Below are 144,179 nucleotides of genomic sequence, written 5' to 3'. Positions count from 1 at the left end.
AAAGAGAGACAAATGGAGAAAAGGAGGAGATATAGAGATTAGAGTTTTGAAAGAGAAAGTAAGGGAGGGGAGGGAAATATACTGGTTTATTTCCTATAAATATTATTAAGAATAGGACTTACATTTGTGGAAGGAATATATTTCCTCTTCTGTATTTTATAATGCCTATGTCATTGAAGCTAGCTTTTTCCCTATGTATGTCATCACTATAAGGACAGAGCCACTATTAAATGGAGAGGTTGAGTTTTATTGGTCACATAGAAGGCTTAAAGTATTATCTCATGTATTTCAAGTGAGGTAGAAGAGAATTTTGAATATCCTCACTCCAAAGATATGTAAATTTTATGTACATAATACATAAGCTAAATTATCCCACTATAATCATGATACATAGCACACATCAATGGAAACATAACCATGACCCCTCAGGTATGTACACTCATCAAGCGTCAGTTAAACATCATAATGACCCCATAGGTACGTATACTCATGATGTATCAATTAAACATCACAATGTTCCCTTAGGGATATCCACTCATGATGTGTCAGCTAATCATCAAAATGTCCCCTAAGGTATACACTTTCTCACACCATGTGTCAGTTATACATCACAATGACCACTTAAGTATAGGATATTCATTCATCACATGTCAGGTAAACATCACAATTACCCCTAGATATATACTGTCATCATGTATAAGTTAAACATGACTATGAACCCTTAGGTATATATACTGATCAAGTGTCAGCTAAACATCACTAGTGATACACATTACATGTCAGGTAAACATCACAATTACCACTAGGTATTTATACTCATCATGTGCCAGTTAACATTTCAAGCTATGACCTCTATCACTCCTTCTTTCTCTCTTTTTGCACCATATACTTTGAAAAATTATGTGTACTGACTTCCAACCCTCAACAGACTATAAATCTTAACCTCTTTGTTGATAGAGGTTCTGGTTGTTAGAATAAATACTCTTGCATAAATACTTAGTGCTGGGAAAGACAAACTAATTGAAAAGCAGGAGTAGGAATTTCAAGATATTCGGGACACTATGAAAAGATCAAACATAAGAATTCAGGGCATAGTAGAAGGAGAAGAATTTCACTCCAAAGACATAGTAGGTCTCTTCAACAAAATCATAGAAGAAAACATCCCACAAATTGGGAAAGAGGTGCCAATGCAGATACAGGAAGCCTTTAAAACACAAGCCAGACAAAACCTGGAAAGAATCTCTCCTTGCCATATTGTAATCAAACTATAAAACACACAAACCAAAGAAAAAATATTGAAAGCAGTCAGAGAGAAAAATCAAGATACCTACAAAGGAAAGCACATCAAAAGTACTGCAGATTACTCAACACAAACTTTAAAAGCCAGAAGTTTGTGGAGTGAAAGATAACAACTGCCAACCAAGGTTACTTTATCCTGGAAAGCTATCCATTCAAATAGATGGAGAAATAATGACATTCCACAACAAAACCAGGCTAAAGGAGTATTTGAAGACAAAACCAGTTCTACAGAAAATACTTGAAATAATCCTCCATTCTGAAGAGAAGGAAAAGCACACAAATAAGGAACCTGTAAAAAAGAAACAATACTAGTTAACACAAGAGAGCAAAAGTAGAACCGAAACCACAAAAATATGGCAAACACCACTACACATCTTTCAAAAATATCTCTTAATAACAATGGCCTCAATGCCCCAACCAAAAGACAAAGGTTTGCAGACTGGGTTAAAAAGCAGGATCCTGCAATTTGTTGTCTCCAAGAAACTCATCTTTCTAAAACGAATGGACATTATCTTATGGTGAAAAGTTGGAAAACAGTATTTCAAGCAAATGGACTTAGAAAACAAGTAGGGGTTGCTATCCTAATGTTGGACTAAAGTCTACCTTGTCAGATATCAGAAATATCATCCACTTGGACAAAGTATGCTTTATACCGGAGATTCAGGGATGGTTCAACATAAGCAAATCAAAATTGTAATACATTATATAAATGGACTCAAAGACAAAAATCACATGATCATCTAATTAGACACAGAAAAAAGCATTTGACAATATCCATTCATGATAAAAGGTCCTACAGAGATCATATCTGAATATAAAAAAGGCTAGTTATGACAAGTCTACAGCCAACATACTACTAAATGGGAAAAAGATGGAAGCTTTTCCACTAAAATCAGGAAAAAGACAAGGGTATCCACTGTCCCCACTTTTATTTAATGTGGTACTGGAAGTTTTAGCCATAGCAATAATGCAAGAGAAGCATATAAACGGTGTACAAATTGGAAAGGAAGAGATCAAGTTATCATTATTTGCAGATGACTTGATTCTAAGACTCTACAAGAAAACTGTTAGAGCTGACAAACACCTACAGCTACATAGCAGGATACAAATTAAATACACAGAAATCAGTAGCATTCCTATATACTAACAACAAACACACAGAGGATGAAGTCAGAGAATCACTTCCATTCACAATTGCATCAAAGAAAATAAAGTACATGGGAATAAACCTAACCAAGGAAGTAGAGGATCTCTACCATGAAAACTATAAAACACTCAAGCAAGAAATTGCAGAAAACACTAGGAAATGGAAAAAACATCCCTTGTTACTGGATTGGAAGCATCAATATTTTGAAAATGGCAATCTTACCAAAAGCAATCTACACTTTTAATGCGGTACCCATCAAAATTCGAGAGCATTCTTCACGGAGATATAAAAAACAATCCAAAAATTCATTTGGAATCACAAAAACCCTCAAATATCTAAAATAATACTAGCCTAGGCTGACCTGGAATTCCCTATGGGTGGCCTAAGACTCATGGTAATCCTCTCACCTCTGCCCCCCAAGTGCTGGGAATAAAAGTGTACATCACCATGCCCAGCTGAGACTTTAAGATTTTAACCTAAAAAAAAAACCTCAAACAAGTTAAAATTAGAGACACAAAAATTGGCCTTAGATTAGAAGTGTTTAAATTGTTTAATTTACAGGTTGGTCAAGACTGTGGAGACCATTAAAATTAAACTAAGTCTAATTTATAATATATGAATGTTATAAATCAATTGGGAGCCAGGTGCAAAATATGATAATTTAAATAATTGCCCCCCAATATATTCAATTGTTTATCTTAAATTGTGATGGTGGGTTTCAGATTTCAATCTAAAGGTATACAAAGTGTACCCGACAGGACCTAAAGTGTACTGTGACATTTGGCTTTAGGCTTATACTTTTAATGTCCAACTATCTTTCATACTCACAGCTTTAAAGTAGCTCCTAAGAAAGTTAAAACTGTACCTCCCTTTAAAATCTTGGGCTTGATCCTTACCCTAGATACAGTTTTACCTGTTAGACACTTATATTTGGGTGAAAAGATACTAAGGTTTCAAGTTAAAACTTATTTGGAGTGTCATGTAGGTTTTCAATGAATTTGTGTTGCTTCTAAAAAATATTAGTCAACAGCTTTGGGAAAATACATATATCTAATTCCATTACCTTCAGAGATTTTATCCTTGCAAAATAATCATCTTACTTTTGATGCAGCTAAAGCTACTGATGACTTAATATCTACTTTTAAGTCTGCCTTGCCCGGATGAAATTCTCTCACTTCTTAAATAGGTAGCTTTGCTACTACAGGTGTTTGTCTTTTGTTCATTCTGTGTCTGCTGCCCATACTCGTGAAATGCCTTTTGAAATCCATTATGGATATCCATGCAGAAGTATATGGGATACAGCTACGGACCCGACCCCAGCTTCCTTAGACATTATCTTAAAGCCCTTACAGAGACTGGCACTCAAAGATGGCTAAGATTCTCTCAAGTTAGTTCAACCTAATACTGTGCATGAATGATAAAATTGATGTACCGATAATGGGTAAGGCCTAAATATAGAAGATAACCCAAGACAGACACAGTCTTTCGACACCGAGGCCTGAGGGTCCCAGTTCATAAAAAATAAAAAATTTGTCTAAAACCACTTGGCTGGCCCTGTATCCATAACTCTGGGCCATTTAACACAAGACTGTGTTACTGATAAGAGCTGGCCATTCCTTAATATTTATATTGCTGAGATAAAAGTGTTTGTTTGTTTCCCAAACTTGGGGTAATCTTTTGTACTGAGAAGTGATTAAAGTGCAAAAACTGTGTAACAGAAAGGAGTTTTTTGATAGAAACTTGTGTGAAGCTCACGGAATTATTGTCCATGGGAAAACTTTGTAAAAAACAAAAAAGACCCAATTGGGTACCAGTGAGTGACCTAATATATTTGTCCAAACAAGGGGACACTGACAATCACTTCTCTAGGTAGTGTCCCACCCCTGAGGACTGTTCCTAAAATAGTCTTTCAGAAAGGACTTCTGGCCAAGCTGGTGACTGCCTAACTGCACTGCAAATACCGGGGAAAGAAACGCAAGAAATTAAGGGTTACCAGGGTCTTCTTGCCAGTGGGAGGGCATAGAGTGGGGAAAAACAGGGAATCACGATCTCTTCTAAGGTGGGTAGTCTACCCCCCCATACATGCCCCAAGCAGCTGTGCTCCAATCACACACCCACCAGCCTGCTGCACTGTGCTCTGATCACACATTAGCTGGGATCTCCACCATGTGGGGACATCCGCCATTGTGCTCTGATAGCACACCTCAGGCTGCCACGCTGTGCTTGGTTCATACACCCATAGGACCACCTCTGCTGTGATTAGGCGGCTGCCAGACCCCCCACTGCTGTGCTCTGATCACGCACCCACCAGCCAGCCTCCTCTGTGCCCCAATCCTGTACCTGCAGCAGCTGCCTCTGCACTACAATTGCACGTCCAGTGGGCCCAGTCCCACAGCAAGGGCCATACAAGCCCACACTGTGCCACTAGCACCAGCTCAGGTTCCATCCCCTACCTGCCCATCACCACCCATCCCACACTCCCCTGTGGCTGGAGAGCACAGACTGCAGGTCCCAGCATTCCCAGCCAGAGTTTGGGCAGCTTCAGGGCTTCCTACCTCAGTCCCCTTCCAAGCTTGAAGGCAGGCAGCTTTGGTGCATTACTGGGTGAGAATTCAAGCAACTTTGGCACCCCTGTCAGGCAGTAGATAGGCAGCTTTGGCAATAGTGCAAAAACCCAGGCTGCTTGGTAACTGCCCCAGGCTGCCTTGTATTCTCATTGAGCCCAGGATGCTCCACCCACCTACCTGCCCATACACTGACATGGGCAGACCACAGCCCAAAAGAAATAACATGAAAAATAAAATGCAAGAAAATCCAAATAGATCACCCAGTCCAACAAGGATTACATCTAACCAAAACAGAAGAGTGTTTAGGATCAGAACATCAAGTGGAACCTATGAGCAATGCAACCCTGACCAACCTACTGCTAGAACTGGCAGGAAAGCTGCAAAGGATAGATAATCATGTGGATGCTACCATCACTAAGCTTGAGCAATATGATAAGACACTGGAAGGAATTCAAAGAGAGCTAAGAGAGTTGAGGGAGAGTGAAAAAAAAGAGGACCTTAAAAATCAGCTGGCCACACTAAATGAAAACATAAAGAAATGCAAGGATGATTTCCCAAGAATCATCAAGCAAATCAGAAAATGAGGTGAAAAGGGAGCTGGACAGAGTGCTGGAAGCGATACATAGGAAAGTAGTAGAAATGCAAACTTAATTGAACAAGTCCAAAACTCTCTAGACGCTCTCAAGAATAGAGTCAGTCAAGTGGAGGATAGAAACTCTGATCTGGAAGACAGTTCAAGAGTTCAAAAATTTCAGTAGGTTCAAAAGTTCCTGTGAACAGAATATGAGGGAATTGTGGCATACACTTAAACGTCCTAATATCAGAATCACTGGAATACCAGAAGGAGAAGAATTTCAGATCAAAGGCATGGAGAATGTATTTAACAAAATAATTGAAGAAAACTTCCCCAATCTCTTAAAAGAAAGGCTCATCAAGATACAAGAATTGAACAGAACTGCTAGCTGACTGGACCAAAGGAGAAACTCCCCAAGACATATTACCATTAGACTCTAAACATTGACACCAAAGAGAAAGTCCTAATAGCAAGGAAATACAGCACACCACTTTCAAAGTAAACCGCATCAGAATTACTTCAGACTTATCAATAGAAACCCTGAAAGCTAGAAGGGCCTGGAATGAAATTCTCCAAACTCTAAGAAACTATGGATTCCAATACAAACTACTCTACCTGGCAAAAATCTCCCTTATAATACATGGTGAAAGAAAAACTTTCCATGACAAAACTCAGGTTTGCAATTATATGAACACAAACCAAACCTACAGAAAGTATTCCAAGAAATTCTCCACAGAGAAGAAACAAATAAGCAAACACAAATGCCTACAAGAAGCAGATCAAAACAACCAAACCCAGAGTAGATACAAAAAATTTCAAATTCCATGAAAACACCAACACACCTCTACCACCACAACATGGCAGGGATCAAATCAAATCTCACAGCCATCACCATAAATATTAATGGCCTTAATTCACCCATCAAGAGACACAAGCTAACAGGGTGGATAAAAAAATTAGACCCCTCAATCTGCTGTCTTCAAGAAACCCACCTTACCACTAAAGTTAGAAAACTCCTCAGGATGAAAGGGTGGAAAACAATATTCCAAGTAAATGGGAATAAGAAACATGCAGGTGTAGCTATACTAACATCAGATAAAATTGACGTCAAACTAAAAATAATCAAAAAAGACAAAGAAGGCTACTTCCTACTTATCAAGGGAACAATCCATCAAGAAGATATTACAATCATAAATCTGTATGCACCAAACACAGGGGCACCACAGTTCATAAAACAAAACCTACTTGACAACAAAACAGTAATAACCACCAACACCATCATAGCTGGGGACTTCAATACACCATTATCAATAATAGATCATCCAAACAGAAACTCAACAGGGAATTAAGAGAGCTCAACAAAACCATAGACCACTTAGAGCTAACGGACATCTACTGAACTTCCCATCCCAAATCGACAGACTACACATTCTTTTCAGCAGCCCATGGAACATTCTCTAAAATAGACCATATACTGGGTCACAAAGACTGCCTCTACATATTTAGGAAAATCGACATAATTCCCTGCATAATATCAGATCATAATGCTATATTGCTAGAAATCAACAACAAAAAGCCCACCAAGAATCCCAACAGCAACTGGAAACTAAACAGTATACTCTTAAACAATAAATGGATAGGGGATGAAATAAAAAATGAAATTGCAAAATTCCTGGAATTGAATGACAATGAGAACATCTCATACCAAAAATTATCAGACACAATGAAGGCATTCCTACGGGGGAAATATCATACTCAATGCCTTCATGAAAAAGACAGAAAGATCCCAAATCAATAGCCTAACCATCCACCTAAAGGCACTGGAAAAACAAGAAAAATCCAACCCAAAGAGCTCCAGAAGGAAAGAAATAATTAAAATCAGAGCAGAAATTAATGAATTGGAAACCATGGAAACAATTAAGGCAATTGACAAAACAAAGAGCTGGTTCTTTGGAAAAATAAACAAGATTGACAAACTTCTGGCTAATTTGATCAAGCAAAAAAAAAGGAGAGGCTCCAAATTAACAAAATTCAAAATGAAAAAGGAGAGATCACAAAAGACAAGTAAAATTGGGAGAATCATCAGGACATATCTCAAAAAACTCTACTCTACAAAACTGAAAAATGTGGAGGATATGGATAAATTCCTGGATACATATCATCTTCCAAAGCTGAACTCAGAGCAGATTAATCACCTCAATGAACCCATCACACTCATGGAGATTGAAAAAGTAATAAAAAAAAAAAACCTCCCAAAACAGAAGAGTCCAGGACCAGATGGATTCCCAGCCAAATTTTATCAAACCTTCATGGAAGAAATCAAACCAATCTTCCTAAAACTGTGCCACACAATTGAAGAACAGGGAAAGCTATCCAACTCCTTCTATGAAGGTAGTATCACCCTATTCCCAAAACCAGGCAGAGATGCCATAAGAAAAGAAATCTACTGGCCTATTTCCCTAATGAACATAGATGCAAAGATCCTGAACAAAATACTCACAAACCGAATCCAACAACACATCAAAAGCATTATCCACCTTGACCAAGTGGGATTTATCCCAGGAACACAAGGTGGTTCAACATATGAAAATCTGTCAATGTAATACACCATATAAAAAAGGCTAAACACAAAAACCTCATGATTATTTTGATAGATGCAGAAAAGGCCCCTTTGAGAAGATACATCACTTTATGATCAAAACATTGGAGAGTATCGGTATGGCCAGTTCACATCTTAATATAATAAAGGTAATATACAAAGCTCCAAAGGCCCAAATGATACTTAATGGAGAGAGACTGGAGGAATTCCCATTGAGATCAGGAACAAGACAGGGATGTCCTCTCTCACATCTGCTTTTCAATATAGTTCTGAAAGTCCTAGCTCAAGCAATAAGACATGAGAAGGAAATAAAAGGGACACAATTTGGAAAGGAAGAAGTTAAGTTGGCTCTATTCACTGATGACATGATTATATATGTAAGAGACCCAAGAGACTCCATCCCAAAACTCCTGAAGGTGATTAACACCTATAGCAAAGTAGCAGGATACAAAATCAATGCACAAAAATTGGTAGCATTTCTGTATGCAAATGGCAAAGATACAGACAAAGAAATAAGGGACATAGTCCCATTTTCAATAGCAACAAAAAAATAAAATACAAGGAAGTAAAAGATCTATACAACGAAAATATAAAAATTCTCAAAAAAGAAATTGAGGAGGACTTGAGAATATGGAAAGACCTCCCATGCTCTGCATAGGCAGAATTAACATTGTAAAGATGACAATCCTACCAAAGGCAATATATAGAATTAATGCAATTCCAATTAAAATCCCTACAGTGTTTTTCACAGAGATAGAAAAAATGATCTCAAATTTCCTATGGAAAAGCAGAAGGCCTCGCATATCCAACCATTTCCTCAGCAAAAGAAATACCTCTGGTGGCATCACCATACCTGATCTAAAGCTATACTACAAAGCCATAGTAACAAAAATGGCATGGTACTGGCATAAAATTATATGATTTAATTATACCTATTTTAAAAATCTGTAATGATGTATAGAATTATTGATCAAAATCAAATCAATGCACTCCATTCATTTAGTTTTTGAAAATGAAGCCATAAACTTTCCTTCATGTGTGGATACCGAGTGTTTCCAGCAGTTTGCACATGAGATAGACTTGTGGAGTAGAGGTGTGCGATAGGTTGTACTGTCTTTGCCTAAACCTCTTTAGTTACTGTGGAAGTAGCTTTTTAAATAGTTTTATTTACTTATTTATTTATTTGAGATTGACACACAGTGAATGAGGCAGAAATAGAGAGAGAGAATGGGCCCATGAGGCCCTCCAGCCACTGAAAATGAACTCCAGATGCATGTGCCACCTTGTGCATCTGGCTTACATGGGATCCTGGGGAATCAAGCCTCGAACCAGGTCCTTAGGCTTCACAGCCAAGCACTTAAGCACTAAGCCATCTCTCCAGCCCTTAATTTTATTTTATTTTTATTTGGCAGTAGCTGTCTTAATGAGTGCTATTAATGGTTAAAACTAATAATTATATAGCATGTAGGACTTTTGGAATCATTTTACCTAGGTTCTAATGTCAGGGCTACCATTGAACACCTGCAATATTTGAGCCAGTTATATAACCTCTATAGGTTACTATTTTCTCAACAGTAAATAAGAATCTTAGCCATCTTAAGATCTGTAATTATAATAAAATCAAATAATATAAGGAAATTTTTGATATAATACATGGAAGAAATAGAGTTGAATAACTATTATGCACATTATTACTACTACTTAAAAAGTACATATATGCTACAGAACAATGAAACCACAGAATATTAGGGATGGGTGAAGAATTTGATGATAATTTCTTATCATTGCCTAGAATATGAATACATATAAAATTTACCTCTTATGTCCTCAGGAATCATAGAGTATATTACTTAAACAGCTAGAAAAAGAAAAAGGGGATCTTGAAAATCAAGTAAAAGACCATGCACTTCAGTTAGAGCAAGAAACAAAGGTTTGTTTTTACTCATGCTGACCAATTCTTTTGAAGCTGATAGTTATTCCTAGTGCTGTCTATAAATCTACTGTTTTTCACAAAATTTTTAAAAAAACAGTTTCATACAGTGTTAATAACAGAAGAGACATGATGCATACTGTATCAGTTGTCTTGGAAGGATGGCTAACCTTGCTTAGATTGCATTCCTTCCTTTGTATCTTTCACCTAGGGTTACCTCACGACCAACAATGAACGCCATACATACATAGGAGAAATGTCTCAGCTAACTTCTTTTACTTCCAAATTCTAAAGGCCTCCTTTACTATAAATAATATTTTCACTTTCCTAGGCTTGTTATGTAGAGAACCAGTTATTATGAGTATAACAGAAAAGGCATTTTTGTTGGTGGTGTTTTTTGTTTTGTTCTTCAAGGTAGAATCTCGCTCTAGCCCTGGCTGACCTGAAATTTACTATGGATTCTCATGGCGACCTTGAACTCATAGTGATCCGCCTAGCTCTGCCTCCTCAGTGCTGGGATTAAAGGTGTGCGCCACCACCACCAGGAGGCATTGGTTTTTAAATAGATGTTAGGAGTATAAAAGAAAAGGCATGGGGTTTTTAAGACATGGAGGGTGGGAAGGAAAATATGAAAATTTTACAGAGAGGTAAAATTGTATCCCTGATTCAGAATGTTTTATGAGGCTGATTCCTTAGTTATACTTTCAGATTCATCTATATATAATAGCTGTAATTCAAACGTATAACCTGCCATTCCTCTACAGTCATAAAGTTCTAGATACTTATAATTATGCATAGTGAGTAAGGTCTGAGCTAAGTAGAACAGTATTCTTATTGATAGACTGTGTGTTTATAATTACAGAATATTCTGCTGTATGCATCTTCAACAATTTTTAATGAATTTGCCTATCAGTGTTATTTACAATATTGTTGGTGCTACAGAGCAATTTTTATATTGTCAGGACTATTATTTATGGTTTCTGATGCCTTAGCTAAAAATACCATATTCATCTCAGCATTTCACAGCATTCACCATATCTGGTCATATTATATAGCATGAATTTGCCATAAGCATTGTTTGATGTTTAAATAACAAACCTGTATTGACCTTATTTTTGGTATGTTTTAAGCTTAGGGGAGATGTTTAGTTTTCAATGTGTGTTATTGAAACAAAAATTTCAAAGGGCAGCTGAATATATGCATCTGTAGAAAATGCTAAAAGATCAGAGTGATAGGCTTAGAAATTATTAGCAGATGGATAAATTCATGTTATGCAGGAAGAGCCTCATCAGTGATAGAAAAAGAATTCAGAGAGAGGATTGGAGTCCTCAGGTGTAACTAGGGAGGCAAGGATAGAGAGTAGCTACAGAGATCAGTCAAAATTTTCAGAGTAGCAGCTGTATTTGTGGATAAGGAGATGTGTAGAAAAGAAATTGAGAAGGAAATTTACGATAATAGCCACGTCTGGTGGCATACACCTTTAATCCCAGCACTTGGGAGGCAGAGGTAGGAGGATGGCTGTCAGTCCAAGAACAGCTGGAGACTAGAGTATAAGTTTCAGGTCAGTGTATGCTAGAATGAGTCCTTACCTCAAAAGAAAGAAAGAAAGAGAGAGAGAGAGGGAGGGAGGGAGGGAGGGAGGGAGGGAGGGAGGGAGGGAGGGAGGGAGGGAGGGAGGGAGGGAGGAAAGAAAGAAAGTTAGTTTAGGCCTACAGTGGGCAAAGGAACAGTTGAGCTTCAGTATGTAATGGAGACAAGACAGGATCAATACTTGTACAAAACTTGTCCTACAACGAACAGTCAGGTCCACCTTCCTGGACCTTGCCAGTGGAGTGGAAGCAAGGCCTCCTCTAGAATTGCAGGTTCCCTCTTGCCCTTCCTCCAACTCTATACATTGCTACAAGTATGCTGCTTTCCATACAAGCCAATTCCACTTCCTCTCCTGGCGTGGCAGCAATACTACCTTTTCTATGAGGCCTTGACATGATAAAGACACCAGACTGGGGAAGCACTCAAAAGTTGTCTTTGAAGACAGATCTGCATTTTTTTGCTGTGTGAAGGTAATGGACCTTAATTTCCTTCTTCATCTGGAAGAAGGAAGTATCTAATTATAATGCTACTCACAGTGTTGGCATTCTAAGAGTGTGGTTACAGGCCCACAATATGCAGAGTCCAGAGTGAAATGCACACAAGTGGTTCTCAACCCTAGTAAATGGTGAATGTTCTCTTACTGTGTTTATTTCCAGGTCTATTCAATATAATGCTCTCTTCCTTTCTCTCTCTCTCTCTCTCTCTCTCTCTCTCTCTCTCTTTCTTTGCCCTTTTTTCACACGGAATTTCTATGTTGCTTCTGATCCCAATAACTAATATTTGTGTTGGCTTCATTCAACTCGAGGTCATTTCTTTTTCCTCCCTTGCAATTGCCACTTACTACAAAAAAAAAATGACAAATTGTGCCAATGTTCACAACTACTTAATGAACTGAACAACTAGAAAAATAATTGTAGGCAACGAGAAACCCATCACCAACAAAAATTATTACAAAACTTTGATGAAGGGTTTTTTTAAAGTTAAAAGTAAAGTTTTTGTCCCTGAAAAATTTAGTGACCTTTGTTTATCAGGGAAATTTACTTAGGTGGGATAATCCTCCACTGCCTGTCCAGGATCACTGATTCTATAATCAAAGCCTATTTTAACAACTTTCCAGAAAGATGTTAATCCTATCCCCAGTATAAATGTGAAATCCTTACTAACATTTATACTAGAGTGAATTACTATTCTCTGAATTCAAAGAGTGTTCCTGCCATGAGGAAACTATGGTGACTAGAAAGGCTAATGGATGATTAGAAGTTCTTTCCATGCTCAATATATAAATAGGTGCCTTTTGGGAGGTCACTATAGCTATTTGCTGAGTCTGGTGTTTACACTTCTACTTCTCTCCTTGGCTTCATCTTAGTCTCCATCTACTGGTTGTGTCAGCTGGACCTCCATCTGGAATCCCCTAAACTCCATGGTCCTTGTGAAGGATGTTTGAGGGTAGTGGAGCTGATAGGCAGAGTGTAATAGTCAAATAAAATACACTCACCAGAGAGGACATTGGCCACGGACCAGCAACCTGATCTACATTCAGACAGAGGTCATACTGTTTGTAAATTTTGGAAACAACAAGCAGCTTTTCCACAGAGATGTTGTCTTTCCAGATGATTGATGGACCTTTCTGGTTGTCTCTGAGAGGTGTAAGAGTTTTGTTTGTTTGTTTGTTTTTTATCAGAATGCACCCTGCTAATAAGCAATAAGTTTCAAGACTCCACTAAACAGGTGTAGAGACTTATCCATTAATTGTCTTCCAAGCAACTTGAGACTTTATATTTTACAGGACCAAAGATCTGACTCAGGTCCCATTCTCCCAAAGAGAAATTAAAGTCCATCTAGGTTAGTCCTTGGTTTTACAGGCCATCGACCATGAAGGAGGAGTCCAGCCCCATGTCTCCCAAGCTTGCTCACATCTATCAGGTAGGACATGCCCCTGACATTTTGTCGGATCCTGGTTTGCTCCATATCAGGACTCTTCTCAGGTGTGTACAGTAGAGATACTGCCTCTGAAGGACTCGCAGGCATGGCTCGTTATTAGAGTAGCTAGAAAGACTGACCAGAGATTGTTCTAATACCTACTAAATGTAAGCTTTAATTTCTGTTCACATAAGCAGAATTTTAGCAATTGATATGAGAGGTTGTTGAATATAAATACTTTTTGTTTACAAAGAAAGGACCCAAGGTCATTCTTTTGCATTGTAGGCATTTATAGATTCTGATTTAATTTAATTGTATGAGGTGATGTCTGTGTTATCCGATGTGCCTCAAGCTCTTGGACTCAAGTGATGGTGCTGCCTCAGTCTTCTCTGTAGCTGGAAAAACAGGCAGTGCACCACTGCACAGGGCTTTGTCAGACTGTTATCCTTGCTAGGATTGGTAATTCATTGATTATTCTCTTTCCTAAAACTTTCTTATTGCTCTGAAGAGCACAGAAAATTCCTCCTTCTACATGGCAGCTTTTTAAAGATCTAGGAAAAAATTTCAGTCTTCTCATGCATTTTAGTTGGCTTTATTTTTTTGTAACTGAGATAAAAATTGTCACATTAGTCAACCCTCATGAAATGCATTCTGGGTTCTCCAAACATTTCCCTTGTCTTTTCAGAGAATTCTATTCTGTAATTATTTATTTTAATACAGTGCTACTGCTACTCTGTTTAAATGTAGTAGTCAAAATACATTCATAACATCATATTAAGTAAAATTTCATCTTTTATATTAGGCAACAAGGGTGGGGGTTTGCATACATGATTTCAAAGGGAGTCAGTACCATGGTATAGGGGGAGTTTTCATCTCGGAAAAGGCAAAGGGAAGAAGGGACACCCAATTACCACCAGTTTCAAGGGTTAATTTAGGGAGGTTCTCCTTTAGGGTCTGAGTCATTCTTTCTCCCTGTCTTGAACTCTGGGGATATATACACAATGGAGTTTCCAATTTGTCCCCACAATTTTAACTATGGCCTTGGTTACCTGTGAGATAAAGGCTGTTCATTGAGCCCAAAAGAGCAGGTAAACCATACCTTGGAATGATGTCATCCAATAGTTTTCTGGCCATAGTTGTGGCAGTCTCATTCTCAGTTGGAAAAGCCTCAGTCCATCCTATAAAAGTGTCTATAAATACCAGTAAATACTTTTATCCATACAAACCAGGTTTTAACTCTGTGAAGTCAATTTTCCAATATACTCCTGGTTGGGTTCCTCTTTCCCTGATTCCCAACCAAGAAACTCCACTTTTGCATTTACCACATGGCAGGCATGGCATCAGGTGACATTTTCCACTGCCTTTTGCCTCAAGTCAAACACTTTAAGGTGGGCCTGCCTAAGTAAGTCCTCAATCTTCTGTTGACCTAGACAAGTATTCTCGTGTATTTGTCTAATGAGGTGGCTAGCAAACTCCAATGGGAGGTTGATGCTTCCACTGGGGGGTCTTATACCATCCTTGTTCCTTATACGCTACCATACAATCTTAATCCTGCATTGTTCTGTGTCAGTATAGTTTGTTGTCTCTGGCAAGGTTGGTGCCACCATTGGAGGCAATGTTGCCACCATGGTACTAGCAAGCTGGAGTGCTGCCTCTTGTGCTGCTTTGTCAGCCTGTTCCCTTTAGAAGTAGGATCCTCCCTTTCTGGTGACCAGCGCAATGCATGATTTCAAAATCCTAAAGATAGTCACTTAGCTTTGAGTCCTATAAAACCAAAACAAGTTATATACTTTCAACATATAAAGGCACAGAGTAAACATTTGCAACTGCTATAAGGCATAACAAGGAGAGAGTGGACCAATGTAAACTCGGTAACCATGAAGCAAACATCTCCAGTTTAAGTCTGAAATCATAAACAGTGATTCTGTACTTTTCAATTCCACACCTCCAGCTGGGCTGAGTAGTCAGGGAAAATGTCCATCCTGAGCCAACAGCATTCTATGGTAGCACTTGCGCAGACCTGGTATATCTAAACATCTTTGGGTCTCCATGTCTATATTCCAGAGACTTTCACTGGTCTCTTTTTATCAAGGTCCATTTTGCCCTGTCCCATGCTGCATCTCAGCAGCTGCTCATGGAACCATATGCACTTCACATCTTTTTTTCATGCTTTGGAAACCAATACCAGGTGTGGTGGACACAGTCAGGTTGTTAATTCAGGAACAAAATAAATCATGACCTTCTTTCATGAGAGTTTGAATTTCTACCATTTAGTCTTTCCTCAGCCATCCTTTTCATTGTTTCAATGTAAAATTGATGGGCCATCTTCCTTTCAAATGCTAATGTATTTGACAATAGCAGCTTTAGTAATCTAAAACCAGACTCTGGGCCAGTAAACTTTAAATGTGTTTGAATATCTCCAATTTTAAATCTTATATCTCTCAGTTCCATATCTTTAGCCAATGATATTAGTCCAGTATAAAGTTAACTTTGATCAAACTCTCTGGGATGGGCAGCAAAATGCAGCCAAGTTCTTATGCCAGTAGCCTGATTCCAACAGAGTGCTCAACCATCTTTTTTCCATCTTAGATAGTTAAAGAGCAAAGCCTCCCAATACAATTCCCTGTGTACAGAGCATTTTAAAACTCTCACCATCATAGTCCATAAAACTTGGCTTACTGCTGTGGAAGACATCTTCATTTTCAAGTACCATTTCCAAAAGACAAAAATCCACATGGTCAGAGTCATCGAACAGCTTTACCCCACTCTTGTACCAGTTCTGTAGTAGTCAGCTTCACTGGGATGAAACTAAATCACACACAGTTTATGGGAGGAATGGGATTTATTTGAAACTTACAAAACTTGAGTAAGTTCTATATCTGCACCCCTTTACACAGATCTTTGCAGAGAGAAAACCAGTCACCAACCAAAAGCAAGCACATTCCAGGAACCTGAGGCAGAGCTTTAACACTCTTCATACCTTTAGCTGGAATTCAAATCTGCCTCCAGTAACACCTTAGAGATGGACACCAGGAGCCACTGCCCACAGTGACTCCTCCTCCAGCCAGACAGCTGGAGATCTAAATTAGAAGTTTAATGAACTCCTGGATCTATTGAGGAACCTCCAGTCAAACTATCAATACTTTTTTTTCCTCTTCAGTCTCTCTCTCACTGTCTGTGGCTTATCCTTTATGTGCACCACGCCCAGCTCTTCCACCAACATAACAGAAAACAGACTTTTATTTTATCCTGACTGTCCTCATAAAATTACAACTTTATATTTCTTTTCCTCAAGTAGACTTTTTGAGTGTTTATTGTATCCTCATAAAATAAGCACTACTACCTTTGGTTTCTTTTCCTTAGCCAAAGGTTTTCAGAGTATGTATGCTCACTGCCTTTTTGATTTGATTCTGAACCTCGTTATTCTCTCCTCTGACCCCACCACTGTTCTCAAGGCCAGTTCTTCTGTTAAGAGGTATGTGCAAGGTCCTGTGCTTAGCCATGGTATGAAAGGTAGGTACATGATGCCTATTAGTTTGACTCTCAGCCTCACTTCTTTGATTACTCCTGGCTCCAACACACAGGACTTTCATGGCAACATTTGGGCAATGAGGGTATTTTTTTCTTTTCTAGAGAGAGCAAGTGAGACAGAGAGAGAAAGAAAGAAGGAATTGGTGTGCCACAGCCTTAACCACTGCAATCAAACTCCACATGCTTGTGCCACCTAGTGGGCATGTGCAACCTTGCATCTAGCTTATGTGGGTTCTGGTAAGTCAAACATGGGTCCTTAGGCTTCTCAGGCAAGCACCTTAACCAGAAAGCCATCTCTCCAGTCCTCTTTTTTATTGGAGACAGACAGACAGGAAGAAAGAGAGAGAGGTAGGGAGAGAGAAAGAAAAAAGGAATGGGCAAACCAGGGCCTCTAGCCATTGCAAGTGAACTCCAGACACATGTGCCACCTTGTGCCTCTGGTAACCTGGTGAATCTAACCTGGGTCCTTAGCCTTTGAAGGCAAATACCTTAGCCAATAAGCCATCTCTCCAGCCCAGATGTGGTTCTTTTTGTTTAAATGATATTACTGTATATATTTGATAGTTCTGGTATCCTCTTAAAAGTTGCTCTTCAAGGTTTATACCATCTTATTTCTGAGGGATTGAGATTTTTTCTTTAATTTTTAATCTTTTTGAGGCAAGCCCAACAGATTGGACTTTTATAATGGAAGAGTAGAAGAGGGAGAGTGGGTGAGGGAGAGAAAGAAAATACTGGCAGAACTTCTAGCCAGTGTGCTCGAACTCTTGACATGTATGCCATCTAGTACATATGTGCAACCTTACACACTTGCATCACCTTTTGTCTGGCTTACATGGGACCTGGAGAGTCAAACATGGGTCTTTAGGCTTGGCAGGCCAGCACTTTAACCACTAAGCAATCTCTCTAGCCCCAAAGTATTGATCGTAATGAATGATCTCATCCATTCTTGTATACTGGCAATCTCTGTATTGATCAGCTACAATTGTTCATAGATTTCCTGAAATGTATCTTGTTCTGTCCTGGAATAATTACAAAATAGATAAATTGAAAATACTATTTTGTATTCCATTTCTTCCTTACCATACCTACTATTCTGTGGTCTTGTCTGTCTTAAAGGCAAAGTTCATGTTTTATGTGTGATTAATATCTGCTACAAAACTTGTATGATACGGTTTTCATAGTTTCTCCACATATTTATCTTAGAATTCACATTGACTATGAGGCTGGGCTAAGATGACTTCTGGAATCACTAGCTTGATCATATGAGAAAAATCTGGTTTCTTGTTGTTCTGTGGCTTCTCTTATTCATGCTTCCAAAGGACCTATTCATGGGAGAACTAACTGAAAATTGTTTATTCCCTTTACCTCTCAAGTCAATCATGAGATGAGATTTTTAAAGTTTTTTTTGTTTTAATTTCAGGATGCTGGTTCACATCAAGCTTCTAAAAAGTAACAGATGGATCAGTTGACAAGAATGAAAGAGCATTATTTCAATTGCATGTATGGTTGTTTCTTTTCTTTCTAATTAATTATATTTGCACTAAATGGTACTGACAGAACACTTTTCCATTAAATTTTTGAAGTTGAACTTCTAGAGTTTATAGCAACAATTTAAAATAGAAGATTGTGAGAGAATGTAGAGGAGCTTGTGATCTCCACTCAAGATTTTTTTGTTTTGTTTTGTTTTTGTAGTTAGGGTCTCACTCTGTTAACTCTGTTGTCTCAGCGTGGCCTCGAGCTCATGTCCGTCCTTGTAACTCTGCCTCCCGAGTGCTGGGATTAAAGGTGTGCGCCACCACACCTTTCCACTCAAGATTTATATACACTGTTCTTAGCTCCCAGGAATATTTTTAGTCTTCTAATGGGATGACTAATTATTTAAATTAAAACAGACCCCAAGAGAGCCTAAAAGTGCGCCATCAATCACAATGTAAATACAAGTACATCAATCTCAACCTGTTTGGTGAAGACATGTGCTCACTGTAGTTAAAACTACTATTCCTGGGGCTAGAGAGATGGCTGATAAAGCCTGATAGCCTGAGCTCACATACAGCCTAAACACAAAGTGGTACATGCATCTGGTGTTCATTTGTGGTTGTAGGAAGCCCTGGTGTACCCATTCTCTCTCCCCCTCCCTTTCTCTATCTTGTAAGTAAGTAAGTGCATAAATAAATAAGAAAAACCAAACTAATGTTCTTATATACATCAAACCAATTTCATTTATGACAAATAAAGAAAAATGATAAATAAATAAAACAAAATCTATATGTGGTTAGGAAATTTTATCTGCACGTGAACTTTTCTGGTGATATGATAAGGACAGAAGAATTTAATAATCTTTGTCTTGTATCTTATGTCTGGGAACATATTCACATTCACATTGAACCAACATGCGTTATTAACATGTCCTGTACAACTATAGCACAAGAGGTGCTCAAGGGATATGCATGAGACAAGTTTCATTGGTAAAGACAAATGATGCACAACATTTTCACTAATTTATAGCTATATAGATCAAAGTAAATTCTTTCTTCACTTGTCAGATATTATTTAAGTTCAACTTACTTTTCACATTTTCATCATGGAAAAATAATGTAGTTTAAATAGCAAAGCAAATTCTGACAAGGACATTCCTTGTAAAAATTACTACACCAAGAGTTGTAGTCAGGTTCACATTGCTGGTAGAAATTGCCCAACCAAGAGCAGCTTGTGGGGGAAAAAAAAAGAGGTATATTTCAGCTTACAGGCCCAAGGAGAAGCTCTATAGTGGCAAAGAAAACGATGCCATCAGCAGAGAGTGGACATCACCCCATGGCCAACATAAGGTGGACAACAGCAACAGGAGAGTGTGCCACACACTGGCATGGAGAATCTGTCTATAACATCCATGAGCCTTCCCCCAACAATACACTGCCTCCAGGAGGCTTTAATTTCTAATTGCAGTTAGCTATGGAATCTAGCATCCAGAACATCTAAGTTTCTGGGGGATACCTGACTCAAGCCACCACATTTGCCCCTGGCCCCTGTAAACTGACATCCATACTTGATGGAAAATATAATGCATTCAGTCCCACTTTATAGGTTCCCATAACCCCATAGTTTTTATCAATTCCAATGATGTCCATACATCCCCATAATCCAAATCTCTTAACTGAGCAATAACACCAAAAATTAACCTCAAAAAGCCCATAATGGCACAGAACAAACATTCACATTACAAAAATTAGCATTGGGCATAGCATAGACACATTCAGCCAGTACAAGAGTTAAAACAACCAGGGGAAACATCAAACTCTGTAGCTTCAAGTCCAACAACTCTAGCCAGTGACATATCTCCAAGTCCAATAATTGTAACCATGATCAAGTCACTGTCATTCCAATTCTGACCCTGGGCTACTCACAGTCTGGAAAACTTGATCAGGGCCGGCAGCTTTCCTTAGCAGCTATTTCATCGTCCCAGCATCTCCACTGGTTCTCCTCTGAAATCCAAGGTTCATCCTCATGGCTCCACTGGGACTCCATGCAGGTGTCCAGCAAACCTGCTTCACACTGCCCATGGCCATTCCCAAAACAGATGAACATGTTACAAATTCAATGACCCTCTCTTTCCTGCCTTTCTCATATTCCACAATAACAGGTAGGGTGCCAATTTTTAACCCAGTTGGGGGGAAAGCAGATTTTGATGAACAGGACACTCCTTGAGCACTGATGCCCCTCCAAATGACTCTACATCCTTCCTGTTGTCCCAGTGATGATCAGTTGTCCCAATGTTGAAGGTTGTAACCTCACAAACAATTTGCAAATATTTGAATGGGCAGTAGTTTAGCCCCAAAGATTTCATTTTTTTTAAGTGCCATATACCTCTGCTCTAACCAGTTCATTTCTACTCAAAACTCTGCACAACTTGTCAGGACACAGGCATAACAGCAAGCTTCTCACACAGTCAGCCCAGTCAAAGCAAAGCTGTTTCTCACCCTCATAAGCCAAACCTCACAGTCCATAGTTCTTACTGCATTCAGGTCTTTCAACTCTGACAAGAATACTCCACCAAACTGTGCTTACAGCACTGCAAGGCGTCTCTTAGGCCAAGGTTTCAAGTCCTTCCACATTTCTCCTGAAAATCAGCTCCAACACACCAAAGCCACACAGTCAGGTGTTTGAACAGCAATCCCACTCCTTGGTACCACTTTACTATTGCATTGTTTTGCATTGTTGATAGAAATCACCCAGCCAAGAGCAGTTCGAGGGAAAAAAGAGGTTTTTTTTGTTTTGTTTTTTGTTTTTGTTTGTTTTTTGACTACAGGCTCAAGGGAAGCTCTCTGATGGCTGGGAAAATGATGGCCTGACCATAGGGTGGACATGAACCACTAGCCAACTTAGATGGACAACAGCAACAGGACAGTGTGCCACACATAGGCAAGGGGAAACTGGCTATAATATACACAAGCCTGCCCCCAACAATACACTGCTTCTAGAAGGCATTAATTTCCAATTGCCTTCACCTAGGGAACCTAGCATCCAGAACACCAAAATTTATGGGGGACACCTGTATCAAACCACCACCCCAAGACCATCTCCATGTCAGTCACCAGCAGAGCTCACAGGACTCAGAATTTGTTTGGACCTGCACTCAGATTCATAGAAAAGATCCAAAGCAAAATCACTAAGAGACAAGGAACCACCTCTGAAAAACCTAGGATCCAACTTCTGAAGATCACTCTAAGTAGAGCCCCAGAGGAGTTAACTAACACCTTCAGAAATGAGTGGTGACAACAGTTGTGACAAACGTCACTGAAGTTTCATCTTCCTCGGGAGCTCATTCGATACTTAGCACCCAAGAGTGTTATGAATTGAGAATCACATACTGGCTGCCTAACTCCTACCAAATTACAGGTTCCTAGAAGGGAAACAGGTGTTTGATATAAACCATCATGTTTGTATAGTATAGGTACATAGAAATAGTATTGTTGTTTTGGGAAGGTTTTATCTCAGGGTTGGAGATTGTTTACCATTTATCTACCAAACAGGAGCCAGAAGACAGCCTTTCAATCAGGCTCTGCAAGGGACACTAAATTCAAGCCTGCACTAAGTCTGACACAACCCCCCAAAGAATTATTTCTTTACATTTTCACTTTTATTCAAGTCTATTCATTTTAGCAGATAGTTCCCTTATGCACATTTTCTGGAATATGAAGGGATGTTTTGAAAAAGAAATAAAGCTTCTATGTCCTACTCATATTGATCCACATACCCAGGTATCACTAGAATATGTGACAAGGAGGGCAGTTTAGTTTTCTGTTGGATACTCTCACTTCTTTGATATCCCAGTGTATTCTGCAATAGGAATTAGCATGACAATGTATTTGCCTACTTACTGCGGAATTTCATCAAAGTAACTAAAGGACACCTGCCCCTCTCTGCTTGTACCTCCTCACTCCCCGGGGTGTCAGCTGCTGTCTTGCATGTCTTCATACTGCTCAGAGGGTCTGTGGGTCCCTGGAATCACCAGTATGACTGGAGCTTGAGGTGCTAGTGTGGAGAGATTCATCAGCTCATGACCTCGCCACTTGAGTGAACCTAATGTTGAAAACACTGTACAGCATAAATTGCTGTTTAATACATTTTAAATGAATTACTAAGTTGATGCATGCAACTTATTTGGTAAAAGGCTTCCAATCTGAATTTGTAAGCAATGCCTTCAAACTCCTCTACTGGAAACATTTCTATATAACCAAAGGCTTCCATATTATATATATGCTTGGTGCTACTTTAAAGTATTATATCCATACATATATGTGGTACTACTTTAAAATATTGTTTTGAGTTGCTGACTTAACACATTTTGGCACATTATTTTTTTCAGTAATGACTTACAGTTGCCTCATAAAACCAATTTTGTAGGTAAGTACCTCACAGGAAAAGCATATACAATTAGGTAATGGTCTTTTGAAGAGGTAGAGAGCACAATTACCAGCAGAATAAGAGTGGAAGGCCCTGCTTAAGATGCTTGTTTCCAACCCTACTCACCCAGGTGTGATCACTCCCGGTTCACACATAGAGTCAGAAGCCAAGTGTCCCAGGTGTCTTTGATTCCTAAGCACCTAAAGCTACGGGAGGTGGAAGCAGGAGAATCCTGAACTTCATGGCGCAGCTAGGTTGGATTTGCAGTAGCAATAACCACAGGAAGAGAAACTGTCTCAAAGAAGATGGGGAAAAGGATGGACACTATGTGGTTGTCCTCTGACCTCCACACCTCATGCCTATATACAGCATACATGTACATGTATTCACAGACACACACATGCACATTTATTGTCAAGTGTGTAGGAGGAAGGATTCTCATGCAATGCTGGTAGGAGAATGATTTTTATAATGTCTCAGAAATACTGTGTATCATTAATTTCTGTATTGAGCTGATCACACACCTACTCAGTGACTCAGCAGTTCCACTTCCCGCTGCATGCTGAGCAGAATGGGCATCATCATGAGACCTGCACGAGGACATTCATAGCAGCTTTGTTCACAATAGTCAGAACTGAAAACAGCCAAAAGAGTTCATCACTAGAGGAACGGATAATTTTTATATCTATGCATATATGCTCTGCTAAATAATAGCTATAAAAATATACCTCAGGTTACATTTAGATAATTGTCAGTGTTGTGTAAAAGAAGTCATAAATGCAAGGATATGTACAATGTCAATCTACTCACATACAGTTCAAAGGTAGGCAGAGTAAAGCAGAGGGTAATTACACATGGGAAAGGAAAGGGGATAATAATTAGGGAGTTTAAGAAGGCATCTGCCAAATGGATGACAATGTTGTATTTACCGACTTGGTGTGGTTTGAATGTGAAATACCCCCATAGACTTGGTGTGTTTGAGTTCTTAATACTTTAATTCCAGCTGGTGGAGCTGTGTGTGAGAGCTGTGGAACCCTCAGTTGGTGGGGTCTTGTTGGAAGAAGTGGGTCGCTGGGCTGGGCCTTGAGGTTTTATAGACCAGTCCTGCTCCCTGTTCTCTTCTACTTCCTGCCTGCCTGTGGCCTGTTTTCCACTCTGTCCTATCATGCTTTCTTTGTTGAAGATGTAAGTTCCTTTCAAAACTGTAAGGTGAATTGAGTGCCTTTCCTTCAATAAACTGCTTCTGGCTGGGTATTTAGTCCACACAGTGAGAAAGTATGTGATTATTTATATACACACAGACACATACCTTCGGAGTGGGTACATGAATATTATGGAACTATAACTTTGTGTTTTTCACACTTGTGTACATGTTATACTTTAAGCAATATTTAAAAAATATGTGCCAGTAGCTTTTAATGTTGGCTTTGGTTGGTATTTTTATATGCACCATTTTATATAACAAAATGACCATGGTAATTAACTTAAGTAAGTTTCCCTTCGCCTTTCATCTTGGAAGGGTGCAGTCTATGACTGATGCTGTATTGGCATGTGTGTGGCAAGCCAGTACATAAGCATACCAGGTAGTACATGGTGGAGCAAACCTGGCACACATGGGCCTTTTGGGTGACAGTTATCCAATTTATAGGAATGCCAATGTTAAAATATTGACTTAGGGTGTTTGCCTAATGTTCAGAAGAAGTTAGAGCATTCATGATTCCCAAGTTAGCTCAATCAGTGAATTTTTTTTTATTGGCCACATATTACTAAATGGGGAAAAACTGGAAGCTTTTCCACTAACATCAGGAACAAGACAAGGGAGTTCACTATCCCCACTTTTATTTAATATAGTACTGGAAGTCTTAGCCATGGCAATAAGGCAAGAGACACACATAAAAGGGATACAAATTGGAAAGGAAGAGATCAAGTTATCATTATTTGCAGATGACATCATTCTATACATAAAGGACCCAAAAGACCCTACCAGCAAACTGTTAGAGCTGATCAAAACCTACAGCCATGTAGCAGGATACATAATAAATACACAAATATCAGTAGCCTTCCTATATGCTAACAACAAACACACAAAACATGAAATCAGAGAATCACTCCCATTCACAATTGCATCAATAATAATAATAATAATAATGTACCTTGGAATAAGCCTAACCAAGGAAGTAAAAGATCTCTGCAATGAAAACTATAAAACACTCAAGTGAGAAATTGGAGAGGACACTAGGAAATGGAAAAACATCCCTTGTTCCTGGATTGGAAGAATCAATATTGTGAAAATGGCAACCTTATGAAAAGCAATCTACAGATTTAATGCAACCCCCGTCAAAATTCAAAAGGCATTCTTTATGAAAATAGCAAAAAGCAATTGAAAAATTCATTTGGAATCACAAAAAAACCTCGAATATCTAAAATAATACTGAGCAACAAAAATAAGGCTGGTGGTATCACCATACCTGATTTTAACCTATACTCTAGAACCATAGTAATAAAAACAGCATGGTACTGGCACAAAAGCAGATATGTAGATCAATGGAACCAAATAGAGGACTCAGATGTAAGCCCAGGTAGCTCTAGCCACCTGATACTCAATAAAAATGCCAAAAATACTCATTGGAGAAAAGTCAGCCTCTTCAGCAAATGGTGTTGGGAAAACTGGATATGTATCTGTAGGAGAATGAAAATAGATCCTTCTCTCCATGCACAAGAATTAAATCCAAATGGACTAAAAACTTTAATTTCTAGAGGAAAAATAGGGGAAACCCTTAAACATATTGGTCTTAGCAAAGACTTTCTGAATATAGCCCCAATTGCTCAGGCAATAAAACCACACATTAACCACTGGGACCTCATGAAATTACAAAGATTTTGTACTGCAAAGGACACTGTGAATAAAGCAAAGAGGCAGCCTACAGAATGGGAAAAAAATCTTTGCCAGCTATATATCTGATAGAGGATGAATATCTAAGATATACAAAGAACTCAAAAACTTAAATAATAAGAAATCAAACAAGCCAATTAAAAAATGGACTGTGTAGCTAAATAGAAAAGATCTCAAAATAAGAAATACAGATGGCATATAAATATCTAAAAAAAATGTTCTATATCTCTAGTCATCAGAGAAATACAGATTAAAACTACACTGAGATTCCATCTCACTCCTTCCTGTCAGATTGGCTACTATCATGAAAACAAATGATCATAAATGCTGGTGGTGATGTGGAAATAGAGAAACCCTTGTACACTGTTGGAAAGAATGCAATCTGGTCCAGTCATTGTGGAAATCAGTGTGGAAGTTTCTAACACAGCTATAAATTCCACTCCTAGGAATATACCCTCAAGACTCATCTCATTGCCTTAGAAATATGTACTCAACTATGTTTATTGCTGCTCAATTCTCAATAGCTGGGAAATTAAAGCAGCCTAGATGTCCCTCGACTGATGATTGGGAAATGAAGATATAACACATTTATACAATGGAGTTCTACTCAGTGGTAAAAAAAAAAAAAAATGAAGTTATTAAATTTGCAGAAAAATGGATGGATCTAGAAAAGATTGCACTAAGTGAAGTAACTCAGGCCCAGAAAGCCATGTGCCACATATTCTCTCTCATATGTGGATCCTAGCTACAGATGATTGGGCTTCTGTGTAAGAAGGAAAAAAAAAAAAAAAAAAAAACTCAGTGGTAGAGGCCAGTAAGCTAAAATAGAGATATAAAGGGAAGAGAAAGGCAGAGAAGGCGGGGGGTACTTAATAGGATTGTATGTATTTAAGTAGAAGAATAGACTAATGGGGGTAAAAATTCCCAAAGTGAGGTCAAGGGAAGAGCTTGAGTAAAGGAAAGGTGGAGGGAGGACTAATCAAAATCTAAGAGGATATAAATAAATCATATGGAATCCTTCATTTTTGGACAATGGCACACTCAGGAGCTGTAGATTATTGCTGGAAAATTTTCAGTGCCAGGGATGGGATACCTTCCAGTGACTTTTTGGCCAGGGAGGTCCCTGATGCCTCAAAAACATTACAGGCCATTCCCAAGGCCCTTAGAATAGACAGCTAGATCCTATTGCTAAAGACTCCACATACTTGGGTTGCAAGGCCAATGAGAAATCCTGCTGGAATGGAGCTGATATCTTCCTCCTTGTAGACCAGCTGACAGAAAGCTGGAAGAAGCCATTCTACATGCAGTTCAATGGTAGAAAGAGAAATGACCAGTGAAGATACTCAACAGTGGACACTGTAAGCCTTACATTTGGCCAGCCAGACAACATGAGCCAACGGGTGCAGTAGTGTCATGTCTGTCTTGCTGGAAACACACTGCCTTCTTAAGGCCCATTCCATGGGAGGGAGTACATCTCTGATACTGAAACCTTAAAACATGGGTAGTCATGAGCCCTAGGGGTGTAACATCTGCTGATGTCTGGATAAGTGTATATACTATGCTCATCAAACTGCCCAGTAAGCACTCCTCTTAATATACATACCCTTATATTAATACTCCTCTCACTTTTGGTAGAGAATCTTCTCTTTTCAGATGGCAGCGATCATGGGATGACTCAAAAGGTATCATGGTGCTGGAAAGAAGTGACTGGAATACTGAGTAATATCTTGATACAGCTTCCAAGGTTCAGGGTCTAATGTGGAGAGGTGGTGGAAAGAATGTAAGAGCCAAGGAAGGGTAGCACTCCTTAGAACATGCTCCCTCCAGACATAAACTGTCCTGGATATCCATGACCTCACAGTGCCTGACACTACCTACACAAGACGATCATAAGATGAGGAAAAGATCATGACATCAAAATAAGAGACTGATTGAGATGGGGAGGGGATATGATGGGAAAGGAATTTAAAAGGGGAAAGTGTGTGGAGGGAGGGTGTTATCATGGGATATTTATTATAATCATGGAAGATGTTAATAAAAATTGAAGAAAAAAGAAAAGAGAAGCTTTGAACATGAAGTAAAATACTATGCACTTAAATTAGAGCAAGAATCAAAGGTTTGTTTTTACTTTATGCTGACCAGTTGTTTTGAAGCTGATATTTATTTCTAGTGCTGTCAATAAATCTAGTAGTTATTTTTCACAAAATTCTTTAAAAACAATTTCATGCAATGTTACAAACAGAATTGATGTGAACCATACCATATAAGTTGTCTTGGAAGGATGTCTAACCCTTGCTTAGATTGCATGCCTTCCTTTGTATCTTTTACATAGGCTTACCTCAGGACCAAAAATGAATGCCATATATACATAGCAGAAATGCCGCAGGTAACTTCTTTTACTTCCAAATTCTAAAGGTCTCCTTTACTACAAATAATATTTTCACTTTCCCAGGCTTGTTGTTTATTTTATTTTTTTGGGGGGGTGGTAGAGAACCAGATGTTAAGAGTATAAAAGAAAAGTCTTTTTTGTTTGTTTGTTTGTTTGTTTGTTTTTCAAGGTAAGGTCTCAGTCTATCCCAGGCTGACCTGGAATTCACTGTGAAGTTTCAGGGTGACCTCGAACTCACAGAAATCCTCCTACCTGTGCTTCCTGAGTGCAGGGATTAAAGGCATGTGCCACTCCTGGAGGCATTTAGCTATTAAGCAGATGTTAGGAGTATAAAAGAAAGGCATTGGGTTCTTAAAACATGGAGGGTGGGAAGAAAAATATGGAACTTTTACAAAGAGATAAAAAGATTGTATCCCTAATTGGGAATGCTTTATATGGCTGACTCCATTGTAATTCTTTTAGATTGATCTATAATAATTGTAATTCAAACATATAAAATGCCATTCCTCCACTGTCATAAAGTTCTAGACACTTATAATTATGTAGGGTAAATAAGGGCTGATCTAGGTAGAACAGCATTCTTATGGATAGAGTGTGTGTTGATAAATGCAGAACATTCTGTTGCATGCATTTTCCACAATTTTAATTAGTTTGCCTTTCAGTGTTATTTACAATATTGTTGGTGCTACAAAGCAATTTTTACATTGCCGGGGCTATTATTTATGGTTTCTGATGCCTTATTTTAAAAGACCATATTCATCTCAAAATTTCACAGCATTCACCACATCTGGTTGTATTATAAAGCAGTAATTTGCCATAAGGATTGTCTGATGTTTAAATAACGAACCTGTATTGACCTTATTTAAGTTTGTTTTAAGCTTAGGGGAGGAGTTCAGTTTTAAGTGTGTGTTACTGAAACAAAAATTTGAAAGAGTAGCTCAATATATGCATCAGTAGAAAATGCTAAAAGACTAGAGTCATAGGTTTAGAAATTACTAGCATATGGATAAATGTATGTTATGCAGAAAGAACCTAATCAGTGACAAAAGAAAAATTCAGAGAAAGGACTGGAGTCCTCAGGTGTAACTAGGGAGGCAAGTATGTGGAGAACATAAGGCATAGGCTCAATATGAAGAGTAATTATTGATAGACAGTAGTCACAGAGATCAATCAAAATATTCAGAGTAGGAGCTGTATTTGTGGATAAGGAGATGTGTAGAAAAGAAATTGAGAAGGAAATTTAGGTAATAGCCAGGTCTGGTGGCACACACCTTTAATCCCAGCACTTTTGGAGGCAGAGGTAGGAGGATGGCTGTCAGTCCAAGAACAGCTGGAGAGTACTAGTTTGAGGTCAGTCTAGGCTAGAATGAAACCCTACCTCAAAAAAAAAAAAAGAAAGAAAGAAAAAGGAGAAAGAAAGAAAGAGAGAGAGAGAGAGAGAGGGAGAAAGAAAGAAAGAAAGAAAGAAAGAAAGAAAGAAAGAAAGAAAGAAAGAAAGAAAGAAAGAAAGAGAGAAAGAAAGAAAAGTTAGGCCTGCAGTGGGCAAAGGAACAGTTCAGCTTCAAGTATTGACAAAGGTCAGTATGCAATGGAGACAAGACAGGATCAATCCTTGTACAAAACTTGTCCTACAATGAACAGTCAGGTCCACCACCTTCCTGGACCTTGCCAGTGGAGTGGAAGTAAGCCTCCCCTTGAAGTACAGGTTCCCTCTTGCCCTTCCCCCAACTCGATACTTTGCTACAAGTGTGCTCCTTTCCATACCAACCAATTCCATTTCCTCTCCAGGTGTGGTGACAATAGTACCTTCTCTACAAGGCCTTGACATGATAAAAACACCAGACTGTGTGGGATCACTCAAAACTTGTATTTGAAGCCAGATCTGTAATATTTTTCTGTATGAAGTTAATGGACCTTGATTTCTGGCCTCATCTATAAAAAGGAAGTATCTAATTATAATGTCACTAGCAGTATTGTCATTCTAAGACTGTGGTTACAGGCCCACTATATGTAAAGTCCAGAGTGAATGCACACAAGTGGTTCTCAAACCTAGTAAATGGTAAATGTTATCTTACTGTTTTTTTTCCCTGATCTATCTATGATAACTCCCTCTTTCTTTATCCCTCTCACTCTCTTTCTCTCCTCTCTTTCCCTCCCCTCTCTCCTTTTTTGTATGGAATTTCTATGTCTCTCCTCATCCCAATAGCTAATATTTGTGTTGACTTCATTCAACTCTAGGTCATTCCCTCATTCCTCCCTTACATCTACCACTTACTATGAAAAAATGTCAAATTTCCAATATTCAAAACATTTAATTAACAACTATTTAATGAACTGAACAAATAGAAAAATAATTGTCAGAAATGGGAAGCTCATCAACAGCAAAAAATTGTTACACAACACTGAGGAAAAGGTTTTTTAGGTTAAAAGTAAATATTTGTCGCTTAAACACTTATTGACCTTTGTTTGTCAGAGAAAAATATTAAGGTTGGTTATCCTTTACTGCTTGCCCAGGATCACTGAATGTATCATCAAACCCTACTTTAACAGCTTTTCAGGAAGATGTTAATCCTATCTCCAGTATAAATGTTAGTAAGGATATTACTCTAGAGGGAATTGTTAATCTCTGTATTCAAAGAGTTTTCCTGCCATGGGGAAACTATGGTGACTGGAAAGGCTATGGCTGATTTGAAGTTCCCTCCATGTTGAATATTATATATATATATTTATTTATATTTGTGTATTGCATGACCAAAGATATGATTCAGGTCTCATTCTCCCAGCGAGAAATTAAAGTCCATCTAGGTTAGTACTTGGTTTTACAGGCCATCGACCATGAAGGAGGAGTCCAGCCCCATGTCTCCCAAGCTTGCTCACATCTAACAGCTAGGACATGCCCCTAACATTTTGTTGGATCCAGGTTTGCTCCATGTCAGGACTCTTCTCAGGTGTGTACAGTAGAGATACTGCCTCTGAAGGACTCGCAGGCATGGCTCGTTATTAGAGTCAGCTAGAAAGACTAACCACAGATCATTCTAATACCTACTAAATGTAAGCTTTAATTTCTGTTCACATAAACAGAATTTTAACAATGGATCTGAAAGATTATTGAATATAAATGCTTTTTTCTTAGAGATAAAAGATCCAAGGTCATTCTGTTGCATTGCAGGCAATTATAGATTCTGATTTAATTTAATTGAATGAGATGATGTCTATGTTATGCCTCAAATTCTTGAACTCAAATGATGGTGCTGCCTCAGTTATCTCTGTAGCTGGAAAAACAGGCAGTGCACCACCGCACAGGGCTTGGTCAGGCTGTTCTCCTTGCTAGGATTGGTAATTCCTTCATTATTCTCTTTGCTAAACTTTCTTATTGCTCTGAAGAACGCAGAAAAATTCCTCCTTCTACATGGCAGCTTTTTAAAGATCTAGGAAAAAATTACAGCCTTCTCATGCATTTTAGTTGGCTTTGTTTTGTAGCTGAGATAAACATTGTCACATTAGTCAACCATCATGACATGCATTCTGGACTGTCCAAACATTTCTGTTGCCTTTTCAGAGAACTCTATTCTGTAATTATTTAAACACTTTGCTGCCCAGTTTAAATCTACTAGTCAAAATATGTTTGTAACATCATATTTAGCTAATTTGTTTCTCTAGTACTTCCACTTTCTTCTGTTTTCTCATTAAATCATTGTGAAATTTACACATCATGGTATAGTTTCCTATTTAAAATCTTCAATGCGCATTTTCCAAAAGATCATTGACTAGCACTTTGCTGTGGTCCATGACTGTGTCTGTCCATGGGGCCTCATGCCTTCCAACATCCTGCAGTGTAGCAGTCCCTTCTTGTTGATAATTTTCGTGCATGTACATCCATATTATGTTGGTCACAGTACCCTCTGAGTACTTCCTCGTGTTTCTCCTGATGGTTGCCGTCCTGTGGACCTTCTCTCCTTCCTAACTAGCCACTCTTTTAAATTATTGACTTTATTTTGTGCTCACCCACTGCCCATGATGGAATGTTGAGGGACCTATATTGCATAGGTCTTGCACAGGTACTACCTCCACTGCTGCCCTATGAGGTCATGAGGTCATGAGTGCAATGGCCACACGTCTGGAAGTCAGCATTCCAAAGGGCCCCTTCCTCTTCTCATGCTTTTGTTTTCCTACTTTCCTTGGCGTCGTGTTCCATGAACTTTGGAGGGCACAGCAGAGATGCACAATTGAGCACTAAGCCCTCACCAGTCACTTGTTCTCAACACTTTTAGAAGACTTGAGTCTCCCCAACAATCACCAACTGCAAAGGAATTTTACTGACCAGTGGTGAGGGCTGCACTAATTGACAGGCATAAATATAAATAATTAGATGGCAATTTGATGCACATTTAGCTTAGCATTATTCCCTTCCTGCCTAGGGTCTATGCTTTCCTCAGCCATAAGATTTTAATACCAAACATGGATACATTCCCATGGAGTGGGCCTTAAATCCAATCAGAGAGCATTGATTTGATTATCCCCCTATAATTGTCATGCCACTATTGAAACAATAAGAAGAGCTTGCTTGGTGGGTTGGTTATATAGCAAGTAGGATCCACTGCTGGGCAAGATATTAGTGGTTCCCTCCCCACCCCCATGAGCCTGTTGGGCCTTGAAAGGCAGGGGTGTGATGCCTAGTGGAATTGCCTGAGCCAAGCTAAAGTTTGGTTGAAAAGGGAGGCATATGCTTGTTTTTAAAGTTGCAGTATACTTCTGGCCATTACCTCTCCCCCCATACTAGAATGCCCACCCTCCTTCTCAACACTATATAAGGTAACCACCTGTCACAATAAAGTGAGTTCCTGCTTCAACACGACTCCCAACTTGGTGCTGTGTTCCTGGCTGTCATCACTCACCCTCCTCCTCAACCCCCTGGGAGGAACAAGCAGGCCTGATCCTTCCTCAGCATTATCCACGGGGGGGGGGGGGGGGGGGGATTCCAGCATCTGGCACCTAATGTGGGTGGTATGAACCCATCAGACTAGTGCCCTGTGAGAGACATTCTAGTTGAGGAGGTCAATCAGTGTGTGGGTGAGTATCCCCTCATAAGTTATGAGGCAGTCTTCATATTTAATGTGCTAAACTTTGCTTCTATAACATTCTCTGTTCTCTTTCTCTTTCCTTTCACTTTTGGTTCACTGGCAAGCTGCATCTGCAGCTTTTGAATTTCTGAATGGGTCATATGTCCCTAGTGGACACATTGTGTGGCTTTTGACCTTTAGGCTTGTGCTGCTCTCTCTCTCTCTCTCTCTCTCTCTCTCTCTCTCTCTCTCTCTCTCTTCTTGGGCCTGTGAAGACAGGCCAGCTTCTTGTGCCATTTATGGGACTTCCCCTGGATCTGTAGGCTTTAATATATATCCCTTCCTCCATAACTGTGCCTGGTCTGGAAGTTCATCTCAGTGAACCAGAAGCTGTCCGATACAGAACTTGGTACTAAGAGTGGACTGAGATGAACCTGACCATGTTTGATCTTTTGAAACCTTTGTTGTGGAGAAATAGGGATGGGCATGGTGCTTGCAACTGAAGGTGTCTTCTGGAGTGGTAAGCCAAATTTTATGGACTATTCTGATGAGAGTCTGAGAATGCTAAGTACAGATAACATTAAACTTCAAGGCTTGGCTTATGAGTTTTCTAAGGGAAAAGAAAGACTACAGAGGACTTTGTTGGAACTGGGCTACTGGCATAGGGCTGGCTGCGTTCTGTTGCTGCGACCCAGAGAGTTTGATCAAGGTTAAATTTGCAAGGCACTGTTGTGCTTCACTGGAGGTATTGACTGAGAAATTTAAGATTTTAACCTGGAAAACTTTAAGCAAGTTAAATTTACTGGCACAGAGACTTGCTTTAGATTACTAATGCTGTTATTGTCAACACATTAGTAATCTTAAGGAAGAAGGTCCAATTGTTTTACCATGTAAAGGATGCCTGAGGGAAGATGCTCATAGAAATTCAAACACTTTTGGATGGTGGTTGAGTTTGCATTGTTTTAGTCTCTTCTTGCTATGACTTATACCAGTTAAAAATGTTTACTGTATGCCTTTATACATTAGAAGTGTTTACCTTGTTTGATTTAACAGGTTATAATATCTTAAATTGGTCAAGACTGTGAGGATTCAGTTGTTTATTTGTTTATAGTTTACATTCTGCAGCCACCTGGATGGAGGCAATGTCACTGGGTGGATCTTAACATGTGGTGGTGGGTTTCAGATTTCAATCTAAAGATATGTAAGCAGGAGTTCCTGAAGTGTGCTGTGGCTTTTGGCTTTAGGCTTGTACTTTTAATGTCCAATTATCCTTCATACTCACAGCTTTAAAGTAGCTCCTGAGAAAGTTCAAACTGTTCCTCCCTTTAAGATCTTGGGCTCAATCCTTACTCTAGATACAGTTTCACCTGTTAAACCACAACTTTATATTCAGGATTCCTACACCTTGCCTCAACTCCAGAAACTCTTAGGAAAATTAACTGGATGAGGCCCTGGATACTTATAACCACTGAGGAATTATCCCCCTTGTTCGACCAACTAAGGGGCCTTGACCTTTCATCCCAAGTAACCCTAGCACCTGGGCAGAGACAAGTCCTCCATAGAGTCCAGTAGGCCATAGATAACTATAATCTCAATGACTTGGCCATGATCTGCCTCTTTCCCTCTACATTTTCCCTGGGGAAACCCTGACCACTGCTGTGTTGGCTCAAAAGGGCAAGCCTATTCAATGGATTCACCTCTCAATCGGTGGGGCCCCTAAGGTTTATTCTTTAAGTAACCAAGTAGCTGATTATATCATTAAAGGAAGAGAAACTGTCATTAAACTCTTTGGTATTGAGCCTCACTCCATCATTACCCCATATAAGATAACTGACTTCACGGAAATAATACAAGAGTTGCTATGGCACTTGAAGGGTTTCTGGGCACCATAGACTGCCATTATGGCCCTCATAAGTGGATGTACTTCTTCTCTAGGTTGGAGTGGAGACCCCACAGGCTTTTCTTACCTCAGCCCAACCCTGATTCTTCATTGCCTTTACAGATGGGACACCAGGGGGCTTCCCTGGTTGGGTATCCCCACTTTAAATTGGGGGCCAAACCTGAGCCCATCAAGTCAATCTCTCAGGAAATAGAAGGATCAGCACAGTACAAAGAGCTTTTTGTAGTTGTTCTGGCCCTAGATACCATTTAAGAGCCATTCAACTTATTTTCTGACAGCCTCTATGTGGTAAGTCTATGCCCAATCTCTTTGAAGCTCATATTAGACTTGATTCCAACCCTATATCCTCCTTAATGATCCAGACTCACACCCTACTCAAGCAGAGAGTCCACCCTATCTTCATACAACACCTTCGAGGCCATCAAAATTCACCAGGTTTCCTGTCTGAAGTAAACAGCTTGGCTGATCAATTGTCCTCTGTGGCTCACTGTCACACTGTCTCAGAGGCTATCCAATTTCATTTCCTAACCCACACCAACTGGAGAGGCCTTAAACAAAGATTCCCCCAAATTCCAAATAAAAACCTTACAAAGATTATTATATATATTATATTATATATTAGTACATGCAAGTCTTGCCAACCCTTCTTCCAGGTTCCCCCAAAAAAAAACTTCCAGGAGTAATCCTTGGGGCCTTCACCCCAACCATCTTTGGCAAATAGATGCTACTCATTATTCCCCATTTGGAAAACTTTATTTTTTCTTATCAGTTGATACTTTCTCCTGGGCCTGTTGGGCATCTGCACATGCCAGGGAGAAAGCTAAAGATAACATTAGTCATATGCTTCAATGTTTTGCCACTCTCGGACTGCCCGATCAAGTCAAAACAGATAATGGCCCCTGCTTTGTAAGTTATAATTTTACAAGTTTCCTCCAGACGTGGCAAATTACACATGCAATAGGCATTACATATAATCCTAAATGCCAAGCTATTGTTGAAAGATATAAGCAAACACTTAAATCACAATTACAAAAACAAAAGGGGAATCACTACCCCCCCCCGATGATCAGCTAAAGAAAACATTATTCACATTAAATATTTTAAGGTTTTCTAGAAATGAAAAAATGTCTCCATTTCCCACTCCAATAGATCGTGAATTGCTCATGTCAAAATCAAAAAACTTCAAGAAGACCTGGAGAAGAGACGGCAGGACTTCCAGGACAACCCACTCTGGATGGGCCTACATGGCTTCTTACCCTACCTCCTCCTGCTACTCTGGCCCTGCCTTCTTCTCCTTCTTATCTTCACTATCAGGCCTTGTGTAATTAACAAAATTACACAATTCCTTCACCAGTGGCTAGAGGCAATGAAAATCCATCAGGTTGTACATTATCATAGGCTGGAAACTCAGGAATTAAGTTCCTCAGATGACACACTGCCACCTCCTGCCCTCCATGTGACCAATGACAGGCCATGGACTGGGTTATCAGTGAGCTAAACACATGGTACCCAGTACCGGGTAAGAGAACAATCTAAGACAGGGGCCACGGTGATTAATGCTCTTACAAAAATAAAAGGGGAGATGTTGGGCCTTGAAAGGCCTGGGCATGAGGCCTAGTGGAACTTCCTGAGCCTAAACTTTGGCTGAAAGGGAGGCATATGCTTGTTTTTAAAGTCATGGTATACTATTGGCCCTTACCTCTCCCCCATCCTAGAATCCCCACCCTCATTCTCAACGCTATATAGGCAACCACCTGTAAAAGTAAAGTGGGTTCCTGCTTCAACAAGACTCCCAGATCAGTGGTGTGTTCCTGGCCATTGACACTAATCCTCCTCCTCAGCCCCTTGGGAGGAACCAGCGGGCCTGGTCCTTCCTAAGCACTACCTGCCAGGGGAGCCCGGAATGAGGTTTCATAGCACTTTCCAGCATTTTGACAGTTAGCTAGCCAGTAGAAGGTTTCTAGCTTCATTTCAGCTTGATTTCTCAGTGTTCTGCAATATACCCCAGTCTTTAATGTTACATAGTATGCAGATGAAGAATGAATGAATCCCATATTTTCAGTATCACAATGGAAAGAGAATTTCTCAGGTCTAATCTTATTTATTTATTTAGTTTTAGTTTTATTTTTGGCTTTTTGAGGAAGGGTGTGGCTCTAGCACAGGCTGAACTTGAATTTACTATGTAGACTCAGGGTGGCATCAAACTTAAAAAAACAGTGATCCTCATCCTCTGCCTCCAGAGTGTTATGATTGAAGGGTTGTGCCACCATTTATGGCTTGTTCTCCTTTTTCTCTTCAAGTATGTCCACATCTTTATCCACTGCTTCTGTTCTTTCCTTTATCTAAATAAAAAGGACCCCGTTCTTCCAAGGCTATCTACCTGTTTCTCTAGGACACTTTAGTAGTCAGTTTCACATCACTGGGATGAACCTCTATACCAGACACAGTTTGTAGGAACAACAGAATTTATTTGAAGCTTATAGATCTGGGGGAAGTTCCACAATGGCAGAAGAAGCTAGCCCCCTTAACACAGACCCACACAGAGAAAAGCAACCACTGCCCAGGCAGAGCTCAAGCATTCTGCATAGCTGGAATTCAGACCTGCCTCCAGTAACACCTTAGGGCTGGACCCCAGGAGCCACCTACCCCCAGTAATACCACCTCCAGCCAGTCAGCTAGAGATCTAAGTTACAAGCTTTAATAAATGTAAGGGTCTGAAAATTGCAGAAGAAAGACCCCAGACTCAAATAGTATGTAAAAGCAAAGAGTATTTATACTGCAGAATCAGCCAGCATGCAGGGATCAACCATTCATTCAAAATGATGACCCCAAGAGGAGCGCACAGGCCCCTTTTAAGTACAATCAGGGGAATTCTGGTGTTAGGTAATGTTTTAAAATGATTGGCTAGGCAAGCAGCAGTTGTAGTTGTATGTCTTTGACTGGTCGGGGGTGAAAAGATGTTGTGAAAGGTGTGAAAAGGACAGGACTGGCCATGTTTGTGCATATCTCCAGGGACTGACTCAGGCCCTAGCCCTTCTCTTGGCACATGTCAGGGTCACTGTTGATTAACAGCCGTCCTTTCCCAGAAGTCTTGCTTGCCTCTCCGGGAAACTGAAACTTAGACCTAGTTAGGGTGGTGCCTTACTGAAGCCTGTCATGGCATCAGTTTGTTACCTTCCTTCTTCCTTGAGTACAGCCCCTTCTTGAAGCACTGAGATACAAATAAGGGTTTGTACTGGTACCTTAGAAGCATTAAGTGTACTGTGACTAAACGATACTTAACAAATTTGATCAAGGCATTCATAATGCAGGGCACACATTTGAAGGCCAGCAATAAGAGGATAAGGGGGCCTGCCAGGGAAAAAATTAGGGTTGTTAACCAATGGGACAAATTGAACAATGTTTCATACCAGTTTTGAGTTTGATGTCTAATTTAACCCTTTCTTCTAGCCTCTTGAGGACCATAGCCAGGCTGGTTCTGATAACACCTGAGCTGTTGACATAAAAACAGAATTGTTCTCCTAGGGCCTGGCAAAGCCCTTCTTCCTGCAGGAAGGGCAGGCTTAATCCCCTTCCATTTTGCAGTACTACTTCTACTAGAGAGTCCAGTTACCACTATAGGTGATGGGCTGACTTCTCTAATTGAGTGAGTTCTCAGTTTCTAAGATGACTTAGAGCCTGATAAGTTTCATATGCCAATTCCTGCAGTTATGCCAGTCCCAACCAGCACAGTGAGGATTACTGAGGGCCCAAAAGGAGGGCATGAATAATCAGTGGGTGGCTTGGTCTGTGGGGGCAATGGAGCCTGAAACTAAGACTGGTGCTGCAGGTTTTGAAGGTTTTAAAATGGTTGAAGCTGGAGCTTCCAGCCCTATGGCTATGCGAGGAGGCCCTGCCAGGATAGCCTGTTTCTGGATCTGAAAGAGGAGCCCACTATCATATCCAGATGCATATAACTGTTTATTGAAGAAACATCTTCACTATATTTCAAAATATTATATTTGGCTCAGTGGTTGAGGTACTTTATTATAAAGCCTGATACCCTGGGCTAATGTAGAGCCAGAAACACAAAGGGTTGTGTGTCCTGTCCCGCGGGACCTAGTTATTCATGGGGGTGAGGAGGACCCTAACCTGAAATAAGATGGGCGAGAGACAGAAAAAGACTCAAGCAAATGTACACTTGTCAAGAGTCCAATTTTATTGAGCCAGAGTGCTCTTTTAAAGGGTTAGGGTTAGGGTTTTGGGGCGGGGGCTGGAGGAGGCAGGTGGTGGAAAGTTACAGAATCTTTTTGGCCTTTGGCCTAGAACAGTTTGTAGTTATTCCGAGAATTCACTGTACAGTTCTCATGTCTCTGCAGTTGCAAGGCAGGGTGTTAATTAGTTAGGTGTGGTGGGGTGGGGGGATGGAATCAGTTAGGTGTGGCAGGGTGGGGGGATGAGGAAAGGTCAGAAGTTGCTCAGGGCAGAAGTTGCTCAGGGCTTGTCTCTAACATCTCCCCCTCTTCTGTATACAAGGACTAGGATAGGGAGGTTACCGCAACCCCTGATGATATCCCAAAGAAGAGCTTGTTTGGTGGCCGATTATTTTTGTTTAAGAGTAAAAATGGATCCAGAGGAGCAATCTGACATCAGAGAGGCGAGCGTTCCCCAGAGAAGGTTGAGCGCTGTTACTCATAGGTCATTGATTTCGATAAAGTCATTTGGGTTGACCTTAGAACAAGGGGCACAAATGGGGTCTGAGCCTGTTAGAAGAGCAGTGCTGGACCCTTACCCGTCATTGGATCGGCCTCCTCTCAGCGAGGTCGTCCTGTCTTAGGTGGGTTGAGACTTAGCCACCCGTTCTGTCGCTGACTTACCAGACCACTCACTTTGTGGAAATGTAACGCATTTTGCTCTCAACAAGACCATCAAAACCCCATAAGGATCCTGGAGGAAATATGTTTGGTAGCCAATTAGTATGAGGGGTCGCGGAGACCTGAGTTATTATTTGGAGGGGCGGGACCAAAATTTCCACCCCAGGGTGGATCTTTGCAGGGAGGTAAAGTCTAAGGATCAAGATGGGGGGTTGTCTTGTTCTTTTGGCAGGTCAGCGGCGATGTTTCTTCTGTGGCGAGGCGACGGTAATGGACTTCCACTGGCTTGATTGTAGAATCTACCTGACTCTTAACAAAACTTGTTAATCGTTTAAAGGCCCAGGGGCCAAAAGAGAAAAGTAAAAGGATACCTACAAAAGGTCCTAGTAGACTGGGAAGCAGAGTGGCTAGCCATGGAGATGTGGAAAACCAATTTTTATACCAAGATTCTTGTTGTTCTCGAGTCCTTTTTCTATCCTCTAGATTTCTTTTAACTTTATCAAGGCTATTTTGTACTACCCCAGTCTTATCTGAGTAGAAACAGCATTCTTCCTTGAGGGCTACACAGTATCCCCCTTTTGAAGAACTACCTCAGAAAGGGAAGCTAATGAATCCTTAAGATCTTGTATTCCCTCCTGTATGAGGCTGAGATCTCTATCCACTAAGGCACTGAGATGTGAAAAATGTTGGGAGGTAACCATTGAGGCAATACCTGTCCTGGCTCCTGCAGCACTAAGCCCCAGGAGTACAGTCAGAGTAATGGTGGTCAGGGGTTCTCTTTTCTGCATAACAGACATATCTCTGTCTAATGTAGTTAGAAAACTCTCTGGATCATGGACAAAGAACTGAGGTAGCACAGTGACTACAACACAATAATCCTTGTTATTAACAAAGTCCTCATTGGTTACAAAAGGAGTTAGACCTGAAGATCAGGCAAAGTAGGTATTATTGGGAGCCTTAGTATAAGTGGATGTTCTATTGATAACAATAGTCTGATTACAGACGAATATGAGTGAATGGGCGGGGGGCAACCTTTTAGGGCCAACAAGACAGAGTCCAATACCTGAAATGGAACTAAGAGTAAGGCCTCCATCTGGGGCAGCATGCCAAGGCAGGCCATCTGTGTCATTAGTAAATATAGGGGTCAAAAGCATCGCAACACCCTCATAAAAGGGAGGTGTAGGAGAGAAGCAGATCCAACATTCTTGATAATCGGGATTGCTAGTTTTATGAATAGCTTCTAGGGAGGTGTTTACTAAAGAAACAATGAGATCAGCCAAATTTGGGGGTTCCCTCAGGGATGGTGGGTTGGAACAAGGTATATTTTTGAGATAACTGAGTAACAATAGGGGGTGTGGTAGACCTTGAGACAACAGCTAATTTGGGTCTGGCTGGTTTGAGTAAGACAGGGTTTGGTTCCATGGCTGCAGAATTTTTATTGGGAATAGCTTTGAGTAATTTGATTTTAAAAGTGAGCCCAAAGTCTTTTCTTGCTCTATAGATTCTGAGTCCCCATTCAAATCCTTGGCCGGTCCAATCGTGTTGTCTGGCTCGGGAATTGAATTGGATTCATAGGGGACTACACCAGCCACCTGTAGGGGACTGGTTGGGATTACAGAGTCTTACTAAGTCCCAAGGGGAATGGTTGGGTGTTGCTTTAGGGTGTACCCATTTTCTTTTTAGCGAGATATAATCCCAGGAGGAGGAGGGCTTCCAATAGGTGTCCCCAGTAGTTTTGCAAACCCAGGAGGCACAAAAATAATCACCAGCTCATCCACACTTGTAATTAAGGGACTTATCTCGGTGGGCTCCTGGGCAGACATAAACACCTTCCGCTGCACCATGAAGGTGGCTTCTTTCACCAGTGTTTCTACAGCCAGGGGAATCAAGGCTGCGTCTGGCCAATTCAGGTGCCTTGTTGTTGGGCTGAGGCCATAGTTCCTCTGCCATGCCCCAATCAGGGTGTGCCCCAAGGGCAAGGGCGTAGAGATCTACTTCTAGATCAGGCCATTGGGGCTAGGATCCGACCGAAGATCTAGTGTTAACAATATCTCTGGCCTGGTTCTCAATGATCCAAGTGTAGTTATAAATTTTGATAAGGGGAGGGGGCACTTACCACCAGTCGGGCTACAAGTAGAAATGAGAGAATGGCAAGGCTGAGCATCTTTCTGTAATTAAGCACAATTAAAATCTTTCTCAGGGATTTCCCTGGGAGAATTAATAAATTTTATTAGCCTCTTGGGAGCCATCTAGCATTTTGTTCTTTAGAATCATATATGCAAGCATGTCCTTTCCCCCAGATTAACACAGGATCTGGGCTGGACCACTTATGAGTTAATGGATCCTTCCATAATGCTTGAGCATAATTTTTTGATGTAGAAGGGTACCAAAATCTATCAGCTGCAGATTTACCATCCTTATCAAGGGTCAGGAAATTTAAAACAAACAAAGCATGGTTTAATAACGTTTTGGGATTTGCTACCTGGGGGTATAATATTCCCCCTGAGTGTTGTAACTTGCAAAGCATATTTTTAAGGGTTTGATGTGTTCTTTCTACTATACCTTGTCCCTGTGAATTATAGGGAATACCAGTAAGATGTTTAATTTTTAATTGAGCACAGAATTGTTTAAAGCTTGTGCTGGTATACCCAGGGCCATTGTCTGTTTTGATGACTTTTGGCAATGGCATAAAGGCAGAGCAAGCAAATATATGATTAATAACATTTTTAGTAGCTTCCCCCATCTGAAGGGAAGCACAAATAAATCCACTAAAGGTATCTATAGACACATGAATATATTTTAATTTGCCAAAGGGAGAATGATGGGTGACATCCATTTGCCATAGTTCTCCTGGTGTAAGGCCACAAGGATTGACCCCCAAGTGTGGCTCAGGCAGAAATGTTACATAGCCCTGGAACTGGCAGACTATCTGTCGGGCCTGTACTCGGGTGATAGAAAACATCTGTCGTAGAGTTTGGGCATTAAGATGGTGTAACCAATGTGTCTCTTGTGCCTGAGATATGGGGTCAGGTGGGGTGACCATTCCCATTAGGATAACAGAACTATTTTGAGTTGCCTGATCCACAAGGTCATTTCCTTTACTTAAGGGTCCAGGAAGACCAGAATGTGCTTGAATATGTCCCACAAAAAAAGGGGTGAATCCTGGCCAGGATTAGTTGTTGAAGTTTAGCAAAAAGAGGGGAAGCATTGGTAGAGGGACGGATGTAAGGGACCGTCTCGAGCAAAGGGACTGAGCTGACTACATAGGCGCTGTCAGTATAGAGGTTAAATGGGTGATTGGAGAGAGTCTCAAAGACCTGTATAACAGCAACCAATTCCACAAGCTGTGCCAAAGAAAGCTTAGTTTGGACTTTGGAGATTTTTCCATTGATGTTAAAGGCTGCAATTCCAGATGAAGAACCATCAGTAAAAACTAACATGGCTCCAGGAATGGGAGAGATTTTAGTCTGTTTTGGGAAAACAAGGGACTGTCTATAAAGGAATTGAATTAGTCTGTCTGAAGGATAATGATTATCTATTTTGCCTTGGAAGGAAATACAATCAGCAGCCCATTCATGAGAGGACTGTACTAGCCATTGAACCTGGGAGGAGCTATAAGGCACACAAATGGTGTCTGGGTCTTTTCCAAAAAGTTTATGGGAACTTTCTCTCCCAAGTTTTAAAACCTGGGCAACCAGGGAGGGGTAGGTGGGCAGAATTTGGGGGGGGGGGGGGTAGCAGGTAAATGGATCCAATATAAAGGCTTAGTCTGCCATAAAAGACCGGTGGGTGTAAAAGTTGTAGGGAGAATAAGTAACCATAATGGGGAGGTGGGAGAGAAGTATCCAATCTTTTGTGCCTGAATGGCCTTTTCAACAATTTGTAAGGAATTTTTAGCCTCTGTAGTAAGCTCTCGAGCAGAGGAAGGGTCGGAATCCCCTTGCAAGATATCAAACAAGGGTTTAAGTTCTCCAGTAGTCAATTTTAAATAAGGTTGTAACCAATTAATGTCCCCCAAGAGCCGTTCGAAATCATTAAGTGTTCTTAAAGAATCTTTTCTTAACTGGATTTTTTTGAGATAGGATTTTATTGGAGTGTAATTCAAGTCCAAGGAAAAGGTGGGGAGGATGGATTTGAACCTTCTCTAGGGCTATTTGTAGTCCAAATTTTTGGAGTATAAGGATTAATTCTTGTCCCACCTCATATAATTTTGTTGTCTCTGGTCCTGCTAATAAAATATCATCCATATAATGAATGATATATAAATTAGGATATTTAAGCTGAAAGGGATCTATTGTTTGGGTGACAAATTTTTGCCCGAGGGTAGGGCTATTGGCCATCCCCTGTGGCAAAACTTTCCATTGGAAATGGGGCGATGGACCGATACAATTAACAATAGGGAGGCTGAAGGCAAAACATTTGCAATCCTCTGGGTGGAGGGGAATGCAAAAGAAGCAATCTTTAAGGTCAATGACTAATTTAGCATCATAACCCTGAAGGATAGCTACGGTGACAGGAGACCAGGCTGAAGGGCCCCCATCGGAACTATGGTCTTAGTGGAGGGTAAAGTTGGGGAAGATTCGAAGGGTCAGAAATATGAGAGTCAGAAACATCAATGAGAGAAAAGGAGTCTGAAGCTCGAGAGGGGGGACGCGAAGGGCAGCGGGAGCCAGGCTGTGAAGACGAGAGACAATGTTCAGCCACAGAGAGATGGTGCCGTTTACCAGAGTCATTATTCGCTTCCTCGACAATGTCTCGAATTAAGCCCCAGAAAGAGAATAGAGTTGGGGATAGTGCATCATTGCCTTCCTCAGTGAGCTTCTGATTTAATGCTCTACCTACTCTTTGCCACTTTTTGGGATGAATATTAGGTCCATCAATCATCAACCATGGACATGTCTTGTCAACAAAAATAAAAAACTGTATAAGATCCTTTTTCTTTACCCGTATTCCTTGCTCTCTGAGAGAGGCTTTTAAATCCTTTATGAAAGAAGCCTCTTTAGACAATGAATGGCCCATCTCGATGGGACGGAATGAAGAGGGAAAACTTATCAGGTCTTGCCATCTTCTTGGGCAGAGAAGTGGTGACCACTTAACACATCCTCCAGAGGTCGCTGAATTAGGGGTCTCCATCTGGCGAGGTCCGTGCCTTGAGCCCCACGCTGGGTGCCACGTATCCCGTCCTGCGGGACCTAGTTATTCATGGGGGCGAGGAGGACCCTAACCTGAATTAAGATGGGCAAGAGAGAGAAAGAGACTCAAGCAACTGTACACTTGTCAAGAGTCCAATTTTATTGAGCCGGAGTAGTCTTTTAAAGGGTTAGGGTTAGGGTTAGGGTTAGGGTTAGGGTTAGGGTTAGGGTTTGGGGTGGGGGGGGCGCTGGAGGAGGCAGGTGGTAGAAAGTTACAGAATCTTCTTGGCCTTTGGCCTAGGACAGTTTGCGGTTATTCCGAAAATTCACGGTACAGTTCTCACGTCTCTGCAGTTGCCAGGCAGGGTGTTAATTAGTTAGGTGTGGCGGGGTGGTGGGATGGAATCAGTTAGGTGTGGCGGGGTGGGGGGATGAGGAAAGGTCAGAAGTTGCTCAGGGCAGAAGTTGCTCAGGGCTTGTCTCTAACAGTTGCATGCATGTGTTGTTCATTTGTGGTTGGAAGAGGCCCTGGTGCACCCATTCTCTGTCTCCCTCCCTTTCTTTCTCATGTAACTAAGTAAGTGAATAAATAAATAATAAAAAATTAACTAGTGTTCCATATAATCAAATGAATTCGATTTATAGTAAAAAATTAAAGAAAAATAATAAATAAAGAGAAATGTGTGAGTGGTTAGGAAATTTATGCATGTGAATTTTTCTGGTCATATGATGAGGGCAGAATAATTTATTAATCTTTGTCTTGTATAATTTTATCTTATGTATTGGAACATATGCACATTCACATTGAAACAAGCTGTTAGTTATAAATATGTCATTTTCAACTATAGCACAAGAGGTGCTCAAGGGATATGCATGTGACAAGTTTCACTGGTAAAGAGAAATAACACACAACATTTTGACCAATTCTTGCCTAGATAGATCAAATAAATTCTTTCCTGACTTGTCATATATTATTTAAATTCAACTTATTTTTCACATTTTCATCATGGAAACATAATGAAGTTTAAATATCAAAGTAAATTCTGACAAGGACATTCCTTGTAAAAATTACTATACCAAGTGTTGCAGTCAGATTCACATTGCTGGTAGAAATTACCCAATCAAGAGCAACTTGTGGGAAATAAAAGTGGTTTATTTCAACTTACAGGCTCGAAGGGGAAGCTCTATAATGGCACAGAAAATGATAGCATGAGCAGAGTGTGGATATCACCCCCTGGCCAACATCAGGTGGACAATAGCAACAGAAGACTGTGTCACACCCTGCATGGAGAAACTGGCTATTATACCCATAGGCCTGCCCTCAACAATACACTGCCTCAAGGGGCTTTAATTTCCAATTGCCATCAGCTGGGGAATCAAGCATCTAGGACATCTAAGTTTCTGGGGGACACCTGACTCAAACCACCACATTTTCCCCTGAGCCCCATAAACTGATATCCATATTTTATGTAAAATATAATGCAGATTCTCCAATGGAGAGTAAGTTAGCTCCAGGACAAATGAAATAACCCTTACTTTTTTTATAGAGAGTTTAATAGGTTTAGGTCCTCTTGTAGCCCATGATTGATGGTAGTTGATATTGGAGAGATGCAGATCATCAGGAGAGAGCCACCCCATCATACCTCAAAACAGCTCCGGCTGAAACTAAGGAAAATTGGTGAAACCAGCAAGGGTGCTGTTTTCCTGATGAACCAGATACCAGTACAAGGGAGAAGGAGACCAACACAGAGAAAAATCAGCTCCTACCAAATCAGACAGCCAGAGCCTCAGAGGCCCCTAACACCTCAGCACTGAAGCAGACCAAAAATGAACCCAAAATGGCTCGGGGAAATTTTGTGGTAGAGGGGGCAGAAAGAATATCAGAGCCACATGTTGAGTCAAGATATGCAGAGACATTTATCATACCAATAACTGTGGGCTAACTCCACAATGCATGACCCATATACCTCAACAAGGAGGGGCCAATGGGGAGGGGGGTAGGTCATGAATGAGCCTAATAATGGTACCAAACTGCATGTATTTGCTGAATATAAAACTAATAATGTACATATATATATATATGTATATATAGAATTACTTATATATATTATATATAAATAATTAATAATATATAATTATAATACATAATAATTAATAATATATAATTATAATATTATATTATATAATATATAATTTTATATATATATATATATATATATATATATATATATATATATATATATATATATTCAGTTCAACTTTACAGGTCCCCATGGCCCCATAGTTTTCATCAATTCCAATGATGTTCCTACATCCCCATAATCCAAGATCTTTTAACTGAGCCATAAAACCAAAAAGTAACCTCAAAAAACCTGTAATGGCACAGAATAAACATTCACACTGCAAAAATTGACATTGGGCATAGCATAGAAATATTTAACTAATAAAGATTTAAAAGCACCTGGGGAAATATCAAACTCTGTATCTTCAAGTCCAACAATGCTAGCCAGTTACAAATCTCCAAGTCTGATAATTCTAACCAGCATCTAGTCTCTGGCATTCCAATTCCAACCCTCCAGCTAGGCTACTCACATTCTGGAAAAGTTAATTGGAGCCAGCAACATTCCTTAGCAGCTATCTCATGGTCCCAGCATGTCCACTAGATCTTCACAGCAATCCAAGGTTCATCCTCATGGCTCCATCAGGACTCCATATAGGTATCCAGCAAACCGGCCTCTCACTACCCATGGACATTTCTAAAACACATGACATGCCTTTCTTATATTTCACAAAACCAGGTATGGTGCCAATTTTCAATCCAGGGGGGGAAAAGCAGACATTGATGAACAGGACACTCTTTGAGCACCTAGGCCCCTTCTAAATGAGTCTACATTCTTTCTGTTGTCACACTGCAGGTCAGCTGGCCCAATGTCAAAGATTGTAATCTCACAAACAATTTGCAGGTATTCATACAGGCAGCAGTTTATGACCAAAAATTCCATTTTTTTCTGTGCCATATTCTTTTACTGCCACCAGTTCAATTCTATGCAAAACAAACATGCACAACTACTCAGGACATAGGCATATATCCATCCAATATGTATATATGTATGTTTATATATATGTACACACACATATATGTATATATATATATGTGTGTATATATAAACATATATATGTATGTATATATGTATCCAATCTGGAGCCTTAGATTTCATACATAAATTCTTTAAACACTGAGCCATCTTTCTAGCACTTTTCTTTCATTTTCATGCTTAGAGTTGGAAGATGAATGTGTCTAAAAATTTAAGTTGATTCTTATAAATCTCACATTGTAGACAAGGAGAAATTTATTTTCTTTCAACTTCAATCAGACTTGTGATGATTTCCTTTCAAGCAATTGCAGTGACATTTACTGTGTGTTCAAATAAAAAGCAACATGTCAGTATTACAGTAAACAACACTGTTGCCACCCTTAGAGTCTCACCTGCTGTTCCCCATCTCTGTAGTAATGGTAACCTGGTTACTGTTCAAGAGGAGAATGTTCAGAGCAGCTGCAACTCACAACCCAGTGCAAGGTCTGGGCATGACTTCACCTTTATTCTGTATTGGAGAACAAATAATTTTCTCACATTCTTGTAGATAGTCTCTGTTCTTGATGTGTTGGAAAAGCAATAAAGACGTGAAATTTAGGCTTATTAATCCATACATGTGCAATCATCCTTTATATAATCATGGATAAGTTCCACAACCACTGCAGATACCGAAATTTGCTCATGCTCTCGTTTTATTTAAAAATATGATGCGTTTGCATATAAACCACATACATCCCCTGACACCACCCCTAAGGAACTTGGCATTGGTGGAACATGGTAGATCTAAAAATCTGAAATGCCCTGAAACTTCTTGGATTTTGACATGCTATATATAGGAAAATCTGCCCCAACAGCATAAAAATTTTAAAAAATATATTCTTTATAATTTGAACAAAATCACTTTTAGGCTATGTGTATAAAGTGTTTATGAAACATAAATATCATGATGAAGAGCAGGGTTGTGATCCAGTGGCAAATTGGTTGCCTAGCATGGCAAAATCCCAGGGTTTGAATTATTTCTGCTGTGTGTTGCTGTGAATGGATTTCCCATTTAGATTTTGGCCTTATCCCTATGGTGTATTATTATGTAGGGGGAAATAATTCAAAATTTGAAGAAGTCTGAAATCTGAAATACTTCATGTCTAAACCATTCTGTAAGGGATGCTCAACCTGTATAACTAATATACAGCTGTAACAGATATAAGTTGTTATCCTATATTGTTTAAGAAATACCAAGGGGCTGGAGAGATGGCTCAATGGTTAAAGGTGTTTGTATACAAAGCCAAGTGGCCTGAGTTTGTTTCCCCAGTATCCATATGAGCCAGATGCACAAAGTGGGGCATATGTCTAGAGTGAGTGGCAAGAGGCTCCGGCATGCCTATATTCTATTTCTTTTTGCTTACAAATAAATAAATATTAAGCAAAAAATAGTAATGGAGGAAAGACAGTAACTGTTTGGTACAGGTGCAATTTTACCTTTTTTGTGTGGCATATTCAACCCACAGTTGGCTGAGTCCATGGATATTGTAGGTAGGCCTGTACTTCCAAAAGCAATTTTACCTGCACCTTTTCTTTTCCTCAAAACAGCAGAGAACCACAAGAATTTGCACTCTCTGGCAACTGAAATCAGCCCCCAAGAGCAGAAACCCAAGTGCAGTTGCTCAGGAACCATGTTTTCTGGGAGGCAGAATGCTTGTAGTAGCTCATCTAGAGTGCTTTTGAGTCACATGTTCAGGTGAAATCTAATCATACAAGACCCAACTAAGCACCATCTGCTAGTAACAGGAAGGTCTCACCCAGTAGTAACACTAAACAGAAGGGTCCATTGTAAGTTCAGAGTCAATGGGGCTGAAGAGAATCTTTAGTGAATGCTAAATCCAGGAGTTCTTCCACATTAGTGCTACTGTAGGAAAAAACCCCCACAGGGGGTCCCCACGCTCTGCCCGGATAAGGCGACACCCCAAATCACTCACTCACGAGAAGCGGTCTTGATGCAAACTGCAAGAGGATTTTATTCCAAGCGCGCTGGGGCCCACAGTCGTACACCGCACAGGGGTAGAGGACTGCAGAGCCCGGAATGCAGGAATGGGGTAGTTTTTATAGGGTTTCTAACAAAGCCTGTGTATTAGACCAATCATTATTTAATATCAGGAGCCCCTGCAGGGTGTTAGCCAGTCAGTTTGTGCCACCCCACAGTTTCTAAGCCAATTAGTTTACTTTGCTCAAGCCCCTCATGGACCAATCACTCTCTTATGACTATGACCTTGGTGGTCAGTGTTTGCGCAGGTCCTTGGGTGGGAGTAGCAGAGTGTGGTATCAGTCTCCTGTGACCTTGGAGGTCAGCACTTGTGCAATTCCTTAGGTGGGGGTAACAGAGTATGGTATCAGCCTCCTATGACCTTGGTGGTCTGAGGCAGGCTGCTACAGCCTATGGTGCGAGTTACTAAGGCTTACAGTGTAGGCTACTAAGGCTTACAGTGTGGGCTATTAAGGCTTATGGTGCAGGCTATTTACAGAAACCAAATAAGTGGTTCACTTCATTACTCATTTCCCATCCTTGAGGGCTATCTCATGCCCTTTTACCTAGTTTTATATTAGGAGTGGGCTCTGATACAATGAGAAGAGGGATTCTTTACTTGCTTCTGACAGAGAGTAAAACCTGGAGTTTGAGGTATGCAGGTGGCCCGCTTAAGCTCCCCTTGGAGCGTGATAGTATTTCTGAGCTTCTGAATTCTTGGGCCTTTCATTTCCCACTTTTTCTCTTGTTAATAGTTCTAATCCTAGAACTTGGAAGGACTAAATGTAATTTTTTTTTTTTTTTTTTTTTTTTTTTTGTCCTGAAGGCCCTTATATTGTTGTCTAAGTACCATGATCTGGACCGCACTCACTCGTTCTCTAACAAAAGTAAAAATCTTATTAAGTATGCAAGGCCCAACTGAAAGCATCAGGAGCAAAACCATTAAGGGTCCCATCAGGGTGGAAAGCAGAGTAGTCATCCAGGAGGACTTGTTAAACTATCCCTCAAACCATCCTTGGTCAGTTTCCCTCTCCCTTTGATTTTTTTTTTTTTTTTTTTTGTCATATTCATCGATGACTACTTTCTTAGGATGGTGGTAAACCCGGGGGACAAGCTGGACCATAATACAGAAATTTTTGGATGGGTTAAAAACTGAAGTAGAAACACAGGGAGTCAGCCCAGTGTTATATGCCCACCACCTGTTATACCCTGGCACTAGATATTGGTTGTCTGAAGTCTGACTATAGGTCAGAGTAACATTACAAAGGTGTTGGTGGGATGGGGGGACCTTTTTTAATATATGTCCCCCTTCCTGAGACCTCAGGGATAGTCAACTTGTTTTTGGTCCCCCATGAACACCGGCTATCATGTTTTTTAGTTATATTAAACTCTCCCATAGTCGTCATCCCCTCATAGTAGGGTGGTCCTGAGGATAAACAAAGCCAGCAAGTAGAGGTAATGTTGGGGTTGGTGGCGTTTATGGCGAGGAAGGCCCCTTGGATTAGGCTAAAGAGCCTCTGTCCTGTCCCGTGTGGGGCTTCCGAGAGTGGGCTAGTCAAAGGGGTTCTAGCAGTTATTATGTGATGGGTCTTAGTTGCCACTGTGGGTGGGAGCTTGGGTAATGTCATTTTAGGGGGTCCCTGTTTTACCAAAACTTTATTAGGTCCTACTGGTCTTGGGGTGGGAGGCTCTATCTTAAGTTGCATAGTAAAGGTTAGGCCCGTATCCCATCCTGTCATATAAAACCTGAGTCCCCAAGTTTTTCCTTTTATCCAATCTCGGGACGCTCGACCTTGGGGGGTGAAAGAGATGTTGAGAGGAACTGCTTGTTTCCCATCTAATCCTTCCTGCACAGTAATCAGGTCCCAGGAGGAAGCTGGGTGCCAGTAGGTATTGCCTGTAGTTTCACAACCCCAGTGTTTACAGTAGAACTCTTTTGTCCCTCCATAACTTCGTTTAGAAGTTCGGGGGCAGACATAAGATGGGGTATGCTGCATCTTACGTTGGGTTGGCCCAGAGCTGCACCCCGGGTTGTCTGCCATATATTGACCTTGGGAGATGACCCCTTGTGTGAGTGCCTGCTTTGCCACATGAGAGTGGACTTCTCTAGAGACCTTCTCTGGGGTGAGCTCTGGGATATCCCAAAATTTTATCCCGGCTACCAGGGCACAGATGTCTGGGGTCAGGACAGGCCATCAAGTCCAGGGGGGCGCTTCCCTAGTTGTAGTCTATATTATATCCCCCATTTGAGAAAGCACTTGTCAAGTCAACTTTTGGGGGGCATGGGGATTGGAGGCATCACCTAGCTGGAGAAGGAGAAGCCACACGGCGAAGCCTGAGTTTAAGGGGATTGTCTGTCCTCTCGGCTTGCCATTCGGGGCCCGGTGGCGGAGCAGGCTTGACATGAGATGCATGGATCCAGGCGGGTATTCCTTCAACTTTTACGGCCGTTGGAGTAGTCAGTAGGACGAGGTAGGGGCCCTTCCACCGAGTCTCAAGGTTTTCTGCGCAGTGACGTCTGACAAAGACCAAATCTCCCACCTGGAAGCGATGTGGGACCTGTAAGTCTCCTTCTCCTGAGTAAGCCTCCCGGAGTCGCTTCCACGCTCGTTGTCTCACCCACTCGAGCGCCTTGAGCCTAGAGAACAGAGGCTGGGAAAGTGGCACATCAATACTATGTATAGAGGTTATTTCTACCAGTGGAGGAGGCCCCCCATATAGCAATTCATAGGGGGTCAGTCCAAATTGTCTAGGTGTGTTTCTAACCCTAAAGAGCACAAAGGGTAGGAGAGCTATCCAATCATTAGCGCCAGTCTCTGCGGTCAATTTGGTGAGGGTCTCTTTAATGGTTCTAGTTATCCTTTCTACCTGTCCTGAGCTTTGGGGTCTGTATGCACAATGTAATTTTTAATCAATCCCCAATACTTTGGCCAGTCCCTGACTTACCTGGGCAACAAAGGCTGGACCGTTGTCTGATCCTATTACCTTGGGTATCCCAAATCTTGGGAAAATTTCTTTCAGTATTTTTTTAGCCATCACGGTTGAGGTTTTTTTTTCTTGGTAGGATAAGCCTCTACCCATCCTGAAAAAGTGTCTACAAAAACTAGTAAATACTTATTACCATATTTAGCCGGTTTTACCTCGGTGAAGTCCATTTCCCAGTGAGCACCTGGGCTGTCTCCCCTTAGCCTCTTCCCAGGAGGCATTCTTGAGGGATTAGCATTGACCATCTGGCAAGGTACACAATGTTTGACTACTAAGCCAGCTATCTCTGGCAACCTCAGAATATGGTAAGGAGACGTCTGCAGCAGTTTTTGTAGATGTTTGGCTCCCAGATGGGTTAGGCAGTGTATTTGTTGAACGTACTTTAGTCCCTTTGCTTGAGGTAGAATCTCTTTTCCCTCTGGGGTAAAACAGGCCCCCTCTGGAGTTTCAGAGAACTGGCCCAACTTTCTGACTTCTTGCCAGTCACTTGGGGTATATCGTTGCTCACTTTTTTGGTTTTTTGGTTTCTCAATTATGGGCAGAAGGTTGACCCCCTGGGCAGCCTACTTGGCCGCTTGGTCAGCCATCTGGTTTCCTTTTGAGATAAAATCTTTGGCTTTTTGGTGGCCAGGGCAATGCATAATGGCCAGTCTTTTGGGTAGATGTAGGGCTTCTAGCAAACTTAGAATTTTTTCTTTGTTTTTAATTTCTTTCCCTGCTGAGGTAAGTAGCCCTCTCTGTTTGTAGATGGCCCCGTGTATGTGTGCAGTAGCAAAAGCATACCTGCTGTTCGTGTAGATGTTCATAGACTTTCCTTCAGCTAGTCGTAAGGCCTGTGTGAGGGCCATGAGCTCAGCTTTTTGTGCTGAAGTTCCTTCTGGCAGACTGCTGGCCCAGACTGTTTGTGTTCCGTCTATTATCGCCGCCCCAGCCATCCTCTTACCTTCTACAATGTAATTGTTTCCATCTGTGAACCAGGTTAATGTTCCTCTGGTCAGTGGGACATCTGTAAGATTCTTTCGGATCCCAGTTTCCTCAATCAGCAGTTGATGACAGTCATGAGTCACTGTCTCATCAGTTTCTTCAGGCAGAAGGGTAGCGGGGTTGAGGATGGCAGGAGAGGCAAACGTTATCCTGTCGGTGAGGAGCAGGCTCTACCGGGGATGAGTATAATCGATACTCATCATCTAGCTGGAGGGTCAACACGGTGATGGGTCGACCTCCAGCAGACACTTCTGGTTTTTCTGATTTGAAAGAAATTTGAACACCCATCTTGGTTAATAAGTCCCTTCCAAGGAGGGGCGCTGGACATTCAGGAATGACTAAGAATGAGTGGGTTACCCGTCCCACTCCCAGGTCAACGGTTCTTCGGGTAGTCCATGAATATTGCCGTTGTCCAGTAGCACCCAGAACCCAGGATTTTTTTATCTTTTAGCCCTCCCATTGCTTCCAAAAGCACTGAATGTTCAGCGCCAGTGTCCACGAGAAATCTGACTGGCTTCCCCTCCACCTTCAGAGTTACCCTGGGCTCGGGGAGGGGCTCCGAGCCCTGTCCTCCCTAGATTTTATCTTCTCCAAGGGTTAGGACCCTAGGTCTTTTGCTGTTCTTCTTAGGGCAGTCTCTTGCCCAGTGTCCTCTCTCCTTGCAATAGGCACATTGATCTCTATCAAGTTGGGTCCTGTTGCCCAGGTTCCCTATCTGCCTAGGGCCTGTTCTAAACTTGTGAAAATTTTTCTTCCTTTTTCCCTTTTCTCTACCACTGTGGCCAGGATCCTGGTCAGATTTTTCTCTTGTCTTCTATTGCGCCTATCCTTTCTTTTTTCTCTTTCTCATGTCTCTCTTTACGTTCTTCTCTCTCTCTTTCTCTCCTTTGCTCCTTTTTCTCTTCTGTCTCCCTTTTGTAATATACCTTTTCTGCCTCTTTTACTAAATCACGTAGCTCAACTTCCTGTAATCCCTCCAATCTCTGAAGTTTCCTTCTGATATCAGGAGCTGACTGTCCTATGAAAGCTAATGTTACTGAGCCTTTTTGAATCTCAGAGGTGGGGTCAAAGGGTGTGAACCTCCTAAATGCTTCCATGAGCCTCTCAAGAAACATTGAGGGAGACTCCGTTGGCCCCTGCATCACCTCTCTTACCTTGGCCAAATTGGTGGGCCTTCTGGAGGCACCTCGGAGACCCGCCACCAGAGCCTGGCGATAGATTTTTAAGTTCTCCCTACCTTCAGCCGTATTGTGGTCCCAAACAGGGTGAGTCAGAGGGAACCCCATGTCTATCTCATGTTGCAGCTGTGTGGGTCACCCATCGGCCCCAGGGACATTTTTTTTTCTGGCCTCTATTAAAATTCTCTCTCATTCCTCGGTTGTGAAGAGAGTCTGCAACAGCTGTTGGCAATCATCCCAGGTGGGCTGATGAGAAAACATAAGAGATTCCATCAGCCTCGTGAGGCGTTGGGGTTCCTCTGAAAAAAGGGGGATGGTTAGCTTTCCAGTTATAAAGATCTGCAGAGGAAAAAGGCCAATATTGGAGGGGTTGTAGTTGGCCCCCCAGCATGGGAGGATCTGCCTCGTGTAGCGGCAGTGTTACAATTCCATTTGCTCCCTCTGGGGTAGCATCTCTCCGGCTCTGCGTCCTTGCAGTTGGCCCTCCCATTTCTAGGAGCTCGGGAGGGGCAGGCTGAGTCTCCGGCTAAGCCCGGACAAGCTTGGGGGCGGAGGCTCTGGGAGGAAGGGGGGCGGAGGCTTGGGAAGGGTGGAGGGCGGAGTTTCAGGAGGGGCAAGGGGCGGAGCAGTCACGCCGGAGCGTGGAGCTTCGGGAGGGGCGAGAGGCGGAGGCATGGGAGGGGCAAGAGGCGGAGGTGTGGGAAGGGTGGAGGGCAGAACTTCGGGAGGGGCGAGAGGCGGAGCAGTCACGCCAGAGCGTGGAGCTTCGGGAGGGGCGAAGGGCGGAGCAGTCACGCCAGAGCGTGGAGCTTCGGGAGGGGCGAGAGGCCCTCTCTCAGCTCCCGGGACTAGATAAGGGGGGGGGAGGGGCAGGCTGAGTCTCCGGCCAAGCCGGAGGAGGTTCCTTGATCTCAGGGTAGATGCGAGGGGGAGGAGAGGGTTTTTTTTTTTTTTTTTTCATTTTTAAGAGTCAGGACTCTGGAGCTTGAGTTCCTGGGTTTATTCAGCCACGGCCTGACCCACGGCGGGGGGTTGTCCATCAAATCCTTCCAGGTGAGGATATAAGCCTCTTGGTTGGGACAGGAGCCTGGTCCATTCTGAAAAATAATATCTTTAATGGCCAGAATAGTCTCAGAATTAAAGGTTTCTTCTGGTGGCCATCCGACCTCATAAGTTGGCCACTCAGAGGCACAAAACGTTTGCCAGGGTCTCCTTCTAACCTCAACTGACAAATTATGGGCCCTAGTTTTAACTTCAGTCCAGTGGTCAAGAGTCAAGCTAAGGGGCGTCGTCACCGTCTGTCCCATCTTAGAACTATAGACAAAGACACAAAGAACAACAACAACAACATACACAACTGAGACCAACAAATCCAGATACCAGCGACCGGTCCGCGTCTTCCACAAGCAGGCAAAAGAATCGGACAGCCACGGAGGAGGAAGCCTCCGCTCTAATAACAGCACCCAGTCTTCTGACTGGGTATAAGAGACTGCCAGGCGTCCCTGGGTCTCCTCACCTCCCAGGGCGTCCCCCAGGGTGGCAGCCTGTGATCCTCCTAGCACGTCTGCTGATCACGGTCCTCTGGTCCTTTACAGCCCTAGAGGACGGCTGCAAATCAGACTGAGCCAAAAGCGCGCGTCCCAGAAACCAGAGGCTCAGAACACAAACACCGGCCGGCAGAAAGCGCACGTCCCAGAAACCAGATACTCAGAACACAAACACCGGCCTGCACACACTCACTCCAGAAGGGGCCCCCTTACCTCCAAGTCGGTTCTCGGGTGTGTGGGGGGGCCTTCACATCCCGGGCGAGCCCCCAATGTAGGAAAAAACCCCCACAGGGGGTCCCCACGCTCTGCCCGGATAAGGCAACACCCCAAATCACTCACTCACGAGAAGCGGTCTTGATGCAAACTGCAAGAGGATTTTATTCCAAGCGCGCTGGGGCCCACAGTCGTACACCGCACAGGGGTAGAGGACTGCAGAGCCCGGAATGCAGGAATGGGGTAGTTTTTATAGGGTTTCTAACAAAGCCTGTGTATTAGACCAATCATTATTTAATATCAGGAGCCCCTGCAGGGTGTTAGCCAGTCAGTTTGTGCCACCCCACAGTTTCTAAGCCAATTAGTTTACTTTGCTCAAGCCCCTCATGGACCAATCACTCTCTTATGACTATGACCTTGGTGGTCAGTGTTTGCGCAGGTCCTTGGGTGGGAGTAGCAGAGTGTGGTATCAGTCTCCTGTGACCTTGGAGGTCAGCACTTGTGCAATTCCTTAGGTGGGGGTAACAGAGTATGGTATCAGCCTCCTATGACCTTGGTGGTCTGAGGCAGGCTGCTACAGCCTATGGTGCGAGTTACTAAGGCTTAAAGTGTAGGCTACTAAGGCTTACAGTGTGGGCTATTAAGGCTTATGGTGCAGGCTATTTACAGAAACCAAATAAGTGGTTCACTTCATTACTCATTTCCCATCCTTGAGGGCTATCTCATGCCCTTTTACCTAGTTTTATATTAGGAGTGGGCTCTGATACAATGAGAAGAGGGATTCTTTACTTGCTTCTGACAGAGAGTAAAACCTGGAGTTTGAGGTATGCAGGTGGCCCGCTTAAGCTCCCCTTGGAGCGTGATAGTATTTCTGAGCTTCTGAATTCTTGGGCCTTTCACTACCAAATGACTTCTTTACTGCTTTAGAGGAGAAAATGGGGGCAGTATTTAATAACTTGCAGGACAAAGCAACGTGCTTCTAAAAAATTCTGAAATATCCTATTTAAAAAAAATTACTATACCTCTAGAAACAGATATACATACACAGAGAGACACATATACCTTTTTGTGTTTGTGTGTATATGCATGTCCATGTAAATGAAACATTGACCATAAGGCCTTCATGTTGTTGGGATAAAGCATCTTACTTAAAGCAGCTGATGAGAGGAAAGTCTTCATTTTGGCTTCCAGACTCTAGTGGAAGTTGAGGAGGACGGGACAACATGACATGGGCAGGGTCCTGACATCACCTGTGGCACAGCAGGTAGAAACCAACTGCAGAAACATGAGCAGAACTCTGGCAAGGGGGAGTGGGCTCTAACACCCATATGTCTTGACGTAACAACATATATCCTCCAGCAAGCATTCACCTTGCAGGAGTACCATCCTCTCTTTTCCCCTCCCTATTCCTCTCCCTTTCTCACACCTCTTCTTCTCCCTCCACATCCCCCTGTCCGGCCCTGCCCACTCGCCCCTACCTACCTCTGTCTCTCCCTCCCTTTCTCCATTCCTCTCTCTTTCTCTCTCTCTGCGTATTTCTCTCTTTTTCCTTCAAATAAAAAATAGAAAAACACGTAATTTTTTTAAATTGCCACGACCTGGGGAGCAAGCATTTAGAATGCACGTGATTCGAGTCCGCATATATAACTTTGGCAAGCATATTTCATTAGACAATCATACGTGCATTTGTGTAGTAAAAAATCCTGCTTGGCAATTTCCTTTTTGTTTGTTTCCCCTTTTCTAATGGAGCCTTCTGGAGCAGCATGATTCAGGACGGTGCTGGGTCTGCTTTCTATAATGTGCAACGCCATGAGGTTTCCAGGAAGGCCTCGCTGGCGCGCCCCGTGGTCAGTGGCATGGTCCTAGGAGCCCATCGCACGTGTCGGGAGGGCACGGCCATCCGGGCACCCAACAGCTCGCTTACCCAGCCGCCCCTGCGCGCGGTGTGCAGAGCCGCGGGACACCACGTGGCCCTGCCTGGCGCCAGGGAGGCTGCGCTTTCGTCTGTGCCATGGCGGCTTCTGTCAGCAGCCGGGAGCTCGGCCAGATCTCCCACCAGGTAGGCGGGGAAGGAAGGGGAGGCAGCCGGGTCTGCTGCAGAGAGGTGGGGTCCGACATCACCTCGGGCCCAGGCAGCGCTCTTGGAGGGGCCGGGCTTCCACGTGGGGCCGGCCTCGGGCCATGGCGCTGCGGAGGGCGCGCACCAGGGCCTGGGCTTCCTGGGCTCTCGGTGAAGACCGCCAGGAGGCCCCGCAGCCTAGAAAGCTTAACCACGGGGACAGTACCTTGGGGCTCTGATCATTGATGCCGAGCTCCCAGCCCGAGGAGGGACGCTGGCAAGGGCCCTGGGCCTGAGGCTGCGCAGTGCCAAGGCTCAATTCTGGATGTATGAAGTTTTGCGGTTCCGGCGCACATCTTATCTGTTCCCTGTCTCTGTGCTCGGCACCAAGCTGACCTTGGCACCAAGCTGACCTTGGCAAAGCCACGAGCTGCGAAGCCAGTGGGGAACCCTGCCGCAGGGGGTGGGCGGGCAATACACCCCAGAGGGCCCATGGCCCTGCAGGGACAGCGGAAAGGGACAGGCCTCTGAAGCGCCCACATGATAATTCCCTGATGAGGCTTGATGTGACTGCGGGAACTGGGCTCGCTCTTGATCTAGTGGAAAGCTGGTGCATGAAGATTCGCACTTGTAATCGCAGCACGTGGGAGGCCGCTGCGGGGCACTGCTGCCTGACGTTCAAGGCCTCGGTAGCGGCAGGGTGAGACCCTGTCTCAGCGCTAAGCCGAAAAGAAAAGTTTGGTTACACACGCCAGCACTCCCAGCGTAGACACAACTTGCCCACCCTAGAAAGCAACAACAGCTGTTGTTGCTGTGCACAGATCTTACTGGACAAATAGGACAGGGGCACCTATTGTGCTGAGGGTGTTTTGTTACCTCTCAGAAGGCTCTGCCTGCTTAATCTACTTGTCCTTTGGAAGTAAACTTCCTCAAACAACTAACCGTTCTGAAGTTGGCCATTTAACATGTTTTTGCTAATTTCAAGAAAGGGGAACCTATTTGAAGCTCTAATGAAAAGTATTTTATGGTGCAGGATTAGGCTAACCTGCACAAAATGGAATTCTGACTAAAATACCTAATTACTTAGTACCAAAGCAATGGTGGCTTCTGATTCCTGATATTTTTGAGGCCCACGGTGGGCCTTTTCTGTGTCTTGGCAACAACAGCAAGTTGCTAGGCCTCTCCAGACTGAGCACCCTAACTTCCCTGACTTCTGATAATGATAATTTATATCTTTATTCCCTTTTTATAATGAGTTCATGAGATGATGAATTTTATTGATCTCATCAGCACTTGTTAATAAATAAGTTATGTCTTGGTCTTAATTTCCTTTCTTTTGCCTATTTTGGATTTTAATTTGCAACATTAGAAATATCAGAGATATTTTGATGGGGCTATGGCACTTTTAATGATAATGCATTACATATTCATCTGTAGGTTTAGGAAGAGCATTTAGTTTTTGCAGTAAACAGTTATTTGCTAGTATATTTGTAAAGGTTTCAAGAAGAAAATGACAAGAAACAGACAAGGCATTGAAATTTATATAGTTTATTGTAGAGCAAAATGATATGTAAGGGTGCCTACAAGTTCTACAGTTAACATTTTGAATTGCTAGTTCTATTTGCACTGTTGTGTTTAATCATGTGATTTGACCAACATCCAACATTAAGGAGAAAGGAGTTAAAGAGTGATATTTTTTACAAATACTGAATGCCTTTTGTTGCACATTCCTGTGACAGGTTTCCTTAAATTAGTTCTATTCCAAGTGTGAATTACACTGTGTACTCATACTCCTTAGAGTAGAAGAGAGATGATTTTTCCCACCTCCTCTCTTTGTATTCACCTTTCCTGAATGGCATTTGCTTCCTAGGCACTTTCAATTAGTCAGTGAGCTTGACTATATTCTAGAAGGACCTCTGAGTTTGGGGAAGGATTTCCTTGGCAATCCTTGCTCTGCCACATTGAAGTTATGAGACTATGGACAGTTATTTTAACTCTCAACACAGTCTTCTTAGTGAGTAAAAGTGGAGGTAAGCATCTTGTGTCAAAGTCGTTATGAGGATTAAATGAAAGAACAGCCATATATTGGCTGACACATAGTAGGCCCTCACAAAATCTTAATTCCCTTTTATTTTTTTAACAATATTTTTATTTATTTAATATGTATTTATTTATGACAGAGAGAGAGAGAGGAAAGGAGGTGGAGGGAGGGAGGGAGGGAGAGGGAGAGAGAGAGAGAAAGAGAATGGGCACACCAGGTCCTCTAGCCACTGCAAAGAAACTATAGACACATCCATCATCAACAACATCTGGATTACCTGGGTTGTCAGGAATCAAACCAGAGTCCTGAGGATTTGCAGGCAAGTGCCTTAAGCACTCAGCCATCTCTCCTTCCCCTTTTCTTTTTTTATTAACTTGTTTTTATTATAAACAATGTCACTTCCTTGATCATCAGCCACAAAAAAGTTTGACCCACCTGCTGTGACTATACCTGACAGCACCAGCCTAGGCTTCATGCCAAATGCTTTTCTAGTTAATTAGTGTCTTTAAAAATCATGTGTGTGTGGAGGGCTGGAGAGATGGCTTAGCAGTTATAGGCTTGCCAGTGAAGGCTGAGGACCTCCCTTGGAGGCTGGATTCCCCAGGACCCACATAAGCACAAGGGGGCTGCATGTGTCTGGAGTTAGTGTGTAGTGGTTCAAGGCCCTGATGTGCCCATTTTCTCTCTGTCTGCCTCTTTCTCTGTGTGTCTATTTGTATCAAATAAATACATAAATACATAAATCAATAAATAAAAATATTTAAAAGTTTGTGTGTGGGTAGGGGGTGTGGTGTGTGTATAGTGTAGTGTGTGTATGGTGTGGTATGTGTGAAGTGTGTAGTATGTGTATGTTGTAGACATGTGTGTGTATGCTGTAGAGGTGTGTGGGGGGATTGTGTGCAGATACATGCACCCTGTGTATGTGCATGTGGAGAGTAGAGGACACTTTCTGTATCTCTCAGCCACAGGCTTCCTTGAGACTGAATTTCTGAACCTGGAACAGCAGTTTTCCCTCAGACTAGTTGATCAGTCAGCTGTGGCATTTCTCTGACCCCTGCTCCCACAGTCCTCAGGTTGCAGGCATGCCTGGCCACACCTGGCGCTTTACCAGCTCTTCATGTGGGTCCTAGAGAATCAGCCCTGGCCCCATCAGACCCCCTGTGGGGTGCTTCCACTTGCACAGCAAATGCCCTCACCGGCTGAGCCAGGTCCCTAGCTCTCTGCTCTCACATATAAGTGTGTTTAAGAACAAACTTTCATTTGGATGTTTCCCTGATCTGATATTTGCCTATAACATCAAGCGGACATTCCTTCCTTAATGCTGTGCGACAGAAAACCATAGCCTTAGCAGCTTAAGTGATGCCTCCTAATTGTGTTCAGGTTGAGTATAGGTTAGATAAAGCTTCTGCTCTGGGCAATGATTTTCATTTGAGGAATTAGATACTCTTCTCACTTCAGTGTGTTTATTTTTTCCCTCAGAATTTATCTCTTTATAGTTATAGAGCTGTGGAACTCATTTTTTTTGCCAGCTGTTGGTTGGAGACAGCTAAATAAATAGGCGTTTTCTGTGTGGCTCCTATAAGCAATTTGTTCAAAGAGTATTTGCTCTCTTTAAGTCAGAAGAATACTGTAGCCCAAGTTGAGTTTCTCAGGCTTCTGTTTCTAACCTTGAAACCCTCTCTGAAAGGGCTGATCTAAATAGGTCAGATTCCCTTCCCCTCAGAAGGAGGAAATTGCACTGGTGTGTATGGGCATGATGTGGAAGTCTGGAGTATTTCTTAGGAAGGCAAAAATATTAGGTAATAAAAGTTCAGTACTATTAGGGATAAAAATTAGAATCCTTAAATTTGTCATTCCATTTTCAGTGTTCTGAGTACCCTCCATACTGTCTCCACTTGTTTACATTCTCACCAGCAGCATATAAGGTTTTCTTTTCATCATATGCTTACCAACATTTGTTGTCATTTGTTTTCTTAATATTATCGATTCTTGGGACAGGTGAGGTTGCTCAATGGTTAAGTATATTGAATATTTTAAATATACGTATTGCCTTTTTTTTTTTTTTTGAGGTAGTGTCTCACTCTAGCACAGGGTGATCTGAATTCACTCTGTATTCTCATGGTGGCTGTGAACTCACAGTTTTCCTCCTACCTCTGCCACCTGAGGGCTAGAATAAAATCATGTGCCACAATACCCAGCTCTTACTGGCCATGTGTATTTCATTATTTGAGAACATTTCTGTTTAATTAGTTTGCCCACTCATTGATTGGATGCTTTGTTTTATATAGTGTTTAAATTTTGTCCTTTTTTCTTATTCAAAAAAAAGATTCTACACATCATTCCCTCTCAGATGGATAGTTGGCAAAGAATTTGAGACCCTTTTTAAAAATTTTCTTTCTTGGATTTTTAAATTTTTGTTTATTTATTACAAATAGAAAGAGAAAGATACAGAGAGAAAGCAAGTGATTGGGGGTGGGAAGGTAGGGGGCCCTCTAGCCATCGCAAATGAACTCCAGACACATGTGCCTCCTGTGCTAACTTGGGTTCTGGGGTCTTTTGGCTTTGCAGGCAAACACCTTCACAGCTAAACCATCCCTCCAGACCTTTTTCGTATTTTCTTTTTTTTTCGAGGTAGGGTGTCATTATATCAGGCTGACCTGGAATTCACTGTGTAATCACTGGGTAGCCTCGAAATCATGGCAATCCTGTAGCCTCCCCAAGTGCTGACCTGCGCCACCAAGCCAGGCATCTTTTTTAGATTTTTTTTTAATGTGGAGTCGCACTCTACCCCAGGCTGAATTGGAACTTACTCTGTAGTCCCAGACTAGCCTAACTCACAGTGATACTCCTACTTTTGTCTCCCAAGTGCTTGGATTAAAGGTTTTGCAACACAAAACACATTGAGACCTTTCATTTTTTATAGCAATTTTTACTTTCATATGCTTATCTAAACTTGGTTAAGATGATATAATTTTTCATTCTTATATTTAAATTTTAGATGTATCACATTTTAAATATTGTTTAAATTATCATATTCAATTTCCATAATATAAATTTGTATTTTAAAACAAAGTCTAGCAACCTTTCCTGTTAAGTAGAAGTTTTAGCACAGATATATTTGTAATTACTGTGATGCTTCAGCAGTTTCCAGAAACTTATTTTGGGATTTATGGTTACCACCACCCCCCCTTTTTTATGAAGTCTCACTCTAGTCCAGGGTGACCTGGAATTTACTATGTAGTCTCATGTGGCCTCACACTCACGGTGATCTCCTACCAGCCTCCTGAGTGCTAGGAGTGCCACCATTCCTGGATTTTGAAACCCATTTTCTATGGACTGCTAATTTCTTTGCACATCTCACTTTATATTAACGTTAAAATAATTCTGTTATTTTTCCTCTTAAAACTCCAGATTCATGTATTAAGAAATTAAGTTTGAGTGCTAAATATCTAGGGATATCTTTTCAAAATAAATATGAGTGTGTAATTTGAAGATAATCTAATTCTTCCAAAGTAGAATACTTAAGTTTTAAGCCACCTCTGCTTATATGTTGTCTCAAGTTTTAGCTCTATTTTGCTGTACCTCACATCATTATTTTTGCACACTTAATTTTATCATGCTTCTTGATTTTTATTTCTTTTGTTATCAACATAAAAATTTAATGGGCTGGGGCTGGAGAGATTGCTTAGCTATTTGGTGCTTGCCTGTGAAGCCTAAGGACCCTGGTTCGAGACTCGATTCCCCAGGAACCACGATAGTGAGATGCTCAAGGGGGCACACGCTTCTGGAGTTAGTTTGCAGTGGCTGGAGTCCCTGGCGCCATTCTCTGCCTCTCTTACCCTCCCTCTCTCTCTCTTTCTCTCTCTCTCGCTCTCAAATAAATAAATAAATAAATAAGTAATCAATAAAAAAATTAACGGGCAGGAGAGATGCCTCAGCAGTTAAGGCATGTATATACAAAGCCAAATAACCTCAGTTGGATTTCCCAGTACCCATGTAAAGCCAGAAGCAAAAAACGGTGCATGCATATGGGGTTTGTTTGTAGTGGCTGGAGGCCCTCACACCCCCAATTTCTCTTTGTCTCTCTTCTCACTGTCTCCCTTTCTGCTTGCAATTAAATGAATATTTAAAAATTCAATTTACTTATACTAAAGCTGGAGAGATGGCTTAGCATAAAATCTTTTGCCTGCAAATCCTAGGGACCCAGGTTCAATTCTCCAGTGCCCACACAAATGAGATGCACAAGGTGGCACATGCATCTGGAATTTATTTGTGGTGGCTACAGACCCTGGCATTCCCATACATTCTCTCCCTCTCTATCTGTTCTTTTACTTTCTATATCATACATAACAAAATGAATAAATAAATAACAACAAAAATATAAACAATATAACAGGAAATTAAAATGACATTAAAAAAATAAATTTACTTATTCTAGACATGAGTTGTTTCTTTAGTGGAGACTCCCACTTGTTTTTCTGAGAGTCTACTTAGATATATTCTTGAACTTTTTACTTCATCATTTATAACTTTTACTATTATTTAGAGGCCATCTTTTTGTCGATTTACATTAGAGTTTAACTGCTGGTATATGATATCTAGCATGTGGCTTTATGTCAAATTTGTTGATGAGGCCATCATTCATATTTTAATTAGCCATTTTGTACATTTCTAAGTTCTTGTGGACTTTTTACAAAATATTCTAGTCTTTTTAAAAATAATGTCTTTTTACGAATTCTTTTATAATTCATTTTTCTTATTATCAGTGCTTATCATTTTCTCCTATCTCTATGTGCATAGAGGCACATAAAATGTACTTCATTTTTATACCCATGGATGATAATAAAACTATGAGTAGTCATTTAAATTTGGTTCTACATTCTCTTCTTTCTATTATTGGTAGTACTTTTGTTTATTTACATATTTGTTCTTTTCCTCTTCAAAAGTCATTAAATTAAAGTAGAATTTTATTAGTACAGCCTTTCAAAGAAAGATTTATATTTCTTCATATACTAGAGACAGAGGGAAATGAAGAGAGAGAGGAAGAGAGGGGAGAGAGAAACAGAGAGAGGAGAGGCAGACGGAGAACGGGCATGCCAGGGCCCCTAGCCACTGAAAGGACTTCCAGATGCACGTGCCACCTTGAGAATCACACCTGCGTCCGTAGGCTTCACAAGCAAGTACTGGGATTACTGGCGCCTGCCGTCACAAGCAGCTGTACCTTTTTATAAAGATTTTATATGGCTCACCATTACGAGCCCGTCTTAACTGTGCCTGAGACTTTGGAGTTTTGGTCAGTGTTAAAATTAGTAAATGGTTTGGGACACGTTAAAGTTGGGCTGAGTGCACAGGACACTGTGTGACGGTCTCGAGACTAGGGGCCAGGGGGCAAATGTGCAGGTCTGACGGTGGCGAAGACCTGGGTTACCATGGCTCAGAACACTCACCGGCCTTCACTAGGTGGGGTTGTAGGGAAGCCACCTTGACAGTGTGAACTTGCCCTAATGACACTGGGGCGGACTGTGCGCGGGATGCGTGCCGGGGTGGGCATCCGAGGTGTCCCCGCGGGTGGCAGGAACCAGGCTCCCGAGCTCCTGTTTCTCGGGGGCCATTGTGCTCACGTGCCACGCACGTTGGGGAAAGGGGCGTGGCCGGAAGCGCGGCCCCATTCCCTCAACGGACGCGGCGGGAGCCGGTTCTTCAGCGAGGCTCCGTGAGGAAGGCCGCAGCAGCCATGCAGGAGCCCCGAGGTGGCCCAGGCGGTGCCGCGGGAGGAGGAGGAGGGGAAGGGGAAGGAGAAGGAGAGCCGAGTGGGCAGAGCGGTCCCCGAGCTGCGGAAGAACGGCGCGGCTCCGGCCCTTCTTCAGCGGGTGAAGGCCGCGGTGAAGGCGCCCGTGAGCCGCGCGGCCCTCAGGGTCCGGGTATGGCGGCAGCTGCGGGCAACCCCGACGAGGGGCGACCTGACCAGCAAGGGCTGGGAGGCGGGCCCGCAGCAGCTGCTGCCCACGCTGGGCAGGCTCCGTCTGTCCCTGCACCCGGGGCGGAAGCTGCTGGAAGTCCTCCCATGGAGTTGTATCCTTTCTGTGGAGCCCCTTAGCCCATGTAGGGGAGTAGAGGGCGCAGAGGGACTAGAACGTTGGTGACGGGCTGGGGGCGATTTTAGAGCTGAGGGCAAAAGTGAGGGGCTTCGAAGAGCCACGTGGCCAGGGCATGACCACCCTGTGTGAGTTTACTGGCACAGTTGGGACTCCCCAATGCCTCAGAAGACTGTCGGGATTGGGGTAGGGGAAGATCCTGATTATCACAAGGTGTTTGGGACTCCTCAGTGCCTCAGAGGCTACAGGGCTTGGGGTAGCGAAAGACCCGAATCATCACCAAGTGGTCTGAGCTGAGCTTAGTTGGTAGGAGTAGATTCTGACATGTTCCTCGTAGGTGTAGTGAAGCAATGACATGGAGAAACTCATTCCGGGTTGTTGCCTTAACCATACCTTTTCTCAGCTCTATAGTAGTGTATTTTGACACTCGTCAGGAGGCAGACATAGCGCGCAGCTACTTAATTTCCCAGGCCCGGCGGCGTCAGGAACCAGCAACTGAGCAGAATTACACAGTGGTGGATAATGCTCTGTCTGTGTAAGTTCTCCACGACTGTGGAGTGGGAGTGGTGGCCCAGGGTCAAGACATAGTCTCCAGGACTAGTGCTACCATGGAGACTGGTTGGTTGACTTTTAGCACCAGGCTTTGTGCATAGGCCAGCACAGATCTCTTGTCTTTTCTAATGGTCCCTATTGTTCCCTTTTAGTACATGGGTGACGGAAGACCCTGTGATAAGGTCCATCAAAGACTTCTTTGACATGCTGCACATGGTGATGGGGTTCATTGAGCGCTTGGATTTGGAGGCAGGAGCACAACCAGGATGAGGAGTTGGGAACCTGAATCGTAGCAAGACATGATAGAGCCATTTCATTTGTCACTTTATCATCAAAGTTTATTTGCCATGTATCATTCACTCAATTGACAGGGAGTTTTTGCTCATTTCTTGTGTGCTTAATTGTTTGGTATTTGAGGAAATAAACACAGTAGTTTGATTTCATTTTCTGCTGTGACAGAAACATCCGAGTTATTTATCTTATTCTTTACCCTGAAGCAGAATTTCAGGAAATCAGATGGTTGCATAATACACGCCTCCTGAAAGACACCTTTGGTAATGGTAGAAATGTAAATTCCAATCATTCAGCCATTAATACAGCCAATAATTTTATATTTTAGAACTTATTTTACATAGAATTTCACGTTATACCATTTGTTACCCTCGCCCCTGCTTCTGCTGTTTTGAGGAATGGGGCATGCTCCTAGTCACATGGTATTCACTGTGGGGTCATTAGGGCCTCAGTCTTGTCATGTGGGATAGTGACAGAACTGCTTTCAGGGTATTCCTACCTTTTGTGTGACCTTCAGTCTTTTTGTGCTCTTTCCCACAATGTTCCCTGAGTCAGTACAGGCCCGTTGTCAGTCTGACGTAGTGTCAAGTGCATTGATGCATCTGGATTTCTGCTTTCATGGATTTTGATTGTTCACTGTGTATGTCACCATCACACTGGACCATGTTGTTAGGCTGTCAGTAAGAGCAGTATTCATGTCACAGCATTTTTGAAATTGCTCTTGGTTAGAGGTGGTATGTAGTGGTGGGGAGTTGGCTTCCTTCTTGGTTCTCTATTTTTTTTTCCTGTCATTTGTATTAAAATGCATTAAAAACATAAAACATTAAAAAGACCTTCACAGGGTGTGTTCAGAGGACAACCTTGGGTGTCATTCCTCACAAATCCTGTCTACCTTTTTTTGGAAAGGACCTTATTGCCCTGGAGCTCATGAGTTAGGCTACACTGGCTGGCCAGTGACAAATGCACTTAATTTATCCATGGGCTCTGGGGATTAAACTCAGGTTTTCATGCTTACAAGGCAGGCACCTTACTGATTATGTTGTATCTCTAGCCCTATTGCATAATTTCAAAGCATAGCTTATCAGATGCAACTTACAGAAAGCACGTACAAGGACACCGAATAAAGTGAATCCCAGAGTTATGGACCACATAGTGTGCTAGCTGAAATAATGTAGGTACAATAATGTAAACAGAGAAGAAAACAAAACACACAGCAACAAAAAACCTTGTTTCTCTCCTCTGAACCTCAAGCAAATCAAAAGAAGCAAGGAACTGACATAAGTGTATATGTGTAGTGGGGCTGGAATTAGTGAGCTAGATTCCAGATAAGAGGAAATCAAGATGCAGAGGCTGGAGGTGGTAATGAGGAAATCTGGATAAGGCAAGGGCTCCAGAACTGATTTGAAGCTGCTGTTCAGCACACAGTCACTTGGTATCTCAAAAGCTTGTGAAAGTAGTACCCAACTAAATTTTTTAAACATTGAAATAGCTTCCAAAATCAGACAATAGGGCAGATTGTCATTCCCACATGTGATCTGTTTTCAGATCTGTTTGAGTCTAAATGGTTAGAATCTCATTGAAATGGTAATGCTGCTGTGCTTAAAAGGACCAGTTTCTATTTTAATCAAGACTCACTGTGGAACTAATAAGGGCCACAATGTGTGCCTCAGGCTTGAACTCCCTTAGGATGCTTTGTTTATTTTCAATGGATGACTAGAGTTCATTTGTTCTATCATGTTTACCTCCTTCTGCCTCACAAATCCCCTACCCCTGTGCCTATGTAAAAATCCCTAAACTACCCCCAGGTACTGAATCCAGTCACTCTTGTAAAAAGCACATATGTGAATTGACATTGATCCCCTGAGAGAGAAAATCTGTGACTAAAGTCCAAACCACAGTGGTTCTGCAGACTCCCTTCCACCCCTATGACCCTAGTCCAGTTCCAGCACATCATGTGAATAAATATATTTGGAAAGTGGGCTGGAGAAATGGCTAAGCAATTAAGCACTTGCCTGTGAAGCTAAGGATCCAGGTTCAAGGCACAATTCCCCACGACCCACGTTAGCCGGATGCAAAAGGGGGCACATGCGTCTGGAGTTCATTTGCAGTGGCTGGAGGCCCTTGTGTGCCCATTCTCTCTCTCTCTCTCTCTCTGTAACTTTGAAATAAATATATATATATATAAAAAAACAAATAAATTAAAATATATACATTTGGAAAGTGAAGTCAACCGCACAGATCAGGTCATTCGCCTCTGAACTGAAAGCCATCATGGTTCAGAAGACAAAGTAAAAATGTCTGAAACAGTTCTCTGTCATCCCCCCCAAGATCGAAATAGACTTCAGAAATACTTTCTTACCCTGGAGAAAGCCACAGCAATTAAAGGCCTAAAGAGTCTCAAAGTCACTGATGTCTGTTGTAGCTCTGTGCAGAAACTGGAGGCATCCTGAAGAAAGCATAGGATTCCCACAGACTTAACCAGTGTCAACTGCCTAGCAAGATGTGGGCTTACTGCAAGAGCTTATTTTCAAGATTTCAGCCACCAAATCCCAGTTAACTGCTTTAGGGGTCATATTCACTTCATCCCAGGTAGAAAAACAGGATAAAAACAGTTTGTGAATCAGTCCTAGTGACAGAGGCCTGTAATCTCAGCCACTTGGGAAACTGAGGAAGGGGTACCACAAGTTGAAGGCCTGTTTGCCTGTGTTACACGATGAGTTTAAGACTAACCCAAGTAATTAGTGAGACTATCTCAAAATAAAAATAATTAAAAGCACAGGGAATGTAGCTCAGCTGTAACATATTTGCCTAGTATGCATAAGACCCTGAGTTCAATCCCCAGTACCATAAGAACAACATAATAATGAAAAACCACTTTGTGACTTTCATTTTAAGTTTAAGTACATAGGAGTTTGGAAGTCCTTACTCTTGACAGCACAACAGGAAAAAGTGAACAGACAGAAATTATTGACTGTTCTTGGGCCAATTAGAGAACTAAGCTTCAAGACAAGCTTGGGTCTTAAATCTAGACAAATAGAGGCATCTATTTACCACTGAAAACTGTTCACCTGGACAGAAGCTGCTGAGGAACATAAACATCCTGCAGTGTAGAAGTCCCTTCTTGTTGATAATTTTCGTGCATGTACATCCATATTACGTTGGTCACAGTACCCTCTGAGTACTTCCTCTTGTTTCTCCTGCTGGTTGCCGTCCTGTGGACCTTCTGTCCTTCCTAACTAGCCACTCTTTTAAATCATTGACTTTATTTTGCGCTCACCCACTGCCCATGATGGAATGTTGAGGGACCTATATTGCATAGGTCTTGCACAGGTACTACCTCCACTGCTGCCCTGTGAGGTCATGAGGTCATGAGTGCAATGGCCACACGTCTGGAAGTCAACATTCCAAAGGGGCCCTTCCTCTTCTCATGCTTTTGTCTTCCTACTTTCCTTGGCTTCGTGTTCCATGAACTTTGGAGGGCACAGCAGAGATGCACAATTGAGCACTAAGCACTCACCAGTCTCTTGTTCTCAGCACTTTTAGAAGACTTGAGTCAAACAATCACCAACTGCAGAAGGAATTTTACTAACCAGTGGTGAGAGCTGCACTAATTGGTAGGCCTAAACATGAATAATTAGAGGACAGTTTGATGCACACATCATATCCATTTACCTAAACAACCTTATTCCCTGCCCTCCTAGGATCTATGTTTTCTCTGCCATAAGTTTAGTAGCAAACAAGGATACATTCCCATGGAGTGGGCCTTAGCAGAGAGCATTTGATTATCCCTCATAATTATCATGCCACTCTGGCAACAATAAAACGAGCTTGCTTGGCGGGTTGTAAAATGCCACCATAGAGTTGGTGTGTTTGAGTTCTTAATACTTTAATTCCAGCTTGTGGTGCTGTTTGTGAGAGCTGAGGAACTTCCAGTAGGTGGGCTCTCTGGGACTGGGCCTTGAGGTTTTATAGACCAGCCCCTCTCCCTGTTCTCTACTACTTTTTGCCTGAATATGGCCAGTTTTCCACTCTGGCCTACCATACTTTCCCTGCTGAAAATTGGAAGTTCCTTTCAAAACTATAAGGTGCACTGAGCACTTTTCCTTCAATAAGATGCCTCTGGCTGCATATTTATACGCCTACACATACCTGGAGAGTGATTACGTGAATAATTACTTATTATAATAATGGAACTGTAAGTTTGTGTTTTTCTCACTTTTGTAGATACTATACTTTAAGTAATACTTAAAAATAATAAGTGCTTTTAATGTTGGCTTTGGTTGGTATTTTTATATATACCCATTTTATATCACAAAATGACCAAGGTAATTAACTTAATTAAGAAAGTTTCCCTTTGCCTTTCATCTTGGGAGGGTGCAGTCTATGACTGATGCTGTATTGGTGTGTGTGTGGCAAGGCAGTACATAAGCATACCAGGTGGAGTGTGGTGGAGCAAACATGGCACACATGGGCCAGTGATTAAGGAATGAAACTGGAAGGTCAAGGTGCCACTGTTGCCTTCAAAGCTATACCCCCTAAGGCTTAAGAACTTTCCAGGTGACCAACCTCCTGCAGACTCCATGACCTTTTCAGGTCCTTCAGGTCCAAGTTTAACAAATGCCCTTTTGGGTGATAGTTATCCAGTTTATAGAAATGCTAATGTTAAAATTTTGATTTAGGGTGTTTGCCTAATGTTAATAAGAAATTACAGCATTAGTGATTCCCAAGTAAGCTCAACTAAGTGAATTTTTTGTTGGTTCATTTTTTATTTTATATTTATTTATTTATGGTTTTTCAAGGTATGGACTCACCGTAGCTCACGCTGACTTGGAATTTAATATGTAGTCTCAGGGTGGCTTCAAATTCATGACACTCCTCCTCTGAAATTCTATGCTAAACATCTAACGGTAATTTTGTTGAACGTCAGCTATTATAGTCCTATTCTGTGATGTTATAGCCATAAATGTATTAAATGCCTATGCTTTATTGATCGATTTCTTCTAGAGATTTTTCCAAATACTGATGCGAAGAAATGAAGGATTACTAAGACAATCAGGGGGAAAATTCTGTTTAAAATGAGGTTTGGAACTTGCCAAAAATAGGTAATTTTAGATTGAGATTACAGCATGAGCTTATAGGAAAGTTCATTCAGTGTGACCCATGGAGTGCATGGGCCACAAAAGTCATGTTTGTGCAAGTCAGTAACTCCACTCTGAAGGTGACAGTGGACATATGTCACCTGTTCTTCCTCTTAAATGGAAAGTTTTAAGTCATACATTGAGTGTGATATTGGCATGAATAATTTTGAATCAGATGTGGTGCTAATATGTAAATTTACAGGTAAAAATGTATATATTAGAATTTTTATTTTTTTCAGAGCAAACAAATCTAATTAAGTAGAAACAAGAACACAAGAGTGATATTTGCCTCAAAATAAATTATGAAGCGTGTCCTTTATTTGTTGTTTTTAAGACTTGGTGACAGATTGCGTGCATATATATATAAGTTTTTTTTTTCTCAATGCCAGAATGTCTATTTTATTCTTTAAAAATAATTGCCATCTCTTTATGTACATATTTTTGCTTGGTGAAACATTAGTCTCATGCTTTCCTCTAGTTTTTTTTTTTTTTTATCTATAGTCAGCTTTGGTCTGGTGCCGGAGCCTGCCGGCTGAAAGGGTTCGAGCCTGATGGGGAGGGAGGATTAAGGAAAGATAGAAGAAAGAGTGAGAGCATGGACCCCAGTCCAGGGTTGAAGCCAGGACTGAAGACATGGTTTATTTCACAGCCTTTTTATATCTTTTTTACAAACAGTTTTTCCATGGACTAAGATTTTATGAGCTTTACAAGTTCCTATCAAAAAACCTTCCTGTTACAGAGTTTTTGCATTTCAATCATTTCTCAGTACAAAGGACCAGCCAAATGGCTGAAGATACACAATCTTACTTGCAGGAAGGCTGCTATAGTTTTGCTAATGTCTTGCTGCCAGAAGCCCAGAGCTATGGATACAAGTCCAGCCAGAATGGCTCCCGACAGTCTGGGAGTATATATAAATAATGAATAAAGTCTTTGACTATCAAGTTCAACAGCTAAATTTCATTGAGAAAGGTTTACTGATATTTCTTTCATTCTTGTGCAAGGCTCATATTGTCTATTTTGTACACATTGTAATTTTTAACAATTTTAAAATTTAAAATTTTAAACAATGTGTTATTTGGTAATTCCACTAAAGGTATCTAGTAGAGTCCATATTCTTGTCATGACTTGCCACTGTTAAGTTACCACATAATTACTAAACAAATAGTTTTACAATGCATGCAATCAATAAACATCTCCAACTATCCTTAGTATCTTGGTGTATGTATTTGGGTATACATTCAATACTTAGATAGGACAAGTATAGCTCTACCTTAGTCCTTACTTCCTGTTCTTGTAGAAGCTGAAATTTAGCTAGTCAAGACTTTAAGACCTTCTCAAGTCTTTGCTAAGGTGGCATACAGATCTATGCATGCACATAACCACACATAAGCATGGGTTTCAAGAGTCTGAGAAATGTGTTAGGAGTGAATAATACTTACTTGCTATATTTTTCTTCTGAATGTATGTTGTTTTAATATTTTATTTTTATTTATTTGAGAGAAAGACAGAGAAAGAGGGAGACCAAGACAGAGGGAGAGAAAGGAAATGCCAGGGCTTCCAGCCACTGCAAATGAACTCTAGACTTATGCATCACCTTGTGTGTCTGACATAAGTGGGTCGTGGGAACTAGAACTGAGGTGCTTTGGCTTTGCAGGCAAGTGCCCCAACCACTAAGCCTTCTTTCCAGCTCAGCATTTATCTTTTACTTTCTCTCCTTAACCTATAATTTTTCCCTGAAATGTTATTTATGGACTCAGGCAGCTATGAAATGAAATGTTGGCTTCTAGTAGTTTTATTAAGGGTCCCAAGGAAAACTTTCAACTGGATCATTTCCAAGGAAGGTTCTACAAGAGTACTTTGTAAGTGAGTTTCATAGTTGATCATCAAACTGCTTAAGTAGTGAAAATTCCATGGGAATGAATGAAGCTTTCAAGGAATTCCAGTACCATCTTCTCCTGTAGTGCCTACTAGGCCACTGCTTTTCCCTGTAGCTATGGGCTATATATGTTTCCATGGTGATCACAGAGCTATGGAATAAGGTAAGGGAAGACAATGAGTAAGAATTGGGCTAATTAAATTCTAATAAATCAGTTTTCCTAGCAAGTCCCAATGATTTCTTTAATTTGTGTGTATTTTTTCTTATAATTTTTTAAGATTGCTATAAAATATAACTTCCAGAATTCTAGTCTATCTGCCAATGTCTTTTTGCTTTTATGGCAGAAAGAATTTTCTGCTTCACTAAGAAAAAAAAAAAAAAAAACTAGCAGGTACTTATTTGATCATTTTTGCTTAGATAAATCTGAAAGTATTCTTTAAAAGCATATTGCAGGGAACTGAAGTGGCCTCTTGCTACTTCAATTACACAAATAAAGAAGATTGCCTTCATCAAATACATAAGTAAGAGAGCAAAAGGTTTCCATGAAAATCTAAGAACAAAAGTTTATGGATTCTTGTTTTTTTTTTTTTTAGGTGCTTTAGAAATTTTAATTGATAAAAGCCATGTGGCTTTATATTAGTTTGTACTATTATAGTTCTTTTTTATGTGTGTGTGTGTGTGTGTGTGTGTATATATGTATGTATGTATGATGTGTGTGTGTATACATATATATATATATATGTATGTATCCTTCACCATCACAGAGAATGGAATGATTGACATACAGAATGGTAAAAATATAAATAAAAGTGAAAGTAATAAGAAGTAAAGACTAGAGGAACTATAAATGACAAACAAAAAAGCACCTACCTTCCTAAACACCAATATAATATTTTTTAATTTTTATTTATTTATTTGACAGCAAAATACCGAGGAAGAGGAAGATAGAGAGAGTGAGAGAGAGAGAAGGGACGTGCCAGGGCCTCTAGCTACTGCCAATGAACTCCATATGCATGTGTCTCCTTGTGCATCTGGCTAATGTGAGTCCTGTGGAAAGGAGCCTCAAACCAGGGTCCTTAGGCTTCTCAGGGAAGCAATTAACTGCTAAGCCATCTCTTCAGCTCGACCAATATAATTTTTAATAAGCAAGAAACACTGAATAAAGATAATAACCAAATAAACACACTATATACAATAATTTTTCTTTAATAGTTGAGTTAAACCCACTCATATTTATTGGTATGATTAATACCTTTGATTTTAACCCTTTTAGTTTGTATGTCATGTTTGTTTGGTTATTTTCTTTATTTGGTGTTTTTGGAATTATCCTGTTGTTTTTTTTTAATTTGTTGTTGTTGTTTCTTGGAAGTGTCACTCCTCTATAGCACCCTTGGCATGCTGTCCTTGAGAAACATGATGCTAACTAATGTGCTCATTACTTTAGATAAGGGTGGTGGAAGTACCTGTTAATCCTCAGAACTTTACTCTATCTTCTGAGATATGGATCACAGTTAATCTTTCCAAATTCCTAGCCATGGCATTCAGTAAGGATAAATGACTTTTCTCTTATGCATAGAAGTCTTTCTTATATTATAGTTTTAAACTGTTTTTATAATGTTTATGACCTTATAAGGGCCTTTCTTGTCTGCAGATCACATTATTTATTCTGCTGAGACTTTATACTATTTTTATTATTTTCTATTTCTTTGCTGCTTTTCCAACCTCAGTGCCTGTGATCAGATTTGTATTTAACTCCATTCTCTCTTGATCCCTTATCGTTATATCTTGTTTGTTTTTGAACCTAGTCATTGTTTATTACTTTTTTTTTTTTTTTTTTTTTTTTTTTTTTTGGTTTTTCAAGGTAGGGTCTCACCGTAGCCCAGGCTGACCTGGAATTCACTATGAAGTCAAGGCTCATGTGTTTGTGTATGTGTACATGTATATCTGATTGCATGTGGAGGCCAGAGTTTGTGTGTGTTTTACCCTTTCTACATTATCTTTTTTATTGATTTTTCTTTTTTTATTAATTAGTTTCTTACTGAGCGAATACAGTAAGTTTGGTACCATTATTAGGCTCATCCATGACCTACTCCCAACCCTTAGCCCCTCCTTGTTGAGGTATATGGGTCATGCATTCTGGAACCCATAGTTATGGGTAGGACAAATGTCTCTGCATATCATGACCCAACAGGTGGCTCTTACATTCACTCTGCCCCCACTTCCACAAAATTACCTTGAGCCATGTTGGGTTCAATTTTGCTCTGCTTCATTGATGAGGTGTTGGGGGCCTGAGGGACTCTGGATCTCTTATTTGGTAGGAGTTGATTTTTCCTGTGTTAATCTCCACCCTTGTGCTGGTACCTGGTTCACCAAGAAAACAGCACCCATGCTTGTTTTGCCAATTGCTTTTAGATTCATCTGGGGCCCTTTTAAGGCATGATGGATGGCTCTTTCCTTAGGATCTGCATCTATCTGAAAAAGAGAAGCAGATTCTCCAACATAGAGTAAGCACCAGACAAATGAGATAACCCTTACTTTTTAATAGAGAATTTAAGAGGTTTACGCCCTCTTGTAGCCCACGATTGATGGTAGTTTGATACTTTAGAGCAAGCTTATGTTTGGATATGGTTCTGGCATATTTCCCAGCTCCTGCTGTGGGCTTCATACCACTAAAGGGATCAGTTAGCTGAATCAAGAGCAGTTGGTATGTGCTGTGCACTGCTATTGCACTAGTGTGGGCATTGCAACAGGTTATTTGCTGCTAAGTAGGTTAGACTGTGAGTTGCTTGGAAAGATATTGGTCATTTTCCCCCAGTCACCCATGTAGTACCTTCTGGCACTAGATGTGCTGACTATCTGTGGACTGACTCTTCAGCTTCCAGCCATGTCATTCCATTTTACGTGTCAACCACATAAGGTGTCTTCATCAGTAGGGTCTTACCACTAACCTTTGCTGGGTCATCAAGTACTCTGACAGAAATCTATCTCTTTTAGGAAACCTTGTAGGTCTCTCTGATCCAAAGCTCACTGTGGATGATAGCCACATGAAGGTACTGGGAGTTACAGGACAGAGTCCACTAAGAAAAGGAAGAAAAAGTTGACAAATACAAAAGAGTTAGAGAGAAAAGAGAGTGAGAGAAAGAGAGAGAGAGAAGCTGTTGAAGATTAAGGTCCATATTCATCATACACTCTCCAGTGTCTTGTGGCTCAGGTGTTCCCTCGAAGGGTCTCATGAAGGTTCAGCCACTTGGTCTGCCTTTAGGACTTAGAATTTTATGGTACCATTGCTGATGCAGTCTAGATTTGTGTTTCCAACCCCTTACATTTCCTTTCCTTCCCACCCATCCTATTGTCTAGTGCACGAGATGCTCTTGGGTATATAAGGTATCTTAGGTAGATTCAGTTTAGGTGCTGTATATGAGTGAGTCTACGTGGTGATTTTTTTTTCTTCTTCTGTTATTGGGTAAGTTCACTGAGAATGATCTGTTTCAGGTTCAACCATTTTTCCTCAAAATTTTTTGTGTTGCTTTTTCTTACTTCTGTATAGAATTCCATTATGTAGATATACCACATCTTAGTTATCCATTCTTCTAGTGATGGACATCTGGGTTGATTCCAGCTCTGAGCTATTATGAATTGAACCATTCAAAACATGGTTGAGCAAATGTCTCTGGCCTGTGGTTTTCTACTTGCTGGTTACCCAATGCTCAAGCAATAAGACAGGAGAAGGAAATAAAGGGATACAATTTGTAAAGTAAGTTAGCTCTATTCACTGATGACGTGACTGTATATATTAGAGACCCAAGAGACCCAAAACTCCTGAGGGTGACTAACTCCTAAAGCAAAGTAGCAGGATACAAAATCAGTGCACAAAAATCAGTAGCCTTTCTGTATCAAATAATAAAGATACAAAGAAAGAATTAAGGGACATGGTCCAATTTTCAATAGGAACAACAACAAAAAATGCCTCGGAATAATGTTAACCAAGGAAGTGAAAAATCTATACAATGAAAACAAAAGCACTCACAAAAGAATTTGGGTGGACTTGAGTAAATGGAAAGACCTCCCATGCTTCAGGATAGGCAGAATTAACATTGTGAAGATGGCATCCTACCAAAGGCAATATACAGATTTAATGCAATTCCAATTAAAATCCCAACCTTGTTCTTCACAGAGATAGAAAAATTACTCAAATTATATATAATTTTTTGAGAAAGGGTCTTTCATTGAACCTGGCACTTGCTGACTCAGCTACATTAGCCATCCATCAAGTCCCGGGATCCTCCTATGTGCACCTCCCAACTGGGATGCTGGGATCACACATGCACAGCTCTCAGGTTTTCATATGGGTGGTGGGAATTCCAACTCAGGTGCTCATGTTTGTGTGGGAAGCACTTTACTGACTGAGCCGCCTCTACCATCTCTGGTTATTTGCTTTACTTATTTACATTTACAATTCTCAGCTACAGGTATTAATAATAACTTAAAAGGCTATTTTAGATTATTTCAAGTTGAAGGTGTATACTATTCTCTTCTAGCACATTGTTGATTTTTGAAGAATCTTGATATCTGAAATATTTATATTAGTATTTTCTGTTTTCTTTTGCTGTAGCTGTGCATGGAGTCAGTTTGTTTTCTTGACTTCAGAAGAACCAGAGAGAGAGACTAAGAGTAAATGATAATTGGCCCACCAGGGCCGTTAGCCATTGCAAACTTAAGTGCAATCCAAAATCAGTCTGGAGTATAAGCCTTCAATCCTAGCATAGGAATGTGGGGACAGCAAGATCACAAGTTGAAGGTTGTTCATGGCCATATGGATGGCTATATAGTGAGTTACAGGAGAGCTTAATTTACAGACAGTGTCACAAAGAAGAAGGAAAAAGGAATAACATAATCAGACTTAAACACAAATAGGATATTCTGGCTAGTGTGAGAACAAAAGCATTTTGGGAAAGGAGCAGTTATAGTGTCAGGAAAAGTAGTTGAGGCAATTGAAAACTATGGGTGGCTTGGGCCATGGCAAAGTTGGGGGAGGGTATGACTAGGTTCTGAAAGCATTTTGTAATGAGAAGTTCGGAGTTGCTGATCAATCACATGGATACTGTGAGAAGAAAAAAATAGTTAAGCACAACGCAACATATTCTGGTTTGGAAACATGAAACTTCCATCTATTAAGAGGTCTGGAGAGGAATAGTGGAAATAATGAAGAGGTCAGCTCTTGTCTTATTTCATCCCACAGCCTTCTTCAACCCTGTGACTTTCCATTTAGTATTTTAATTGGACCTAAGCCTAATGGTCACCTTTCCAAAGCTCCCCTTTCATATTATTCCATATCTGGTTCATATTCCCATTATGGAGGGAAAATGTCAATCATTATTTTCAGAAGTTGATATTCTTTTTGTTTTTCCATCTTGTATGCCAAGCATTGAGAATGACTGAATTTCTTGAGCAAAGTCTCAAGTTCTATGAGGTCCTAGCCTGCCACAGAAAAAGCCTTGTAAGCCCCTTTATGCAAGTCTTTGATTCCTGCAAGAGGGTCAAACTAAAACCCAAGGCCCATATTGCCTGCTGAGGACCACAATATACTTCCTTACACAGTCCTCCTCTCATATCCTGGCATCACACATCCAGGAATGTACCATGGAAACAGTCAAGATGAATTGATCAAGCTAAAATGTGTGTGTATCCTGCAATTAGCTTACTTTGTATTATGAGGCTAGCGATATGGCTCAGTGAAAGACAGCTTGCTTAGCACCTGCAAGGTCCCTAGGGCCAATCCCATGTATTGACAGACAGGGACAAAAATAGAGGAAGAAAGAGACAGAGAGATGGAGAGAGAGAGAAGGAGGGAGAGGAGAGAGAGATATCTTGGGAGAGAGGACTGAAGAGATAGCTTAGTAGTTAAGGCTGTTGCCTATGCAGCCAAAGGACTCAGGTTCTATTCCCCAGTACCCATGCAAGTCAGATGCAAAGGTGATTCATATATCTGGAGTTCATTTGCAGGAGCTGGAAGTCCTGATGTGCCCATTCTCTCTCTACTTTATCTGCCTCTCCTCTGCCCCCCACTCTTTCTCCCTAAGAAAAAAAAATTTTTTTAAGTAACATGGGGGATGGGAGAATCTGTACATACGGCTTAGCGATTAAGGCCTTTGAGGCCTAAGGACTCATATTCTATTCTCCAAATCCGATGTAAGCCAGACACACAAAGGTGGGGCATGTGCAAGAACACACATGGCCAGTAGTTGCCACTAGCTCCTGGAGTTTTATTTCATTGGCAAGACACTGGGATGCTAATTTTCTCCTTCCCCCTCTCCCTCTCCCTCTGTCTCTGATTTGCTCCCTCTCTGTAACAAAAAAGAAATGGGGGATAAAGAGAATCATTTGCATTCTAGAGAAGAATCTGGTGGAACTGTGTTTATTGCTGGAAATTTCATAGAAAACTGACTTTTCCACTTGTATAGCCACTCTGATGAATATCACCATTTATTTTTTAAATGAACTGAGTGAAAAATATTAAGGGCTTCTGGTTTAGATGTGCAAAACTTGCAATGCAAATAGGTTTGGAAGAAATATAGAGCTTCCTCTTTGGCTTTGCAAAGGTTACAATATTGTTAGAATTCCAGATGTAAAGAGACAAAGGCCATTTAATACCAGCCTTCCCATGACTTGCTGAATTTAAGATTCTACCATTACTTGATTCCCCTGGCGACCTTACTTACTTTTATTCTCCTGTTCCTGCCTTAACTCATTCCCAAAAGCAGTGACTACCACCAAAAGATTAACATCTGCCTGGAGCTGGCAGGAAGTTAAATAAAGAAAGAAGAAGCTGAGGAAGTGGCCCAGCAGCTCTTCACCCAGAATTCGTGGGGAGGAACCTATTGGTGCAAAGCTTCTTAGCTCCCATTAGCCTCAGATGGGAACAACCATGATAGTATCATCAGCAACACCAGTAACCAAAGCTAGCACATATGAATGTTGCTGCATACCCAGCCCATTCTCTATAAATCCGCAAACTTGCCAAGCAGATTCTAGTTTCTCACTTTGGCTGTTCATGACTACGCACTAGAAAATGATACAGGTTGAACTTCAACCAAGATTTGTGAGACTGCAAAGTTCCTGGCTTCGTTTCTGACCTGGGTTCAAACTCTTATTTATATCATTGTTTCCTTGGTTAGATGGTGAAGACAAGGAAATTGTCTTCAGAAGTAGGTAAAAAGTAAAGAAATCTTTCCAGTGACTGGTGTAGGTACAACAGTGATGTGCAGGATTTGAGTTACCTTATCAAAATAGGGACAGAAGTATGTTGGTGAAAATATAAATAAATCACTTGAAAATAGTTTGCTCCAAGCCAGGCATGGTGACCCATACCTATTGTCCTAACACTTGGGAGGCTGAGGTAGAAGAATGGCCAGGAGTTCAAGTGAGACGGTGTCACCCTTTGGGTGATGAAAGTAATCTAAAAGTTGAGAAATGTCCTTAATCCCATTGGGAGATGCTTGTTTTTTTCCTTACCTCCTTCTACCCAAAGGAATCATTGCAGACTCCTCTTTCTAGAGGCCCAAAATGTCCCTCTTTCCTATCTCTTCTTCCCTAAATGAGTTCCCATTTCCCTAGCAGAGATAATCACTCCCTTTACTGGAAATGTAAATGGATTTACTCCCTTTCTTGAAATCCTGATCCTGCCTAGACCCTTGAGACGGGGCTGGACTGACCAATTCAGTTCCTACACAGTAATCCCCCACACAAGACCACAATCACGGTTGCTAGATAGGTTTTCCTATTTCCAGGAACCCCCTCCTGCCTCCTCACTCGTGCTCTCTCTTCCCTTCTCTTCAGCTCTACAAGCTCTACCTCAATAAGCTCTATAATAAAATATTTATAAACTTAAGTCCCATGTCTGTGAATATTAGTCAACAAATTTATAAGACCAGAACCCACAGGCCACTGACCTTGCAGAAATTTCGTGTGACCTTGACCTTCAGGTACCCTAACCACTGAAATATTGCCCACCCAAATACAGAGAAATGTACTTTTGCTCTCAACCCCATTTTGAATTCCCATATCACAAGGCCAACCTGGAACTACAGGGTGAGTCTGGGTCAGGTCAGCCCCTGATAGGATGACACTCTACCTCAAAAAAATTACAAACAGGCTGGGAAAATGTCTTAGCAGTTAAGATGCTCGGCATCAAAGCCTAAGGACCCAGTTTCAATTCCTTAGTACATACGTAAGTCAGATGCACAAGGAGGCATGTGTGTCTGCAGTTCATTTGCAGTGGCCAGAAGCCCAATTATGCCCACTCTATCTTCTCTCTCTCTCTCTCCTCTCTCTTAAATAAGTAAATAAAATATTTTTAACAAAATATTTTATAAAAACTACAAAAAAACAACTTTGCTCCACATGGGAACATTTTTTTTAAATTTATTTTTATTTATTTATTTGAAAGTGACAGACAGAGAAAGAGGGAGAGACAGAGAGAGAGAGATGGGAGGGAATGACAATCGGTGCGCCAGGGCTTCCAGCCACTGCAAACGAACTCCAGACATGTGTGTCTCCTTGTGCATCTGGCTAATGTGGATTCTGGGGAATCAAGCCTTGAACCAGGGTCCTTAGGCTTCATGGGCAAGTGCTTAACCACCAAGCCATCACTCCAGCTTGGGAACATTTTTTTTTCAGAAGTTGTATGAGTTGATGACAAGACACTAAGGTACAGGCATTAGTAACAGATCTTTAGGTGACATGTAAGTGACATCACCTTTAAGAATGTAGTGGATCTCTGTCCTCTGGGGATGACTGACCACTGTCATCTTGAATCAGAGCACCTATGATCATGTGAGCCAGAATCTTGGAGAGAACAGGCCTATCAACATTCCCTCTTAGATAGGAGAATGGTCATCAGACCCTCACCTGAGATTCCAGCCACCCCTCATGTCTGGCCCCAGCTTAATGTAGTCCTGAGGGCTGTGAGAACAGACAGGAGACAGAAGCTTGACTAGGGCTTGGAACTCCAGATATGCAGCTTCTCAGAGTCATCACCCATGTGGGGCAGAGCTACGCAGTGACAGTGACAGCTGCTTCCAAGTCACATGTGCTTCTCTAAGTAGCTTCAGTAAATGCATTAGTTCACAAAGCTGTACATGAATGGAACCATCTTTGGTTTCTTCATTTCCTGTCTGGGGTTAAAATATATTAATTATGGAGCCCCCCAAAATTAATTCAATTGATATTAATCTCTTTTGAAATATATTCACTCTTATTTTCATTTTATTTTAGACAGAGAGAGAGAGACAGAGAGGGAGAGAGAGAGAAAGAGAATGGGTGCATCAGGGTCTTCAGGCACCACTAAAAAGTCCAGATGCATGTGCCTCCTTGAACATCTGGCTTACTTGGGCACTGGGGAATCTAATTTGTTCCCTTTAGCTTCACAGGCAAATGGCTTAACTGCTAAGCCATTGATCCAGCCCCCAAATAAAACTTGTTAAAAAAATAAAAAAAAATTATTATATCTATTTTATATTTTATTATTGATAATAATTTGAAAGCACACAGAGAAAGAGATAAGAGAGAGATTGGGTACGCTAGGACCTCTTTCTCCTGCAAACCAATGCCAGCTGCTTCTACCACTTTGTGAATCTGCCTTTATGTGGGTACTTGAGAATCAAAACCAGGCCATGAGTCTTTCAAGTGAGCATTTTTAGCTGCAGAGAAATCTCTCCAGTCCTGATATTAACCGTTGATACTGACATCATACGAGAGAGTCAGGCTTCCCCACAAAAACACTTACGTGCCCCCACTGTCCTAGACAGTCTACAAAATTGGATCAAAGCTGGTCTGGCATTATTTGCCATGCTACTAGGTTAGAAGTCTACCAATATATAACCCATTTTGTGGTCCAGGCTCCTATGAAGATAATAGTGATTCAGTTATATCAATCTAAATTATGATGCCCAGACTTGAAGTTTGAAAACCAAGGATTGTCATCACAAAGAAAAAAAATGTGTAGTCCATTGAAAAGTAGACTTTTTTTTTTCTTACTCATGTAAAACACTCATCAGTAAAGAAGCAAGTGTTTGTGCTGTGTCAAGTGTTAAGAATAGCAAGGACAGAAGGGCATAGTGAGCATGCCTTTAAATCCAGCACTCAGGAAGCAGAGGTGGCAGGATCGTTGTGTGTTTAAAAGGAGCTTGGGTTTACAAAGTGATATTTAAGTCAGCCTGCACTATGTATGAGACCATGCATTAGAAAAAAAAAACATTCTTTAGGCAGGCATGGTGGTGTACACCTTTAATCCCACCACTAAGCAGATAGTGGTAGGAGGATCACCCTGAGTCTGAGGCCACCCTAAGACTCCATAGTGAATTCCAGGTCAGCCTGAGCTAAAGTGAAACCCTACGTTGAAAAACCAAAATAATAATAGTAGTATTAAAAACAAACAAGGAAAGATATAAGCCACAATGTGAAGACTCATAGCAGCATTGCATTATTGCATTTCCAGTCATTTATCTCTAAGCCATCTGTGGTTCTCACTGTGCTGATCAGCTTTGGCCCAGTCATTTCTGACCTGTCTTTTCTGTTAGAATTTAAATGATTGTGGACCTCTGGCCCTGACTAGGCTTTCTGTGTTCTAAGAATTCATTTTAAGATTCATAGTTTTTGAACTATGGACCTTCTAGTTCTCAGCCATAAATGATCCCATTTTAAATTTGAAGGTTTGCAGTTGTCTTCAAAGTCTATTTTTGTTGTGATTATGTTAATTACTTTCTGGGCCTAAATTGTGATAGCTGACCTAATTATTGTAGGCCCACCCCTCAGTTTGGCTTATTTTTGCCACTGAGGGAATGACCTAAAATACATTTTCTTTTTAAAGCCACAGAAGTTAGTATTATGATTGCTCTGCTGCAAAAATTCTCTGGGCTTTCATTTCCACCTCGCCCTCCAACCCCATCTGTTCTCTTGGTAGCAACTGGGTGAAGCCCTGAGTGCACAGATGCTTTTACTCAGGAGAAATGAAAACATAATCATAATAATTTACGTCCTGAGCTCCTTGGGACACAGCCTTGCATAAGAACTTGGATGAATCTCACAAATTTCATCTTGGGCAAAAGCAAACATACACAAAGAAAAACAGTAACCTTCCCTATTACCTTTTCAGAAACAGGCAAAATAAAATGTATGTTAAAGGTAATGGGCCACTATGTTGGGGGAGGAGTGAGAGGAGGAGGAAGAAGAGGGCTTCTGGGGTGTGAACAGTGTCCTACTTTTTCGTCTGAGTGTTGGTATACAATGCTGACAGTTGTGTGGAGTCTATACATAGGATGTGGGAAATTCCCAGAAGGTTAATTACATTTCAGCACAAATGTTCTTGAGAGAATGGGAGATTAGAAAGCAAAGAAAACCAACCTAAAACACCCCTTTCAGAGTTGGCCCACATGTTGACTAAGGAAACCATAGCAGCTGAAAGGAAGCTAGGTGGAATCAAAGAATTTATGTTTTATATTTTTTCATTTTTCTTTACTTATTTATTTCATAGAGAAAGAGGGAAGAAAAGTGAAAGAATGTCTGCTCCAAGGCCTCCAGGCACAGCAAATGTACTCCAATGTGCCCCCTTTTGCATGTAGCTAAATAGTGTCCTAGGGAATTGAACCTGGGTCCATTGGCTTTGCAGGCAAACCCTTAATCACTAAGCCACCCTCCAACCCCAAAGGATTTTTTTGAGGCTCAAACTAAAAGCCAAGGCCCATAATGCCTGCTGAGGACCACAATGCACATCCTTATACAGTCCTCTCATTTCTTGGCATCACATATCCAGTCATGGTGAACTGGATCAAGCTAAAATGTGTGTGTATCCTGCAGTCAGCTTACTTTGTATTATGAGGCTCGGGATATGACTCAGTGAAAGACACCTTGCTTAGCACCTGCAAGGTCCCTAGGCCCAATCCCATGTGACAGACACAGACAAAAATAGAGGGAGAAAGAGAGGGATGGAGAGAGAGAGAAACAGTGGGTGTGGTGTTAGAGTCACTAAAATAAAGCCCAGGCCTTGAATATTTGTCATCTGGAATATTCACATAATTGGGAGTTTCAATTGCTTCAGTCTTCCATAAGCTCACTTCCGTTTTTCACAGGAGCAAGACCACTCCCACAGCCACAGTGATAACAGTAGCCCTGACTCACCCACCATCACAAGTTGGCTTCCCCTTGAAGCACTGCTTCTGCATTTCCCCATCTTGTCCTCCCAGGTCATAAAGCTATCTACTTGATGTCAACCATTTCCAAGCACAAGGGGCAGAGCTCTCCATCGGTTTCATGTCTGCTTTCCAGCTCCATCAACCCTCCTCCTAGGGTTCATCCTGTTTGTGGCTTCCCTCGGCTCTGTGAAGCCTGCTTTCCAGTTCTTTGTGATCATGGTTCTCTTTCCCTTCCCCTTTACTTCCTAGGTGCTGTCTGCCCACTCTGTCAAAAGTGCTTGGTGAGGGGGTTTGCACATATGGCTCAGTGATTAAGGCATTTGTCTGAAAAGCCAAAGGAATTCCGGTCCATTCCCCAGGACCCAAGTAAGCCAGATGCACAAGGTAGCACATGCATCTGGATTTCTTTTTGGAGTGGCTAGAGTTCCTGGTGTACCCTTTTTCCTCTATTTCTCTCTTTCTTTCTATTGCCCATTTCTTTCCCTATCTCATTTTCTCAAAAAAAAAATACATACAATTTAAAAAACAGTGCTTGGGAGCTGGTGAGATGGCTTAGCTGTTAAAGTGCTAGCCTGCAAAGCCAAATGGCCCAGGCTTGATTCACCAGGAACCACATAAGCCAGATGCACAAGGGGGCACATGCATCTGGAGTACATTGTCAGTGGCTAGAGGCTCAGATGTGCTCATTCTCTCCCTTTCCCTCTCTCTCTCTCTCACATACACACACATCCAGCCTACTTCGATAACTTTCTTACAAGTAAATAAATAAAAATAAAATATTTTTAGAAATACTTCTTAGAGCCTGGACAGATGGTTCAGTTGTTAAGGCACTTGCCTGGAAAGCCTAACAGCCCAGGTTACATCCCTCATTATATCTATGTAAAGCCATATTCACAAAGTGGCACAGTTTTCTACTGTTGAGGGCCCTGGAAAGCTCATTGCCTCCCTCAGTCTTTCTTTTCTCTCTGTTTCTCTGCAATTTAACAAAAAACATATTGTAAAAAACTGTTTGGAGGATTTCTGGTTAAGATGGCAGCATAAGGACCATGCAACCTATTGGGGGGAAGCAAAAAGAAAATATATGTATATGTATAGAGTGAGAGAGGGAGAGAGAAAGAAGGGAGAAAGAGAAGACACACCAATTAATAAACTTAGAGATGAAAAAGGCAGCATCACAAGAAATACCAGAGAAATTTAAAAAATCATAGGGATAGATGACAAGAACATATACTCCACTAAGTTTGAAAATCTGAAAGAAATGGATGGTTTTCTTGATTTATATGACCTAGCTAAATTAAATCAAAGCATGGATTAATTACTTAACCAGACCTATAACAAGTATGGAGATCCAAGACTTCATCAAAATTTTCCCAACTATAAAGAGCCTAAGCCCAGATGAATTCACTGATGAATTCTACCAGACCTCCAGGGAAGAACTAACACCAATGGTTGTTAGACTTTTCCATAAAATAGAAAAAGAAGGAATCCTACCAAATGCCTTCTACAAACCCACCATCACCATGATACCAAAACCACACAAAGAAAGAACAAAGAAGGAAAATTACAGACCAATCTTGCTCATGCACATAGATGCAAAAATTCTCAACAAAATACTGGCAAACAATTCAAGAATATATCAGAATGATCATTCTTCTGGACCAAATAGACTTTATCTCAGAGATGCAGGAATAGTTCAACATATGCAAATCGATAAATGTAACAGATTACATAAATGGACCGAAGGAAAAAAATCACATGATCATATCATTAGATGCAGAGAAAGAATTTGACAAAAATCCAACATCCTTTCATGATAAAAGTCTCACAGAGACTGGCAATGGAAGGAACATATCTCAACAAAATAAGGCTATTATGACAAGCCTATAGCCAGCATATTACTTAATGGGGGAAAACTTGACACTTTTCCACTAAAATCAGGAAGAAAGACAAGGGTGTTCATTGTCCTCACTTTTATTTAATATAGTACTGGAAATTTGGGCCTTGAGAGGCCCAGGTGTGAGGCCTAGTGGAACTTCCTGAGCCTAGTTAAAGTTTGGTGACCTGTCCCTGGCCAGCTAGGACTCAGCAAGATGCCTAATGGCTTCTTGCCTCCTACTTCCGTGCAGGAGTTGGAATTATCATTTCAATAGTAACAGTTTACGATTGGCCCTTACCTCTTCCCCCATCCTAAAATCCCTGCCTTCATTCCCAACATTATATAGGTAACGGCTTGTAACAGTAAAGCGAGTTACTGTGAGTCCCTGCTTCCACAAGTCTCCCGACTCAGCATGGTTTTTCTCTGGTGACTAGGAGAGGTTCAGTTGTCCAACGCTCATTCCTTCTCCTCAATCCCTTGGGAGGAACCAAGGTCCTTCTACTTACCTGCCAGGGAGGAGCCCAGCACTGGAGGTCTTATCCAGAATAATAAGGGTACAAATTGGAAAGGAAGAGGTCAAGTTATCATTGTTTGCAGATGACGTGATTGTATACATAAAGCACCCTAAAGACTCTACCACTAAAGTGGTAGAGATGATAAACACCTATAGCCATGTAGCAGGCTACAAAATAAAATTACAGAAATCAATAGTCTTCCTATAAGCCAACAGCAAACCCACACAGGATGAAGTCAGAGGAGCACTCCCATTCACAATGCTTCAAAAAAAAAAAAAAAAAAATGTACCTGGAATAACCCTCAAGCAAGAAATTGCAAAACCCACAAGGAAATGGAAAGACATCCCTGTTCTTGGATCAGAAGAATCAATATTGTGGAAATGGTAATCTTACCAAAAACAATCTACACTTTTAATGCAATTGCCATCAAAATCCCAGTGAAATTCTTCAAAGAAATAGAAAAAAAATCCAAAAATTCATTGGGAAGCACAAAAATTATTGAGTAAGTGACACAATACTGAGCAACAAAAGTAAGGTTGATCTTATCACCATATCTGATCTTAACTTTTACTACAAAGTCATAGTAACAAAAACAGCATGGTACTGGCACAAAAGCAGACATGTAGATCAATGGAACAGAATAGAGGACCCAGATGTAAGTCCTGGTAGCTATAGCCACCTGATATTCGATAAAAATGCCAAAAATATTCACTGGAGAAAAGACAGCCTCTTCAGCAAATGGTGTGAGTAAATTGGATATCTGTGGAAGGATGAAAATATGTCCTTCTCTTTCTCTATGCACAACAATTAAGTCCAAATGGAATAAAGACCTTAATGTAAGACCTGAAACTCTTGAAACTGCTAGAGAAAAAGTAGGGGAAGCCCTGCAACACATTGGTCTTGGCAAAGAGTTTCTGAGTATAACCCAATTACTCAGTCAATAAAACCACAGATTAACTGCTCAGACCTCATGAAATAAGAGATTTTGTACAGCAAAGGGCACTGTGAATGAAGCAAAGAGGCAACTTACAGAATGGGACAAAATCTTTGCCAGCTATACATCTGATAGAGGATTAATATCTAAGATATACAAGGAATTTAAAAAAAATAAACAACAAGAAATCAAACAATCTAATTAAAACCGGGCTATGGAACTAAATAGGGTTTTCTCAAAAGAAGAAATACAGATGGCACATGAATAACTGAAAATGTGCTACATTCCTAGTCTTCAGAAAAATGGAGATTAAAACATTGTAGAGATTCCATCTCACTCTACCATCATGAAAACAAAACACCATAAATGCTGGTGAGGAGGTGGAAAAAGAAGAACCCTTCTATACTGTTGGTAGTGCATTCTGGTCCAGCCATTGTGGAAATCAGTTGGAAGGTTTTTGAGGCAGCTAAAAATAGATTTACCATATGTCCCAGCTATACACTCCTAGGCATATATCCTAAGGACTCGTCCTTATCACCTTACAGATACTTGCTCAAGCATGTTTATTGCCACTGTATTCACAGTAGCTGGGAAATGGAACAGCCTCGATGTCCCTCAGCTGATGAGTGTATAATGAAGACATGACACATTTACACAATGGTGTTCTACTCAGAGATGAAGAAATACGAAGTTATAAACTTTGCAGGATAATGGATGGATCTGGGAAAGATTATACTAAGTGAGGTACCCAGGCCCAGAAAGATAAACGCCACAGGTTCTCTCTCATATGTGGATCCTAGCTACAGATGATTGGACTTCTGTGTGAGTAGGAAGAAAACTCAGTAGCAGAGGCCAGTAAGCTAAAAAAGGGATGTAAAGGGAATAGAAAGGAAGCAGCAGTACCTGATAGGATGGTATTTTATATATGTAAGTAGAAGTATAGATTAATGGGTGTTAAAAGGCCTAGGTGAGGTCAGGGGAAGAGACTGAGTAAAGGAAAGGTGGAGGGAGGCCTAATGAAAATGTAAAATGATATAAATAAATCATATGAAAACCTAATTCTTTGGACAATGAAATACTTCAGGGGTCATAGATTGTTACTAGAACATTTTCAATGTCAGAGATGGGATAGCTTCCAGTGAATTCTTGGTCAGTTACATCCCTGATGCCCCCAAAACATTATGGTCCATTGCCAAGGCCCTTGGCAGGAATAGATGGTAAGACCATTATTGCTGAAGACTCCACATACTTGGGCTGCAAGGCCACTAAGAAATCCTGAGCTAGAACTGAGCTGATACCCTCCTCCGTGGAGGCCAGCTGACAGAAATCTGAAAGAAGCCATTCTGCATGCAGTTTAGTGGGAAATAGAGAAATCAGTGAAGATGAATTCAACAGTGGACGCTAGAAGCCTTCTATTTTGCCAGCCAGCCCAAATGAGCCAACGGATGCCATAGGGCATGCCTGTCCTGGTTGAAACCAACTTCCCTCTAGTTGGAGTAGATGTTCGCTTCATGGGAGCCAACATACTCTTCATGTTTAAAACCTGTAACATGGATAGTCTTGACCCCTAGGGGTTTAACATCTGCTGCTGTCTCTCTAAATGTATATGATATGCTCATCAAATGGCCCAGTATGCACTTGTCATAATGTTCATAACTATATATTAATTCTCATTGTTGGAAGAGAACCTTCTCTTTTCAGATGGCAGTGACTTTTTGATGACTCTGAAGGCATCTTGGTGCTGTGAAGAAGTGACAAAGGAGTGTTCAGCACTCAGGGTTCATTGTGGAATAGGAGCAGAAAGAATGTAAGAGCCAATGAAATGGTAGGACTCTTTCCAAGGTGCTTCTATAGACACAAAATGGCCAATATATCCATGACCCCACAGTGCCTTATACTATGTACAAAAGACCATTGTTACCAGAGTTAAAAGAACATGACATCTAAATAAAAGAGAGATTGATTGAGAGCGGGAGGGGAAATGATGGAGAATGGAATCTCAAAGTGGAAAGTGTGTATGTGGGGGTTGGGTATTACCATTGCATATTGTTTACAATCTTAGAAGTTGTGAATCATAAAAATAGAGTAATTTATAAAACAAAATTAATTAAGAAAAAGCACAAGTATGATGCTTGGTGAGCCAGGTGTTGTGGTGAACACCTTTAATCCCAGCACTTGGGGGACAGAGGTAGGAGGATTTACTGTGAGTTCAAGGGCACCCTGAGAATACATAGTGAATTCAAGGTCAGCTTGAGTTAGAGTGAGACCCTACCTTGGTGGTGGGGGGCAATTGTGGTGAAACCTCAGTGATATTTCTGTCTCACAATCCCAAGGGTCAGACATCCAAATCACCCTAGGGAATATACATAAATGCTGACTGTTCTCACTTTAGACTCACACCTGAAACTTGGAGAACTGTTATTCTGGTCAGGTGTGGTATGGTCCATTGTTAATTCACTCTCTCCTGGTCCTAGCAAATTCGTTCTGATATTCTTTTCTCTCCCACAGCCTTTCTCAGCTCCCATCATCCCCTATGTTATGAGTCTTGCATCTGAACCCAAGTTTTCTTGCCTTCCTTTCTGTCCCCATGGGGCAGACTCTTGTGACGTTCAGCTCTCCACAGCCTCTAGCACTCGAGAACACTGCTCTAGCAATTACCCTCTACATTCTAGTATTTCCTTTTTCACAAGAAAATTCCCCAACAATTGTCAGGTATGCTGAAGTTTCTCATATCTTAAAAAGATCCTATTCAAACTGGGCATAGTGGCATATACCTTTAATCCTAGCACTTGGGAGACAGACCTAGGACAATTACTGATCACTCTAAGTTCAGCCTGAAACTACATAATGAATTCCACTTCAGTCTGGATAGAACAAGACACTACTACCTAAAAACCAACCAAACAACAACAAAAAAACCCACACAATTCTAAGTTTGCGTGCTTTACCCAGCAAATGTTGCCTTTCTTAACACCCCACCCTCTTTGTAACAAACTTCAAATTAAAATTCTCAATTTTGTAATTGGTGTATCTTTTCTGCTCATTATCTCTTCAAGTGTTCCAATCAGGCTTATATTTTCTCCAGCCCATCATAAACATTTTCACAGTCTTTTCACTACCACCCATGACTCAAACACCAAGTCAGATGTTTTGACTCCCTATGGTCTATGTTAGGCAAAAATCAGATCATTCCAATATACACATTACATCACATGATTCCTCTGCTCTACCTTTCACTGGCTTCCACCTAACAGGAAGCCAAAGTTGTGACAGAGGTCTCCAGAGGGGTTGACATCATCTGGCTCCCCATGTCTCCCCCACTGCTCTCCTTGTCCCACAAGGCTCCCTAAATACTCAGGGTTACCACCACCCACACAGCCCTTGCAGTCCTTGATCCTTTATGTGGAAAGCCCCTTTCCCTGGTCACTTGTGACTTGTTCCTTTTAGTTTATTCCAAATGTCACGTCTTCTAAACAAAGTCTCTCTCATGAGTACTCTAGGTTTTAAATAGTATCAGGGAGGTGGCTACTTCAAGCCTTTAAAATTCCTCATTGGGTTAGGGGGTAGAATCCTATCAGCACATAAACACCTGAACACCCGCAATCTCTGCTTAGAATCCTGAAGTTGGGGAGAGGCATGAAATGATGTCAAGAATTATGATTCTATCTCCTCCTGTGCAGACAGTGTCTCAGTGAGTGGGACAGGCTATAGGAAGGAACAGTGACATGATAATGGATACTGTATGCCAGAATCAGCTGGATGCCAGGAACTTTATGAACAGAACCTGAATGAGTAAATGCATATGGTTAGACCCCTTTATAAAAGAGGAACAGCAGAAAAGTGGCAAATAAGTTACACAAATATATGTATACATACAGAGAGTTAGACCACAGCTATGATGACTCCATTGTTACTCCAATCTCATGCTCTTTACAAGGCACTTAGCTCTTATGCATACTTGTCTACATACTAAGGTACTAGGTCCATAGATGGACAGTGGTCAACTTACATTTGGACAAGGATCAGTTATTAGACATAGAGGGACAAACTTGCTCCACACAAAGAGGAGGCCTTGGGAAGTGAGAAAAAAAGAGTAGATAGGGATGCATAGGGACAGTTGGAGCTTTGGTCTACAGAAAAACAACTGCCAGTGGCTGTGCCTTGCTTTTGTTTAAACTGCGAGAAAAATATTCAAGTGCAGACAGTGAGAAATAATTTTCAGCTGCAAGGCTACCATAACTAGCTTTGCCAGTGGGATCTGATTAGTATCCTTGAGCACTCATTACCATTTGTAGGAAATACCCAAATGGCTCAAAGCCAATTCTAATGGCTGACATTTAACATTTTAACCCAATTTCTCTGTTGTTTAACCTGTGACAAAATGTCAGCAAGACATCTTCTTTTCATAAGCTACTTCAGGTCTCAACAAGCAAACATTTACACAAACACCTTAGCATTCACCTTGGCCATATGAGGCCAGTGTTGTCTCCTTGTACCATAAATCATGACTGGTGGTGAGGGAGGAGGTCTGGGGGACATAGAACATAGAGTTTTCCCAGCCAGGGCTGCACTAGGGCCAAGGCTGTAAGTGCAATCCCTTAACATGATCTCCCTCTTACTAACCTTTGCTCATACAATCCCAGCTAGGGAACAACATTTAGGGCATCCTTTGTTGTAAGTTATACATTCAGGAAGAATTGATAGTAATAAATTTTGTGCCCGCATACCTTAAGAGGAACAGGGAGGTCATGTGGTGGGACATATTTATACTGAAACCCAGGAGCTCTTGCTTCACACAGGAGAGTGGTGGTAAACTCCCTTTCCAATTTAAATATTGTTATTAAATTTGTTCTCATAATTTTTATGCCAGAGACTATTTTGAGCTCAATCCTGAAGTGGACTCCCAGTGGCACATGATTGGGATTACCATTTAAAGGGTCCCTACTTTGCCAAGTCTGGCTGTTCATTTATAATTTTTTCCCAATACTATTATAATTTTTGCACTTCTTTCCTCTCCCCTTGACTCTATCCAAAGCTTAGGGACACTTTTGTCTAGCTCATGACTCACTGTTCCTATGAAAGAATACTACTTTCTATACTGAAAAGGCAGCATTCCCAAATCTGTTTTTGCAAGGTATTTAAAACCATTATTTTACTAAATGTTACAAAGGGTAGTTCAGTTATAGTGCTCTATTTTAGGAGTTAAAAATCAATACTTTACATTAGACTCTTTGACTATTCCAAATAAAATCTAAAATATGGTTTAAAAACAGACATTTAATCCCTCTAGTTTCTGAGAAAATTAAATTGTTCCAGTTTACAGCTAGGCCAAAATTTCATTTTCCTGGGGAGGCAGGCAAGACGTCTGGTAAAAACCACAGATAAAGCCCTCTGCGGGTACAGTCAGTTTCTAGAGACATGTTCCTTTATTAACCCTGTGTGGCTTCTGCCCCAAACAATCAGAGATGTACAACTGTAACTGCTGCTTGCCTAGACAATCATTTTAAAAGATACCTAACCCACCTAAAATCCCATTATTAATGCTTAAAAGGGGCCTGCATGCTCTTCTTGGGGTCACCGTTTTGTATGAATGGTTGACTCCACATGCAGGCTGCTTCTGCAGAATAAATGCTCTTTGCTTTTAGAAACTATTTGAGTCCGGGGTTCTCGGACCCTTGAAGTTTCCCCACCTTAGTTATTATACACATATAGAATGCCATAGCTTGAGTGTGAATCCCAAGCTTTCTCTCAGGGAAAGAAATGAAAAAGTTTGCTCTTGTTTCTGGGTAACTAACCCAACATACACATGACTATGGAATTTACTACCTGTCAATAGTCCCTAGTTCAAAATTGAGTTCTATTTTGGGTCTATGGGGAAAACACAAGTGCTTGGTATGTTGAGACATGCTTTGGTAGTTAAAATGGCATGTTGACCAGCTCTTGAAACCTGATTCACCAAGGTGATCTAGGGCTTCCTGCTCCCTCACAGGTAGCCTCACAGGAGGACAAAGGAGAGCCAGTGGTCAGAGGTGGGCTGCCAGAAAACTGCCAAGAGGCTCAGTGTCTGACTTTGAGATTTTGTCAATGACATCCGCTCATTATTTTGCCTGAATGTCACTGAACTTTGAACAATACATTTCACATAGTTTAACTGAAGTTTAAAAGTGAGGGAGGAACAGGAGAAAGATAGCTTTTTACAGACAGCAGGGATAATGGCTCAAGGAGAACAGGGACACCACCTGCCTGCCCCGAGAAGTCTAGAGGCTGCATCTGATCCAGATTCCTCCAAGAAGGCTGCAGGCAACACTTCCCAGCAACAGCTTCCTGCTTCTTCCTCAGCTTAGCCCACCTGAGCCTGCATCTTGAACCCACCAACCAATCAGGTCTCTCCCTTACACACCTGAACCTGATGATGTCTCATCCACAGATGGGTCTGGCACTCTTGACTGTTCATTCTCCTGGTGCCTAACTCTCCCAGTCCCTGCTTTGGTAAGCTCTCAGCCTGGGAAGGGAGGAGAACTGCCTTCAGCTCTGACTCCTTCCCCATCCTAATTCTGTCTTTTCTGGCCCCCCGTGTGAGTGTGAGTACAAGGTCATCTTTTGGCTTGGGCTCTCATGCTTTGCTTCACATGTGTTACTGAGCCTTCTCCAGAGGCTTTTCCAGGGAGATTTCTCAGTGAAGGAGATCCTCTCATTCTCCGGGCCCCCTTACCCAGCCCTGTTGAGTCTGTCAACTAGCCTTTCCCTGGATCTTAGTTCTCCCTAAAATAGACCTCAGAGCCCAATATTTGCTCTTCTTAGAGTCCATGTTTTTCAGTTGCATGCTAATGCAGGTAAAACTCCAAAATCTGGGGTATAAAAGCCTGGAATCCCCTGCATCTTCAAAGAATGTAATCCCTCTCTGGGCCCCAAATCCTGCATTAATGAGACAGTTAGGATGACTAGGCCCCAGAAGTAAAGGCAGGAATGTCTTTGAGCCTTCTGGTGTAATCTCCACTTTGCTAGAGAACAAACAATTATCTTACTTCCTATCTGTTGCCTAACAGGAGTTCCCTAGGCCTGTTTTCCCATAAGCAACCTGAGCCCCTTCCTGGGAAGGAGTAGTCTGGAAGGTTTAAATCTGATCCTGACTCAGTTGTTGGTCCATAGTGGGTATGTCCATTTCCATGCCCTTGCTTTTATATTTCCCTCAGTAAATGTAGCAATAACTATCTTTCTTAGTCTTGTTTTATCCAATTCTTTGGTTAACAACATATGTGATCTTAGTGTCTACAGTTCAAAGACTTCCCCTCAAATCAAAAGTACTTTCCTTCATCCACTTTCCACTCCATCTAGATAAAGGGGGCAGGCCCGGGTGGCACAGCTAAATCACTCCTGGCTCTTGCTCTCCTACACACTTCCTGTGACCACTCCCAACTTTGCATTTCCTTGCAACTATGCTTCTGAGGCAGCGACAAACTGGTTGGCTTTTTCTTGGCTAAACTCAGGATTTGTCCTTGGGCCAATGGCGGGGCGGGGGGGGGGGGGGATCAAAGCCATTTCACTTTACTACAGGTGAGTAATGTCACAATGATGAATCTGGTTGTTTTCTTTTCTCTCCAGAGTAGGTGACCAAATAAGTTGTCCCAATGAAATATACAATGTCATCAAATCACAGGGTTACAATGGTTCTGGACTATTATTTAATGTTGGAATTCTCTTCCCACTACTGCTGATATCACTAACACCCAGGCTTTTGGTCTGTTGTACACACCCAAACGTTTGCTACCTGCACGAGCATATTCTTAACTATAACTTACACACATGCTGCCAGGAAGAACTGTGACCAGGTAGGGCCATTCCTTTAAGTTGTTGCTCAGTGAACTTCAATCCAGCCAATGAAACCAGAAAGATGAATGGTTGCCTTCATCCTTTCCTTTCCTCATACCACACATTGAATGTCTGCCAAGCCTTGACAATTCTGCCACCACCAGTGAGACCTATGAGTCACCCCTTACTTTAGGCAATACTCCAATGTATTTTTCATTATGAAAATAATGGCTGTGTTTCCTAGCCTGCTGCCTTGTTGTTCAAAGAGAATCTTGTCCCATTTACAGGCTGAGACCTGCTTGCTAACCTTTCCTTCTTTGCGGAGAGCTGAGCTTCCTGAGGCAAATATAATTTATGTAAAAGGAAACTGTTATCTTACAAAAGATTTTGGACATTTGCATGAAGTTCAAGATGACCTAATTGGCCTTAAAACAAACAAAAGAGTGTTAGCAGCAGACCTGGCGGATTACTGCTCATTAAAGGAGACTAAGAGAACAGCAAGCAGACACACACACTGTGGGATCACGCCCTATGCCTTGTGTCTACAGCCTCTCTGGTGGTCAGAGGGTGGCTCTAGAGAAACCTCTTCAAAGCAACAGCTCCAGTAGCAACCGATCCCAGCAGGGGGCAGGGCCAGTGTTCCCAGGGCCCAAGGCACAGCAGGCTGTCTTCTAGAATCAAAGCAATTGTAGAAGAATCAACACCTGCATCAAATAATAAGCCCTGAACCTTAGTTGGCAACATCTACATTCTTCACACAATGTCAGAAACCCACATATTCCATCATTTTTGTTATCCTTAAACAAAGGTGCACAATGTAACATGAAAATATACTGAAAGTAATTGTTAAGCTTCTCAAATAAAAATTTCATAAAATCAAGTTTCCCACAAAATACCCTCAAAATAGGAACACATTTATTAAACAAAACAATGGATTTTTAAGGTTAAACTGGGTAATTTATAAAACTAATGCATAAGACTATTTCAGTGAAATATAAAAGAAACATCTTTCTCTTATTTAAAGTGTTTTTCTAATGCTCACTTAAAAGATGTATTTGTTTTAGAAGTGATGATGTGCTAGTCTGTAACTGAAGATTCAGAAAAAAAAAAAAATCCTCTCAGCCTTCCTTTCTCTGAGAGGACTGTGATATGAAACAGCAAACACATCAATTTACTGGTGAAGCGTCTGTCTTTTCACAAAGACTTCTAGAGTGTTTTCCTTTGTGTGATGAATAAAGGTGGAAACCCTTTAAAATACCAAATCTAGAGAAGACATCACATCGGAGTAAGTGGCAGGACACCTACAGTAAGACAAACAGGCTCATCTCCATCTTCTCCACTCAAGTCCACAGGGGTCTTCTGGCTAGTGCCATTTTTCCTAAAGGAGATGATTTTCTATTAGAAAAGAGAGTACGTCCCCAAGGACACTGGTTCTTGAATCTCTCTCGTGGTGGGCAATGGAGCTTGTATGAGGTGAGTGAGCATAGTTAGCAAGCAAGTTCACTGCTCGGTCTGTAGCAGGGTTAGCATAGTCTTCAGAAGCCAGATAACATCAGCTCTGTTGACATTAGGACTCTGGATAGAGCTTTCACAATCAGTCCTTCTTCCATCCACTCTTTAAAGTTGTATTTTCCAACTCTGCCCCGCAGGTGGACTAGTGTGAATTTTCCACATGTGCTGTTAATATGCCCAAAACTGGGGCTGCAAAGGAGACAAAACATGTATTAATTGAATGTTTTGTGCTGCCTTGTTGTTACTCATGATTAAGAGCTTTGTACACATATGGATGTGTATTCTATAACTCACTCAACACATTTCCAGGGAAGCAGCCTACAGAAAATCATAAAACACAAAAAGCTCTATGTGTGTGTGTGTATGGGGGGGGTGTTATTTCATTTTACATGATACAGAAAACTTCCCAAACTTGAAATACTACACATAGCACCTAGAAGGTGACTGGGGTAATTATTTGGTCATTTGAATAATGAACAATGTAAACCACAAAAATGGTGATGACGGCTATGCATCAATGAACTATATATGACACAGAGTTATGTAAAAAAAATTCAGGAAACAAAATGGGACATGAGTATGACTGTAGAAAAATAAATCCAGGGAATTGTATACAAGTAAAATAAACAGTAACAAGCTGTATTAGTTACTTATTCTTCTCTGTGACCAAATATGTGAGCAGAAGCAAGGGTTAGTACACCCTTAAGGAAGGGTTTATGTTAGCCAGCAGGGAAGGCATGGCATCGGGAGTTTGAATCAGCTGGATATACTGCATCCAAGTGAGGAAGCAGGGAGCAAAGAATGTTTAAGCTCAGTCACCATTATCCTTTCTATACGTCTATAACCCTAGCCCATGGAATGGCCTCACCTTTAAAGTAGCTCATCCCATTACAATTCATCAAATCTAGAAAATCCCTCACATATATTCCCAGAGATTTTTTTCCGTGGTGACTCTAACTCTTCTAATTTGACCCTGATTAAGTATCATATGAACTTTACCAATCAGGAAAGGATTCATACTGCTTTTCAGATGAAAGTAAGATTACATTGGGATTTTGATTATTGATCCTTGAAATCTTCTTAGGATTGAATATTCCATGATCCTATGGTCCTAAGATATTTGTGTGATCCCCCAAATGGTCTCTTTCAATGATATGATACTGTGGGGGGGGGAGGAGGAAGAGGGCTGTGTACCCAAAAACACGTAAACACATACTGAGGCACAAGTAGGCTTGCACTTACTGCTATGAAAAGTGCTTTTACAGAATATAAACACTATTGTATGTAGAAGTCATAGTACTGACAGTCATATGCCTTGGCCTGGTGTCATATTATGATTCAATCAGGAACAACTTCTTCATCCCACATGTGGTGGTTTGATTCAGGTGTCCCCCATAATCTCTAGGTGTTCTGAATGCTAGGTTCCAAGCTGATGGGGATTTGGAAAATAATGCCTCCAGGAGGGAGTGTACTGTTGGGATGGGTGTTAAAGCCAGTTTTCCCTTGCCAATTTTTGGCACACACTCCTGTTGCAATGGTCAGCCTTATGTTGGCCAAGGGTGATGCCCACCCTCTGCTCATGTCATTGTTTTCTCTGCATCCTGGAGCTTCCCCTTCTGCCTATAAGCCAAAATAAACCTCTTTCTTTCCCCCCACATGTTCTTGGTTGGGGTGATTTCTAGCAGCAATGTAGACCTGATTGCAACAATAAAGTAGGACTGAGGAATGGGATGGCTGCTAGACACCTGACTATGTGGCTTTGGCCGTTTGAAGCTCATTTTCAAGAGGAATGTGGAAAAATTTGAAACCTTGGCCTCAGAGACACCTTGCAGTACTGTAAGTACCACTTAATTGACTATAGTGGTCAGAGCTGCAAGACCTGAATACAGTAAGAACTATGGACTATGAGGTTTGGCTTTTGAGGGTGAGAAAGAGCTTTGCTTGGACTGAGCTACAGGCAAATTGTGTTCAAAACATGCTGTTATGCCCATGTCTGGAGAAGTTGTCCAGGGTTGCTTTGAGTAGAAATGAACTGGTGTGAGCAGAGGGATGTGGCACAGATCTTTGGGTGAACTGCTGCCGGCAGAGCTGCAATTGAGGGATTACAACCTTTGGGGTTGTGCCGCGGACTGACTCTCGGGGAGATCAGGACCGAGAGAGAACAAGGGCGAAGGCTCAAGGAGAACTCGGGATTCGGCGAGGAAATGACAGACAGACACACTCAAGTTGAATATGCTGCTGCAATTTACTGAAGGTTTCATGAAGATTTTATACAGATTGAACAGGGAAACTTAGCAAGCCAACAAGTGATCTCAGAAATCATTAATCTAAACAATCTTAAGTATTGTTCTATTGTAAGTATACATGTAATATTTATCAGGCAGGAATGTACCCATTTTTTAAGAAGGACACCTTGCATCATTGACCACAGCTTTACATGAATAGAAGCTTGGGGTAAGGGATGTAAGGTGAACAATAGGTTATTTATTTTTTATAAACCAAGCAAAGAGCCATCTCTTTTCACTTATTAGATTATTTATATAATCCTCATATTCATTATAAAAGTGTTTCTATCCAAAAGACCACCAATATTTTAAGGCTGGTTTAATGTTTTCCAGGAATTCCTTTTTTTCTTGTCTAGAGTATAAGTACCAAGGCTTACGTGTCCTTGTTAAGCATTTCATAAATGGAAGAGAATGCCATAGTCTCCTTTTTTCTTTATAATTCACCCATCTATTACCGAATTTATCATATCCTCCCTCATAGGGGAGTGGAACTAAGTAGTTCCCAGCTCTGGGAGTCTACTAACAGCCCTTGATCAAGTACTGAACATACCCCCCAGGAAGTTTCCTGGTGGGAAAGCCTAAGTTTTACAACTCCTTATCTGTAGAACTGTCATACTTCTAATGAACATTACCGATTAACATTTCTACTTTCACTTTCTCAGGATCAGTATTGTTCTAAAACATCATAAGCTGTTTCTACTCTACACCATCTAAAAACTGTTTTAGAGTTAATTTTTTATTCCTAGTAGAGTTATACATTTCCTCCATTGCCCTAATCATAGGAGGGGCACATTCAATACTCAAATTGTTACTTTGATTGTGTGCATGATTAATAGTAAGCGTAGCATAGAAACTAGCTGTTCTTTGACAAACAACTAGAAAGGAGCAGGAAAGAAACAGAGCGCAGAACACAGCTCACTGGCACCGGCAATTAGGTCGTCGTGACTTCATGGGCAGCAGGAACCTTTACAGTAACCGACTGCCAAGGGGTCACCGGGGGCATCCCTCCGAGGAGTGCTGGCCCTCTGTCCTCAGCTCTCATCCAGTACAGAAGCATCTCTGCTTGCTACACAGGCGAGGTCACCGTGGACGTAGCAGGTTGGGCCAGCTGATTTGTACTGGGGCAAGAAAATAATGTAGACTCTTCTAAAGGGGCCTGAATATTCAAGGAGTGTCCTCTTCTTCAAAGTCTGCTTTATTCCCCCTTCGATTAACAAACTGGTATCCCACCTGGTATTGTGGAGTGTAAAATATGCTGGAAAGAGGGTCATTGAGTTTGCAACATCCTCTGTGTTATGGAAATAGCCATGGGCAGTGTGAAGCAGGCTTGCTGGATGCCTGCATGGAGACTCCATGGGGCCATGAAAATGAACCTTGAATTGCAGTGGAGACCCAGTGGAGGTGCCGAGAACACAAGATGGATGCTAAAGAAATGTGCTGAACCCGATGAAGTTTTCCAGGACTGTGAGTAGCCTAGCTAGAGGGGCAGAATTGGATTTCCAGAGACTTAGTGCTAGTTAGAGTTATTGGACTTGGAGATTTGTCACTAAGTAGAGTTCTTGGAGCTACAGAGTTTTGTATTTGCCCAGCTTAAATATTTCTTTGCTGTGCCTAATGCCATCTTTTTCAGTGTGAATGTTTTGGGGGATTTTTTTTTTTTTTGTATTATGGCTAAGTTAAAAGACCTTGGACTATGGGCATATTTTAACATCACTGGGATTGATACAAACTATGGGGACATTTATAGTTAGTCTGAATTTCCTGCATTCTATATCATGGAAGTTTAGAAGTTTATAGGGGCCAGGGGCAGAACGTGGTGGTTTAATTCAGTTGTCACCCAAACACTTAGGTGTTCTGAATGCTAGGCTCCTGCTGATGGAGATTTGGGAATTATCACTTCCTGGAGGGAGTGTATTGTTGGGGGCAAGCTTATGGGTATTACAGCCACTTTCCCTTGCCACTGTTTGGCACACTCTCCTGTTGCAATGGTCCACTTGTGTTGGCCAGAGGTTGATGTCCACCCTCTGCTCATGCCATCCTTTTCCCTGCCATCGTGGAGCTTTCCATTGAGCCAAAATAAACCTCATTTTCCCACAAGCTGCTCTTGGTTGTGTCATTTCTACCAACAATGTGAATCTGACTGCAACACTATGTTATACTGACTCACCAATTATGGCTACTGGCGAAGTCTTCCTAGCCTCCCTTCTTTCTGCTAGAGCAGGAGAAAAGTCCAAATGGGAAAAGAAATATTCTCCAAGGTTTACTTCACTGCAGGACTATAAATGACTAGGTTCTCCTCTTGGCCTCTTCTCTTCTGACTTTAGACACCAACTCTAAGAACCTCATATCATCTTCTGCCTTGTTTGCACCCCATAGTTACTGTTGGTACCTCTTTAGTGCCTTTCCCATGCTAGGTGAACCACAGGTTGCTTTGTTGCCCTCTCTGCCCCTGAGCTGAAAACTGTGAGCAGATCAGGAACTGGTGGAGTGGAAGGCAAGGCCAGCCCATGCACTGTATAGGGGATGTGTGGGATAGGAGCCCATTTCCTAGAGGAAGTCAGCAGAAGGGCTACCTGAGAGTGGGATGTGAGGAGAAGGAACTGGTGGGGTGGAGGGCAAGTCCAGCCCATGCACTCTACAGGGAGGTGTGCGGTAGAAGCCCAGTTCCTAGAGGAAGTCAGCAGGACTACCTGAGAGTGGGATGTGAGGAGAAGGTAGTCCTGCCACTCATTACTTGACACTCAGACTAGAAGATCCACACCCTGCTGGGGCTGCTTTCTCAGTGAAGGGAAACCTGCACCAATACCAAAAGTCACAAGCTGGGGGCTGGTTCTTTTTCTCTGCTCTATTCTTTCCACCTTCGAATTTCTACAAGTATGTGGACATGCCGAACTTAGTCTAATAATATGACAGGTAAGCATGTGCCACAGATGAATGTTTATAAAGCAGTGTTCCTTGACCATCTGCTGCATGTCAGCTATTACTACAACAACTAGAAATACGGGCATGGGTAATCCAAGAGGAGAAAAGAAATCCCTACTTTTGTGGAGTGGACGTTAAGGTGGGTGCAGACAGGCAATACAGCAAGCATTCAAGCAGAGCGCTGGCTGGGAAGTGCTGTGAAGACAAACGGGGCAGAGGAGGTGAGCTAAGGCTCTCCTGCACTGTGTGTGGTGGGAGGAAGTGTACAGCTTTAACTGGGTAATGAAGAAGGGCTCTCTAAGAAGGGAACATTTATATAAGACGTGAAAGAGGGCAATATGCTGAATGCTCAGCACTCAGTAGGGCAAGTACAGTCAGCCCTCTGTATCTTTGGGATTCTCATTTGAGTATTCAACCAGCCATGGATGTAAACTATTAAACACCCTTGTTTGACCCAAGCATGCACATGCCGTTTTCCTTGTCATCCCTTAGACAATACAATGTAATAACTCTTTGTATAAATTAAGAGAAATTTTTTTTTAATTTACTTAGATGAGGGAGAAAGAGAAGAGAGGCAGATAGAGAGGGAGAAAATGGGCATGCCAGGGCCTCTAGCCACTATAAGCAAACTAACGACACTTGTGCCACCATGTGCATCTGGCTTATGTGGGTACTGGGGAATTAAACCAGGGTCCTTAGGCTTTTCAGGCAAGTGCATTAACTGCTAAGGCAATTCTCCAGTGCTCTTTGTATACATTTATATTATACAGGCTATAGAGTTGGCTTAGTAGTTAAGGCATTTGCCTTTGAAGCCTAAGGACTCTGGTTTGATCCTTCAGCTGTCCCATATAAGCTAGATGCACATGGTGGCACATGAGTCTGGAATTGGTTTGCAGTGGCTGGAGGCCCTGTTGAACCCATTCTTATTCTCTCTCTCCTCTCTTTGTCTCAAATAAATTAAAAAAAAAATAGATAAATTAGATTTTTTTTTTTTTTTTGTGGTAGGGTCTCACTCTGGCTCAGGCTGACCTGGAATTCACTATGTAGTCTCAGGGTGGCCTCGAAGTCTCAGCGATCCTCCTACCTATGCCTCCCAAGTGCTGGGATTAAAGGCGTGCGCCACCACGTCCGGCTCGATAAATTAGATTTTTAAAACTACATGTTGAAAAAAATGATGGCTGGAGAATTGGCTTTGCAGTTAGTGCACTTGCCTCCGAATTAAGGGATCTAGGTTTGATTCCCCAGGACTCAAATAGGGCAAGTGCACAAAGTGGCCCATTCATCTAGAGGTTGCTTGCAGCAGCTGGTAGTCCTGGTGGGACCATTTTCTCCCTCTCTCTGTACCTCTCTTGCTTTTAATAAATAAAATAAATTAAAAAAAAAACAAGAAAATTTACATTACACTAGATGTTAAAAGTAATTTGTACATGATTTAAGAACACAGGAGGATGTGCCCACATTATATGTAAATGATATTCCACTTCACTAAGGGACTTGAACATCCACAGATTTAGCTTCTCCAGCAGGGCTGGAGCCAAATCCCTGTGGTGTCACCTCCATGCAGGACGACTGTGCTTCTCTTCTCTTTATTTATATATAAAAACAAACCTACCAGTGTATTTATTGTCTATTAGCAAGATACTCCTTCTGCAGAGTATGGCCTATTTTGAGTTCGTTTCTAAGATAATTGCTGTTTGGTTTCAGTCTGAAATGTCTTTCACTGGCTCACTCTGATCGCTTGTCCCCTGGTTGGTGGCACTACTGTGGGAGGCTGTGGGAACATCAGGGGTTGGAGCACAGCTGGCTGAGGCAGGACACTGTGGCAGGCCTCTGCCCCCTGGTTTGCACCGTGCTTCCATGACTACTAGCCTGCTGCTTCGTGGGAGGTCATGACCACGTGCTGCCACTGCATGAATGCTGCTGTGACAGGATGCACTGACATTAGGAGCCAAAACAGTTATCTCTTCCCCTCGCTTCGTATGTCCCAGTGACAAGAAAGGATAAAAGAGAACACTGTTCATACACTTGCTGACACCTTATGTACTTCAAGCTGATGACACATGGAAAACTTCCCATGGCCACAGCAGCACAGGGCCCAAGTGGGTCCAGGTCATCCATGCAGGCCTGCGTGCTCATGAAAGGCACAGGTGTTGGACAAGGCTCACCTGCTATGGCATCTTCCAAGGACACTCTAGCAATTGGTGTTGGACACACATTCAAGAACTGATTGTCCATGAGCTGGATCCCTATCACTGTTGAGTAAGTGGCTGCTGACACACCATTTTCCCTTGAAAGGAGGAGAAAAGGAAATAAACAAATAAACAAACAAAAAAAACCAGCACTAACAACAAAAAACATTTTAAACATCTCACTAAGACAACAGCATGAGCTATGCTAATTTCCAATCTCTTTGATTACCTAAGATCTGAAAACCCCTAAGAATTCCTCAACTGAATTATTTACTAGAAAAAGAAAACAGTAAATAGGACACTTGATGATTCTTTAAGAATCCTGGCAGCTAGACATGGTGGCACATGCCTTTAATCCTAGCATGTGGAAGCACACATAGGAGGATCACTGTGAATTCAAGGCTACCCTGAGAATACAGAGTGAATTCCAGGTCAGCCAGGGATAGGAGGAGACTCTACCTCAAAAAACAAAGAAACAAACAAACAAAAAAATTGGTATTTCTTCCGTAAGTTCTCTTTTACATAAGTCTAATAAATATGAACAAGCAAACAATCATTTGATATTTGTCATACTTTGTATAGCAACTTTCTTTAAGAAATACCACTGGGGAGGAAAAGATCATGACAGCAAAATGAAAAAGAGACTGATTGAGATAGGGAGGGGATATGATGGAGAATGGAATTTCAAAGGGGAAACGGTGGGTATTACCATGGGATATTTTTTATAATCATGGAAAATGTTAATAAAAATTGAGGAAAAAATTATTTATAGCAAAAAAATAAGAAATACCACTGAAATATGTGTAGATACTCCTGGGCTTCCAGCCTACCCCTGCAGAGCCTCAGAGTTCACCATTCATCTGCTGGATTGCCAGCATCATTACAGCCAGAACCACAAGGCTGTATTCTAAGATCCCCAGGAGAAACAGGTAAACCATGAGTCAAATGTGAAAGGCACATAAACCTAAGAATGTTACACGTTTGTCTATGAATATCAGCAATGGGAATATCAACAACCTTTAACATACACCTGAGCTTTCAATAGATACAGGGTCAGTATCCATGTTTAGCATAAGCAGGGAAGGGAATTAACATGAGAATTCACACTCACAGAGCCTTGCTTATACCTTTGTGCCATGGCTGTCGCTGGGAAGCCCAGTTCAATGGGTGCCTGTCCCTTACAAAATCTCCTATTGTCCTGAATTTTTCTTACAATCTAAAACATACAAAGATGAATGAATAAAGACACCTTTACACACAAACAGTTCAAAATGTAAAAGTAAAAAGAGGGCCAGGGATGTAGCTCAGCTGACAAAGTGCCTGCCTAGCATAGCATAAAACTTGGAGTGGTGGCGCAAGCCTATAATCCCAGCACTCACTCACAGGTGGAGGCAGAAGGACCAAAAGTGCAAGCTCATCCTCCGCTCCAGCCTGGGATACAGAAGATCCTGTGTCAAGGTTCAATTGTAGGTATGAAAACAAAGTGCAGCATGAGTGCACTGTCAATAAGGGAAATCTCAAAGTGTTGGGATTTGAGTACCTGGTCCCAAGAGGATGGAGAGATTTGTTCCCGGACATACTTCACATAATCAACTGTGGCCTCAAGAACTGAGGCCATATCATTCTTCCTCCCCTTCACATTTGGCAAGAGACCACGCAGTTGCTCACAGGAGTACTTGATTCTTTCTCAGATTAAAGAATTGTAACAAATAAGGAACAATTAGTCTCAGTGTTTTCTTTGTGCACAAGGTAGGAAAATCCTTCTTGTAGGTTTTATGTGTAATGAAGTCTGCCTATCTCAATCCCCATCTACTTCAGAGAAAATTCATGCCTACAGATCAGCAGCTCTCCTAAGTCCCCAGATCATCATCACCAGGCCCAGCCACTATCAAGAAACCCTTCTCAAGGAACAGCTGCCAAAGTACAGTGTGTGTGCCCACAATTCACTTGCCCCTGGCCCATCACAGTGGTGGGATACACAGATACTGGAGCAAATGTGCAACATCACTGCTCCTGGAGACCTCTTGCCCTCCCAGGAGAGAATTGCACAGTGTATATATAAATCCTGTTACAATTCACATTAGACACCAGGCAAGTGAGAAACTGTCAGGATCTGTGTCTGACAACATTTCCAACAACATACCCTTTAGCATCTTGCAATTCAAGGGCTTTACATAGAATTCTGAGTTCTGAGCAAACAGAAAATGAAAATTTATTGCGTCCTTTCCATGATGTAGATATAAAATAAACAAAAATACAAACAAGAATAAAACCCATGCTAGCATCCCAAGGAAACCATGGTCAGAAAATAAATATACAGGAAATATAGATCTAACTGATTTAAACTCCTAGAGTCTCCATTCTAAAACATGCTCACTTAAGAAACTGTATGAGAGCTGGAGAGATGGCTTAGCAGTTCAGGTGCTTCATGCAAAGTGAAGGACCCAGGTCTGATTCTCAGGGCCCACATAAGCCAGATGCACAAGGTGGTGCATGCATCTGGAGTTCATCTGCAGTGGTTAGAGGTTCTGACATGCCCATTCTCTCTCTCTCTGTCTCTCCCCTACCTCTCCCTCTCTGTCTCGCTCTCAAATAAAATAAAATTGTTTAAAAAAACAGTATTAAGTATTTATTTAATACTTAGTTAATGGTTAATATGACCTTGACATATGCAGGTGACTGTGATACTTAGTAGCTTGTGACCTTAGGCAAATTAGTATACCTCTCTGGACCCTGGGATAGGAGAGAAATTAACATTTAAAAATCTAGTTGTCTATAGAGGTAATGAATAAACATTGACCTAGTGGTATTTCTATTGAGCTTTGGAGAGTCTCTGTGGTCATTTCAGGATCTATTCTGGCAAGAAAAGGGTCAACACCCTGGCATTGTGTATGACCAGCCTTCAAGCCTTCCCATCTTCCAAAAGGCCCTTCTACTCACAGCATCTACCCCTCTGGAGCTAATGTGAAACACATCTGAAACACGGAGGAAAGTTGTTCTGTACAATGACACCAGTTACTGCATAGTTAGGAAAGTATGAACAATGGTTTAGGCACATAATGCAGGAGGCTGCCTTTAGCAGATTAGGGCATATTAGACCAGCAGAGCATTACCTGGCCAGGGAAATAATGTGCTACAACTATCACAGGTGGAAACAGGATGCAAGACAATATGTAAAATGTCCTATCCACTAAGCAAAGCAAGGATGAAATGAAGAGAAAAACTGGGAGCAAAGATACTAAACAATCATTATCCACGGATAACTACACCATGAGCAACATTTCTTCCTGTTACTTTCTATGCTTTTGCAAGACATGCTACTTTTATAATGAAAAGTGGTTTTAAACATTTTCTAACACACATTAAAGAACTGTTTGAGCACACAGGAAATGCAAGGAATCACATAGTGGACACCTGCATCCCTTCACTTACAAGCTCAGATTAACATTTGCGTGTAAACTTTATCACTTATGCAACACCCACACTCAGTACAGCAATCCATTTTAGAATAAACTAATTCAAAGTCATACAACTTAGTATATTTTTCTCTTCATGCAACATCAAGTAAAGCTCAAGTTATATTTAGGTGGAAGTATAGAAGATAAAATAATAAATATTTTTATATTTATTTATTTATTTATTTGAGAGAGAGAGAGGGAGCATACATAGAGGCAGAATAGGCACTCCAGAGCATCCAGCGACTGCAAACCAACTGTGCAGCCTTGTGCTTCTGGCTTACATGGCTCTGGGAAATCAACCCTGGGTCCTTAAGCTTTGATGGTAAGCACTTTAACTGCTAAGCCATTACTCCAGCCTTGTTTCTAGTTTTTTGAGGCAAAGTTACATCCCTATTACAGGCTATCAGGGAAATAAGAATGGGCATGATACCATTATCTATCTTTCTATCTAGCTATCTGTAATCTATCTATTTAATTACTTATTTCTATGTCTCTCATGTGCTTGGGCCTAAAACCATGTTTAACAAATACCTGACCACTGAGATACAACCCATTCCAAGTAGATTTTATGATTTTGCTAATAATATGGCTTTTTTGCATTTGCTATTTTGAATATATGTAGAGTTACACTGGATAATGTTGTAAAATTTTCTTTATACATGGATGTGTGAGTGTGTCAGAGACACAGAGAGAGATAAAGAGAATATGAATGGGTGTACCAGAACCTCTTACTACACAGACAGACTCCAGATGCATGTGCTACTTTGTATTTGTACATCTGGTTTACATAGGTGCTGGTGAACTGAACGTAGGCTGGCAGGCCTTGTGAGAAAGTACCTTTAACTGCAGTGCCATGTCCTCAGCCCACTGTTTTTTACATGGTAAATCAGCCTTGCTTTTCTTAGATGTAATTAAATTTGCTCAAATGCCAGTCTGTACTTTCACCCTGCTGCACCTCATGAAAGAAGTTCAGGAGTGTGCCCTCTTCCATTGGCTTCATGAACTTGTTCCACATTGGAATCACTTCTTCAAACCCTGGAAGGAATATACAGCAAGTCCACTTAAGCAGCTTTGTCTTTGGAAACACATTTAAGAGCAACTTCAACTTCTTTTAATATTTAAAGCTGTTCTGATTTTCTATTTCATTTAAATTTGGTATGTTTTTATCAAAACTTTGTCCTAAGCCAGGCATGGTAGTGCATGACTCTAATTCCAGCACTTAGGACACAGTGGTAGGAGGATCGCCACAAGCTCAAGGCCATCCTGAGACTGTAAATTCCAAGTCAGCCTGTGCTAGAGTGAGACCTTAACTTGAAAAACCCAAAATAACAAAAAAATATATCCTTTGAGGAGATGAGACTGGATAGATGACTCTGCAGTTAAGGTGCTTGCCTACCAAGCCGAAGGACGCAGGCTTGAAACCCCAGGACCCACATAACCCAGATGAACAAGGTGGCACATGGTTCTGGAGTTCATTTGTAGTGGTTACAGGCTCTGGTGTGCACATTGTCTCCCTCAAATAAAATAGATAAAGAAAATATTTTTTTAAGTTGTCATCTTATCATCCAAGTTACTGAATATACTAGGTATAAGAGTGTTAACATCTACTTTAAAATATTTGTGGGATCTTGTTCATTCTCTCTCCAACCTCCCCATCCCCACTTGAGGTTTACTTTATTTTTCACATGTCACTGAATTTCCCACATGCCTGGAAAAGAAGTATTCCACTTCCTATCTTCCAATTTGCTGGTGACTGGTTGTGTAAACTTGAGAGGTATTTTAATCACCAACAATTATCTGTTTGTCCCTGAATTCTATATTTTGATGACATAAGCATTTTGAAAGTCAATTATAAACATGTAACACCTGATGTTTTAGTTTCATGTTGATAAGCTGACATTTTTACCGCTGTAAGAAGCCTGCTTTCCTCAACTGATACTATTTTTCAACAAGTCTAGTGATTTGGTATTAGCAGATCCTCCAGCCTTATACTGTATCCACAGCAGAAATCTTTATCCTAATTTACTCTAATTTGCTTGATATTTGAATCTACTATCTTAGAGATAACTGAAAGATCTTGTGTTTCACTGATTTTTATCTACCACGATATTGCTGTCTGTAAACTGTATACGGTTAAATAACAGTCTTCCATATTATTATTTATTTTCACTGTGCTCTTTTTATATTTTTTTCTTTTTCTTCCCTTCTTGCCTTATGTTCAAATATATTTTGTATTATTTATTTATTTACTTGTGTGCATGTGTTCCAGGCCCTCTTGCACTGCAAAAGTACTCCAGACAAATGTAGGACTTTTGTGCCAGGATTTATGTGGGTGACAGGGAATTGAAAACTCTGGCTGGAAGCATTTTTAAGCAAGCCCTTAGAAGTACTCAGCCATCTCCTCATTCCTGTTGAAATATTTTTAAACATGCAGTTTTCATCTGTTTTTGTCCTCCTGGATATGTTTCCTGCATATCTCAACAGAGTTCCACAGTCTATTTTGAGTGTTTTACGGCATAACACAAAATACATGACTATGTAGCCATGGAGGAAATTTTATTTCACTCAGTTTTGATGATATAGTTGTCAGTATACTGTATCTATTGATAGTACAAACCCTACAATATAATAGTATCATTTTTGCTTATAGTAGTCTTAAGCATGCGAAAACAATAAGTAGGAAAATGTTGTGTTTAAATTTATTCACATATTTATCATTTCTAGTCATCCTTCCTGAATATTTGAATTTCAGTTTTGTATTAGTTCCTTTCAAATCACATAATTCCCTTAGCTCTCCTATCCTATAGACCTGCTTGCTTCAAAAAAAAATTTTTTTTGCCTAAAAATATGCTTACTTCACTCTTTGCTATGGAGAAACAATGTGTGATGGGGGTCGCATGTACACAGATAGGCAGTATACAGCATATGATAAATGTAATGGCATACACAGAGGCTAGTTTTATTTATTACCATTTTTAAAACATCATGCATGAACTCCATAGGCTAAGGCAGTTCTATCTGCTCCTGAGACTTCTAGGGCCTTTGGAGCGTCTGTCTCTGAATCCTGGCAGCCCAGATGAAATGTGGGGATAGGGAAGAAAAGTGTAAAATTGTAAAGTCAGCAGTTCCCTTGTCACCAGTGAGGAACATACTTTACTCAAAACAGAACACTGGAGCCTAATCTTTGAGTTAAAGGATATTAGCTACAGATAAAAATTCTTATAAACTATTTACCATTTCCCCAAAGAAAACCTGAAGTCTATTTTTCCTTATCCTGCTGACACTCTTTTGTGCCGACTTTATCCAAATATGCACAGAGAAGTAATGTAACAATTCAAAGACCGGCATTTCAGAAACTGAGGCCTCCACATTGGCCTCACAGAACCCTGAGCTTTCCATATGAGATCTACCTTGTTGGAGAGCCTACATGGAGACATGCTGCTACCACAGGGAAAGAGGGCCCACCTGAGGCTGGCCAGCAGTGTTAACACCGGTAGAGCATGCATGCAAGGAACTGGGGTCCAATCTCTAGATAGGTTATGGAGTGCCTGCAGTTAATATCATGAGGCAAAGCATCACGGGCCTGGCTCTGCTCCGTCGGAAGTCCCATATATCACGAGACTTGAAAACAACTGGTGTTTTAGGCTGCTAAGTTTTGAGGTAAACTGTTGCACGGGAGTAGAGAACCGGAACAATGACTCACTATTGAAAAGAGAGCTCATAACAACATGGGGCTGACAGTGTATGTAAGGGTCAGGTGTGTGATAGTAGTAACCCAACCGTGACAGCAGCTAGGACACCGGCGCCTCTGAGCTGGACAGCCAGAGGAGGAAGAGGCAAGCAGTGGTTTAAAATGCAGGTTTAGTGTCTTCAGTATGAGGAGGCTGGCAGACAAGATGGCTGCCAATGAAAGGTGAGTGTGTTGAGTGAGTTCCCAAGACGAAGTGGCTTCCCAGATCACAAGGCCAAGGGGGCAGATGTGAGCAGGAGGCTGCATCATGGTTTTCCCTGGAAGGAACAGGCAAGTCACAGCTTGAGCACTTTCAGCAGGATCTGAGTTTCCCAAGCTGATACAGGCATGTTGGCCTAGGATATACAGATCCCAGTTAAGCCCTGGATTTGCTAATTTGCATATGAAAGACAGGTCTGGGATGGCTTACTCTTTATGGTCAGTAAGGTCCCAGGTGTTTGGTGTCTAAGAAGGCATCCTAGCACCATGGGAAAGTAGAGTTAGGAGGGCACATGCACTTGTCCACCTCCTGCAGAGCCTTCTGGATCCCCATGTGGCCTCCCATGCTGTGTAATGCCACCTCTGCCTGGAAATTGTACCATGCCATCGTTTCAAAGCTCATCAAACCACACACTTGAATTTTTATTATAAGTTAATTTCACTGCATGTTACACTGTCATATTTTTCAAAGTAAAAAAATAAAAGAAGAATGAGAAAAACTGGTAGAACAAATTTAATGAAACTTATCTCTCCTTAGCTTAAAGAAAAGTATGCTCTAAGAACTCCATGTGTCCTTGTAGTTTACTTCTTCCCTTTTAGTATGCAAGTAGTGATAGCTAATTATGATGAAAGATATGTCTTGTCATAAAAGGAAACCAACTTGATTTAGACCATTTGGAAAAAGGACCAATCTGATTTAATCTTCCCAAGTTAAATTGCTTCTGAGAGCCATAACGGCCTGTGGGCTTGAAGGTCTTACCCCTGGGCCTCTTTCCATACAAAATTATCTCAAGCAAACAAGAGCTCAGTGGAAGAAGCCTCTCATCAAAGACCAAGAACGCCCAGTTCCATCTGGCTAGAAATGTCCAAAACCAAACAATCCAAGAAAAGCCTGCCTTTCCTTTAATTTCAAGTGAGCAGACATTCTGAAAGTCACTAAGATACAACTTGTCAGGAGCCCTGTATTTTCCTTACTGGGACTTGTACCAGATCTTACAGGCTAGTTTATACAGAACATGCTTAATTTCCTCTTCTGTCTGGTCCCATCAAAAAGCTTGCCTGAAGGAACACTGATTCTTTATCTCCTTTCTCTATCTTTAGTGGGAGAGGTTCTAACTGGATTCCATATCCACCTGCCTCATCAGGAATGCTCAATCCATCACTAATGGACCTCCCTCCTTACCAACAATGGAGTTTAGGCTTCTTTGATGAATTATTCTTACCACTGGGGACTGGGATTCTTGCCCTCCTCCGTTGGTCTTGAGTGGACTCTGACTATTTGATGGATTGAAAATGGCAGAAATAGCATTGGGCCAGCTTATGGTTCCAGAGCAGGAGGCAACTTCCACTTCCTGTATCTTGGGACATTCCAGAAGCCTGTGACCACCAGGAATGAGCATGCTGGGGAGGCTGGCATTTAAAAAATGTCTCGGTGAGTTCAACATCCCAAGCAACCCAGAAAAGGCTCCAGAGAAAGACATCTTGGAGCACTAACAGCCAAATTCACGAAGGTAATTGCTCCCTACGAAGAGTAGTGTAAAAACAGAGGGTTGTGTCAGTACTCACCTTCTGAGCTTCTCTTGGCTCAAATGATGGTAAGTCATGCATTTGTGCTTCCCATTATCTATCTGGTGATGGCATCCATTATCTTTCTGGTGATGGCACCTTTAACTGAAGTCCAGTGTTACTTCCCAGAGATGCAGAGCTACAAACAAATGAAAGATTTGCCACACATTAAAGCAGAAAATTATTAGGCAATGTCTATCACTGTGCACCAATTCACCAATCAAACACAGCTTCTCTAAGCCAGTACATATCAAGTTACTTTACCTTACATATTGGGTAGGGAATCTTTTCTGTCAAATTTCATTAAAGGTGCTATAATCCTCATAAATTGAATGAGAGAGAACAAAATTCTAAAATAACTGCAGTATACACTATAGAGTATTACAGATAAAATTAGGGTTGAAACTTTCTGAGCTCATTGATTATAACTACTACAAATTCCAGGCAGCCCAATGACAGGAGTCTGACTTGTACAATTTTGGCTTCATGACACTGACAAAGCACACCCAAACAGCCACTCTATTACTCCTTTCAGTGTAGCATGTAATAAAACATATGACACCTTCAACAATTAGAAAACCCACTATAAAATAGGTTTGTGATAGGTGATTTCTGCCCAAGTGTAAGGTAATGCTAGAGACAGTCTATGCTAAGCTAGGTAGATACGTGGATTGAATGCAACTTTTATTTTCTCTTTTCAACTTATTGTGGATTTTATAGTGCCACTATAAGTCACAGAGAAAACCTCTATCTTTCCTACATAAGGAAAGTTGCATTACAGGAAAAAGAACAAAGGGTCTTGGCACACCCTGTTCTAAGTGGATCAGCAAAAGGTGTTTTTGCCCCCTTTTACTTGATATGTTAATGGATATTTTCTGGCTCTACTAGTTTTTTTAGAACCCTCTTAGGTTTGCTTTGATTTTTATTTTTAAAAATGTGCAAACATCCTATTTTCTTTATCCCAAAGTACAGCAATTTGAATTGAAACTTTATTTTTATTTATAGTAGTAATATTCTGAGAAAAGATAAAGATAGATTCTAAACTATTAGTAGACTGAAAAATAGAACAGAGGAAATTCCCTTCCTTGTTCAAAATAGTAGAGATTGAACTCTACAAACTCCACAAGTGACTGACCCAAAATTCTTCCAAACACCAGCACCCACAGCCACTATGTCCATTCCAGGTAGCCCTAGAATCTATTTAAAGCCTCCTGGAAATTAGCTTAAAATGTGGGTGGAATTCACAAAAATTCTACAATTATGCAATGTTAGCATGGGAAGGGTCTGACCCCTAGCCAAGTTCTTCTGTGAGGCAGGTCTGAATGACAGTTATTAACACCCCTGAGGAAGAAAGACATACAGAGTAAAAGATGCCCTGTATGCTAAGCAGCTTAACTCATTTTAAAAATATATTTTATTTATTTATGACAGAGAGATAAGAGAGAGAAAAGGGCAAATAGAAGGAAAGATACAGTGGGTGTCACAGGGCCTGCAGCCTCTGCAACCTACTCTAAACGCATATACTACCTTGTACATCTGGTATCATGTGGGTCCCCAAGAATGGAACACAGATTCTTAGGCTTTTCAGGCAGTCACCTTAACCACTGAGCTACCTCTCTGGCACTTAACTTATCTTAAAGAGTGGTTTTAGGTTATCAGCGATGACCTTATGTATCCTAAATGACAACAGGGAGAGTTTTGTGGCAAGTGTATTATAACTAAGGTTGGTCTTGTCTATTCAAATACTGGAGGTGTAAAGTTTTTATCTGTGTTTTCTGTTTTTGTGTTTTTAACACCTGACTACCAAGGCTATTATTAAAATTTATTAGTGATAACCCAGCCTATATTAACAAGACAACTGGATCTGCTTCCCTGCTGTCAAGCATAATTCTTTCTAAGGTGCTCTCTGAATACATCTGTGATGAGCATGCATGTCCCAGCTCTGGACTTTGAAACACACAAAATGCCACATCCATCTTCCACTACAGTCCCGTTCTATTGACACTCACTCTGAACTAGAGCCAGTATACTATCATCAGCAAGTCCTCTACATGTTGCTAATGAAAAGTGCACATTAAATACTGGTAATACAAAAATAAATCAAAAAACTAACCAAGTCAATAGACCAGTGGAGAAATACCCCGGGTGTTCTCCATGTGGACTCTGCAGGAACAATCCACGTTCTTCATGCCACCCTGCATTGAAAATTATGAAATAGTAACATCACTCTTGATGGTTTTTACAAAAGCAATATTTCATAAATGGAAAGCAGTTGATAGGCTTCTTTCAAAGAATATAAAACTACCTGATTTCAAAAGCATAATTAAAAGACTACATAAATTTTGCCCAGGATATCGTCTTTTCAATCAGATTTTAGTAACTTAGGTGTGCTGAAAACAACTTCAACTGAGCTTATGGATTTCTATTTCTAGATAAGTCTCAAGAGACAGAAAATAGGTATAAGACTTCAATCAGCAGATGCATTGTCCAATATGGCATCAGGGAAAAAAAAAAAAAAAGAACCTGCAGCTGCTCATGGCTGTAGAAAAGATAAGAGAACTGGAGATGTGTTTGTGCTGACCAGCAGAAGATGCTAGACAACAGGTTACCAGCTGCCAGATTTCCACTGAGAATCAGATACGAACAGATGACAAAAGAGGCCTTTGCCCATGCTTGGCCCCATCTATGACAAACTAAAACTGCAAGGACCAGGAGACAGGGTGCGATTATAAGCCGACTCATTCTGAATGCAAATACCACTGTAAAAAGGCAGTTGTACTTAGTTTTATGTCATCATAAATAGGGACAGGTATGTGATATACTAGCAGTATTAGGTATATTTCAAGAAAAATTTCTTCTCAACTTTAAAGAAAAGCATGACAGTTGTTGACTGGGGACTGTGATGTTTAGTAATCAGAGCCAGCCACACTGAACTCAGCAACAGTGCCTACAGCCCACCCCAAGCTTAAAGGCCTGGAAGTCCTCTCCCAGCCAGGTGACTAAGACCATTAAGGTATTACCACATGGACTGTGCCCAAATGTGCCTGAAGGAGAAGGAAGCTGAAGGTGAGTGACCCTACAGGAGAAACTCAAGGAGGAGGTAGTTAGGTTCCATATCTTCAATGTTGGCAAGGTATGGGGCATGTTCTGTGACAAAAGCATGGGGAAAGAACCTTCCAGATATTCAGGAATGCAAAGCTGGACCTCTGCCTGATTCATGAGCCTAGGGTCTCAAGCATGGACTATTTCCCATAGGATGTACCTTACAGTTTGGTTCCCTGGGTCACCAGTTTTGTGGACACGTGAGTGACCACGAAACAGCTGGTGAGTGAAGGTCTGGTGAAGCTGGCAGTTCCAACTCCAGCTCCATCAAGACTAGAGAATCTGCAGCAAAGCTGACTTAAACCTAAGCCAGCAGCTAAGCATGCCGTGTGGTACCTGAGCCCAGGGAAACTGGTCCAGTGCTGCAGGCATTGTGGCAACTAGAGGCCAGTACAAAAAATAAATGCTGCCCAAATGCTGACCTACAGTTAAAATAGTGCAATCAATAATAAATGTTTACCTGCTCTGAATTGTGATTCTTTGAAAGACTTCTCTTTGCCTCAGATAATAAGTTCCCTGTGTTAAAAGACACATTTGCCAACTTCAGTAAAGTATAATTGACTATTCAAATTATATATACATTGGATACACAACTGAAGTTTATATATATACGCATTATAAGAACAATTACCACAACCATAATGAGAACACTTAAGATGTGTCTTTTAGGCAAATATCCATTATGCTACACAGTACTGCTAGATATACATTAGGTCACCAGGCAGTATTCATCCAACACAGCTAAATCTCTATACCCTTAACCATCTGCTCCCCATCTGATGTCACCTTAATTCTGAGAAACTTCACAGCTAGTATTCCAAGCTGACTAAATAACTAAAGTATTGAACATTAATTCCAGTAGAATTATTTTTAAGACTTCTATTATACTATCTTTTCATAAGACAAGCTAATTTTTAATATATTTATTTATATGAAAGAGAAAAAGAGGGAGAGAAAGAGAGACAGTCAGACAGAAAGACACAGAGAGAGTGGGCACACCAGGTCTCCAACCACTGCCAATGAACTCCAGATGTGAGCATCACCTTGTGCATCTGGCTTACATGGGTCCTGGGGAATAGAACTTGGTCCTTAGGCTTCACAGGGAAATGCCTCAACCATTAAGCAATCTCTGCAGTCCCAAGAGATGATAATTTAATTATTGCTTAGGTGTTGGTAACAGGTAGAAATCAGAAACATTGGTGTGTGTGTGTGTGTGTTGAAATTAATTCTTTACATCTGAAAACACCCAAGAGCAAACAGATACTGCATTATTACTTTGATAAGATAAAATATACACAAATATTTGCAAAGAAGAAGAAAGTACACAATGGAAGAGCAGAAACTCTAGATCTTAGATGTTCATATAGCTACAAACTCATTAATTCCTTTCTAATAACTAACATAGGGAATTCTGGCCAAAATGGTGACTGCCTAGCTTCACCGCAGATCCTGGAGAAGGAAAGGCAGGATGTTAAGGGTTCACTGGGTCTTTTAGGAGACAGGAATCTCCAGAGATTGCTAGTGGGAGGGCACAGAGGGGAAGAAAAAGGGAATCCCTGATTCCCTTGTGGGCGGGTAGCCCAACCCTCCTCCCAAGTAGCCTCAGTATCCATGGTGCTGCTGCACAGATCAATCCCTGCATATGGAACTTTAGCCTGCTCTGAGCACATGCTTACTTACTGCTCCTCATGCCACACAGTCAGCAAGGCCAGTCCCACAGCAACTGCCAGGCAAACTCAGACTGTGTCTGTCGCTTGTGCCAGGTCAGTTGCCATGCCATGCCATGCCTGTCATCACCATTGTCCTGTTGTGGGAGAGAGCAGATTGCTCCTGAGTCCCAATGTTCCCTCACCAATGTTGGGCTGCTTCAGTGCTTGGTGCCTCAGTGTCCCTCCTAGTGCACGAGCAGGCAGCTTTGGCACATTACCACGTGAGAGTTCCGGCATCATTAGTGCACAGGCCAGGCAGTAGATCAGGTGGCTTTGGCAAATGGGAGCCAAAGCTCAGGCTGCTTGGCAACTGCCTCAGGCTGCCTCACATTCACACTGTTCTTGAGCCCAGGATGATACACCTATGTGCCCAAACACTGTGATGGTCAGGCCACAGAGCAAAAGAAATAACATGAAAAATCAAATACAAGACAATCCAGTTAGATCAACCAGTCCTACAATGAACATCTCTAATAAAAACACAGAAGAGTCATTAGGATCAGAACACCAAAATGAAGCTATGAGCAATGCAACCCTGACCAACCTACTGTTAGAACTTGCAGAAAAGCAACAAAGGACCAATAATTGTGTGGATGCTGCCATCACAAAAATAGACCTAATAGATAAGAAAAATAGGAGGAGTTCAAAGACAATTAGGAGATTTGAGGGAGAGTGAAAAAAAGAAGACCTAAAAAGTCAGCTGGCCATGCTAAATGAAGACATAAAGAAATGCAAGGATGAACTCCACATAGCATCATGAAAATCAGAAAATGGTATGAAAAGGGAGCTTGACAAAGGGATGGAAATTATACAAAGAAAGTGGAAACCTACTGAACAAGTCAAAAATTCTCTAAAAGCTATCAAGAATAGAATCAGCCATTTGGAGAATAGAAACTCTGATCTGGAAGAAAAGATGTAAGAAACAGTCGCAAGTTCAAAAATTTCACTACGTTCAAAAGTTCCTGTGAACAGAACATGAGGGAATTAAGGGATACACTTAAACATCCTAATATAAGGATCACTGGAATACCAGAAGGAGAAGAAATTCAGACCAAAGGCATGGAGAACTTATTTAACAAAATAATTCAAGAAAACCTCCCCTGTATCTTAAAGGAAGGCCTATCAAGATACAAGAAGCCAACAGAACATCAAACAGACTGGACCAAAGGAGAATCTCTGCAGGACATTGTCATTAAGACTCTAAACACTGACACCAAAGAGAAAATCCTAAGAGGAGTTAGGGAAAAACAGCACACTATTTTCAAAGGTAACCCCATCAGAATTACTTCAGACTTTTCAAAGGAAACCCTGAAAACTAGAAGGGCCTGAAAAGAAACACTGCAAAGTCTAGGAACCTATGGCTTCCAACCCAAACTAATCTACCCAACAAAAGTCTCCCTCATAATAGATGGTGAAAGAAAAACTTTCCATGACAAAACTCACCTTTATAACTATATGAACACAAAACCAAACCTACAGAGAGTATTTCAGGAAATTATCCACAGAGAAGAAACAAATAATCAAACTCAAATGCCTACAAGAAGCAGATCACAATAACCAAACTCAGAGTAGGCACAAAAAACTTCAAAGTCTATGAAAGCACCAACCCACATATACCATCACAATATGGCAGGGATCAAATAAAATCTCACAGTCATTATCCTAAATATTAATGGCCTTAATTCACCCTTTAAGAGACACAAGTTAAAAGAATGGATCAAAAAATTAGACCTATCAATCTGTTGTCATCAAGAAACACATCTTACCACTAAAGACAGACACCTCCTCAGGGTGAAAGGGTAGAAAACAATATTCCAAGCAAATGGGAATAAGAAACAAGCAGGCATAGCTATATTAATATCAGATAAAATATATTTCAAACCACAAATAATAAAAAAAGACAAAGAAGGCCACTTCCTTCTTATCAAGGGTATGATCCATCAAGAAGATATTACAACCATAAATCTGTATGCAACAAATACAGGGGCACCACAGTTCATAAAACAAAACCTACTTGGCAATAAAATAGGAATAAGAACCAACACCATCAAAGTTGGAGGTCTTCAAAACACCACTGTCAGACAGACAGATTAACAGACAGATCATCCAAACAGAAACTCAACAGGGAAGTAAGAGAGCTCATCAAAACCATAGATCATTTAGCCCTAACAGACATCTACAGAACTTTCCATCACAAATAGACAGACTACACATTCTTCTCAGCAGCCCATGGAACATTCTCTAAAATAGACCATACGCTGGGTCACAAAAATGGCCCCACATGTTTAGAAAGATTGACATAATTCCATGCATGATAGCAGATTACAATGCTATATTGCTAGAAATCAACAGCAAAAGACCCACTAAGAATCCCAACAACACCTGGGAACTGAACAGCACACTTTTAAACAATAAATGGATAGGGGATGAAATTCAAAAATGAAATTACAAAATTTGTGGAATTGAATGACAATGAGAACCCATCATACCTAAACTTATGGGGCACAATGAAGGTTTGCCTTCATAAAAAAGACAGAGAAATGCCAAATCAATCACCTAACCATCCACCTAAAGAAACTGCAAAACCATGAAAAATCCAACCCAAAGAGCTCCAGATGGAAAGTTATAATTGAAATCAGAGCAGAAATTAATCAATTGGAAATAAAGGAGATAATTAAGACAATTGATAAAACAAGGAACTGGTTCTTTGTAAAAATAAGTAAGATTGACAAACCTCTGGCCAATTTGGTCAAGCAAAAAAAAAAAAAAATAGAGATGCTTCAAATTAACAAAATTCAAAGTGAAAAAGGAGAGATCAAAACAGACATAAATGAAATTGGGAGTCATCAGGACTTACTTCCAAAAACACTACTCCACAAAAATGGATAATGTGGATGAGATGAATAAGTTCCTGGACACATACCATCTATCAAACTAAACTCAGAGCAGATTAATCTCCTCAATGAATCCATCACACTCATGGAGATTGAAAAAGTAATAAAAAACCTCCCCAGAAAGAAGAGTCCAGGACCAGATGGCATCTCAGCTGAATTCTATCAAACCTTCATGGAAGAACTCAAACCAATCTTCCTGAAAATGCACCACACATGTGGAGAACAGGGAAAGCCACCCACCTCCTTTTATGAAGCAATAAAGGCACTATACAAAGCTCCTAAGAACCAGATAATACTTAATGGAGAGAGACTGGAGGAATTCCCATTAAGATCTGGAACAAGACAGGGATGTCCTCTCTCACCTCTGCTTTTCAATATAGTTCTGGAAGTCCTAGCTCAAGCAGTAAGTCAGGAGAGGGACATAAAATGGATACAATTTGGAAAGGAAGAAGTTAAATTAGCACTATTCCCTGATGAAATGACTATATATGTAAGAGACCTGACAGACTCCATCCAAAAACACCTGGAGATGACTAACTCCTATAAAACAGCAGCAGGATACAAAATCAATGCGCAAAAATCAGTAGCCTTTCTATATGTAAATGACAAAGATACAGAGAAAGAAATAGGGAATATGGTCCCATTTTCAATAGCAACAAAACAATAAAATCCCTTGGAATGATGTTTACCAAGGAAGTGAAAGATCTGTACAACAAAAACATAAAAACACTCAAAAAAGAAATTGAAGAGGACTTGAGAAAATGGAAAGACCTCCCATGCTCCCGGACAGGCAAAATTAACATCATGAAGATGGCAATCCTACCAAAGGCAATATACAGTTTTAATGCAATTCCAATTAAAACCCCTAAAGTGCTTTTCACAGAGATAGAAAAAAATGACCTTAAATTTCATATGGAAAGGCAGAAGGCCTCGCATATCCAAACATATCCTCAGCAAAAGAAATACTTTTGGAGGCATCACAGTATGCTATGTAAGGCTATATTATAAAGCCATAGTAATTAAAAAAAAAAAAACAGCATGGTACTGGCATAAAAACAGGAGTATAGACCAATGGAATAGACTTGAGGACTCGGATTTTGGGCCAAACAACTATAGCTACTTGATATTCGACAAAGGCCCAAACAATATAGACTGGAAAAAAGATAGCATCTTCAACAAATGGTGCTGGACAAACTGGATAACCATATACAGGAAACTGAAACTTGATCCACACATTTCACCATGCACTACACTCAAGTCCAAATGGATAAAAGACCTCAATATAAGACCAGAAACTCAAATACTACTAGAAGAAAATTTAGGAAGTACTTTCCATGATATAGGAATGGAAAAAGACTTCCTGAACAATACCCCAATAGCTCACAATCATAAACAGTCACTCAATCAATAGGATCACATGAAGCTGAAGAATTTCTTTACAGGCAAGCGTACAATAAGCAAAACCAATAGATTACCCACAGAATGGGAGAAAGTATTTGTGGGTTATCCAACTGACAATGGCCTAATCTCTAGAATCTACAAAAACCTAAACAGTAAAAAGTCACAAAATGGGGCAAAGAGCTGAACAGGCAGTTCACAGAGGAGGAAATACAAATGGCATACACGCACTTAAGAAAATGCTTATCATCCCTAAGCATCAGAAAAATGCAAATTAAAACAACTATGAGATTCCACCTTGCCCAAGTAAGGATATCAAATATCAAAAATCAAATGAAAATAAATGCTGGCAAGGATGTGGAAAAGTAGGAACACTCATCCACTGCTGGTGGGAATGTAGGGTGTTACAACCACTGTGGAAAGCATATGGTGAGTCCTGAGAAAGATAACTATAGAGACACCAACATACCCAGATATTCCCAGACTGGGCATCTACCCTAAAACCTCCAACCACAGGCCAGAGAGATTTGCTCAACCATGTTTGTAGTGGCTAAATTTGTAATAGGTAAAAGCCAGAATCAACCCAGTTGTCCATCACTAGAAGAATGGATAACTAATATGTGGCATATCTACACAATGGAATTCTATAACACAATGAAATTTGAGGAAAAATGGATGAACCTGGAACAGATCATTCTCAGTGAACTTACCCAATCACAGGAAGAAAAAAAAAAGTCACCACATAGTCTCACTCATTATAGTACCAAGCCTGAATCTACCCAAGATGCCTCACATACAAAACATCTCATGGATGGGTGGAGAGGGAGGGGAGGGCAACAGAGGGATTGGGAAACACAAATCTAGACCCAAACGGCAAGGGTACCATAAAATTCTACTTCCTAAACGGCAAACCAAATGGCTGAACCTTCATCAGGCCCTTAGGTGGAACACCTGAACCACAAGACAAGAGAGGGTATGATGAAGACTGACCTTAATCTTCAACAGCTTCCCTCCCTTGCTGTTCCGCCCTCCCTCTCCCTCTCCCTCTCCCTTTCTCTCTCTCTTTCTGTCTCTCTCTCTCACTGTTCTAACTCTTGTACATTAATTATCTTTTTCTTCCTTTTCTTAGTGGGCACTGACCTGTAACACCCAGTACCAGCATGGGGCTATCATCCACAATGAGCTTTTGGTCAGAGAGACCTACAAAGTTTCCTACAAGAAAGACAGATTTCTGTCCGAGTACTTGATGACCCACCAAAGGTTAGTGGTAAGACCCTATTGCTAAAGACACCATACGTGGCTGACAGGTAAAATGGAATGGCATGGCTGGAAGCTAGAAGAGAGTCAGTCCCCAGACAGTGCATCTAGTGCCAGAAGGTGCTACATGGGCGACTAGGGGAAAATGACCAATATCTCTCCAAGCAACTCATGGTCTAAACTCCTTAGCAGCAAATACCTTGATGTGATGACCACACAAGTGCAATAGTGCACACAGACATGGTGGGGAAGCAAATGCTCTTGATTCTGCTAACTGATCCCCTAAGTGGTACAAGACCCATAGGTGGAGCTGGAAAACAAGTCAGAATCATATCCAAACATACGCTCGCTCTCCATTATCAAGTTACCATCAATTGTGGTCTACAAGAGGGCCTACACCTCTTAAATTCTCCATTAAAAAAAGCGAGGCTTATCTCATTTTTCCTGGTGTGAACTTACTCTCCATTGGAGAATCTGCTTCTCTTTTTCAGATTGATGTTGATCCTAATGAGAGAGCCACCTCATAATACCTCAAAAGGGCCCAGCTGAAACTAAGAAAAATTGGCAAAACAAGCAAGGGTGCTGTTTTCCTGATGAACCAGATACCAGCACAAGGGGAAAGGATACCAACACAGAGAAAAAGCAACTCCTACCAAATCAGAGAGCCAGAGCCTCAAAGGCCCCCAACACCTCATCCCTGAAGCAGACCAAAAATGAACCCAACATGGCTCAGGGAAATTTTGCGGAAGAGGGGGCAGAAAGAATGTCAGAGCCACATGTTGGGTCATGATATACAGAGACATTTATCTTGCCCATAACTGTGGGGTAATTCCACAATGCATGACCCATAAACCTCAACAAGGAGGGACCAAGGGGAGGGGGTAGGTAATAGATGAGCCTAATAATAGTTACAAACTGACTATATTGGATGAATACAAAACTAATTAATAAAAATTTTAAAATTAAAATTAAAAAAAATATACACACACACACACACACACACACACACACATAACTATCATATGACAGTAGCTTAGCTACCAAGTAAAAAAAAAATTAATACCTCAGCTACCAAAAAAATCAGCTAAAAAATCTCTGCCTTACACCATATACCATCTAGTGTACACCATATCATGCAACATATTTTTAAGTCTTTGGAGATGTCAACTTTCATCTTTGCAAATGAAGAACATACTTTGTCATTACTTACACTTATTTTCTGACAATGATTAAAAATATTACATATTCTATTATAACATAGCAAATAATTAATTCTGAGCAAATCAAAGGTATGCGTTTGTCAATTTAAAAATGGTTTCACTGAATTTTAATGAGAATTGTTTAAAACTTTGGAAATTTACTTTTAACTTACCAGTATTTATGAAGTATTTTTTCCAGTGCTCTACCACAATATTCATTTTCCCCACTGTCAGTGGCTCAGTGAAAGCAGCATCAGCTTCATATTTTGAAAGACAACCTTAAAATCTTGTATTAAATATTGTTCCATTAAAAAAGCAAATAATATATCCAGTAGGCATGTTCATGCCTTTAAAATTCTCAGGTATAATAAATACAAACAGCAGATGTGCATTTTTCTTCTTGGCATATCTGAAAAGGAAAATTAATGTTGTCACGATGAATATATCATTATTCACAAAATTAGGATAAAAGAGCTTACTAGGGACCAAACCATAGTGACCTTTAAAAACCTTCTCTTAGAATTTAAAATGGTGGTATCAATGTGGAAATTTATTAGAAGTGGCTAAGAAGAGAGGAGATGAGCTTCTTTTACTCAGAAAAAGAACAGCTTCTGAGAAGATAGCTCAGTAGTTCTATGTGCTTGCTTCAAAGTCTGCTGGCCTGTGTTCAATTCCCATTCTATCTACAAGTGTCTGGTATTTTACTTGCAGCACCTGCAAGATGTCCTGAGGTATACAAACATATGCACGTGCAGACACACACACACATACACACACACAATAATTTATTGAAGAATAAATAAAAGGTAGGGCTGAATAGATTTAGCAGTTAAGGAGCTTAGCTACAAAGCCTAAGGACCCAGGTTTAACTAGCCAGTACCCACATAAGCCAGATACACAGGATGGTGCATGCATCTGGAGTGCATTCACAATGGCTAGAGGCTCTGGTGTGCTTATAGTATCTGCCTTTCCACTTCTGCTCTCTGTCTCTGTCTCCTCTTTCTGCTTTTCCCCTCTCCTGCCTCACTCCCTTCCCTTTCCTAAATAAATATTTTAAAAATATTTTTAAAAAACAAAAATTAAAACCATTAAAAATTAAAAGAGGGCTGGGGACTTGGCTCAGCACTTGAGGGTGACTGCTTGCAAATCCTAACAGATCCAAGTATGACTGCCCAATACCTATGTAAAGCCAGGAGTACAAACTGGAGCACGTGTCTGCAGTTTGTTTGTAGGGTACACCTATACTCACTCTTTCTGTTTCTGTCTCTTTCTCTTTGCCTTTATCTTTCTCTTAAAGAAATAAAATAGTTTTTAAAAAGAATGGACTCTAGACTTTACCATATGTGACTTACTGTTCACTTTATTCAAAGTTTGAAAAAAGGAGAAACATTATCAGGAACACCACAGAGCTGATATCAGTTAAATACAGATTTGGAGAGTTGGTTTGGAGGGATGGCTTAGCAGTTAAGGCATTAAGCTGCAAAGCCAAAGGGCCCATGTTTAATTCACCTGGACCCACATTAGCCAGATGTACAAGGGGGTGCATGTGTCTGGAGTTTGTTTGCAGTGGCTGGAGGACCTGGCGTGCCCGTTCTCTCTATCCCTCCCTCCTTCTGTCAAATAAATAAAAATATATATTTAAATCCAAATTGGGGAGCTGGGCGTTATGGCATACACCTTTAATCCCAGCAGGTGGGAAGCAGAGACAGGAGGATTTCCATGAGTTTGAAGGTATCTTGACACTACATAGCGAATTCCAGATCAACATGAGCTACAGCAAAGACCCTACCAGGCAAAGGGAAAAACAAAATAAACAAAAAAAATCCAAATTATGGGAAACTTAAGAAAGTTTAATAACCCTTTTAAATACACAGATATATATCTTTGAAAAAATAGAGAGAGAAAGACAGAAAGCGAAGGAGCATGACAAAAAGAATAAAACACTTAAGGGAAATTAAATCTGGATTTTATAAACAGTGTTTATTAACAAGCAACAAAATTGAATACTGGTTAATATTTTAATAACATTCAAGAATTAATAGTTTGCAAATATTACTGGCATTATGGCTTTTGTTGAATTCCTATCTTAGAAAATATTACTAAATAAACTACAGAGCAGAAGAAAAAAAAAGAGTCAAATTTGAGCTGAACCAAAGCAGTAGGCTTTGCAGCCTTTAACTGCTGCACCATCTCTACAGCCTGTCTCTTTACTGTTATGTTTGATATAAAATGACCTTTCATAGATAGTATTACTGTGAACCAAACTTTAAAGAGAATACTCATAAGTGCCTTCAAAACCATACTATTAAGTACTTAAAAATATGAGTTTAGTGGCTGCAGAGATAGTTTAGTGGTTAAGACTTTTGCCTGCAAAGCCAAAGGATCCCCGTTCAACTCTCCAGGTCCCACGTAAGCCAGATGCACAAGACGGCACATGCATCTGGACTTCATTTGCAGTGGCTAGAAGCCCTGGAACATCCATTCTCTATCTCTCAAACAAGTAAATAAAATATATTTTAAAACTATCAGTTTAGTATGTAATTATACATGGTTATTATTTATTACATCAAGAACTGGAAGGATTCTCATTGTGTGACATTGTAAGTCTATCTAAACCTGAATATGCACATTCTTCTATACTCAAAAATTAATTATATAATCATACCTAAGTACCCATAGGTACTTGGTTTCAGAATAACTCTCAGTGATACCAAAATTGGTGGCTCCACAAGTCCTCCACTGCAAATGATGCTGTATTTGCACAAAACCTATATCATCTTCCTGTAGACTTCAAATCCTTTTTAAGTTGCCTATGAACTTTTTTTGGAATATCACAATGTTAGTATGAAAATTGTTATTGTCCTACATTACTAGGTTAAAAATAACAAGAAAAGTCTATACATGTACAATAAAGATGGAATTTTGGGGCTGGAGATTTGGCTTAGTAGTTAAGATGCTTGCCTACAAAGCAAAGGGACCCAGATTTGATTGCCTAGGACCCACATAAGCCAAACAGATGAGGCGACGCAGGCATCTGGTGTTGATTTGAAGTGGCTGGAGGCCCAGGTGTACCCATTCTCTCTCTCTTTTTTTAAAATCTCCACCCACCACTTCATTCTTTCAAATAATGAATAATACATTTTTAAATGATGTAATTTTTTAAAAATAATTTTCAATTTGCAATTGGTTGAATCTGGGAAGCAAAACTTGCAGAAGGTAGAGTTCACCTATATAATTAGTATGAGGTGTGTATGTTAAGAACCTCCCACAGGCTGGACTTTTGTTTTGACACTGGGGACACAGTGGCAAGCAGATTGCCAGGGTCCCCGTTCTCTTGAAGCTAACAGTTTCTTGGGAGGACAGACATTAAACAGGTCACTGAAGATAATTAAGTGGCTGAAAATGTGTGCAGAGCCATAAGTGAAGGCCATAGGGCGCATGGGAGCACACACAGGGGCTGACCTTTTCTGCAGCCTCAGCAGAGACTACCCAGCAGACAGGCCTCTCCACCTGGCTGGGACCCAGTCACAGACAAGGTGGTGTAATGGGGAGAGTGGGAGCGGACAAGAATATATTCAGGCACAAGCAGCAGCTCCTGAAATAGACTTCTACCTGAGCAGCAGATATCAGGGTAACTTGAACACCCAAGACCAGTCCAGGGTGATCCAGCTGTAGCAGGTGGACTCTGAGTCTTTTAGGCCAAAATTTGGGGCTTTAAAGAATATGGGCACAAGGGGATGAGCATGGTGACACACACCCATACTCCCAGATGGAAAACAGGCACAGAAAACCCAAGAGTTTCAGGACAGTCTACACTACATCACAAAAGTGTGAGTGTGTGTGTGTGTGTTAGGGGGAAGGGAATGGCAAAGATATGCTATATTAAGCTTAAGAGTGACAAGATTCTATTTCGTTTTAGAAAAACCACCCTGCCTCTGCCTCTATTGGGGTGGGTTGATAAGCAGGACTTTTACTAAATGTGCCATTCGTCTAATTGAGTTCAATCTTTGACTTCTAAGGGACTGGATTAGAAGAAACACAGGAAGGAATATATGGTTTCTATGAGGAAGTATCCATGTGTGGGAGACAGGCCACAACTGAACAGCCTGTCTGCATATGAAATAAGAAAGTCACATCAGTTCACAGCACTGCTGTAGTGGGCATGGTGACTGGACAAACTGGGAATTCAAGGACCCACCAAGACAGGAGAAAAGAAAAATGGACCAAATAGAGCCTATCATGAGAAAAAAGTCTTGTGTAGTATAGTTGAAATAAAAATACTTTACAGTCATAAAATAAATGTGGAAATGAAAATAGAAAAGTTTAACAAAATCTTTACTTTTAGAAATTATCTTATGCTCATTTGAGAAAAATGATACAAGTTGATTGCACTGATATAGAAATAGGTTAGATGTGGATATAAATGGATCTTTGGTGGTTTGAATTTATTTGGAAAGACTCAGGTATTTCTTAAATAAAGACTAAGCTTCCTACTTAAGACTCCAGCAGGCAGAACCCTGCTAAAGGAGGTGTGTCACTGGGGGTGGATCTAAACCTACTACATATGCTGTGAGTGGGTATGCCCTGTGGCCATGTGTGTATTGCTGGTGTTGGCATCTGTCTCTGTCTCTCTCTGCTGTGGGTGCTGAAGCCAGCTATCTTCTTCCACGATAATGGTGTTGCCCTGAATTTTAAAAGTCTGAAAGAATCCCTTTCCTCCCATAAATTGCTTCTGGTTGGGTGTTGAACCCAGTAATGAAAAGTGAAAAGCAACAAGACCCATACATCTGAATGACTTGCAAGCTTAACATTAGAGATGGAATGTCTGTGTGTTTCCTACTAGCAAAGAATATATAAACACCCAAACTCCAGGCCTGCTAGTGAAAGCCTAATTGCAGAGATGCACAGGAACTTGTGATCAGTGGTGTTCTGTGCATTTGACACTGGTGTTACTCTAGACCTCTCATTTACATTCTGCCACATCCTGCACAAATCAGTAAGCTCTTCTTGGTTCTCATTTCCAGGACCACAAAGGAAATATTTTCTAATGAGTTTTTCTCAAAATGGAATGCAAAAAGAAAACAAATAATGTTTATTTTTCCATACACTACAGCCAAATTCCAGGCTGAGATCTTGAGGATTTCTCAACTAATATCACTTGTTCTTTAAAGGGATTTGGGGATAATTTATTTCCCCAGACATACACATACATGAATGTCATAAGGTTGTATGGTAGCATCCTTCTACTTCCCATTCCTATGCCTGCCTGGAACTTCATGTGACACTGAGGTCAACCACAGGCTCAAGCTATACCACTTCCATCCCTAGGCCTTCTACCATCCCTAGGTCTGACCACTGCGCACTGGAACATAAAAGAATCATATAGAAGCATTTTGAGTGCTAAGAGATGGTTCAGTGGGAAAGGGATCACTGTGTAACCATGTGGGCCTACGTCTGACCGCTGGAATCTACATAAATTCTAAATCAACTTCTGGTCATCACAGGCGCATGTATGCATGTTCACTTACACACATGTAAAAAGTACAAAGGAAAAAGGAAAACATTTTGGTTGCAGCCTTCTTGAGTATAAATGTGGCCAATCTAAGAACTATGGAGTGTGTGAACCCATAATGAGTAAGGTTCTTCTTTTACTTTTCAAGAAAAACAAGCATTTCCAGTAGGAAGGTTGAGACTTCTACTATGCATACTGCAACACTGAGTTCACTTGTTCCTAACAGTGCATATTTTTTAGTTTTTTTTGTTTATTTTTATTTATTTATTTGACAGCAACAAACAGAGAAAATAATTGACAGACAGAGAGAGAGGGAGGGAGAGGGGGAGAGGGAGAGAATGGGTATGCCAGGGTCTCCAGCCACTGCAAATGAAGTCCACATGCATGCGCCCACTTGTGCATCTGGGTAATGTGGGTCCTGGAGAATCAAGCCTTCATCCAGGTTCCTTAGGCTTCACAGGCAAGCACTTGGCCGGTAAACCATTTCTCCAGGCTCTTAATAAGAGTGCATCTTGATGAAACGAAGTATCCTTGACAGTTCACTCTGGCCTTTAGTGAAGGTTGGTAGGCTCTGTTCCTACTGTGCTACTCTAAAGACCTCTTCTTGCAAAAAAAGGAAGTACTACAAAGTGAAAAATCTAGGATATTCCTCAGTTCCTAGTTACCAGTACTACTAGTATGGCATTATTAGTAAAACTAGAGACATGTGTTGCTGAAAATCAAGCTCCAGGAAATTTCACTCTGGATTTGTCAGTTATCAAAATTAAGCAACCATCAAGTACTGGGCCATTCAGGAACATCCTGCCTTTCTCTGTCTTCCAAAGGCATATACAGAAAATTAAAATATTTTTAAAATTCGTTAATAATGTATACCTCATTCTGGGGAGGTTATTCTTTCCATGAAATTACTGGAATTCTTTAGCATTCTAAGGAGATTTCATGCTATGGGATAGGGGTGTAGCTCCATGGGAGACTCTGGTTTGATTGGAACAGGACAAGAGACAGCCACACTGTCTTGTCCAGTGTCCTTCACAACCCAAGTGCTTGCTCTGTACTGTGAATCATGGAAGTGTAAAATAGGTGACTTCAATACAAAGTTCAAGTCATTACATATGCTGACAGATAACCTCAAGGAAGTATATGCAGTTCAGCCAAGCTATGAGAATTTCAGCAGGGCTGGTCTCTTCTCCCCTGATGACTACAGTTACAGATGAGCATGAATCTAAAGTTTACCTAATTGACTTGACGGCCTCCAGGTCCTCCACAGTTAGAGCAGAAGAAACCTTCAGGGAAACCATACCGAATGCATAGCCATTCAGAAGTGTAGCTACCTTCTTCACATCCCTAATGGTGACATGTGCTATATTTGAGAAGTATTCCTGTACATCACCAACTGGGAAGCAAACAGTGACATCTCCAATGAACAAGATGTCTAGTTTTCCCTAAATGAGGAGGGAGGAAGAAGAAACAGTAACAATTAATATCTGGGCCTTAAGCAAACATCACCTGTGAGAAAATATAATGGATAAGGCCATCCGTAATCTCAGCAGCTCAAGGGCAGGAGTGAGTAGTTTCATGCCCTCATTTTCTATGACAGTGAATGCATCTGGAAGTCAGGCTGTTTTGTCAAAGTTTGGCCTAATACTGCTGTTCTTTTGGGTTTTTCGTATAAATTTCTCTAATATTCCTGTCCGGTTAACAATAGATAAAGATTTTTATGACCCAGTTTCCCCGTGATGCCATATTCCTGGAAAATGTTTCCTACTGAGAAACTAGTGACTCTACTTTAGTTTTGTTTGTTTTGGTTTTTCAAGGTAGGTTTTCACTGGAGCCCAGGCTGACAAAGAATTCTCTATGTCGTCTCAGGGTGGCCTCAAACTCTCTGTGATCATCCTAACCCTGCCTCATGAGTGCTGGGGATTAAAACTGTGCATCACCATACCTGGATTCTGTGCATTATCTTGGTAAAAAGTGACAGTTAAAGTTCAAAATACCTAAATCCTCAGGAAAACTTGAAGTCTTTAGAATGGAACATACATGTTATTCAAATCCCAATTCTAGGAGCCAAAAGGGCTCTTTATTTCATACATTTGGAGGAATTTTCAAGTGCAATTAGGAAAACTTCAATTTCCAATTTCACCTTATAATCTCTACATTATTTCCTACCGCTAATGAGCACAGTCTACTAAAAATGCTCAAGGGTGGAAACAATCAGTAGACAAATGTGGAAAGGCTAGACCACAGGCAGAAACTAAAGAAAAATTCAGAAGCTGATAAGACTCAAATCCAAGCAAGGAGTGGAAGTGTTGGAAACACCAGTGCAGAGAAGCCAGGTGTCAAAGAAGCAACTCTGCAGGACAGGATGTCCATGTGGGTGTCCCCATGGGCTCCTGCACCCTCAGTTTGGATACCCAAGGGCTGCAAGAAAGAGCTGGTCAGACAAGGGGCCAAAAACAGGATTTTAAAGTCAGAAGAGCTTTCCAATTTCATCTCCTTTTCTTACCATTTGTCTTTCTCTTTAAAAATAATCTCCCTTTATCATGTCTCATATCTTAATTCCACTCCTTCCCTAGAAGTAGCCACCGTCAACAGACGGCTAGCCTTCTAAACAAACTTTAAGTTAAGAATGTCAGTGTAAGTGGCTGGGAAGACTCAGGCACCTGCTTACAAACCCAGCCATCCTATGTTCTAGTCCCATAGCTAGAAGTATACAAGGGCACATGTGTCTGGAGTTTATTTGCAATGGCAAAAGGCACTGCAGTACTCATTCACATTCATTCTCTCTCTCCCCTCTACCCTCTGGCTCAGTCATAGATATAAAAATATTTTTAAGAATTTTTTAAAGAGTATCAGGCCAGGTGTGGTGGTACACACCTTTAATCCCAGCACTCCAGAGGCAGACGTAGGCAGATCACCATGAGTTTATGGCCACCCTGAGAATACATAGTGAATTCCAAGTCAGCCTGGGCTAGAATGAGGCCCTACCTTCAAAAACCAAAAAATGAAATAAAAAGAGCATCAGTACAATACTCCCATATGTGGCTTTTACTAAGAAATGTAATGTTACATTTTAAAATCATTATAACTTAATATATACTTTAATGATTCTTTAAAAATCTAATTCACTAAAGAAATTCTATTTCCCAGGAGGTTATAGAGTATTTTCTTGTTTGCATGTGTGATGTGTTATGTGTATGTACATGTGTGTGCAGATGTGCATGTCCCATGAGTACACAGATGGAGGTTAAAGAGAATTTGGGGTGTTCTCCTCTATGCTCTTTCACAGTTTCCTTGAGACAGAGTTCCTCACTGACTGTTGGGAATTTTCCCAGTCAGCAAGCTCCAGAGCCCCCAAACAGTACTAGGGTGACAGGCATGTGTGTCCACACTCAACTTTAACACGGATGCTAGGAAAAGAACTCCAAGCCTTCATGCTTGCACATCAAATGTTCTTACCCACTGATCTATTTCCTTAGGCCCCAGACACACATTTGCTATCACTTGTTGGGATCTAGGATGGGCATGCTCAACTGTCATCTTGATCCAAATTCCTGATTTCTAATAATAAGTTATCGCACTATTCTGATATAATGCTGGCTTTTCATGTCACTGTAACACTGAAATGAATGCCCTTCCCACATAAACCTTTATGCAACTAAATATCTATACTAAAATCAAAAAATTAAGATCAAAAAGTTCTTGCTTTTATTTCTACTTAGATATTGGCAAATTTTCTACAAAATCTACATAAATGTATATTTTCCAACTTTTTGTTTAAATAAACACTCATTTTCCCAAATTCTCAATACGACTGAACATTCTTAAACTTTTAAAATTTTCTACCAATATTGAGAACAAAAATTAACCCTCAAAATTAACTGTCTTTTTGAGTGACATTTTTCTAAGTAATTTAGCTTCCTCTTAATATTAGAGTAATTTACATTTCTCTTTCTTGCACATTAGATTTAGTATGCATATTTCTTTTATTATGCACCTTTCTATTTGAGGTTTCTCCTTTTCTTTTTGCACTGCCAGAGGTTGCGTAATCTCTAAGTCAACTACCCTGTTTCAAGTGTGTCCCTAACTCTAAATTCTCTTGTCACTCAAAGGTGTTTACTAGTTAGTACTAAGTCTATTGTCACTCACAGGTATTTACCATCTAGAACTAACACCTCTTGTCACTCAGGTGTTTACTACTTACTACTAAGATTTCTTGTCACTTATAGGTATTTACTGTTTAGTACTAAGTCTATTGTCACTCAAGTGTTTACTGTTTAGTACTAAGTCTACTGTTACTCATAGTTATATATTAGTACTAAGTCTACTGTCACTCATAGGTATTTAGTATTAAGATCTCCTGTCATTCATAGGTGTTTACTACTTAGTACTAAGTATTCTGCTTTCTTGATGACAGGGCACATTGTCTTACTTTCAAATCTATCTCTGTTCATACTAAAATATGCTTTGATAGTTAATTCTAATATTTTTCATGGTTTTACTTTTTGCAATTATCTTCTCTTCTCTTCTAAAATTTACTGGTGATTAGCATGAAACAGAGGTGTGACTTTGTTGTATGTGTGTGTGTGTGAAGTGTAAGTGTGAGGTATGGCCTATATGTTTGGTGTGTGTGATGTATGTACATGTGTGTGAAGATGCACACTTCCATCCACATACAGTCCAAAAGAGAATGTCAATGATCTCTTATTGGTCAGCCCAAAATGACATGCAGTCTCTCCCTCAAGTGGGAGAGATCATCAATAGACCACAAGGATTCTTTGTCTCCTCTCCACACAAACAGCCAGTGGACTGGGATTAAAAACTTGCATGGCCACACTAAGCTTTTCTATGTGGGCTGTGGGGAGTCAACCTGGAGGTCTCCAGCATGAGAGGCCCTCACGCTTAAGGGGCAAGTGTTCTTAACTGCTGTGCCATATCCCCACCCCTAAATTCATCTTTTACAAATGTAGAGCTAATGGACCCAGCAGTATTCTTAGACAAAATAGATTTCTTACTGTCTTCAAATGCATTTTGAACGTGATCATGCTTTAAACAAATAGAGACAAAGAGAGAGAGAGGGAAAAAAGCAAGAGAGAGAAAAAATGGGTGCAAGATAGCCTTCAGCCACTTTTAACAAACTCCAGATGTATGTAACAACTTGAACATATGGCTTACGTGGGTCCTGGGTAAGTGAACCTGGGTCCTTTGGCCTTTCAGACAAATGCCTTAACCGCTAGGCCATCTCTCCAGCCCGTGATCATGCTTTTTGAAATTCATGTGACCCAATGACCTATCCTCCTATTTATGTATGATTCATACTGCACTGTTTAGTTACTGGATATTTGTATGTATTTGGTATTGACAGACTATATGATTTCCTTCTTGATTTTCAATTTTGTTCTCATTTTCCCACATTTCTCTTCTAAAAGAATTTTAGCATGATTTATCAAGAAAACCTATGAAAACTTTGAATATGATTGTGTTCATTTTAAATATTGATTAGTGAATACCTTGTTGAATTACATCTCCCTATTTAGATAATATGAAATTCAGGATTTCTTTTTAAAAAGTTATTTTATTTTATTTATCTGATAGAAATAGAGAGAGGCAGATAGAAAGAATGGGAGTGCCAGGGGCTTCAGCCACTGCAAACAAATTCCAGACACATATGCAATTGTGTTGATCTGTCTTACATGGGTCCTGGGGAATTGACCCTTGATCCTTTGGCCATAGGCAAATTCCTTAAGCACTAAGTCATTTCCAGCCCTAGGTTTTCACTTTTATAATATACTTTCATCTACATTTTCTATGTACCCATATATTAGTTTTATCATTGCTTTGAGCAAAAAACCTCATAGAAATGAAGAAGCCAAGATTTATTTTGCTCATGGTTTCAGGAGTTTCTGTCCATCAATGTGGGGAAGACCTGGTAGAACAGCTCTCATCATGGTGAAAAGGAAGCCGAGTGGAGTGACAAGCAGCAGGCTGGGTAATATACAGTCCCTGAGTGTACAGCCCTGGATAAGATACAGTCCCTGAGTGTACAGCCCTGGATAAGATACAGCCCCTGAGTATACAGCCCTGGAGAAGATACAGTCCCTGAGTGTACAGCCCTGGATGAGATACCGTCCCTGAGTATTCAACACTAAGTAACATACTTCCTCCCTCCACATTCCACCCCCTGTTGATAATCTGCTCATGTTCTGAATCTATACACGGGTGAAATCTTCCTCAGAGCACAGCACTCAAGACCTCATAGCCTCTGGGACCAATTCCAGGATACATGAAGAGATCTGCTGTACTTATCTCCTGGGCTTTTCCCAATCCAATCAAGTTGAAATTACTCATGACTATTCATGATATTCCTCATCCATTATTTCCTAAAGCTGAACAATAAGAGGTCACTGACATACAGCACTCTCAACTGTGAAACGAGCAATGGGACAACATTTTTACATTGTGAAGGTGGACAATGTCCACAGAGACTACTGGGTAGGAAACACTCCCAAGGAGTGGGAGTGTTCAATGGCTAAAGGGAACTACAGTCATATAATCGAATTTCTAGGGTTTATAACAATCTGGATTTTGTTTTTGACATAGGAATATGAGTAATTAATGACATTACAGCTATTAATAAAATTAACTAGCTAATATTGTGAAATGCTTATGCAAAATACTTAACATGTTGTCATTTGTGAAATTTTTTTCTTTCTTCCATGTCTTGTTAGGCTGGTCAAATTTTCCTTTATCCACAGTGCTGCATTTGTAATGCTGATGGAGTTAAATCCCCTATTGCCACTCATTGATTGGCTGTCTTAGTCTTCCATTTTGAATTGATCTTAGATTCACAGAAGAGGTAGTGTGGAGAATTCTCATAAACTGCTCAGCATTTCTATTAACATCTTGCATATCAACCTCCTGCCTTTATCAAAACTAAAAAATCTTAATTTTTGTTTCCCATTTATTAAAAGCTAAAAGAATTTAATATCAGCACAGTATTATTAAATTATATGCTTTCCTTAGATTTCACTTACTTTATTCCACTAATGTCATTTTACAGTTATATGTTCCATCACAATCATTATTAGGGTGCTCTGTTTGGGGAGTCCTAGCAAGCTCCTGTACTTGAAAAGACACAGAAAAGGCTCACTGTGGATAACAAATGTATCAGGGGTCAGAAGCCACCATTTCTTTGGTAGTAGGTAATTAGATATTTTATTCAGAATTCCACTTTGTGCAGCTTAGCCTAATTCTGCACCATAAAATACTTTTCATTAGAACCTCAATTAGGTTACCCTGTCTTGAAATTAGCAAAAACATGTCATTTTTTTCTTGAAACCTTTACAAATATACTAGCAAATAACTGTTTACTGCAAAAACTAAATGCTCTTCCTAAACCTACAGATGAATATGTAATGCATTATCATTAAAAGTGCCATAGCCCCATCAAAATATCTCTGATATTTCTAATGTTGCAAATTAAAATCCAAAATAAGCAAAAGAAAGGAAATTAAGACCAAGACATAACTTATTTATTAACAAGTGCTGATGAGATCAATAAAATTCATCATCTCATGAACTCATTATAAAAAGGGAATAAAGATATAAATTATCATTATCAGAAGTCAGGGGAGTTAGGGTGCTCAGTCTGGAGAGGCCTAGCAACTTGCTGTTGTTGCCAAGACACAGAAAAGGCCCACCGTGGGCCTCAAAAATATCAGGAATCAGAAGCCACCATTGCTTTGGTACTAAGTAATTAGGTATTTTAGTCAGAATTCCATTTTGTGCAGGTTAGCCTAATCCTGCACCATAAAATACTTTTCATTAGAGCTTCAAATAGGTTCCCCTTTCTTGAAATTAGCAAAAACATGTTAAATGGCCAACTTCAGAACGGTTAGTTGTTTGAGGAAGTTTACTTCCAAAGGACAAGTAGATTAAGCAGGCAGAGCCTTCTGAGAGGTAACAAAACACCCTCAGCACAATAGGTGCCCCTGTCCTATTTGTCCAGTAAGATCTGTGCACAGCAACAGCAGCTGTTCTTGCTTTCTAGGGTGGCCAAGTTGTGTCTACGCTGGGAGTGCTGGCGTGTGTAACCAAACTTTTCTTTTCGGCTTAGCGCTGAGACAGGGTCTCACCCTGCCGCTACCGAGGCCTTGAACGTCAGGCAGCAGTGCCCCGCAGCGGCCTCCCACGTGCTGCGATTACAAGTGCGAATCTTCATGCACCAGCTTTCCACTAGATCAAGAGCGAGCCCAGTTCCCGCAGTCACATCAAGCCTCATCAGGGAATTATCATGTGGGCGCTTCAGAGGCCTGTCCCTTTCCGCTGTCCCTGCAGGGCCATGGGCCCTCTGGGGTGTATTGCCCGCCCACCCCCTGCGGCAGGGTTCCCCACTCGCTTCGCAGCTCCTGGCTTTGCCAAGGTCAGCTTGGTGCCGAGCACAGAGACAGGGAACAGATAAGAAAATAAGTGCGCCGGAACCGCAAAACTTCATACATCTAGAATTGAGCCTTGGCACTGTGCAGCCTCAGGCCCAGGGCCCTTGCCAGCGTCCCTCCTCGGGGCAGCCCTCCACGTGCAAAGAGGGCTGGGAGCTCGGCATCAATGATCAGAGCCCCAAGGTCCTGTCCCCGTGGTTAAGCTTTCTAGGCTGCGGGGCCTCCTGGCGGTCTTCACCGAGAGCCCAGGAAGCCCAGGCCCTGGTGCGCGCCCTCCGCAGCGCCATGACCCGAGGCCCGCCCCACGTGGAAGCCCGGCCCCTCCAAGAGCGCTGCCTGGGCCCGAGGTGATGTCGGACCCCACCTCTCTGCAGCAGACCCGGCTGCCTCCCCTTCCTTCCCCGCCTACCTGGTGGGAGATCTGGCCGAGCTCCCGGCTGCTGACAGAAGCCGCCATGGCACAGACGAAAGCGCAGCCTCCCTGGCGCCAGGCAGGGCCACGTGGTGTCCCGCGGCTCTGCACACCGCGCGCAGGGGCGGCTGGGTAAGCGAGCTGTTGGGTGCCCGGATGGCCGTGCCCTCCCGACACGTGCGATGGGCTCCTAGGACCATGCCACTGACCACGGGGCGCGCCAGCGAGGCCTTCCTGGGAAACCTCATGGCGTTGCACATTATAGAAAGCAGACCCAGCACCGTCCTGAATCATGCTGCTCCAGAAGGCTCCATTAGAAAAGGGGAAACAAACAAAAAGGAAATTGCCAAGCAGGATTTTCTACTACACAAATGCACGTATGATTGTCTAATGGAATACGCTTGCCAAAGTTATATATGTGGACTCGAATCACCTGTATTCTAAATGCTTCCTCCCCAGTTCGTGGCAATTTTAAAAAGGAAATTTTATGTGTTCTTTTTCTTTTTTTACTTGAGGGTAATAGTAATAGGCTGAGAGAGAAAGAGAGAAAGAAGGATGGACAGAGGAGGGCAGGGCAATGTAGAGGGAGAGGGAAAAGGGGGGAGAAATAGAAGGAGGGGAGTGGAGAGAGAGGATGGTACTCCTGCAAGGTGAATGCATGCTGGAGGATATATGTTGTTAAGAGTGGTCTCATGGGTGTTACAGTCTGCTCACCCTTGCCAGAGCTCTGCTCATGTTTCTGCTGCAGTTTTCTACCTGCTGTGCCAGAGGTGATGTCCGGACTCTGCCCATGCCATGCTGACCTCTGTCATCATCAACTTCCACTAAAGACTGAAAGCTAAAATGAAGACTTTCACCAGCTGCTTTAATTCAGATGCTTTATCCCAGCAACAAGAAGGTCTTACAGTCATTTACATGTAAATGCATGCACACACACACAGAGGTATGTGTGTGTCTCTGTGTATGTACAGATGTTACTAGACGTATGGTGCTTTTTAGTTTTTGAACTAGGGAAATTCAGAATTTTTTAGAAGCACTTTGCTTTTTCCTGCAAGTTGTTAAATACTGCCCCATTTTCTCCTCTAAGGCAATAAAGAAGTCATCTGGTAGCACTAATGTGGAAGAACTGCTTCATTTAGCATTCACTAAACATTCACTTCAGCTCCATTGAGTCTAAAATTACAATGGACCCTACTCGTGAGTGTTACTGCTGGGTGAGATCTTCCTGTTACTAACAGGATGGTGCTTCGATGGATCTTGTGAACTATAGATTTCACCTGAACATGTGACTCAAAAGCACTCTAGATGACCTACTACAAGCACATTCCTCCAGCAAATTCCCCTATTCCAATTCTTGAGCACTGGGTACTTCTTTATATAGGATCGATTCCACAGCACTATACCTATTAACAAGTCTTAAGTGTGCCATTTAAAAATAATAAATATATGTGCTTACACTGTCCCACTTAAATTTGAAAAATAGAAGCAAACAAAATATCCCTTGGGGCCGAAGGGATGGCTTAGAGATTTAGGAGTTTGCCTACAAGGCCAAAGGACCAAGGTTCAATTCTCCAGGGCCGTTGTTAGCCACATGCACAAAGGGTTGCACATGTAGTTCATTTGCAGTGCTGGGAGGCCTTGGCACACACATTCTTTCAACTTTCTCTTTCTCTATAAAATAAGTAATTAAAGAAAAATGAAA

This window comes from Jaculus jaculus, chromosome Y (assembly GCF_020740685.1).
Source record: "Jaculus jaculus isolate mJacJac1 chromosome Y, mJacJac1.mat.Y.cur, whole genome shotgun sequence".
NCBI classification, from domain to species: Eukaryota; Metazoa; Chordata; class Mammalia; order Rodentia; family Dipodidae; genus Jaculus; species Jaculus jaculus.
The sequence above is the reverse complement of the archived record's forward strand: the minus strand, read 5'-3'. Positions refer to the sequence as shown.